The 144,179-nt window shown below is 33.4% G+C and overlaps 2 protein-coding genes across 2 annotated transcripts in view; both read right to left on the reverse strand.

Moving 5' to 3' along the window:
- Positions 1-34,069: 34,069 nt before the first annotated feature.
- LOC129219434 (G-protein coupled receptor-associated protein LMBRD2-like) lies at positions 34,070-113,716 on the reverse strand. Its single transcript, XM_054853831.1, has 15 exons — positions 113,554-113,716; positions 99,015-99,238; positions 98,721-98,865; positions 77,782-77,887; positions 74,345-74,512; positions 68,132-68,342; positions 67,965-68,039; positions 61,959-62,066; positions 57,648-57,825; positions 53,658-53,839; positions 49,931-50,064; positions 46,723-46,831; positions 46,433-46,634; positions 34,590-34,700; positions 34,070-34,455 (listed from the first exon to the last, which is right to left on the reverse strand). Exons 2-15 carry the CDS (start codon positions 99,186-99,188, stop codon positions 34,259-34,261), a joined length of 2,100 nt encoding a protein of 699 aa, XP_054709806.1. The 5' UTR covers positions 99,189-99,238; positions 113,554-113,716; the 3' UTR covers positions 34,070-34,258.
- Positions 113,717-136,226: 22,510 nt separating this feature from the next.
- LOC129219328 (rho GTPase-activating protein 7-like) overlaps positions 136,227-144,179 on the reverse strand; it is a 576,074-nt gene continuing 568,121 nt past the window's right edge. The window contains exons 20-22 of the mRNA XM_054853684.1: positions 140,430-140,555; positions 140,142-140,321; positions 136,227-137,095 (exon numbers count right to left, since the gene is read on the reverse strand). Of these exons, the coding sequence (XP_054709659.1) occupies positions 136,978-137,095; positions 140,142-140,321; positions 140,430-140,555 (424 nt within the window). The 3' untranslated portion in view covers positions 136,227-136,977. The remainder of the gene's footprint in view (positions 137,096-140,141; positions 140,322-140,429; positions 140,556-144,179) is intronic.

The following is a 144,179-nucleotide window of genomic DNA, read 5'->3' on the forward strand; positions in this document are numbered from 1 at the left end:
TATATACGAGTACATAAACTATTTCGTATTACAACGACGAGCGCTACGCTCGGAACCAACCGACATCTCCCGTGGCTTGGCGCGCGATTCTGTTACATTACATTAAACCGTTTCGATCTCCTTATCGGACGGCTGCAGTTACTGTCCTGGTTAATACATAACATAAAGTATTAAAGAGGTGTGAAATTTATTAGACTCAAGGAGCGAAAAACAGGAAAATCGATTATTCCGGTTAAAAAAAACCCTCTAGATCCTTTCTAAAAGCCTAATTATGTTTTTCGAGAAAAGTCGAAGTACTATATACATTATTTGCCTCAAAATTAACCGTTTTCTTGAGTTTCCCCTCCCTGGCAGCATTGAGTCTTATCTGATAACAGCCGCCATTATGTTCTGTTGTTCTTAGCAAAACTTTTTCTGAAGCTGTGAATGGCGTACAGTATTTTTTCGTGTATTTAGTGTATTTTCGTGTAGGACCACCAAAATAACAAGTTTTTGAGCCATTTTGTTTTGCACACTGGTTTTAGGGAACAGTGTTAGTGTTCGTTTTCATAATTTTTACTTCGAACATCGATTTCGGTGAATTTGGTGAAATAAGTAAGCTGCCTGACCTCTTCCCGCGCTAGAAAGCATTGGTTATGTGTGTGTTAGACTAAAACACCTTTTTACAAAAAGAAATTGCGAAAAAGCTTACTTTTTCCCAAAAAACTGTCAGAAGAATCAATGGTTCTGTTCAAAGAAAACGTACTAGTTGTCCCAGAGACTGGGAAAATGTAGCAGAAAATGCCGAAGGTCTCCAAGGATGGAAAGAAAACTTATTCGAACGGTCAAGGCCAACAGAAGAGCAACTAGTAAAGACCTTGTTAACAGACTGAAGATGTATGGTGCGGAGGTGGACTCACCATTGGTCCAACGAAGACTCATCACCAATGGGATGTCTGGTCAAAGGCCACGCAGGAAGGCCAAAATTACCTCAGATATGGCAAAGAAAAGACTTAGTGGTCTCTAGGACATCTCGTACATATTTGGACCAGTGAATCCTTTTGTTTGCCATATCTTGCGTGTTTTGGCCTCCTGCGTGGCCTTCGACCAAGCATCCCATTGGTGATGAGTCTTCGTTGGACCAATGGTGGGTCCACCTCCACACCATGCTACAATGCTGGTAAAAAATTGCATCATCCTCGCATCTTCACAACAATGGGATTATGTGAGAAGTTTTGGTCGCCCGATTAACGATGAATGTATGTGAAATTCTGCAAAACTTATGAAATAAACATTTAACAGCAGGGATCCGATAATTGTTTACGTAGATCGGTGCTGTTTCCAGGCTAAGGCACAAACAGCTGATCCCATGCTCATTTTTCCTTTTCTGAACCTGTGTGTGAGTTTAGAGAATTTTTTTTTTTTAAACCCCATGTCAATTTAAGTCTAATGGCAGGATACAGGTTTTTAAATTGTTATTTACCAGTTTTGTCGTATGGCATGGAACAGAATCATCCTGGAAAATGACGTTTGGAACTGATGTAAAGTGATTCCGGATAGTATATATAGGAAGCAATTTCTCCTCCAAAATGCCAATATACACCTAAGCGTTTACTGTTCCTTGCACAAAGTGAAGTCCACCAACTCCCTGATCAGAAATACATCCCCAAATGATCTGGGATACGGGATGCTTGACTGTGTGTTGAATCAGTCGGGATGATATGCCTCTCCTTTGCGGCGCGTGTGATGCAATTTTTTTTACCACCACTGTACCTTAGACTGTTAACAAGGTCTTTACTAGTTGCTCTTCTGTTGTCCTTGACTATTCGAATAATTTTTTTTTTTTCCATCCTTGGAGACCTTTTGCATTTTCAGCTACATTTTTCCAGCCTCTTTGGGACAACTGGTACGTTTTCTTTGACAGAACCATTGATTCTGCTGACAGCTTTTTGGGAAATAGTATTTTTTTTCGCAGTTTCTTTTTGTAAAAAAAGTTAAAGTCTAACATACACATAATCAATGCTTTCTTGCAGAATGATAGGTCAGGCAGCTTACTTATTTCACCAAATTCACAAAAATCGATGTTTGCAGTAAAAAACATGAAAACGAACACTAAAACTACTCCCTGAAACCAGTGCGCAAAACAAACTCACTCATAAACTTGTTATTTTGGTGGTCCTAGAGCAAAAATACACGAAAAAATACAGTACGCCATTCACAGCTGCAGAAAAATTTTTGGGAACAACAACGGCTGTTATCAGATAAGACTCAATGCTGACAGGAAGGTGAAGTTCAAAGAAAATGGGAAAATTTTCGACAAAATAATGTATATAATTCTTTGACTATTCTCGGAAAACATAATTAAGCTTTTGGAAAGGATCTAGAGGTTATTTTTTAACAGGGAAAATCGATTTTCCTGTTTCTCGCTCCTTTAGTCGAATAAATTTCACACCTCTGGATGCACAAAGGGTTCCCTCTCTTCCAGCAGATTAAAAAATAGGGCCTTTAATTGGCCATTTTCCGGATATAGGACCACTTCGCGCCAATGGTGCAACAAGAAATTTTTCATGGTAGCAGGGCCGTCGCTAGCTAAAATATCTGGGGGGGGGGTGTTGACAATTGGCGGCCCCCGTCTATCATTCAAAGGGGTCTATGCACCCCTTCCCCGAGGTATTGAAAAATTAATATTTTTACATATAAGTGGGTGTGGTTTTCGTTGTTTTCCGATAAAATTTGTATTGAGTATACACTCTGTGTCACCAACTCCTGTAAAAATTTAAACTGATGGGCTGGGCGGCCCCAAACAGCTCTACTGTTTTCAAGTATATGCTAAAAAATTTCAACTGAAATGAAAAACCGTTTGTACAAATATCATATAAATGCAAGAAGTTCAAAAATTAGTATCTGTTTGTTAAAGTCTTACTCTTTTGGCGTTTTGTCCTGAGTATATCCTAGACTAATCAACATTGACTATCATGAAGCAGCATTTTTTTTTTTTTTTTTTTTTTTAATCCTTTTGTTTGCTTTGCAATGATCTGTCATTGAGAGTACGTGCTATAAAGGAGTAAAATGCTGTAGAGGAAATGCAGATAAAAGTTCAATTGTTGAAAATGTTTTGGAAACGTAGATCGTATTATTAATGCCCCCCCCCCTTTAATTTATAAATAAAACAAATCTGTATCAATAATAATCATTTAAGTCTAATTATACCTAATTAAGATTAACAAAGCATTTTTTACTCGATACAATACCCCCACATACATAGATACTTTTTCACGATTGTACTTGGAGGGAGGGGAATATCAGGAGAGGGTTTCAAGGACGAGCTTAAATGCGATATAAAATACTCAGTTTGAGGGGGTCCGGGGGTTTCTCCCCCGGGAAAATTTTGAAAAAATTGATGTAAAATCCTGCGTTTTGAGGCCTTATCCAGAATAATTCGAACTAGAAAAATATCAGTATAAAATAGGCAAACAAAACTTTTTACCAGTTTCACACTTTTTTTGCAAATTAAAGAAATGCAAAATATTTTTTTTTTTGGTTCGGCAAATCTTCGATATTTAGACGATCGAGAGAGACGAGAATGGACATCGCATCGTCACTTGCTCGCAACGGCCTTTGGTAGAGTTAATTTTTGATCATCCCCCAAACCAGATGACAAACAAAATAACTAGTAAAAAATAAATAAAACTCTTAAAAGAAATGGAGTGGAGATTCGGAAAATAGGGAACGAGAAATCCTTGACATTCAAACAATTTAAAATTTATACACTAGATATGAAATAAAATTGAAGCACTTTTCAAGTACACTCAAAGACTTATTTAATTATTTTCAAGGACTGTAGAACGATTAAACTTATTTAAAGAACTTTCCAGGCTCCAAAATTTTAATACTTGATTGTATCGTTTTACAAACTTGTAAGAAACTTTTGTTTTAAGTTTTTGTTTTTTCAAAAACTGTAGATTTCTCATTCCAAGATTTTTACTGTAAGTCATCGCGGAGTCCCCTAGCCGCAGGGCCCTGTGCGGCTGCCCAAACTTCTGTCAGAAGAGTCTGCCAAAATGTCTTTCAGGAACAGTCACTTGTGTCACAAGTCATCGAATTCTAATTGATAGAGCAGCTGTTTTTCACCGAGACGAACTGAGCTCGAACTCGGGCATGGGTCATAGCAATAGTTTACTACTTCTCGTGTGATATATGACAATTCTGAGGATTCGTGCTGAAAGGTTGGTACAGTAGGGAGTTGTTGGAGAAAAAGTACTATCTCGTGAAAATTTCTCTACACATGATTTTTTTCATTTAAAATTTCGATCGTAAAAGTTAAATTTTCCACCAGATAAGTAAAAAAAAGTAAATGAGCAAAGCGCTTCATTATGCCCTCCCCTCCTCCACGGATATACTGATGCACGGCGATTTTTTAGTTTTTCAACAGTACAGAAACTGCGCTAGGAAATATCTGGAGAGGTGACGCGGGTTTGCCTGCAAGAGGGACGTAGGTTAAAAAGTCAGACCTTCCAGCCTTAAATACAGGACAACCGAGAGCCACCGGCCCCTTGCCAGCCCCCCCCCCCATAAAACTTATAGGATTTATACTACTGTGACTCCAACCCCCCCCCCCTTCCCAAGGCCGGCTCCTTAGTTTTTGACTAGGCTGGCATGGCTCCTGACGCGATAGTGACGACACAAAGTACACGAAAGCCATTAAACAATAAGAGGAAAAGACGTGTTTGTTATTTCTAAAACAGCAAAAATGCTGGTAAGTTTTTGTCTGGTGTGCACGATAGACGTCGTTACGTAAACCAAAGCATCAGCTGACGGTGCATGCGCACACGCGGTTTTTGTTGCTGCACTCGCTTTTACGTTCGATCTTCAATGCTCCAGAGATGTGAGGCATTCATCACGGCCCGGGGTCGTAATTTTGAACACCTACTTTGATGACGATCGTTGGCTCCTTCATGTTCTTTTTTTCTTAGTTTTTTGCTGTACTAAGGATAATAAACATGTTTTCTTCTCTCGTTCGTGTCTTGTCTTTTTGGTGATTTGTGTCGTCACTACCGCGTCAGGAAAACGTTTCCGAACGTGCATTGCAATGTGATTTCCCATCATCTTGGTGTACTCTATCTGCCCTGAAAGTATGTAAACGCTGTACTGTTACACCCTGTATATATATTTTTTAACACATTTTCTTACAAACCGCTAAGTAAAATATTAATAAAATAATAGTTTAAAAAAGTAATAAACATGCTCTTGTACAAGAATGAACTAAAAAGTAAAAAATAATCTTTTAATGTAAAGTACATTGAACGGGGAGAGGATGTCACATAGCGCCACAGCTAAGTATAAACTAGCTTAAAACAATGGGAATAAAATAATTGACCAAACAATTAAAAGCATGGGGTGCTCTCCATTTACATTTTTGCAAGGATTCTGAAAAAATGATAACGTCTAAGCTTGCAAAGGGAAATCTAAGACATCTGATATCAAGCACCTCAAACGATTTACATGATACGATACATTAAAAGTTTAGGTTTTAAAGGGTTTTTTAAATAGCTTATTAATAGTTTTGCTAAATATATTTTCATCAAGGTTTTTTTTTCCGTTAGGGAGCGGGATTTGAATATTGTTCAAAATAAATTGCGCTCGTTACTTAAAATCTATTTTTTTTAGGGGAGGGGGAACGGAATTTTCATTTTTTCTAATCGTAGCAATTATCTTAATCTGATTCTTCCTAAAAGACATAAACCATTGCGATCCAAATAAAATTGCGCAAGAATCTTTGGAGGTTGTTGAGTGTCAGCGAGCAAGGGGCGGAGCCCCTAGTAATTTAAAATTAAATTGAAATCTCTTCAATGGAATAAATTTTCACTTGTAAGACAGCGGCTCCCATCTCCCCCAAGAGCAAGAGCACATCCTCCCCTCCCTCAATATCACAAAGAACCCCTAAACTCGGGTGCCCCCCAAAAAACAGAAACATACCCCTTAAAACACCCCCCTAAAATATTCAATGGCGCAGTGTGCGCCACGATAACCCCTGGGTTGGCACCACTGTGTAAGACATGTCTTAGCTATAAAGCTATTACAATGACTTCATACACAAGATTATCATTTAATGGTTGCAAAATCAGAGTTAAGGCAATTATAGATTATAGTTGTAGAAGTTTTTTTTTTTTTTTCCTAACTGAAAAAATAAAAGAAAAAGTATGTAAAAAGTGCAGTTACACGCGAAGGTTGGGAGGGGCCGAGGGAGTATAAGAGTGCGTTTATGAGTAGCAAATATAAATAATAGAAGTTAAAAACATGAAATGGAAAAAGCGGAGCTCCGCTTTCAACTACATTATGGACTAAATCAATTTGTTCTAAAACTTATAACTACTTACTTAATGTTGCTGAATAAAGCAGCTCCTCCAGTAGTGTTTGGCTTTGAGCATGAGATCTAATTAATAATAGGAACAGGAAAAAATTCTGCCAACACTCAACTGACAGCGGACGAGTAAAAGAAAATAGAATCAGACCTATTTCTCGGAAACGTATTAGCAACTCCCTCTCTCTCTCTTTCTGAATTGCTCTCCTCGGGCTATCAAGATCATAATCAAAACAAAAACCCCTAATGCAGACTGGACACACCAGACAGAATTCTACTAAAACACGTGATAAGAACAAAGTGCCCGTACCGTACCCCACAGGGCTACAAACACTGCTTGAGCCCAGTGCTTGAGCCGCCCGATCAAATGACAACCGGACGTGGCGAGGACTTCAGATCCACAGGCTTTAAAGCAATTACTCCCTTCGATTTTCGACACAAAATAGCGTCTAGTTTCTGCGAAACAGTCTATACAACGACAGTTGAGTTGTATCCAGTTGTATCTCTTGTTTCTGTTTTCCACCAAAAAAATTAAAACAAAAACAAATTAGGCAAAAGTCTTCGTCATTTGACTGCGCTGTTATTAAGAAAAGGCCTTGGTGTAGCCAAGAGGTAGAATAGGAGTTACCCCGCATATAGAAGAAAAAGAAGTATACTGCATAAATACGTGCAACATCCAATATTTTCAGATTTTCAGACTGCCACAGTGGTGCTGCAAGAAACTTTCCTTGGGAGAGAAGGGAAGGAGGGGGGGGGGAATCATATAAAATGTTTCAAAATTAAAGGTCGGATAGTGCAATTTTGAATGCTCCACTTAGCAATTAATATTCGTATTTTTCGCATTGAATGCCGCCCGAAAAGAATCTTAACTGTTTTTCGCGGCCCCGTTTCTAGTTTTTTGATAGCTGAAAAGTAACAGATGTTTTAGATTTCAGGTTTACTGATATTGCTAGCTATGTTTTAGTTATTTTATTTTTTTTTTCTAAATTTCAAAGAATCCTGTCGCAGTTTGAAACAGATTGATGTAATACTTCTGCATATAGAATTGATTCATGCCTTCTCCACTTAAGTTTTTACTGCAAATGTTGGCGTAACTTTTAAAGTTCTCGCACGTGCTTATACAGTAATTTTTTTTTTTCTTACGAGGGACGACCGATATGTAATCGTTCACGCGGCCCCACTTGGCGATTAATATCCGTATTTTCTGCAACGATTCTTAGCTGTTTTTTGCGGCCCCATTTATATATATATATATATATATATATATATATATATATATATATATATTTTTCTTTTTTTTTTTTGGCGATTAGGGCCGCGATAGCTGAAAAGTACCGGATGTTTTAGGTTTCAGGTTTACTGATATTGCTAGCTATGTTTTAATTATTTCGTTTTTCTTCTAAATTTCAGTTAAGAACCCTCCACATTCTTTTTTCCATTTGCGGTTTTATTCCTTAAATTAGAAATAAATAATAAAGTAAAATCGGCGGCCCCTTTCTCCAAAAAAGTGGAGGGGTGTCACCCCCCCCCCCCTTGCCGTCGGCCCTGCATGGTAGAAAGAGTTTCGCTTATAAACATACATAGACATATATATAGGTTTCAAGTCGGACCTCGTTATATACGGTCACTCTTCGGGACTTTGTGAAAGTGACCTTATAAGCGTGGTATTCTTATATCCAATTCATGTGCATTTGTTAATGAATAAGCATGTATATAAATGGAAATTTCTGTGTCAGACCTAATACGTTCCAAATTATCAGTTTATTAGGTTGTAGCTTTATACCAAATGTTTTTGCCCGTTTATTATAAGTCGAAGGATTCGTTAAGTCCTAAAAAATAGAACTTTTTGTTAATTTTTAGGGCTTTTGACCATAGATCTTAAAAAGGGATAGATAGGCCTTTCTCCTACAGCGCAGCGTATTTCGCCCGGAGAAAGTGGGGTCATCATGATTCTTCCGAAAATCACGTGATCAAGGGACATCGTGTCTCCCTCTTCTCGGGCAGCAATGATATAACAATGCGATGCGTCGTTAAAAGTCCAGGATTGTCTGAAGATTTTCATTATACTTATGTGAGAAATCTCTATATGTGTGAATCTGAGATTTTCTAGCGAAAGAGGGTTTAATGAATGCAATGCTAGTGCCAATTTTATTAAAAAATAAAGACATAGTGAGTAGCGGAAATCTTTCTTTCTGCTAAAGGCAAAAAAAGTCCCCACACTGTAAAAAAAACTGTAAATTTTGAAGAATTTATCCGTATTTTTTACAGAAAAAAACAGTTCGTAATAAAATACAGGATTTCTCTGTTTTTTTGAATCTGTAACCGGTTATACTTCGTTTTTCTTCGAATCTTCGAAATTTCGAGCGCGTGTTTGGATTTTGGTTCTCGTGCTCGAGTTTTTGATCTTATATTTATTTAAAGCGAGTAAGTCTTAAATCGTTTGCAACTTCCATTTCATTGCATCCTAATCAATATTTTATTATTATGTTTTTTTGTCATCTGTTACAGAGGCATATTCGGAAATTTACCTTTGTATACATGTATTTCGTAGTAGTATAGTAAATATTGAAATGGATTTATGAAAGTATAGTATCATTTTTTAATCTTCATAAAATAATAAATCAGCTTGAATAAATAATAAAAATACGGAAGATTTCTGTAAAATAAACGGAAGAAAACTGGCGTCCTGGCTGACAGTTTTTTTCTGTAAATTTTACGGATTCTTTTTACAGTGCATGCAGAATCGAAATTAAGAATATTTTAAACAATTTACTGTAGATGCCGAGCATTATATTAAATCACTAAAAACTAGCGATGGAAAATTAGTTATAGTATGTCCGCGAAAAACTGGATTTTTAGGTTCCCTAATTTCTATGAAAAGTGTGCTGGGAACATATGAAAAGTATGTAGGTGCCTGAATTCCAGTTCTAAACTGCGTAATGATTTATAAGCTTACTCAGGATTACCTTGAAACTTTTTTCAGTGCGATCAGGTTGTAAGGGGGATTCAACAATAATCGTCGGATAATTTCGAAGTGTGAAAAAAAAGATTATTCATTCATACGGAAATTAAAGAGTCCAGTTCTTCAAATTGCGCTGATTTTGACAACCTTCAAATGCTAAGATTAAATTTGAAGCGTAACAAAAATGCTTTGAAAGAAAGCCTTTTCTTCCGATTCCTTTGACGACGATTTGGAAAATTCAGAAATCATCTCAATTAACATGACGCAGTATATTAATGATGTTTCTGACTACGCTGGATTTTTTTTCCGGCAAGTGCACTCTGTTGTGAACTGCAACGACTGCAGTCTTAACTACAACAAATCAAAAATAGACCTAATCAAATTTAAGAATTTTGGGACACATTCAAGTATGATAACTTATTGCAAGATTGCAGCCATTGAAATATTTACATTTGTGAAGAACAACTGAGCGAGAATGTGAAAAAGTTTTGGGAGTATATAATGTTACTCATGAGACCACAAGAGTTATGCGAAAAATTTCGAATTCCGTTTTTCTAAGTTTAAATAAGCATATGTTGGAAACAGAAGCAGCAGATTTTCTCGTTAAAAAGTTTATACAATTAATCGTTACTAAATATTTAAGCGTTAGAATGCATCGCGCAGTCAATTCAAACAATGAAAATAATTCACAAAGACCAATAAGTAGGAAAGTAACAAAATTAATATTGTTAAGGGACAATAATCACTAGTTTTCTTCACCCTAGAGTTTAAATTGTCAAAATTATCATAGTCTGTGGGGCGAAAAAAAAAAGAAGAAAAAAAAAATTGGGGAGGGGGCGGAAGTCAAATGACCATTCATGTAGTTTATAATTGCAAATAATTTATTTTCTGAGTACTTAAAAAAAAACACCGAAGTTGCTTAAAAATTAGGAACAAACCAAAGTTATTGGTTTGGCTAATATAGTGTTGGTGCGAAACGCATGCGAATATTAGAATATTATTTAATTGAGTTGATATTCGATACTATTTACATTTGTATTTCTGATTGGTTTATGTTTTTAGATCGGGTTTTATGTTAAATTGTTGCACTGGCTTCAAAAGTTGTGGGAAAAAGCACGCATTGAAACTATTTATCTGTATTTGAAAAATTTGATTAAAATAAAAGAAAATTTATAAGGTCAATTTTTGTTTAAGATTTTTGAAGACGTCTTTTTCTACTCAGTATTTAAAGCACTTGAAAAATAGTTCAAATAGCTTGTGCGCCTGCTTCAAAAGTCATGATGGGAAAATATCTAATGGACCATTCCATGAAAAAGCTGTCATTTTGTCCCGCATTTCATTAAGATAATAACTTAAAAAGGTAACAAAGAACATTTTTTGCAAAAGTACAACAAATACATTTGCGATTTCTTAATAAAAAAATTGTTAAATTTTTTAATTATTACTTTTAGTGAAAAATATGAAGTGTTACGTGACAGAGTGTTCCGTTTTTCTTTAATAATGGGTATAATGCTTTAATTTAACCCATGCTTAAAGGGGGGTTTAACCCACGCTTAAAGCATTTAACCCATGAGTTAAGGGAGAGTTTTCTAGTTTCGTTTGCCAACTTTCAAATGTAGATGGCGCAGAATTTCACTCGGTTTTAAAGGGGGGGGGAATAAAGGTCCCTCTCTAAACAGCTTCTCACAGAGGGAAGTAATTAGGTGTTAATAGCTGTCACGGGAACCGAACCCCTCTCCCTTCAGGCAAATGCAAAGACGAAGACCGGTTTGCTCTTTCAACATTTCTCTACAGGAGCAAATGGTCAATTTTTAGCTTCGGAGTGATTTTTGTGATGCAATTATAGGAATTAGTTTTTCTGAAAGGTATTGACACCAGGGCCCAATTTCAGAATAGGCAGAGTAGGCAGCTGCCTAGGGCGGCAAATTTTTCAGGGGCGGCAAATTTTGCTTTAACCACACATTTTTTTTTAATCTTTTTTTGGTCTTAAAAGTAAAATATTAGTATTTTTTCATTTTTCGAAGATAATTTTTCTCATCATTTAATAATTATTACTTTCACACATCTTATGAAAATCAAATGTTTTTCAATCATGGTAATTAATCAGCGTAAAATAGTAAGTGAAGACGAAAAGAAGGTGTTAATTTCAGAAAGTGTCGTTGCGTTTATCCAGAAGTCGCAACAAGATTGGAGTTTGACTATGATTTTAGTGTTATACTTAGGTTTATTCAGGGCTGGTTTCTTGAGTGACTGACGTTTATTTTCTTTTTTACATTATTAATATTAAAAAATTGTTTTCTGTTAATATTAAGTCTCGGAGGTAAATAAAAATGAATGACGAGCGAAAAAGGCTGACTGATTTTAAATAAAGGAAACATGCTAAATGGAAACATGTTCATAAACATTAAAAACCGAAAAACAAAAAAGAGTCATCAAAATTTTTTTAAACATGATATGTTTTTTTTTCAAATGGGCAGTTTTCAAAAGCGGAAACTTTTGCAAAGTAATCCAGCTACAATTTACTAATGAAATACCATTGAACAGTGAGGAGTGGTAAGAACACAAGAGAGTGAACGTAATAACAGAGTAAATTATTCAAATCGTTGATTCGTAGATTGAAAAAAAAATAATAGAATAAAGATGCTGCTATAAATAAAGATGACAACTGATAAAATGGTTAACGCACAAGACATTAAAGTTCAGTGCTTATCAAAGATTCAACGATATAGATATTAAATAATTAAGCTAGGTTTGATTAAAACACAGTTTTGATCAAAAGAGCGCGTAAAAGTAACTTTTTTTCAAAAAGTAACAGAATTCATTCGGAATGTAATCGTGTTCTTTTTTTTTTTTTTTCTTTTTTAATTCTAAATTCAAAATGTCTTTTTGAGCAAACAATGAAACAATAAAAAAGTTTTTTTTCTCTGAAAATAAAGATGCTGTCTCATGTGAAACATACTAACATGCTTAGCATTCGAGAAAAATCTCGGTTACTCTTTATCTCCCCGTTTTCTATCATTATATTTTCCCTTATAGGTCTAACTCAAGTCTGTATCATTTTTCAGTAATTCATGTGCGTTGTCATTACAAGGAAATGTTTTAAAACTTCAAAGAATGATAGAAAACATGTTTTATGAAACTATAGGACCCTGAAAAAAAAAAAAAAAAAAAAAAACTATGCTCTATTAATTGATAATTGCAAATAAATATACATATTGTAAATATTATTTAAATTGTTTTTATGTGAATCGCTTGATAACTTCCCAAGAGCAGTAGGGGAGACCGGGGTAAGCTGTTACATTCGAATTTAAAACTAACCGCCTGTAGAAACTGACTTTCCTTGCACTACTAGATGATAGCACTCACCCATCTGCACAGGGGTACCCATCCCCCCCAAGTTCAATGGCGCAAATTCCCCCCCCCCCAAAAAAAAAAAGTTTCTCGCTTTTGAATCTGGTGAAATATAAGTTTTTAGAGTGTTTAATTTCCATTCACATTCATGGGGGGGAGAGGGGGGGTAGTGCTAACAAATAGCATTTTGAACTGAAATATTGTTTGGATTGTTGACCCACCTTGCCTTCCCAAATTTTCCAACGTGCACCTTGAGTAAACAAGTTTTGTGTACCCCTGAATTTTGCTACAACTTTTTTTTTTTTTTTCAAACGCATGAACAATTACAGGAAGAGTTCATTCAACTTTCTGGCTTGGGATGGAAGCATTACTAGATTTACACAATATGAATCTATGCAATATGAATGTGATTTTATTGTCCCTTAGATAGTGGGTCCGGGGGAAAATTGTAGTTTTAAAATCAGTTTTAGACGATCTCTGGTGATGTTAGGGGGATAAAAGGTTTGTTGTGCCCATCTCGGAAATTTTTCAATATTGAAACTTTAAAAACGCAATTGTAGATAGTCTAACGTTGTTTGAAAAAGGGTTTTCCTTTGTTTTCAAAATTGTAGTTCTAAAAACACAGTTTTAGACTATCTGTGATAATGTTAGGGAAAGGAGATCCTAGGGCTCACCCCAGGAAAATTTTCAAAATTAAAGTTTTAAAAATGCTATCTATGGTTGGGGGAAAAGCAGTTTTCTGAAATTGAAGCTCTAAAATCGCAATTGTAGCCGACCTTTGTAACGTTAAGAAAAAGAGTTTTCGGAAGCTCTTCCGGAATTTTCTCGAAGTTGAAGCCCTGAAAATCAAATTTAACACGATTTTTTAATAATGTTGACGAGAATGGAGGGGGGGGGGGGGAGGGGAGTGCTCCACTTAAATTTTCGAACTTGTAACTTTGAAAACGCAGTTTTGATAGATCTCGATAATATTAGTGGGAATTGAATTTCGGTGCCATTCCCCCGGCAAATGTTTGAAATTGATACACCAAAAACGCAATTCTAGGCTTGTCTTAAATCGTGTTAAGAAAAGAGGGGGTAATCAGGGGATCTCTCCTAAAAAATTTTCAAAATTGCAGTACTACAACCGCAGTTTTAGATGACTCTTAATGACAAAGACGGTGTTATTCTGGCGCTACGGTGAGGGGCGCTCTCCTGGAAGTTTTTCAAAATCCAAAATTTTTTCTACAATTGAAGTTGCATATCCAAAAAAAAGATGAATCAGACACCCCGTGACAGATATGTTTCGGAAATTCTTAAAAATTGATTCAGCTATTCAGTACACATCGAAAATCAGAACTCAAGAATTTTCATGAATCAAGTATCCTTCCTTTTATACATATCAGATATAGAAGAAACTAAATATGATTTTCGAAAAATAATTTGAACCCTTTAAGAACAGACTGTTCTACCTCCATCAGCGAAAACCAACATCACTGAAACTTTTAATAAAAATCATCTAATGATAAATTGAAACAATCAGTTTAAAAATGGTAGAGAAGATGGTAGTAAAGTGAAATGAAAAATTCTTCATAAGCTTGAACTCGTTAATGAAGACAATACATTAATTGTCGATTGGAGGGATAAAAAATATGTTATTCGCAAAATTCAAAACTAGTTCTTAACGATTTTCGAGGTGCAAATGAATCAATGGAAGACTGGAGCATACTGCTCAGAATTATTACAAACAATAAAACATTTTTGACCTCTCTCTATTTCATCATTTTTAAAACACGCATTCAACATGCAAAATTGTGCTACTTCCAGAAAATTTATAAAAAAATTGAAAAGAAATCAAATCGTCTGATCCTGCTTTGAAACGGACATCAACTCCATGCCGTCTGTGATGTTCCCTTCATTGAAAAAGAGACACGGTCATTAAATTTTGGAAAGAATCGTCAGTAGGCCGTCGCTAGGTCAAAAAACTGGGGAGGGGGGGGGGGGGAGTACGCTTTCGGCGGTCCGTTAATTATTTCAAACGCATGTTCCAATATGCAGAGAGAGAGAGGAAGAGAGAAGATTTGGTTTATGGTTTAGAAGGGATAGTCGTATTACTAGACGTTAGTACTAGTACTATAAATTTAATTGTAAGGATAATATTCAATCAGAATTAAGGGGTGTCGGAGGGCTACCTTCTTGCATTATTTTGAAATTGAAGACATAAAAACGCAGTTTTAGATTATATTTTAAGTTTGGGAGGATGGGGGAGAGGAGGTCCAAGATAGCCTCTCCCGATAATTTTTCCAAATTTAAGTTCTCAACACAATCGTACATTATATTTAATTATGTTCAGAAGAGGGGGTACGGGGCTCACCCCCGGGAATTTTAAAGATTGTTATTTGAAAAACAGTTTTAGACGACCTATGGTGATGTTAAGGGAGGAAGAGACTCTTGATCATTGTTCTATAATTTTTCAAAATGCAAACTTCAAGCACGCATTCCCATTTGTGAATTATTCGTGATTGTGACACGTAAAGGGGAGTCTGGGGGCTCTCTCCCGAAAAAAATCTGAAAATTTTAGTTCGAAAAATGCAGTTTTAGATGATCTATGGTGATCAGTGGCATAGCTACACTTTCTGCCGCCCGGGGCGATTAATTTTATATCCGATGAACTGTTTTTTTTTATTGAAGTGAATGAATTACGAGCAGCATTTAGTTATCAATTCCAGTTTAGTGAATCATTTTCTGCTCTTCAAATTGTATGTGAAACAATTGTCAATATTAAGTAAGTCCATTTCATAATTATGATATTTTTCTATTTACTGTGTATCCGATGAACCGTCTTTTTTTATTATTCAAGTGAAAAAAACTCGTGTATTATTTTGTTTTATTTTCTGGTTAAATGTAGCATTTTACCCTTTGTATGATATGTATATATTTATCTTGAGAGGTGTGAAAAGATGCATCACACGGTGTGATGCATATTTACTGCATAAACTACACAGTGCATTGTGTACAATCCCTTAGAGGCAATTCTAAAAAGAACTAACTTACGTAGTGCATGGTTCGAAGGAATCCCATTGCTAGTTTCAATGTGTGAATTTTAGGATGAAAAATCAGCCGATAAAAGTGGTAAACTGCAGCGGTGCCCACAGGGGGGGGGGAGGGGGATTATGGCGCAGGTTGCGCCTTCGAAATTTTTGGGGGGGATTTTTTTTCTTGAAGGTTTTTTTTCCTTTAGAACATGAATTTTTTTAATTTTGGAAAGAAAAAATATTCAAACTCATTAAACAAGAAATAAATGCATTAATAATACTTTTTCCGCGTACACTTCAGGGCCATCACCGTAGCCTCCCCCCCCCTCCGTTTTTCAGAAGTGCGGCCGACAATTTCATTTTAGGGATGCAACTAACGAAGAAAAGGGAAAACTCTTCGTTGTTTTAAAAAATTAAAATAGTAATTATAAATGAACAATTGAAATAGTGCACTATAGTTGTACTGTAAACTGTACAATTGATACAAGAATGATATTTAACTTTAAAAGACGCAGATGGTGATGATTTATGTGATATTTATTATGTGATTTCATAACGTTTCCATTCTTCCTGGTTTCTTAAATTTACAATACAAGAACAGCTTCCATTTTCATAAGTTTTGCATTTTGCTTAGAAACTACTCTGTGAACTTTTACGGATTTCCTTTTCTTGCTTTTTAATTGCATTGCAGATTTGGAAAATTCACTCATAACTAATTGTCGTGCTACCTCCGACGCATTTTATAATTGTTCAAGCACATAATCTTTAGCCTTTCTTTATTCGTCAGAAACTTTCTCTTTTTCATTCTATCTTCAATCTTTAAATGAAACAGTGCTTTTATGTGTCGTTATATTTCATCAACTTTCCCATATAGAATGAAAAAAAAAAAAAAAAATGGAAAATGAGAAGTAGTTATTTGTATAAGCGATGTTTAAACTAGTACGGTGTGGGAACTTCCGCTCTCAGTGATGCCAAAGGGATAAAGATCCATTACACACCGTGATTCCCATCGGAAAATTTTCGTGTTGCGGGCGGAGAATTCGCGTTAGGTCTAAAATTCTTTACCGGGGAAAAAATCGCGTTATAGCTATTTCGTGTAAGTCGGATCGCGTTGTAGCGGGAGTCGACTGTAAAAGCTATTTTGATGAGGTATGATTTTCTCCTTTAAATCGCAATGTCTCGAAATGGTATTTTTGAAACTAAATGTTCCTTTTTCTCATAAATTAAATTGTGTTAGGCTTTGAAATTTTTACTACCTATTCCATACATCTAACTGCCTATACTGAATTAAATTTTTTCTCATATTCAAAAAGTATTTTTTATGGGGCTGATTTCGTGTTGCAAAATGGCATTTTTGGAAACAAATACAGTAACTTACACATTAGAATTTAAAAAAAAAAAACCTAAGCTTTCTTTCTATAAAATTTTATTTCAGTATAGAGAAAAAAGTCTACTTAAGGTACTGAAAAAATTTCATAATTGTATTTTTAATAGATTTTCAGAAAAAGGTACATGAACCTGTGCAAATCAACATTGATGGTATAATGGGTACTGACTCCCCTTATTTGGTCACTTATTACAAAACTTTTATTCAGACCAGAATGAATTTTATGTTTATTTTATAAAAGTACTTACTCACAACTCAAATAATAACTGCGATTAATCTTACTGCTTTATATCAGCAAATTTCCTATAAACAGTGAGTTTCAAACTGAGACATTCATTTAAGCAGAAGGTTTTTAATTAATGAATTGAAGTCTAAGTAAACCTTTCACATTCACATAGAAAGTAATGACTTTCGATGCACAACTTTTCATCCTCTTGAATCAGTATCTTTAATCGTTCCTGTATCAGTGAAAAAGAAAACCATCCAAATTCTGTAATATAGCAGTATCGGATCTAGGAAAGCGGCGACTTCCGAGTTTTTCAACATTAAGGGAGGCACCCAAGAACGGATCCAAAAGGAAATCATTACCCTCTTTGACAAGCCCAAAGAAACCATAAAACTATGTTTCTAGATCTTTAAATTAGGAAAATTTCCTGCGCAGAGCGCCGACCTCTAAGCTCCTGCCTGATGTCACCAAAGTTTAAAATGCATTTTTAGGACTAATTTTAGAATTTTTTCTGGACAGAGCATATTCTTTATTTTTCTTCGTAATTAAATTCTTATTTTTCCTTTAAATACTTTTGACTGTTTCTCAACCAAAGGGTGGCAAATTGAGGAATCGCCCCGGGCGACAGAAAGTGTAGCAACGCCACTGATCACCATAGAATACACTATGATTTTTCATTTATCTCATAAAAATTCAACCACTTTTCGATGGGGAGTCGATTCCCTGGGCCCCCGGGAAACATCGTTATCAGACTTTGAAGAAAGGAGGAGCTCGCAAGTGGCCAGGCAAGTGAGTCCTGAGGCAAGTGGCTCGCGTTGGGAAAAAGGGGAGAAAGCTAAAGTGATTTATGGTAGAGTTAATTAGGAAAAGTGGGAGAGACGGGTATTTTTCAGATTTCTTACTTTAGCGACACCTGCATGAGAAGATTGGAACTAAATGCCCGAAAATTGGACAAGTTTCTAAAACATCCACACTTTAAAATATAAAAATTGATGAAAATGAAATTTAAAAATAATCATTAAGACCCTCAAAGTCTTATGAACCATCGATAACTGCTTTTTTTCTAATATTATTACAGGATTTGTAGTAGGACGCAAATTTGTTCAGTTTTTAGTGCGTGTATGGTTACTATTCTGAAACCGTCGCCAAGCGAGATTTTCATTTAAACTTAATTTAAATTGAAAAAACGCAAAACTTTTCTACAATATTATCTCAATCCATTCTAGACTGAAAATCACGTCGTATGCAACAAAGATCGGGAGGCTATTTGCTGTTGATTTTGATTACGGGAGTAGATTGATTTTCCCTTGGCGCCAATCTCTTGGGACAACAGCCTTAAGTGCTTTGATTTCCCTTAATTGTGCAAATGATCGCGGCGCAAAAGAAAAATTCTCTTCGATAAGGGAAACAGTTTCTTGTGAGGGGAGTCCCTTGATCACGTGATGTCCAACGGGGGATGTTGACGCGCGCTCTGAGGAGAAAAGTGGGGAGAAGGCACATCTATTCTATTTTAAGATCTATGCTTTTGACTACTAAATACGGCCTTTAGAGGAGCCCCCTACAAACAATATTTGAAAATAAAACCTATATTACTTTTGAAGGCCCATGAGAACCCCGTAATATCACCGAGATTTTGCACACAGTGAGCAGTTTTAATTAGGAGCATTGTCATAATGATTCTGAAACGAGGGCAAAGTTATTAAAATAAGTCCATAACCTCATTTGAGTTTTTATAAATTAATTTATATTTTAACTGTAAAACATTATATGCTTCATAAAATCATAACATATAAGGTCTATTGAAAAATTCAGAAACTATATCTGTGTGTATTTCATAGCAGTTGCCGATTTGTTCTTAAAGCCATGGTACAGTTGAGATAACATTGTGATACTACATGCCAATTCCATTAGTATCATGGTTTTGCCAAGAAACTACCAACTACATGATTTCTTTCATTTTGCATTTTTTATAAGCTGAAAAAGGAATCTATTATTTTGCAAATAGCTTCTTGGATCGAAATGACTCTTTTAGGCACGTTTACACATTTAAAAATAAATATTAATTACTGGTTTAATCAAAGAAGAATTAATGGACGAATCGCGATATTACGTTCCCTTGCGATATTATGAAACCAGTGAGTTAAATGTGTTCTGCCACTCTGGCCTTTGACTTCAGTATTACTTCTTTAGCAAACAAAAATGCTTTTGTTCAAAATATGCTGCGCGTTTTGTGTTCTGGTTAAATAACTATAAAAAAGTATGCTATAGAGAAGTAAATTTCAAAATAACTAAATATATGGTTAAATAAATTAATTCTTTGGGAGGGGGGGGGCTAAAATCCGCTACTGACTAGGTTATTTAGATGGATACAAGTACTGTAACTTCCAGCAGGTGCTGCCCGACTTATGAACATGTACCAGCAAATGTACGGCCATCGCGTAACCAGAGGACCTTTCCCGAAAAAGCGCTGCAGACCTTTATGATATGACATGAATATTTTAACGTGTGCATTGTTCAATGCATCGTTGATATGAAGCTTGTTTTGCAGGTATCGGCGCTCATTTGAGCAAATGTAATAAATAAAGGTTCTTTGTTCTTCATACTGCTGTTCTTGGTCTTAATTGCATTCCCCATTTCTGCGAACCAAGTACCCTCTCCCGGCCTGCCGTTTGCTTTCCAACACCACATTGCACTGTGAAAGTTGTTCGTTTTGGCAAGGTCTATCACCCCTACCAGTATGGACTATTAATTTTGCAGCACCCTGTATATACAGGGGGTTCCGTTTTAACCTGCAAGACCTTTATTTTCGCAAACGTTAGTCATAGATGTATACTTCCAATTGCAAAAAATATTCAAAATCAGATGCAGAGTTAAGATATTGAAAGTCTGAAGTAAAAATAAGTCAAAAAATACAAAATTTAACCTTTTATACCAGCCCCAGGTCTTCCAACTTATATGGAAATAATCTGACTCCCTTAGGGAGACTAAAACCCCTCTTAGGCGAAAGGGGTCACTAGAAAATCCCTGAAACGGAATATTTACGCATATTAAGAGTCTTTTTTTGTTTTTGTTTAAAGCTGGACACTTTTGATAGTTGATGTCTTCAATTTTCGTTAAAATTTCAGGATGTGTTAGTGATACTATGATAAGAAAAAGTGAAGTTTCTTTTTCAAAAAAACTGATTTGTTTGTCCTTGACTAGGGGTCAAAGTTTAAGGTCCTGAAAAAAGCTAAATATATGATTGCTTTGCTTCAAAAGCAATGAGTGAACCAAGCGAATTCTTTTAAGTGTGGATACTGCTGGATACTAGGTACATGCTAGCATAAATACTTTCGTGGCTCACTCATGGCTTTGAGGGCAAAGGTCAATTGAAACTGCTACTTTTTTTGCCTTGTTTAGGCCCGGATATCTGCTAAAGCCGTGAGTAACCATAGGAAATAAGTATATTATTAACTTCTCACCACAGTACAGAACTAAGAAAAATATAAATAGCTTAAGTTTCTCTTGACTTAAGTTGTTAAAGGGTCCCAAAGTCGATGATTTTTTTTAAATGCATAAGTTTAGAGATCAATAACTTTAATCGCGACGGGTCAACAACTTTGGGACACAGCTGTAGTTATAGTCCGAGTGGTGTAGTTTAAGGTCCAGATTAGAAACCCATGGCAACAAATCAACTTTTTTAGTTACGCGGTCTCAAAGTTGATAATTTGAAACATAAAGAATCACAGTTTTAGGTCAATCATTCTAAAACTCTCGAGTCAATAACTTTGAGCAAGAGCTGTAATTATGCTCTACGTGGTGCAGTTTTAGACGCATGTCAGAAAACCATGAGATCTAATCATCTTACTTAATAAAACGGTTTCAAAAATGACGATTTCAACATAAAAGAGCGTTTTTTCACGAGTTTATATACGTGCTACTCAAAATGTTATATCAGGGTGATTCCACGTCAATTGACCTAAACTTCTCAAACTGTCCCTGCTCGATCATCCCCGAACGTGATGGAGTTTCATAGAGGTGTAGAGATGTCTTTGAAACTAATCTATGCAAATTTTCAGCTTCCGCGATCCAAATCCTGAGTATCTAGGACCTCTAAAATACAGTGTTCAAAAATGGCGGATCAGCTTCGTGAGAAGAATTGCCATGTTGTGGTCAAGGTTACAGAAAATTTTATAACACTGGAAGCATGAAATTTTGGGAGCTTGAAGTACATTTGGCTGTTGATTCATTCTAGTATTTATGTGAGTTTGAGCTGATAAGATTTTGAGTAGCACGCATATAAACTCGTGAAAAAACGCTCTTTTATACTGAAATCACCATTTTTGAGACCATTTAATGAAGTAAGCTGATTAGATCTCATAGAGTCTAAAACTACATCAAGTAGAACATAATTAAAAGCTCTTGCTTAAAGTTATTGAATCAGACGTTTTAGAGTAATTGACCTAAATCTGTAAATCTTTTTTTTCTTCAAATTATCAACTTTAAGACCGCGTAATTAAAAAAGTTGATTAGTTGCCATGGATTTCTAACCTGGACCTTAAACTACAACACTCGGACTATAACTACAGCTGTGTCCCAAAGTTGTTGACCCGTCGCGATTAAAGTTATTGACCTATAAACTTGGGCATTTGTAAAAAATCATCGACTTTGAGACCGTTTAACTACTTAAGTCAAGAGAAACGAAAGCTATTTTATATTTTCTTAGTACTATACTGTGGTGAGTAGTTAATCATATACTTATTTCCGAAAGTTACTGATGGCTTTAGCGGATATAAGGCGCAGTTTCAATTGACCTTTTGCTCTCAAAGTCATGAGTGAGCCATCAAAATATTTATGCTAGCATGTACCTAGTATCGAGTAGTATCCTTATTTAAAAGAATTGGCTTGGTTTACTCATTGCTTTTGAAGCAAAGCAATCATACGTTTAGCTCTTTTTTCTTCTTTTTTTTTCACGATCCTAAACTTTGACCTCCCCTCGAGGGTCAACAAGTCAAATTAAAGAGGAAAGAAGCTTCACTTTTTCTTATCATCATACTAGTAAAATATCCTGAAAGTTTCAGGAAAATTGAAGGTGTCAACTATCAGGCCCCCATTCACTTTGTCCAGCTTAAAAAAATGGCTCTTAATCATAATGACTGAATTTTTGGAATATTAAAAAAATTCAGAGTGAACTTTGAATTTTGAGTCATAAAATTGCTCTTTTCTAAAAATTAAGGGAAATTTTACCCTATTTTTTTTTTCTGCTATTTAATCCTCGTTGATGAACACGCGTCTCAACACAACTTATATTTTCCAGGTAGACCGTGCAACGCAGCTAGTTTAAAATAAATTGTTTCTTTGCTTAGAACAGTTTTAGCAAGACTGTTTGATGCAAAACGTTGTACAAAACTAATGTAAACAGTATATAGCAATACTCTGCTTTGAATGCATTTAAAAATAGTTTCGTTTTGGAGGGAAAAAAGGAAAATGAAATAAACAAAAACAGTAGGTTACTGCTGCAAAGTTAAACTTTATTGCAACTTATTTCATTTTGAAAAAAAATTCCTGCATTTTAAATTTTTCCAACATATCGGAAAAATATACGACCAAGTTCTTTTAAAGTTGCATTTCAAAAATTTGATCTCTTTGAAAAAAAAATTTATTTTATACTTATTTCATGATCTGATGTTTAAATATATCACAAGAGAAATGTTCAAAAAAGGAGTAGCAATAAAAGGTACATAATTCAAGGATTCATAATTCAATAAACATTGAAAAATCAACTGATTTGGGGTGGCAAAAGAATAATAGGTAAGTATAGCAATAAACAAGAAAACATACTGAGATCTAATGACATTAACTTTTTAGTGTGTAATGTATGCTTACAATGATCTTACTTTTATCTTTCAAGCTAGAGGTCATTCACAAATGATGCAATGCTTTGAGAAGGGCGTGGGGTCATGAAATTGTGAGTTTGTGACAAGGCATGCATGGAACTTTAATTAATCATTAAAATGATCGTATACAGTGTGTAATCTACACAAAAAGCCCACTCTTAAGTACCCTTATAAGTACCTTACAAGTAGTATCATATTCTCATAGCAATTAAAAAAACAATAATAAAAGGTCTCCAGAGCATGAACAGGGGAACGGATTGAAGGATTGGATTAGTTCCTCAGATTGCTCCTAACGGTGACTTAAGCATCACTGATTTATTGAAAGGCAATTCACATTAAGGATGCTGCATAGACGTCCTAGCCATGACAAGGTGACCCTTGTCATGTGCCATATCACATACAGATGGAGCAAATGCATTGGAAATGGTAGTATGCCGTATGGAACAACATGCATTCGCTTCCTCTACATATTACTGTAATGCTACTAATAGCAAAAGCATGCATCAGGTCATCAAAGTTAACAAACTTCAGCAGAAAAAAAAATGACTGAATTTTCTAACCATTTTTGTTAAAAGTGTGTAAAAAAATTCTTAATTGAATTTAGTCACTTTACTGTTTAATGCACCATAATGCTGTTGAATTGTTTAATACAAACTGAAATTTTCATCAAATATATAATTTTTTTTTTTTTAATTCATTCTCCGCTTTAACTGAACAACCCTCGCTCACATTTGAGTTGGTTAATCAGGAGTCGACCGTTTCTACATTTCAATTAAAAAATATTTTTTCTCGATTACAAGAAAATCTATACAAGTGAACTAGAGGCATTTTTGATATCAAACCTACTGTTACACACACAGCACCACTTTCATATTCCCATCCTAACTTTTCTAAATAAAAGAACTTTCTTTACTCCATATTGCACATTTCTCTCCAACCTGACTTTCTATCTCAATTACATGCATCAATTATAGTTCAAATTGAATAAATACTGAAAAAACACGAACTTAATGCTAACACAGGAGAAATTTTAACTCTTTTTTTAACTTAAGTTTTAATTTTCAATGCATTAGAATTGTGCAAGATGATGGTATAAAAAAGAATGTAGAACTGTAAACCAAGCAAATACCTATAACCTCAACAATTGCAGCTCAGACCACTGTTTTTGGTCACAAAGTATCACCTCGAACAGAACTAGTTCCAAAATTATCTGTAGAGGTCAAATGCATGCATAAAAAATACATTGGTTCCCAAAATTATTAATTAAATCATATTGGGTGATTTTACTCAACATGTTGCATAGATGAACACTGACTCTCAATGTCTTTTTTTTTCATAACACTTTCCATCAACACTGTCAAAGACATAATACACGTAACAAAAATTGCTTACATGTTTTATCATAATTGGTGCTTTGTTTACACATTCCTTTTAATGCTTCCTTTATTTTTACAAAAATAACTTAATTGACAAAAGGAAAGCAAGGCAATAGAGTAATGTTTCTTGCTCAAAACTAAAATGAATTTTGAAACTATTACATAATATATTCTTAAAATTACAACAACTAGAACATAAGTTAACATTTCAGTTAACACTTTTGAAAAATGTAACAATAACTCAAATAGTAAATGAAATATCAATTACAAAATACCTTAACTTGTCATCACTTGTCTTTGTAGTTACATTAGAGTAATGTTCATTTAAAAAATATATAAAGGTTTATAACACTCCAGATATTATTAAAAAGTTCATAAATTATTAAAAAATTATAAGAAAAAAATGCAAGCTTAGCTCACAAAACCTATTACAGGCCTATCTTCTTACAATACCATTTTGCTTTACACATTGCTGTATAAAGAAATGGAATAATAACTATAGGTGTGTTGAATATCGCTTAATGGCTAAAAATATTAAATTTGGGAAGATGAGAGGAATGTAATTATCCTACATACAAGGGTGGGCAAAACTTCCATAAAAATTATAATTTATATACGTTTGATGAATAAAAAAAGGATTCGTTGTTAGCATCGAAATGCAAGTGAAATTTTTTTTAAGATGGAAAAATCTCAAACTAGAAGAATAAGGGACTTGGGTGGAAATATTCAAGTATGGACTTACAATAAAACCATAATTAGTTATTCTGCAAACCAGCTGTAAATTTGATAGGTACACAAACTCTCTCATTAGTCATATTTCTACTTGATTATGCTCTGGTCAGCCTAACAAATTCTATTAGTTTCATCAGTTGTCTCTTTCTTTTTGACAAAACTTTTCATGCCCCAAGACTGCTAACCCTGCACATAATTTTTTTCTACTTGTTATTTTTTCTAGTGTACATGAAATTTTTAAGTTTCTACATGCTTTTCCACCCTATATGTTGTATTAGATTGCAATTGGAAATAAAATATATAAAGTCACAAATTTCAAGCATAAATTTTGAATAAGTAAACTTTAAATTATGAATTTCAAGCTCCTATTAAATTAATGTCTCATTAGGTTCAAGTAATTATATTGTTTTTAATAAAATAATCTTTAATGTACATTTTTAAATTGTAAAATTAGGCTCATATAGAATAATCTACTTGTTTGTAATTTTTATGCTAAGTTTGTTGCAGTTCATGTACATGGAATGTTCATAAGACATTATCGTGTAATTTTTATTACATTTCATCATAAATACAGCTTTTTGACACATTATGCTACAGTGAAGAACTTCAGCTGCCATATCAAAATAACCATTGTGTTTTTGAAAAAAAGCTTCTAGCTACTGCTTTGATTGAGTAAAATGTGTTTTTTTTTTAATGTTCAAATTACATAGATTTCATTTTTTACCTACGCATTTTATTATTGGAAAGTTCCAGTATAGTTTGATTTTTTAAAATTCTAATATCAACAGCTGGTTTCTTTTAGACACCCACCTACCGATATATACATATGGTGGCTATCAAGGAGTTCAACTTTGTAAAGTAACATGGATAAATCAACGATGCATACCAAAGGTGTCCTATGCAGGTTGTACCATTGAAATGCTTAGGGGTTTCCAGGCATATTGGAAAGGGTTCTTGTTCTTGTTTCGTTCTATAGTATTTGAAGGGTGCACCATCGCATTTCAGAGGAATGGAGACTCTTGGATAAGTTCATCAAGCAAATATTTTAAATCCTTGTAATTAAAATCGGTGATCAATGATTTTAACTCACAGGGCATAACACTGATTTGACTTGTGAGTAACAGGCTTAGGTTCTAAATATTGCATGAACTGGCACTTTATTCTGAAAAAAGGCCACAATAACGCATGTCAGTCACAAGCTTTAAGGAAGAACTAAGCGCAGTTTGGAACAAGTTGGAACCTCTGGGACATTGTTTTGGTATTATCTGCAATCCACAGAAATACCTCCATATTTATAATCAGCAGCTAAGGGATTTGAAACTATTGCAATTTGTCTACTTTGTTCATCTACATGATAACAAGTTCAATTTTAAAATTTGCAAAAAAAAAGTTGCATAAAGAAACAATTGCATAGAAATTTCAAACACTCATGAAATATCAACTCATGAAAAATCAAAACTACAAAGAAAAAATGAGGTTGAATTCTAAAGCATTGGGTAATAAAACACTATAAAAACTATTTCAGAAAGATATAATTTTACATAAAGCAGAGAATGGAATCATTTTAAAGCCAAAGCCTTTTTGACACACACACAGTTGACTTTCTACATATTTTTATTTTTGTACGCATTCACAAAAAAAAAAAAGTAAATAACAAAGTAATTGCTTGTATGAAGTTTTGCATATATATATATATATATATATATATATATATATATATATATATATATATATATATATATATATATATATATATATATATATATATATATATATAATAATAATAAAAGTGAAAAATATTGAAAAGACCACACCAAAAGCCCATAGATGTGCAACGCAGCAAAACTAAAAAGCCAAGTAAATATAAAATAAGCAAGCCAAATTCCAAATATTTAAACAAATTATATAAAAATAATGATGATAAAAAGGAAAATTGCAAAAAGCTATTAAATAGGAGAAAAGATAAAGTATCAATTACATACAAGATAATAAAAGTGAAAAATATTGAAAAGACCACTTCTGTCATGTTGAATGGTTTTCTATAAATGGATCTCAAGGTAAGATAATTTTGGCAGGTACTGTCCCGTGGATGGCTAACTATCGGAACTTGTTTTCCTAATTAATCACGGCGAAACTCCCTACTTTTAGTTTTAGGTTTGAGATCTTGTTTATTGTTTAGCATGTGGTGTATTTGCCCAATGTTACTCTATATTGCATGTACTGGAGCTTAAACATTCTCTTTTAGTTCATAGTTAAAAAATTTTGGTCTTTGACCATATTTAATAAATCCTCCACGGCTGATGAGCTCTGGATTCATACTTTATCTTTTCCTATTTAATAGCTTCTTGCAATTTTCCTTTTTATCATCATTATTTTTATATAATTTGTTTAATATTTGGGATTTGGCTTGCTTATATTATATATATATATATATCTGTTTGTGTATATCTGTTTAAACTTTAAAAAGTGGAGCTGTAGTATTTTAAGCACTAAAAAAATAGCTTTATAATAAAAATCAAAACAATTTCCAATTCATTTACAATGAAAAGAATTGCATTAAATGCTAACTCATTTTAGTCTTTCAAAATAGTCATACAAATGTAAATGATTATAGTAATAATAAATAAATAAATAAATGAACAATGAAATATACTTCTACAGTAAATAAATATTTTTTAAAATATACATATCACATCTTTAAAAATTTTAAAAATAAATGCATTTCACTTTCATTGTAATCCAAACAATGTTAGTGGAATGAAACTAAAATCTGCAGTTTTCTTATAACCAAAAAAAAAAAAAGAAAGAAAAAAAAAAATAAATAATTCATGAAACATTTCATGTTGACACATGTGTGAAAAACTGCCAGTTTAGTCTTTAAAATCTTTCATACCATTACCTAATTTCATTGAAAATATTAGAGTGACAAACATATCAAAATTGAATTTCTCTGACTTCATAAGAACAGTAAAGAGTAATAAACATTAAAATATACTCTTTTCCACAAACCAAAAGACAATAACAATTTCTAAAAACATATTTAAAATAAAATGTTAAACACTAAAACATATAATTGCATAAAAATACTCCATATTTATCTTAATAACTGAGAAAATAGTTACAGAGTAGTAAATATTTTAAATAATTTACTGAAAGCAGCTGTTACTTGCAATGAGGTGTATAGTTTAAAAAGAGCTCGTGACTTCACAGGGGATTAATAAATTAACCCCCCGCCCCCCATAAAACTTCACAACAGTATTTATTGTAAATGAAAGCCGGGCCTCATTGTTCTTATCCTCTAGAAATGATCTAGTTTATTATGTATGCAAATTAAATTTTTTAAGCAATACCTGATGATGAGTTATATTAAATTCCTTCAAAATAGTAACAAATATAAATGAATTTAACTGTGCTTTGAAGTTTCTTTGAACAAAAGTTTGAGTTTTCATTTAACAGGGCAATAAGAATTTACTAAAGAACAGTGCTACCAAACATTTTAAAATATTCTTTTTTTTACATACAAATACATAAAAGCTTAAAAACGTGCATTAAAATGTTCCTCATGAGTATCTACATGTAATTAATAAACTAATTTCAATGAAACATTTTGATGGAAATAACCAACAAGACAAATCTACATGCAATTTACTAGATAGCCCGATTATCACATCCTGCTAAAGACAAATCTGTTATGGGCAGCATAATGGGTAAAGAAAAAAAGCAAGTAAAAATAACAATCAGCACAATATTCAGCTTTAACAGGTAAATATATTTGTACTCATTAAATACATAACTTAATGAAGATTTTGGCTTTGATCTTCACACTTAATAAAAATATATTCAGTATTCGAATTAAAATGAGTAAGTTTACGTAAATGCCGAATCACTATATACCAAATGGATGAGTAAAATGGTTACTTTTATCAAAAATAAAATAATAAATATGAAAAAACGGACAACACGTAACAGAACACAGAAAACATGGCAAGAGGGAATCAACAATATATAATAATTTATATATGAGCATTTTACAAGTGCCAAGTAGTGACAATTTATGCCACATTCTCAATAAGATGCTGTTCAAAACCATAGCCTGCTAAAATAGAAGCTTCTGAAATGCAGCAATAACAAAATCATCACGAGGGAGCAAATAATTGTTTTTAAAAACTGGGATTAGACTGGTAATTGCGTAGTAAACTGTGATCAATAAGGGTCTAAATTATCCCTTTTTAATCCAATAATTTCAACTTTTATTAATTTATGACATGACTTATGTATTACATGATATTGTTTCACATGCAGTTTTGCAAAAACCCTAAAGTAAGAAATTTGATTGTTATTATTTCTAATAGTCGTTATGCTAAAGAACATTTGTTTTCAAGCAGGGAAAACCTATTACTTACATCAAATATTACATCAAAAACCTATTACTTTAAACTGTTTTTCTCATTACCTTGAGTATTTTTGAAAAGAGTTTTTGCTGCACAAATGAACAGAACTTCTATTTAAGTACTGATTAATGCTTTTACTCTGCAGCTATGGATGTATTTTACATGTATATTTTAAGGGAGATCGGCTTCTCAGGCAAGACAAAAGAAGAAATTAATTTTTTCTATAACCGAATTTTAAGGGTAAAACTAACAACACAGTAAAATATCTTTTGTTAGATTAAGTTGATCCCAAAAAGAGCTATTTTCATTTAAAATAATCAAATTATATGAAAAGAAAGGAAAAATAGCAGTGAAGAACCATCTATTAGTGCCAAACTCATGGGCGAAAAACAATTTTTTTTAACAAGTACAGGCGTCCCTCGCATATCATGGTACTTCTACAACGGTTTCGATATTACACGGTAAAAAAACTTGAATTTAATACTTCATGGTTTTGATGTAACTCGAATGTTATATTTATGAAGATGGAATTTCATTTTTGCTTAATACATTCTGTTAATGGTTGATAATTCTAATAAGTTTTTACTTTGTTTTTATGAAACTTGGTTTTGATATAACACAGTACACATCCCTTGATTTATATTATTTCTAAGTCTCGTATAACACGGAACACGGTTTTGATATAACATGATGCATCTTAACATGATTTTTCTCATGCAGATGCATAATTAGTATTAAAAATAAGTAAGAACATTATTTAAAAAAAAAGTCTTATATAACACGGTTTTGATGTTCCACAGAACGAATTATTCATGTTATACGAGGGACACCTGTATATAGCATTCCTGGTGGGGAGAAAGGTTAACTAAAACAACCACGGTCAGTTTCTAGTTCAGGAGACTATGTCAAACCAAGTGAAAGAAAATTACAATTCTTTATGCATTTTTCCTTTTTTTAAACGCAAAACAGCAAATGTTTCATGACAGGTTGGAAAATTGGTCCTTGGCCAGAAAAACAAGCCCAGTTTTGCCCACCAACAAAAATGCACAAAATTTATATTGAGATAGGGTTTTGTAATTAAATTATACTAATACAGCATATTTTAATATATTATCAGCAGCTATTAATCAGAAAAGACGTTCAATATTCAAAAGAAAAAAAATTTATAAATCATAGTTTAAAAAGGTAAAAGTTCCGGCTAATCTTTAACTATAACTCTTTTTTAAATGATTTTTTTTTCTGAAAGTTTCCTCATCTATTTAAAATACAAAGTTTCTTCTGATATGTGCCTTTTTTATTGAAATTAATAATACCTGAATCATAAAACTAGGTTCTTGCAACAAAATTTACAGGGTATATATGAAAGACCACATAAATAATGAAATTGACAAGACCTATTTTTACCTTAACCTCCTCAGACCCAAGGCTGACTTTGAATGATTGATGAAGTTTTAATTTTTTTTTGTTCAAATAGGTTATAAACGCATAAAAAAGTACAGAAAAAAATGTTGAAAAAAATCATTTGAATTTTTTATTTTTTAAGATAGTTACAGTCCTTTGGAGGAGCAACTTAAAAATAATGGTGTTTTAAATCAGAAGGAGGAAGATTTAAGTTCGCAAAACTATAATCTAACATTAAATAAAATATTTAATGAACTCAGCAGAATGTTTAATAATTTTTTACTCTCAGAATAATTTAAAACAGGGACACTTTCCAAGCTGCATGTGTGTAACTTTCTTTTTTCAAAAAGTGCTGCTTTCAGTTGACAGCAAACAAGCTATGAATAAAACTCTGTCAATGAAATAGCATTTTTTCACCCTCAGTAGTCACTTACAAACAAGGAAATTAACTAATATTGAACAGCACTGACACATTTTATTCACCTTGACTACATTTTTTGTAAGTATCTCCTGCAGGCAACACCAGGACTGAGGAGGTTAAGAATAACTGCCAAGCATTGAGAGCAATTAAGTAAACTGATTGTATTAGTCCCACAACTGCTTCAAATTTAAGAAAAGTTCTTTAAAAAATCAAAAATGATTTTTTGAAAATGAGAAATTTTTGAGCATGATATCACAATTTTATAAAAATAGTCATTTTAGTAAAAAACACAAGGAAAAATGCACCATAGTTACAATATTTAATTCCTTTAAGATTATTATTTTGGGAACAATTATGTAAAAAAAGTATACAAAAGAAAATATTAAGTTTAAAGCTATAAGCTTCTTTTCAAATACAAATTTTTCCTGTCTCTAAGATAACTTGGACAAAGATTATTTCATAGACTTAAATTACCATATAGATTTAGAAAACAAGTAGAAAGTTAAAATCAACTATGGTTTTGTTAAAACTGCTTGTAAAATCGTTCCACATATATTTAAATTTTTGATCATAAAATTTATATTTTGTTTATTTTGAGTTTACAAAATTTGTAAAGAGCTAAAAACTGAACTAGGATTGTTCTGAATGGATTACGATTACTCTTATTTTCTGAGGAGTTATTTGGTTTTAGTAGGAATGAGTTATAGGGGGAAAGGGTAAGAACATTAGTAAATCTGATGTTTTTTTTTTAATGCTCATAAACAATTCATTGCACATAACACTAAAAGAAATCCACTCTGCAGCTGGATAAAGATTCCTGGCATAAACTCTGATGATAATATCATATAGATTTAATTTTAAATATTCTCCTTTCATAATAATGCTTCTCAAAAGGAAGTGCAATAACTTCTTCAATTTTTTTAGTTAAAGTTACGTTCTACACTTAAAGATTAATTATTAAGTGAGTGTTTCTGCTGCATGCTTAGCAAGGCTTCTATTAGAGGATTTTGTTTTAATTAAGAGAGTTTAAAAAAAATCTTATCATTCGATTTAATAGACATGACAAAATCATGAGAAAGTCCTGCATCAATATATTTTTTAGTGAAATTTCTTTTAAAAGTGCGTTTCTCACGTTCTATTGGAGACCCTGTACTTGGCAATTAAGACCATTATATGTTTCAAATAAACAAAAAAGACTTTCATATCTCAAAAGATGTAGATGCAGTAGATCATCAAGGTTAGGTCCATTTAGAATGTTTCACTTGGAAGATAGTTTTCTTTTCACACATGAATTTGAAATTGCTATATGATGTGTATCTATGATTGTATCTATTCAGGTATGATAGTATGCAAAGTGAGTTCTTACGGAAAAAAAAAAAAACTTTTTTTCCTACCTAAGGGCAGTATTCTCCTTATGTTAATAGGAGGCAGAAGCATAACCTTTTCTGAATGCAAATATTGTTTGTTTTAGGATATTAAAAGCAACTGGTTAGTATCAGTTCTTTAGAGTCATTTATTATCAGTAAATTGAATTGGCTTTTTGTTCAAAAGGGCATAAATGAACTTGTGCACAGCCTTGACCTATGTCCTTATAAGAAAAAGGGATTCTATTGGCAAGTGGTTTGCACAAAATCTCGCATAAACCAATTTTGTAAGAGCTTGCAAACATTTCAATAAAATTGTAGACAAAGTGCGTAAAAATAAATGATCAGAAAGCCTAGGGTGGTAGATAGCTCCTTAAATGACAAGCAGTTGCATACAGTACTTTACTTTTGAAGCCTGTTTAATGCATACATTTTTGAAGACATCACTTAAATTTAAATTGCAGGTAGGAAAACTGCTTTGCAATTACAGCAGAAGCATGAAATGTTATTATAATCTTATTTTTATGTGTGTTAACATTCCACCTGATTAAATCAGAAAAGTTCTGAACATATATAATTTTCTTAGGAATTAAACTAACACATGATTTTAAACTTCTATAGTAAAAATACAGATGTGTGAGAATCTGTACTAATTCTGCAGCATTGAAAAACCACTAAAAACTTTCAAGAACATTTTAATGCAAAAAATATCACTTAAAATTCTTTCAGTCAATTTTTTTGCCTAGACGTAAAAACTCTGAAAGAAATATAGATTGCATGACAGATAAAACATGAATGAGTTATTTTCTTCCCAACACATTTCTGTAAGTGTCAACTAAAAAAAATATTTGACCTCATGCATTTCAAAACTTTAATTACGAGTGCTGTTTTTAAAATAAGTACCGTTTTGAAATAAAAAAAGAACGAGTACAGATAGAATAATGAAATTTATTGCACAAAAATCTACCACCACGCTATGACAAATGCTTGGAAAATCATGGGAGCAATGTCAAAAAATCCTGTAAGAGTGGTCGATTATTGTGCAATATTTTTTTTGCTCTATCTGTACTTGTTCCTTTTTTTTTTTTTTTTTCAAAATGGAACTTACTTTAAAAACATCCCTCATATATAAAGTAGTGTACTATTCCATGTCACTTATCTGTAATCATAGTTGAATTTTCTTATATTATGACATTTACTACATCAAAATTAAATAAGCATCCTCAGGCAGGCAAAACATTGGGAGTTTGGAGACAAAATAGAAGAGTTTTTGATTTATTCATTCTACATTTTGCTTGGCATCAACTATATTGGCTTAAAATTTCTCAAATTTAAGAACAATTAAATGTATATGTACATCAAAACAATGATTAAGATGAGATGTGATAAAACACTGATGATATCTCAATTACTTATTTTACACATCGTCAAAAATACCAGCCGGAGGTCTACCAATGCGGGACCACGATGAGCGTAAATAACTACTGCCATCGTTTCCATATTCTTCTTCATTAGTTATTGGTGAATGACCCCTTTCTTCAGTATAATCGATTGGTTCTGCATCTTTTAACAACTCAGCTCTTGTATTCTCTTCTGGAGATGATCCAGTCAAACCTACATATCATTGAATTAGCAGAAATATATATTGTTTATGTTTCATAGATTATCAATAAAATCAGCAGAATTTAAGCATCTTAATTTGAAATTAACTCCAAACATTCTAAGAACAAGAAAATAAGAATATTTACTTGTATCTCTCATGCCAGAACGCCAGGCTGATCTACCAGTTGAAGAACCAAGTCTATTGGGTTGACGCCTGCGATTTTCATTACTTTCTTGACGTAATCTTCTGTTCTTTTCTACAATTTAAAAATACCGAACATTATTTAAAGTAAAAGTTAAATCTGTACGTTAAGGGAAAAAAATCCACCTAAACTGTAAACTTCATGATTTTTTTAAAAAAGTATATCACTTTGTAAATCTATAAAATATAAATCTCAGTTTAATTTTACTGCATTTGTTTCATTTTAGAGTTTCTTCCTGGTTTGAGTTTGGAATTATGATTGCCTAGTGGTGCTGCTAACAGTCATAAAGGATGAAACACTGTAAAAGAAACCAGAAGTTTCTTTAGCTTGTGCATGTACAAACATCATACTGAGGAGCAGAGTAACTAATATGTACACTACTGGCAACATAAAATACAACATTAAGAAGGAGTAGTCAGAATGAAACGAAATTTTACACGTGATGGCAACATAGATATCAGAAAATGATTACAAAATTAAAGCAAAATGATCATTTATAATTGAGAAAATCCCAAATGGATTTCGGTTTAAGTAACCTGTTGAGCCACTACTAGCATGAATGTACGAGGCAATACAGTTGAGCATTGAGGCACAGTAGTCTCATACTGTAATAATCGGTATCTCAAGTTTAAAGTTTAGGTAAATATCTTACTATTTGCCAATTCTTTCTGGGCGTTTGCATCCTTTGCTGCATAGAGAGTTATTAAAATTGACTAAAAAATTCAGAGTACTATCTAAATGAAAAAAAATCAATATATTAACAAATATTTACAACTTCAAACAACAAGCTTTACAAATCGAACTGTATTAAAAATCATTTTCGGTGTTCAATCGATTCTAGTTATTATCTCCCTCAGTTCACTTCAGGTCCGAAAAGCGGTGGGCGGAAGGAAAAGTTCAAAATTAAAAGTTCAAGGCTAACCTTGATCAATTGCGACATCCTCCCACCTTGAGCTCTTCACCTATGAAGAACTCAATCTGCTGTGGAGCCTACTTTCTTGGGTTCTTTAACTTTTACTATTCGTCCACTTTGCGTTACCACTGGTTCTTGGTTCATCCGAGTAGTGGCTTTATCTCTCCAAAAGTGTACCTTCATCGTTTTCTTTTATTTCTAAACTGTACACACGTTGCACAGGAAGTGTGACAATTGCGGACTTAGTTTTTATGCGAACAATTCTGACAATGCCATCCTTGCCTGGTAGGACTTCAAGAATTCGTCCAAGTGGCCATTGCAACAGTTTTAGGTTGTCTGATCCTATGAGAACAATTTCGCCAACAGAAGGAGGCTCAGCTTCTTTTGGACATTTTCTTGCATGTTTCAGTTGTCCAAGGTATTCTTGCCGAAATCTCTTTCGTAGGTCTTCACTTACTCGTTGTAGATATGAATATCTTTTTCGCATGTAGGTGACATCCACTCGATATCTGGTACACCGCATTCTCTGGTTTCTTGGAGGAACATGGAAGGAGACAGTGCAACCAAATCATTTACATCTTCTGACAAGTACGTTAAAGGTCTTGAGTTTATTAGGCTTTCGATATCACACATTACTGTGTTCAGCTCTTTGTAAGTCAGTGAAGCTTGACCTAAAACTCGACGCAGAATTTGCTTTATCGTACCTATCAACCGCTCCCACCAAGAGGCTGAAGGTGGTATGAACCTCCAGGTTATTTTCTTCAGCGACGACTGTGATTCTATCTTTCCCCAATCTAGTTTGCTTAACTCATTGTGAGCTTTAACGAAGTTGCCTCCATTATCGAAATATAAAATTTCTGGCCTTCCTCGTCTAGCAATAAATCTTCTTAATGCTTGGAAAAAGGCTTCTGCTGTTAAAGAGGTTATCAGCTCTATATGCACCGCAGGATACACAGCACAAGTGTAGAGAACTATCCAGGCTTTCGTTCCGTCTCTCAAGTATAACGGTCCAGCAAGATCTGTTCCTGTGATTTCGAATATTGTTGCATCTCTAACTCTATCTTCAGGTAAAGGAGGGCATTTCGGTTCTGAATGGTTCACAGTGAATCGTTTGCATCGTACATATGTCGAGATAGCTTTTCAACCGTTTTCCAGTTCTGGAGAATCCAATAGTTCTCTCTGAGATGATTCATCAGCGCCTGAACTCCAGCATGTCTAAGTTCTTGATGTTTACTTTCTATGAGCATGTTTACGATTCTGTGTAGCGATGGCAAAATTATTGGCAATCCAAAATTCTTTTAATCTTTTCTTCTAAAAATTCTTGTTTCTACTCTCAGAAGACCATTTTTATCAAGCATGGGATTAAGTTGTCTAATTCGTTGTTCATTGGTTTCTTCTGGAAATGATTCTCGTTGTACCATCTTTAGTAAACATTTTCCGCATTTTTCATCTCCTGTACACTTGGATTTTCTTTTTGTTTAGAATTTTTAGACTTTGAATTCAAGTAGAACCTATAAATCCATCCAATGATTCTAATGAGTCTCGGATAATTTGAGTATCTGTGAAACATATCTTCACTTTCCACATTGACTTGGGTATTTATCACAGCACTCCTTCGCTTTTCTCGAGAAATTTCTTCATCATTGAAAACCAAATAAAATTGTGGCCATTCGTCTTCATTCTTTTTTAACCAAAGCGGGCCCTCCCACATCTCATCGCCAGCAGTTGTTTAGCTGAGCAGCCCCTGGAAGGAAGGTCGGCTGGATTCTCTACTCCTTTCACAAATTTCCATGAATTTCACTTTGTTAACTTCCTTATTATGCCTGAATCTTCCCAATTTTTTAAAACTTCCTCATATCGATTAATTTAATTTTGAGAGCAAAGTTTCCGTGTTGTTGTTTCCAGGCGTTTAAGCGCTAATTCTTTATTTGTAGGTAATGGTAGACGATCTTCGGCCCACAGTAATGCCACTTCATACCGTCCTTCATTATTTATAAAAACAGAATTCTGAAATTGCATTTTCATTTGTAAATCCCTTTCTTCCTTGCCTTTTTTAATGATCAGATCAGTAATGCCTATCCCATCAAGGTTCCTGTAATGGTAAAATCTTTCATAAATAAATTCGTTACCACCATTGTAAAATTATCATCATGATCGTCAAATGGCATCTTCCCCATCAAAGGTCCATCCAAGATGTGTTCCGACAGCTACGAGTCCACATGGCAGAACTATGACTTTTCCAGTGAGAAGCTTACCTGCTACATCAGATCCAATTAATAAATCTATGTCTTCAGATTCTGTTTCTTTTGGAATCAATTGATCTGTCAAAATCATATTTCTTTTATTCAATTCTTGCGCACATGGATCTAACTTCAAAGTTTATATTTTAGAACATATTTTTTCTTGGTCAAGTACCTCAAAATTGCAGTGATATTCTTTGTTAATACTGCTGACTAATACTCTGTGTCGGTAATATTTTTCTATGTGTTCTTTACCACCGAACAAATTATGTATAACTTTCTCTTCTTTAAGACGATCATACTGCATTTCTTCAGCGACTCGTTTACTCAGATATGACCGTTGGGAGCCAGAATCAATAAGACATCTCACGATTTTTCCTCCCTGATTGCCTCGCAATCTGATGTATAAAGTCTGCAACAGAATGTTCGGACTACAAGTGCGGTTACTTAGCACTGTGTCATTGATAGCATTTTGACCGTCATTCTCTTTCAGCACGTCTGCTTTCACTTTATCGCGCACTTGGTGTTTATTTTCGTTGCACATTATAGCTGCATGTTTTCCATTACATCGCTCACAATCAATTCTTACTTTACACGTTTGAGTTCTATGACCCACTTTTAGGCAGCAAAAACAACAGCACTTTTTCATTAATATCTTCTTTCTATCATCTAAATTCATTTTCAGCACATATCGGCAAGCAGATGATTCATGATTTTTCTTCTCACAAAATACACACGTGTTCGAATTTGTGGAACCAAAAAGTCTGACTGCGGTTGGAATTTTCTCTTCTTCCCCTCTTTTTGGGCGAGGTGGTGAGGAATGTTTCTTCATTCGCTTCGAATCAAAGCTGAAACTTTCTTTCCCTAAGGAAATTCTTTCTTCCCCTTCAACCTCTGTTTTCAAAAAATTCATTACAGAGGTCAATTTATTTAATTTTGTAGTATTATCATTTTTTAAAGTCATGTTTCTTTCCCATATTCTAATAATATCTTCTGGTAAAGAACTTTCAACTAATGGATACAAAATCGAAGTGTATTTATCGGAAGTAACACCCAGGGAATTTAATGCTCAGATATGCGATTCTATTTTATCATATAACTTGGCCAGGCGCATCTTCTTTTGACCCATTGATTTCTTCAGCACTAGACTCAATAATTCTCTTATATATGCTTCAATGAGCAAGTCTTCCCTACCGAATCTAGCAGTCAAGCATTCAATTGTTTGTTCATAATTTTCCGCAGATGGGGGAAACGAATCAACGAGTTCCCTGGCACGGGAACCTTCTACAGTAGCTTGAGTTAAATAAATAAATTTATCTTCAGGTGCTATATTTATGTCTTCATGAATTTTTCTGAACTGACCCCAAAAACCAAGCCACTCCTTAATATCCCCATTAAATTTTTTCAACTCTACTCGCGGTAACTTAAATCGTCGTTTATTTAACTCCGTTTCAGTCACAACAGTTGAACTGTCATTATTAGTACTGTGCAGCATTTTATCAGCTCTCGTTCTAAGTCGTATGAATTTTTCTTTGTACGACTCATACACATTGTATTCAACATCAAAATCCTCTTGAGCACAATCAGAATCATTAGCTAATATTTCATGAATTTCTTTTTCTTTCATGTCAAGTGCACACCATTTCTCACTCAACTGGTTAATTAAGACTTCTATTTCATCATGACTACAGTCTGTAGCTTTTAAGTACTCTTCCAGTTGGTTAGCGATTCTCGAAAAACCACTTCGTAATGGAGTGCGTAATTTCTTCAAACTCTCCATCATTTATATTAAGAAAAAACTATCTTGATCAAATACTATTAGTTTCATTAACTTAATTCAATATAATTTCAAACGTCCACCCGGGGGCGCCAAAAATGTAATAATTGGTATCTCAAGTTTAAAGTTTAGGTAAATATCTTACTATTTGCCGATTCTTTCTGGGCGTTTGCTGCATAGAGAGTTATTAAAATTGACTAAAAAATTCAGAGTACTATCTAAATGAAAAAAAATCAATATATTAACAAATATTTACAACTTCAAACAACAAGCTTTACAAATCGGACTGTATTAAAAATCATTTTTGGTGTTCAATCGATTCTAGTTATTTTTATCTCCCTCAGTTCACTTCAGGTCCGAAAAGCGGTGGGCGGAAGGAAAAGTTCAAAATTAAAAGTTCAAGGATAACCTTGATCAATTGCGACACATACAACGTCCTACATCATCTCGTACCAGAGTTACTGTAAGCTGGCCACTCAGTTAATCAAACTCATAGGCTGTCCAATTTACCATCTCAAGCAATTTCAGATATGCTTGATTTCTGACAAATTAGGACATCACGCAGGCCAGAGAAGTTTATAATGTGGAAGAGGAAGCCCTCCGAGACCTTTACTGTGTGTGACCCAACACGGACCTTTTAAAAAATGAGTCCAGAAGCCTCATCACAAGTGCCAACACATATGACTGAAGCATGACAGTAACATACCGTTATGCTGTCATAGTGCTGGAGGTCAATATTTGGAGTAACCAAGTTTTACATTTAATAGCATCCCATAACATTACTCGAGCTGTGCGTGCATTTTGCTGCTGAAAAGCATAGGCACTATTTGGAAGTTCACCACCGGTTCTCTATATGCGTACAAAAGTGTCAAAATTGCCAGATTCGATTTCGACTAATCACTAAAGATGATCTGGACATATTTGGTTGCAAACAAATCCCTTTGAACTAGACACTACTCCAAATGAATGCAACAGTGTGAATGTCCTTTTCTCCACATCAACCCACCTTTTAGCGATGTGATTTAGGTTGAGTGTGAATGTCCTAATAAAGATTTTGCTTTTCAGTGGCACACCATACCCACAGTGGGAGTGACATTATGACATACTATCTTATATGAAACATTGTCACTCCCAGTATTGATTCACAGCACTATGACAGCCTAGCAGTATGTTTGTATCATGCTTGAGTCACAGGAGTTTGCATTCATGGCAGAGCTCCCAGTTGCCATTTTTAACAGGTCAATGTTCAGTCACACAGAGCAAGGGATTCATGGAACTTCTTCTTCCACATTATCAACTTCTATGGCCGGCATGATGCCCTGATTTGTCACAAATATCTGGGATCACTTGAGGCGGTAAATTGGGCAGCCTATGAGTTTGATTGAATTAGTGACCTGTTTACGGTAACTGTGGTATAAGATGACGTAGGATATTGTGCCAGAATGCTATGCCTCAATGCTTAACCCTAAAAATCGTTTTAAGGGCAAATTAATTACAATATAGTGAAAAACAATTTGTGTATCATAAATTATAACCTTGATGCTGCAGCTCATATTAAATAGCTGCCACGTGCATTGCCTGAGAAAATGAAAAAAGAAAAGATAGCTTAGTCTTACGTTTTTTTTTGCTTTATTATATCTATGTGATTTCTTGGTTGCTTAGCAAGTAAATTTTATAGACTGATGTCATTTACCACTCTTTGCTGTATAGCTAAAAAATTTAAGTGTACATTTGGCAGCTTTTGGACACCTCACTTAGAGTAGCTGTTCAGTTTTGGTCTTCTTATCTTAAGAAATATATTAATTAATGTATTGAAAAGTGTTTAAAGAAGGGCTACTAGGTACTTAAATAGATTTTCTAATTCAAAATATGATTCCACGCTTGGAATGTGTAACATGTAGTCGAGTAAATGAGAGTAAGAAGAGATATGATGCAATCTAATCATTTGAGTTTATTAAAACTTGAGATATTCATGGGTTAAATTTCTGCACAGATTGCGAAACCAGGGTTCATTGTTTCAATCTTTTCAAATCCCTAGTTAATCTTGAAATTAGGAAAAATTACTTCAATGGGATTGTACTCATTTGGATTAGTTTACTGAAAGCAGTTGTTACTTGCAATAGGGTGGATAGTTTTAAGAGGGCTCTTGATCTTCATTGGGGAATGATAAATTGATCAAGATAAGCCTATAGCTGGGCTCAGAGCCTGCTGCTGGTCATCACTTTTGTACTTGTATTTACATTTAGATTGTTTGAGTCTTCCTACCACTCTAGACTGATAAGTAGTAAGTTACGTTCCGGACTTAAGCTAGGGCTAAGGCAGAACTACTAGCAATGCACTGGCAGCTATGTTACGATATCCATAGACTGCAGTTTCTTTCTTGTTATAGCCTTATTAGTGTAGAATGGACAATAACAGAGCTGGATGCAGTTGTGATCTCAGTGAAGCTGACTGCCAAATGGCATGACCTTGAGGCTCACAAACCTGAACGAAATTCTGGATTTAAGTCTGGATTGAGTCTGGTTTAGTTAAAGAAAAGTAACAGTTTTTTCTTTGAAATTAAACTTTATTTTCCATTTTCTTGCTATTGAAGTGCAGTATGAGCCAACTGAAATAAATCCACAACATAAATTAAAATTCTAATCCCCTATGTTGCAGACAAGAGACACCAAATGTGTTGTGAGAGCAAATACTTTGCAAAAGCATTCAAATTCCAATGAAAATGCAATTGCAATTCCAGAGTCCTGGAAATTAGTCTAGTAAAGACGGTATGACCTTGAGGGGTAAAGGAGAGAGCAAAATATTTTTCTGTTTCTATCACATTTAATTTGCAAACTAACTTTTTAAGAGAAGAATAAAATACTATTTCTGACTAACAACAGTTGCTAACTACCATAAAGCTGTTTCCACATCAATCACCATCCATTATACATTTTACAATAAGCTTTTCTCATGAATGAGTCATTCAAATTCATTTTTTCCTTCTTATCTAAAGGGAACACATAATAATAGAAAAAAAATCTGTTAATTTTTAATGGTGCTAAAGAAGGAAAATTGATAGTGACAAATTTGAGCTTCAGCTCATTGAAAGAAGGCTATTTTTAATGTGAAGGATTTTGATTGCCACTGTGGAGGATGATATCTTTTACAAAATTGATATTTACTTTCTGCAAGTGTAAATTAAGTACTTTGACCATAAAAATTAAGAAGTACAAGCTTTTGAATTGTTTTTGTTTAGAATTCATGACAACCTGAAATTCAGGAAAAAAATTTCCTCCCACATTTAAAGACCAAAAGAGTTTAAGTGTGTGCTACACAACAGCTAAAAAATGAGCTCACAAACACCAAAGAATTAGAATGTATTAACAATCAAAAGTACTTTCAGCACTCAAAATTTCAGGCCTTCAGTTTGTTAAAAGTTTTTGCACGCTTAGCTTAAGCATAAAAATTTGTCGCACAAACTACTTTCCCATTAAGGAGCTCTTTATTTCAAGGATCCTAGATCCCCAGGATTTGGATATTAAAAGCTGAAAAATTACACATGTTAGTTATAAAGGCATATCTATACCTCCATAACATTTCATTGAAATCTGATATAGTCGGGTAGAGGTGATTTGAAAAATTAGATCAGTAGAATGACTCATATGCTTGTGAAAATGAAAAATATTGTTTCTAACTTCTTTTAGGCAAAAAGAGGTTTGCATCACAACTTGAAAAATTTTCACTGCATTTACATACTACAGGGGTGGAAAATTAAAAATTAATATCTGTATCAGTTCTGTATCAGCAAAAATGCCAGTTTTGAATCAGAACAAACAGTTTCGTATCAGTAAAAACCCAGTTTTGTATCAGAATGATAGTTTTGTACCTGGTGAATTCCTGATTTTATAACATAATCTGTAATTTTGCACACGATCACAACACAGTTTGAAGCAAATACAAAACATTTGTAGCAAAACAGTACATAAATAATTTTTAAAACCCAATTTGGTAGCAATACTGCCATTTAAAAAAGTGTGCAAAAACTACTTTTAGTAAATGTGCGATTAATCATAATACATAAGGGAAAAGGGGACTCATGTGAACACGGGGCACACATGAACATAGTATTTTTACTAAGATCGCTTTCAGCAAAACATCTCGAAAAATTATCAATTAAGGACAATACCAGTTGTACCTCTTGGACAAACAATTAGAGCAATGAGCCATTTTATGTTTCTGTGGTGGCAACTTCTTTGATTTCGCAGGTGTGGAAAAAATTTTATCACTGTCTTTTTCACCTGATAACATTTTAAAAACTAACTGCTAATCTAAATCTAATTACTACCAAACCATTGTAAGAACATTTAAATAAATTTATAACAATGCTTAAATTTCTTTTTTTTTAATTAAAAATTCTTTATTTTTGAGAATTAGCTCTAAAGTGGACGATAGGGCACTTGTGAATACAACATCTACAGGCACAAATGAACAATTCCATAGCTGCTCTCCTTTATATTATTATTAGTGTAGGATATTGTAAGTGTTAAAAAATGTGTAAATATTTATAATTGTTATTTTCCTATAATCAGTTTGTAAATTTATTGTTGATCGTTATTAATATTAATAAACATAAATAAATAAATATTTAATATTTTTATTTTTTAAATATTTTGTTACTAAATATTTGATCCATAATTTAGTGCTATATAATACTTATAGGAAATAAAAAGACACAAAATATATTATCATTTAATTAAAAACTGAAGTTTAAAATCATTTTTAGATACAATATCAAACAGTGTACGAAGCTTAAAAGCAAAATATGTATTGAGTAACCCTTACATAAAAAAATTTCTTTGTATTATGTAGTCATATAAGTTTTTGTTTAGTCTATTCAGTGATCAGAACAGGCTATGAGACTTCAGAATTTGACAGTGTGCAGTTCTATATTCTGGAAAAATATTTTCTTAGTGAAACAATAACTGTACAATTGAATTTGATGCATTATAGGTTACAAAACCTTCAACGTATTTGGTATTTAGGAATATGTTTCATATTGAAGAATCTTCCTTTAAAATATGATGCTTCTCCTGCCTTTTTTGCCCTTGTTCAAATGTGCCCCAGGCCTGTTCACATGTGCCCCCACTAGGAGTACATGTGAACAGGGCAGAAAATCACAAAATTTGCCAATGAGGACTTTTAAAAAACCTTTGTGGGTGTAAAGGCACGGGGGAGGGGGGCATAGCACTAACTGGGTTATATACGCTGAACTACTGTTGGCCCCCCCCTAGCCACCAGAAATTTACAATGTGGCCCTTGAGTACAAAAGTTAGGAGATCCCTGAAATAAACAGAATATTTTCATATTAATATTGCTTTTTGAGGCTTCAAGTGAACTAATTTACATTTCTGAAAGAAAAATATTATATTTCATTAACCCCTTGAGGACCAGCGCATGGAAAACGAAGCGCAGCTACGGGACCGAACGTTCCGAAATGGAACGCCGCCATCGGCCTGAGCATTTACAGCAGTTAAGCCTAACTGAACAAAAATATTCATATAAAATCAGCATTTCAAAATAATGACTTGAAATTTTAAATTTGCTTAAACAATGTACTACTGATTACTAATTATTAATATAAAGACTATTACATTATTAAAAGGGAGAGAAATAAGTAGAATACTAAAACTTTAACTATGTGCACAAAGTTAAATAATATGTGCACAAAAACAAAGTTAGAGTTAGACATCGTGAGTGTGCAATCAAAGAAAAAGAAATGTAGCAAAAAAATATGTTCCTTATGTAATTTTAATTAAAACAACTTAGGTCAACGAATTTAAACTAGTTAAATTCCCACGCAACAAGTCTCAAAATTGCTTCATAATTCTCTCGAAAACATTCCCTTTCATTCACTTCGCTAACCATTTTTATTGCAATGTTCCAGTCTCCAAATAAAAAAGAATAAATGAAGAACAATATCAGAAAGGATTCAAAAATAATCATAAACTTCAGTGCCGCTTGAAATCCTTCCTGTACTCTCATCGAACGGGGAATCCCAAATGTCTGGAACACATACGCAAAAATATTTTAACCTTCCTCCCCTCCCCAATAATTTATTCAGCTAGATGTATATCTCTTTCAATTACTCGTAACAAAAAAAGAGAAGCAAAGATATAAACAAGAGCAATTGAGACCTCATAAATCGTATGCGCAGAGCAGTAATTCACTGTTGTTTACATAAAAAAAAATCTATCCCATTGAGAGGTCCAAATAAGAAACTAAAGCGTGTACATGAAGGTCAAATACCATGTGACTCGAATATGATCAAAGTTATAGCCATTTAGCGCCATCTATTATCGTTTAAATATTCAATTCAATCGTTCCATTTCGAGAAAGCGTATATGTGACGCTGGGACGTCAGCGTCGATCAGAGCGCGTAGCGGATACGTGCCGCTGGGCTGATAAGAGAGGAATTGTTGTGTAGCGTCCGCGTGACGCTGGGTGCGAACGGGTTAAGTATATATTGCTGACTACTACAACTAGGGAACTGGAAATATGAAGGGGAAAAATACTTTTCCCTTTTATTGAATGTCTTCAAAAAAAAAAAAAAATCATAAATACTTTGAATTCAATAAAATTTAGGAAATTATTGTTTAATGAAACATACATAAAGTCTTCACATTAACCAAAAATTTTTTGAGTTTTCCTCTGAGCAGTATGAAATAAACTGAACTGTAGTTATCTACTTGTAGCATTTACCCCACAATACAAAGGAGTTATTTGGATAACAAAGCACAACAGTTTAATTGCTTCAGCAAAATAAATATGGATATAAACAAATCATTATACAACAAATACATTTGAAGTATCGTACCTCGTTTAACAAGTTCTCTACCTTCCTCCATTAAATCTGAAGTCATTTCATCATCACCAATAAACTGTTCAAATCCAACAAAATGCAAAACTCGACTACATATGTTGAAGTATGTAGCCAAACAGACAAAAAATATCAAAATTGGGAAGTAAATGTTGAAGCCATCTGAAATCATGGGAATTACATCCAAGTGGCCCATAATCTAGGAAAAAAATTTATTTTTAAATGAAAGAGAAAAAATCAGGGAGTTAAAATAGAAACTATTAAAGTTGATACATTTTTTTTGCAACCTTTGTATAAGCAGTCTCTTCAATATTTGCATTTTTTGTTACATGACTGTCAAGATGAATTAAACCAAGGAAATTGAGACAGAGAGGTGGAGTCAAACGGCACAGCAACCTAGGGGAAAATGGATACATTTAACTTCACTGAATTTAGAATTGTTATACAGTTTTTCAAAAATAAATTACAAAACTGATTCAAGGTTTGAAAAAAAAAAAAAAAAAAACATAACAACAACAATATTAAAATAAATTTCAAGCAGTCTATGATAAACTAATCTATCACATTATTTAAAAGTTTCAAGCATATACACAAGAAGTATCAAAAGCATCAAAATAGCTATTTTAAAGTTAATAAACAAAATTCAATAATAACAAATATAACTGCAGTATACATAGAAGATATTAAAGAAATTGTAGTATTTTTTGGATTTTTTTTTATTTTTTTGCTACAAAAAAGCTATAGTTTTAAAAGTGTGTAATCAAACATGCTACTTAAAACAAAAAATGAGCCAATTTTATACCCTGGAGTACTACACTTTGTCGTCAAAAAATTCATCAAACACTACTATTTTTCTTCCAATGGCAATCCTATTAAACATTTCAGACTTTCAGCTGACTGAGTTGACAGAAAATATAAACTCAGAATTTTAATATATCTCACACATTATAAATATGGGAAATTAAACTAACCAAATGAACACTAACAGATTTAAGGAAGCTTGCATTTTTTTGTCTGTCCTAATATACCACACACAAACACACACACACACATATACAGGGTGTTCCGTTTTAACATGCAAGACCTATATTTTCGCAACTGTTAGTATTAGATGTATACTTCCAATTGCAAAAATGTTCAAAATCAGAGGCAGCGTTAAAATATTGAAAGTTTGAAGCAAAAATAAAAATGAGTCAAAAAATACAAAATTTAACTTTTTATACAGGCTCTCGGTCCCCTAACTAATAGTAAGAGAAATAATCTCCATTGAATACTATTACTAACACAAAGAACTTGACAATTGTGCGACCAAAACTCAAGGAGAAATTCCAGTTCAAAGTTTTAAGGGACCATGCAGAAGATGAGATTGCAACTTATTGCTCTTTCAGAAGAATGACAGGTCGTCAAAGTAAGAAAAACAAGGCATTTATATTTTTCATTGCTGTTCAAAAATAAATGCAAATGTTATGTCGTGATATGCAGAAACACTCTACAAAACCTTGAATAATTTGAAAAATCACACTATGCACACATGTAATTTTAAATACACTTGTTAACCACTATATTTTCCCCCAAAAGGTGTTATTGATGGTGAGTGAAAAGTGGTGTAAGCCACAAAATGCAGCGTTTTATATCTTGGTGAATATTGGTCAAAGCAATTTCAAACTTTTTGTGTTGGAATTATTTTTTAATGGTGATTATTTCCCTAAACATAAGTTAGGGGTCCTGGGGCCCGTATAAGAAGTTACATTTTGTATTTTTTGACTCATTTTTATTCTCACTTCAAAATTTCAATATCTCAACCCTGCATCTGATTTTGAACAATTTTGCATTGGAAGTATCTACAACTAACGGTTGCAAAAATAAAGGTCTTGCAGGTTAAAACGGAACACTTGGTAAGATATATATATATATATATATATATATATATATATATATATATATATATATATATATATATATATATATGAAAACATATTAAACAGGAAAAAATTAGAATACCATAAACCACAAACCCAAAGATGCGCAAAGCAGCAACCCTCTCGCCTTGTAACCTTGTCGTTTTATTGATGTTTTTATATATATATATATATATATATATATATATATATATATATATATATTAGGATAGTCTTTATTTATATGGTAAAAAAAATTTCGGAATTCAACAAGTTACGCCCTGTAGTTCTGTGACACTATGATAAAAAGTAACATGTGCAAAATTTGAGCTCGATCGGTCAATAATAACACGTCCCCCTAAGACATTGTGTCACTTTTGAGAATTTTTGCACAAATCTTTGAGATTTTATTTCAGACCCAGTTCATCGTTTCTCCTAGGTTTGCAAAATATTTTTACAGTGAGGTAGCACTAAAACTAAGTCTTTTTAATTACTTTATATCATCTAAGGACTTAACATTGAATAAGAATGCAATAATGGTTTAGAAACTACCTTAATCGTACGCTTTTCTCAATGAATCTCAATCGTGTTTTTTTTCTCCGATAGTCTTGGACTGTCTGTAAAATAAACTGCTTTTGTCACTCATCTTTATTAAATTGGTTGTAAAATTCCTTGATTGACTGTGCCCCTCTTTCACTTGTATCATTTACAATTTTCAGCATTTTAGCAATATATCTTTCCTTTAAATAGCTTCTTTCATTTTGCCATGAATCAGAATTAAGTCAGAAAATATCTTTTGGTATTTGTAATCTATCATACAGTTTTATTGACTTGTAATTGATTCCATAAAGAGGAAGATTTTTACTAAGAAAGTATTCCAAATCATCTACTGTTATCTGAATTTTTTTTTTTTCAGTCATCAGGCACACCTTTCTTATCAGCAAACATTTTTTGGACTGGTCTTTTCCTATCTTTAAAAAGTTCATTCCTCCATTTAATATGGACAAAACTACTAGTTAATCCCTTAAATACCATAAGTGATTTATGAATTTTCCAACCACTGCTTCTGCTGCATGTTTGTCATCATTTTTGTACGCTGCTAGTATTTTAGACACATTATATTATTTAAAGGAGCCTCAATTCGGTTGCTGAAAAAAACCATATCTTCATGCAGCATTTCACTGTAAAACAGCATTTAAGGGCTTTCTGCAAGTTCCTTCCCTTATATCTTACTTCACGTGCGTCGGAGAGCTGCGCATTTCACATCATTTACATAACTCAGTGATGTACATCTACTCTAAAATTTGCATAAATTTCTGAACACTCCTTCTTTGTGTTGCATTTTCAATTTCGAGCAGTGTAGATTAACATACCACATCTCCATAGGATTTTTTTTATTGAACTGCTTTCATTGAGTGACACCATCAATATCTGCATTGGGTGTCCCACATATTAGTTACACTTCAGGTGACTATGAACCCAAAAACTTGAAATTTACATAAAAATAAAAGTAAAGATTCACAAGCACCTGAAATCTTATGCATACTATTAAAAAAAAAAAAAAAAATTACAGCAATGAGTAGTTTCAGTTACTTACATTCCACAGAATATTAAACTGTATTCATTAGTTTGGTGATGAGGAGCCAGGTAGTATAAATTTAATATTCTAATACGGAAGACAGTATAGTATGCACAGACACAAAGATACGCAATTGTAGCAGTAGAAATTAACTGAAAATAAAGTTGAAAAAAAAGAGATAAACATTTGCAAAAACCATAATATGCAAAAATAAAGTCAATAAACTATGCACTAAGGGGTATAAGCATAAAAGGTGTGTGCTTTAATTCTTACTAAAATATTATTGACTCCTTTTTACCAACCCTGTGTACGATTAGTACAATACCAAGCTGCACACTTCCCTATTTGATTGCAGTTAGGTATTCCAAAAGGGCTGTTTAGTTATTCCTTGTAGCAAATCAATGTGAAATTTTATATTGTTCTTTTTTTTTTATTAAGTTATCTTCAAGACATCTCTGAATCTATCTCTATCAGTCAATGAATATTTTACACTACTTGGCAAGTGCTGTTGGCATTGACCTCTTAACTCCTTTTCACCACTTTACTGTATGTAATTAAAGAAGTTTTATAATCGAAAATAGCTTGTTTTCTGATTTAGATAAAAATCCTTTTAACAAAAAAAATATATGCAATAAAACACATATAACACACTTCGAGACTCTACAGAACATATACTTCAAAGTATCAGGGTTAATATTGTAATATCTTTTGTGAACGACCTATAAATGCTCTATAGATCAGGTTGAAATGAACTCAAACCTTAAAAAAAATATATCTTTTTCTCAAATAAAAGCTAATTCAAACCTTTATAATAACAATAATGTACAAAGGGTAACCAGGATGCTTCCCATGTGCAGTCCTGATAACCTCATGAAATGAAAAAACAGGAGATCGGGTCTAAGTGCCAAGGAAGAAAATGAGAGATTTTAAAAGGTGTTATTTGAAGAAAAAAATGGTTTTATCAAGTACTTTTAGTTCAAAATACACTAATTTAGTAAATAAATTTAATAACATGTCCGAATTCTAAATGATTCCTTGCAAAATAATACAATTTATACTTAGCTACAATTTTGGTTGTGTTAATAAGTTGGAAAATATAAGTAGTATAAATTGTAAAATAAAGCATATAGAGTGAAAATAAAGTAGGCAAAGAGTTTTCTACGCAGTACATTTCAAGTAGAACAGTAAGCTTCCATTTCAAACAGCTTTTTTTTGGGGGGGGGGGGAGGGCTTAAAGCAAGGGACCGCCCATAAATAACTTTGAATTTTAGCTCAATAGGCATTGCATAGTGTACAATTCAGGAAATAATCAGAAAAAGGACAAACCAGAAACAGATGCTAAAAGATTGCTGCCTAATCACCTACAATGTGCTGAAATTGCCTAAGCGTTTTTCCCAAGTGCATACGATATACTGTACACAACAGTGGTGCTGTCGGGCCTTGGAAAGGTTGAGAAGCTATGACTGTGCCCTTTAATCAGGATCAGAAAACAAATTTTCCTTTTACAAACGAAAATCTTGATTAATTACTATAAAAGGATGATAAAATAAAAATTCTGAAGATAAACAGGAGAGATTGATACTTAAACGTAAAATCAGGAGAAATGGACAAAAAACAGGAGAATCGGTAGGTCTACATGTGCCATATACATAAACAAAATACAATCAATTAAAAACATTTATGGAATACAGCACAGTTATGTAGCTAATTCTCAGCATAAGCATCAATGGAATTGTAATGCTTATAATACCACTGAATCAATGTTTACTGTTTACCTCCCGAGATTAGCATGCAGTCCATAGACCTGACTCAATCGATGGATTTTGATTGTTGCTAACTTCTGTACATTCAAAAACTTCATCTTGGATCTTACGAAGAATGAATAAAAACTAACACCTTTGGCTGTTTATGAAATGACATCTTTAAATGCAATATTGAAAATAATACACAATTGAGAAGCACCAAGTGGTGTAAACTATTAGCCATGCTTATAATCAAACCAAGTGAAACATTGCAAAGGGTGACTAAATTATTAAAAACACTACTCAAATTCTCGTAATTTCAACTGAAGATTCACTCCAGAACACTACCAGGCTGCGTCATTTTTCAAATAAGTCAGATTATTATTGTTTTAGTTGCCATTGAGAAATAACAACTGTTTCTGTGCGGTTTATTAAGTGTTTTAGAAATATTTCCACACAAGTTTTGGTGTCTGCCATAGTCAATACATAAGAGAGTAACACTTATTAACAAAGTTCTTTTACTGCAGTTTGTGGTTCAAGTGTAATCTTAGATTTATATTTTTATGTAATATTGCAAAACAAATATTTTAAGAATGAGCAAGGCTTCAAACAGGTCCCCAAGAAAATGGAAGGAACTGTAAACACTACTACTCCCCACAGCACAGCACATACCCCCAGAGTTATTACAAGTATAACAGGTATTTTTAGATCAAAAGTTGGATATATCAAAATTAAATTGGACCAAAACAAGTCACTGGTGGCAGAGTGCATAGGAAAATGTAGCAGAAAACACATTTCCTGATGCTAATACCAACCACAGAATCAGGGAAACTTCCCTCAAAAATCGCAAGAGTGTAGATCATCTCAATACGATGATGATGAACGGACAGATCATCGAAATTTTGATCAGAACTGTCCGGAGGCAGTTGGACAAAAAGAGATACTTGGATCGTTGGCCCATAAAAAAATTACACCACACTGAAGCTAAGAAAGAGCGCCTACAGTGGGCAAAAACAACCCAAAAAATGACTGTTAAGGACTTGAATCAAGTAAGTACTATTTGTAAGTAGGGCTATTAACAAATAATGTTATTATTTTGATTAATTTAATTTTTATAGGTATGCTTCTCGGACAATTCCACTTTTACATTTTGGTCAACAAAAGTTCATTTGTGCAATGCCACCTGGGGGAGCAGTTCCATCAAGACTGTTTTGTACAGAGGATTTATCATCTGGGAAAAACATATCCCTGGTTCTGAAGCAGGTATAAGGAGTAGTGAGGCATTTCCTCCTACATTTTCCTACGCGATCTGCATTCAGTGACTTGTTTTGGTCAATTTTATTTTTTTGATGTGTGCAACTGCTGACTTAGAAACGCCTGTTAAATTTGCAATAGCTCTCTAGAAATGTGTTGAGGGCAGTAGTAATGCTCTTATTTCTCTATATTTCTAGGGGACGTGTCTGAAGTCCTGCCCATACTTAAAAAAGTTTTGCCAACATTTAGTAATAATATAAATCAAAAATTGAAATTCAACTGCAAACTGTAGCAACATTTCTTTATTGATAAGTGTTACTTCCATATTAACTATAGCAGACACCAAAACTTCTGAAGAAATATTTCTAGAATACTTAATATAACCTTATGACAACACAGCTGTTCTTTCATATTGGAGACTAAAATAAGAATAACCTCACTTATTTCTAAAACGACGCAGACTGGGAGTGTTGTCCCTTTAAAAAATAATAATAATACCAACAGTAATGCAGAATACAAAAATATTATGCTTCGTGTTTCATTTCTTCAAAAAATAAAAATACGAGAATTTGAACAGTATCCCTAATAATTTGGCCAACCAGCATAAAGTAGAAATGTTAACACTGATTGTATGAATGTATAAAAGTTGTAAATTGCTTTAATTGGGAGTGAAAATAAAGTAAAAAGGAACATATCTATCAGTTATTGCACATTAATAATAAAATAAATGCACATTAACTATAACTTACCTCTATAGCAATATAATTGTAACTTGCTTTTGCAGACTTTATAAAAAGAGCAAAAAATGATAGTGTTGGATCTTGTGTGAAGAAAGTCATTTCAGACCAAACCACAATACTACTAAAAACTATTAATATAACAGACACAGTTCGGTACACCCAATTTCTAACCAAGCAATTCCAGTACCATTCTACGAAAAGAGGAGAAAAAATCAGTGAGTAAAGAATAAACTGACCGACATACACTGATGAGGCAAAACATTATGACCACCCAGTCAATAATGCGTTGTGTTCCATTGGCATGCAAAACAGCTGGGACTCGCCTTGGCATGGATGCCACAAGCTCTTGGTAGATGTTAGGAGATAGATTGTACCAAATGTTAAGGCAGTGGCCCTGCAAAGTTGAGACATCTTGACATTGTGGTGTTTCAGCTCTAAGCCGCCTTTCCATGAAATCTCAAATGTGCTCTATAGGATTTAAATCCAGTAAATTTGGTGGCCAGGGTAGTAAATGGAATTCTTCATCATGTTGCTGGAACTACTCCAGCACATTTTAGCCTTGTGACATGGGGTGTTGTCCTGCTAGAAGAAGCCATTTCCAGTAGTGAAGACCGACGCCATGTACGGGTGCACCTGATCTGCCACCGTGTTCAGATGGTCCATAGCCTTCATGGTATGTTCTACCATAACTAAGGGTTCCAGAGTCTGCCAGGAAAAAGTCCCCCAAACCATGATACTGCCACTTCTAGCCTGTTTAAGACCAACAGTACCAGATGGGAGCAATTGCTTCCCTGGAAGACGGCGAAACATAGCACTACCATCCAGGTGAGGAACGAGAAATCGCGATTCATCGAACAAGTCAACTCTCTTCCAGTCATCCAAGTTTCAGTCTCGATGTTCTCGGGCCCACTGTAGGCCTAGTTGGCGATGACAATTGGTCAATAAAAGCACATGAGTGGAACGTTCGCTGCACAGTCCCATATCCAACTGTGTCCGCTGAACTGAGTGTTTGGAAACACTTCCACTCGCACCTGCATTGTATTGAGCTGTCAGTTGATCAACTGTCTGCCTCCGATTTTGCTTTACCAAGCGGCCTAGTCTCCGACGTCTCTCATCTTTGATGATGCATGGCCGTCCAACACCTTTACGCCTACTGTTGGTTTCACTGCCCTTTTTCTACTTTGCATGAGTACTAACAATGGCAGATCGTGAACAACCTACCAGGCTTGCAGTTTCTGAGATACTCGGTTTGAGTCTTCGGTCACAATCTGCCACCTGTCAAATTCGCTAAGATCGTCACCCTTTCCCATAATTTGCAAAAGAAAGTGCTGGAATGAAGCCTGACCTTCTCTAGCCATAGTTATATACCAATACCAGACGAGTTCTTTGAAAAACTTAGGGGTAGTCATAATGTTTTGGCTCTTCAGTGTATTTAAAGAACTTCAAAATACTCCATACATCAGGACAATAACTTTTAAAGAAAGACATGTATTCAAACATATAATTATAATCACTATAGCAATTGAGTAACTTAACATAATTTAAAAGTTTTCATATAAACATAGCACTCTTCTACCAGTAGAGTGAGAAGGCAGTATTGATCAGTATGGAATACGTTATAACCATGTTTATTCCGTTGTATAACATGTTTGAAATACATTAAGAACAAAACCCTGCTTCAACTGCTAAAACATCTTGAAACGAGATAAGTAAATATAAAGCCTTTTATTTGAAAAGTTTCACCATATCGATCTATCATTATCATAACTGCTGTTTCTTCTTGTCTCCTTAAACTTATTCTCATATTCTCTCAAACACTATATGCTTAGCATTCAGCCTGATCTCACTAACTCCTTAATTTAATGACTACTGAAATCAGTTAGCATTCCCAGAAAGTTAGTTCATGATGTAAATTAATTATATAATTTCAAAGATCAATCAGTAACCCTAATATGGGAGTTAAGGCACTGCTGTAGTTTTGGGTAATTCTGTACCTAAAAATATTTCGTTTATGCATGCAAAAATAATGCAACTTTAAAGCCAAATGGTATTAAACCACCTTTTCTACATAAAATAGGTGACTCTTAAAATTCTCTACTTCGCTTAACTTGATTTTCTACTTGTCCAAGTTTTTGGATGGTCTCAATCACTGTAAATGCAGTATAAAAAGATGTTTGTTTTGTCAAATAAAAGCTCGCTTGTCTTATCTTGAACTCTGTGGCAGCCATCTTTTAACATTTATTTTCTTGATTTTTGCTTGTTAAAATTTTATAGGCAAAAACAATCCATCCAGGAATGTTATTGTATTTCAAGAAAAATAATGCAGGCATGCCAGCTTGGTCTTTTTTTTTTCTTTCAATTATTCTACTAATCTATGTAAATTAAACATTTGTGAACAATACCCCCATTACATGGCCTGAGGAGATTTGTTGGTTGAAAAAATGCTAGGTTGGAAGAAATTTAACATGTGTTCAAGCATGAATATGCATGTAATGCCAACACATTCACAGCCCTTATAAACTTTAAGACAGATTTTGGAGCAGATAATGCACCCTTTTGCAGAAACCTTACAGAAGAAAAATTTAACTTTAGAACAAATTCACTTTTTATCACTCTTGGAGAAGAAATATCTATTTTTTTCATAATAAAATATATTTCTCGAAGCAACATATGTAAAGATATGTGTATGTTAGTGTGTTCATATGCAGCAAAGTTCCCAGGTGAACAGTAAGACCTAGAAACATAAAACTTAGTAATTTTAGCCAATAACATGCACTCAATTTTCGATAAATTAATTATAAAATTTTTTTAGCTTTTTATGAAATCGAGTAGAACCTTTTATTGAATAGAATCTGAGCTAATTGTTACATTGCTGTGATAAGCAAAACTCAATTTTAACAGTCTTTTAACCATTGGAAATCTGTAACGATGAAATTTTTCAAAAGATTTTTGTTCAAGATTGGAAATAAACACTATTGTGAATTATGCTATGTTTCAAATAGTGCAAAAATGTTCAACAATGAGATTTTTATCCTTATAAAGACATGTAGATAGATTTATTTGTAGATGGATATAAACAGAAAATGCATTCTCGGAACTAACAGAAAATATAAGATTGATAAATAAAGATTGATAGACAATTACAAAGATAGATAGATAAATACAAAGATATAAAGTTAGGTCGATACAGAGATCGACAAAGTAGTAGAGAGATTAGATAGTTATTGAAAATAATTTCATGCTGTTGCCAAATTTATCTAAGCAGAAAAGCACCAGTCTAGGTGTAAAAAAGTTGAATGGTATAAAAAGCAAATTCCAAAAAGGAGAACCATCTAGCTACTGAAGGTGGTCAGTACGCATATATGTAATTTGTTAATCAATATAAATGTAATTTTTTTAGGACTTTTTCTAGTTACTTTTCTGTTAGTGACTTTTCCCATTTTTTTTTTAATAGTCAAACAAGATAAAATTGCTAAAAGTAACACATGCAATTTTTAACAAATGTTCCAAGTTGTTTACGCTGAGCTTGAGTAAATGAGTTGACAAAAAGTAAACAAGTAAGAGTAAACTCCTACATGCATACATAATAGGATAGTAAGCAAATCAGACACAGTTTAGCATAAAAGGTGAATATGTTTCAGCAATGACAAACCACAAAGAAAACATAAAACACTGGAATACCATCATTTGGAGATTGCTAGCAGCAAGTTTAAGAAATATGCCAGCATCCTTCAGCACAATTGCAAAAGTAAATAGTTCAAAACAATTTGAAATTTCATTTAACATAGCATTCTTAATCTCAAGGCAAATTACATTACAAAGAATGTTTAAACATCTATATTTCTAGGAGAAGAAAGAGTACAAACTAAATAGTTCAAGAGTAGTAGCAGGCATTAGATTTTTACCAATTTTAGGATCAGAAAGAGTACACACTAAATAGTTCAAGAGTTGTAGCAGACATTAAATGTTTACCAATTTTAGGAGAAGATAAATGTTTACCAATTTTAGGAGAACAAATTGTCTTCATAAGAAATGACCTCTGAGGCTTGAATGTACTTTTGAAAATTCGCTCTCTACTGTTTTCATTATGAACAATATCTTCCCAATGAAAAACTTGTTCTAAGAGCATACCCCATTGACACTGAGTACGGTGATACATATGAATGGAACGTATTATCTGCAAGAGATACATTGTGAGCAAAAGCATAAAATAGTATGGGAGAAAAATAAAACAATAGTCCTTTTAAAATACTTCGTAAATATATATGAAATTAATACACTGCAATAAGTGCTGACACAATAACACAACTTTCAGATGAGATTCATTTAATCTTTATGCATAAACTCTTTTACAAAAGAAAAAAGAAAACATTTTGCGAAAAAAATTAAACTGCAACCATGAAACTTTTTATGTACATTGGGGCAAATTTGTTATGCAACAAAAGATTGCAACCTCAATACACAAATGCAAATGTGACGACCAGCAAAAGACTCTGGGCTCATCTAAGCTGGTCCTAGTCAACTGATTAGTCCCCAACCAAGATTAATGGACCTCTTAGAGCTACAAGGTTTTTTTTTTTTTTTTTTTCCAAGGTCCGATCGATCGCGAAATAAAGACCACAAAGTCAATGAAAACTTTTTCATTTGGAATATGTACATAGACCTTCCAGCTACATCTTGACGTAGTCGCTGCTCCAATTAAGCCATTTGTTGTACCGTGGTACCAATTTTTCGATACCCTCATCATAGAAGGCCTGTGCTTTCAGCCAATTCTGTACGCTGGTCTGCAGCTCAGCATCGGAGCCAAATGTCTGTTGTCCTAGCCAGGTTTCATGTGACCAAAGAGATGGTAATCAGAAGGCGCCAAGTCTGGGCTGTATGGAAGATGGTCAAACACTGTCCAGCGAAACTGCTGCAGGAGATTCTTGGTTAAAGCAGCAGTGTGAGGGCGTGCATCATCGTGCAGATGGACAATGGATTTCGACCATACACATTCAGGTTTCGCGTTTACGCGCTATCGCGGGTTTTTTACGCAAATTCGCGGGAAAGGGACGCAACTTCCGCGAAAAATTGGGTCCCAGGGACCCAGAAAACCCAAAAGATAAGAACCAGAAAAAAAAAAAATGGGAGAAAATGCTAAAGATCTATTTAGTAAATGCTTTTAAGCTTCAAAATGACCAGGAGAATCAACAGAAAGGGACCAAAATGACCCTATCTGTTTATCAGCTATTCAAACACACCCAAATTGTGGACCAGTCAATGGAATTTTAGTGATAAGACTGGAGATTACAGTGACCTCCTGGGCAGGGGAGCAAGTTCACAAATAGCCCATTGTACTGTATTCTAAGAATAAGCTTTCCCTCAACTTTTGTCTTGAGGAAATTCCTAAAAACAGAAATGAAGACTAAAAATGACAGAGGTTTTCAATGCAATCTTTAGGATTAATACAAGACAATTGTACAGTAAAAATATTGCAATTTGGTATTCATGTAACCAGAATTACTTTTGAAAATCATCATTTTGCATCCCCAATAAAGAGGGGAGAAAAAAATGGCGAATATTTTCCAGATCGCGCTAAACACAAAGAGTTCGGAACTTTACATTTTTCTTGTTAAATTGCTTATGAATACTTGAATTTTATACAAAAGCACTTTAACCTTGTTCTTTTTCTAATAATTCATCTCTTTCTGATGGGTTATTTTTATTTGGACTTGCAAAAGTCGGGTATTAATCGATCGCGCCATTTTCAAAATGGCCATTTTAAAAATAGAACAAAAATCAAAACAGATATTTTGAACAAGTCAAAATAAAGTCAAATATACTGATTTAAGATTGCAAATGAGCAATTTTCACACTCATATGAGAAAATGTTTCATTTTTGCGATCGCGATTTTTGCGTTGGATTCATTCGCTTGCGATTTATTATTATTATTATGTAATTGCCAATGATAATTGGGAAAGGGGGGGGGGGGTCTGTTTGCTTTTTTCACTAAGAAAAATTTCCAGGAAAACAAAAGTTAAGGGAGTGCTTTTTGCTTGATCAATCAGAGGCACTTGTTTTATATTTTATGGTAAAACCCATTTTTAAAGTAAATTTTGAGTTAATCTCATTGTAACTGACCAAATAGTTTCTCACATAACTGAGTCTTGCAAGTGTATTATTTGAAAATAATTTTACAATGATGAAATCACAAAAAAATTAGGGCAAAAATAACCAATTTATTTTATTTCATGCCTCCCCCCCCCCCAAGTATAAATATTTTTATATATTTCATTTTTGCACTAAGATTTTCTGTTTAAAATTTAAGGGACTCATTTTTTCCACCAAAGGACCCAAATCTATTTCATTAATGGGTCCCTGGGACCCATGTTACGGATAGTTGAGCGCGAACACTGACATTACTCATTTGTCAATGAATTTTGGCTCCATTGCATTCTTCAGCATTCAGAAATTGAATTTCAGCATGCACTTCACACTTAGCAGGAGACGCAATCGTTCAGGGCTTGTTTCCGCGTTCACTGCGTGCTCCGAAATAACCACAGCGACCTGAAACGCTGCACAATCTTACTTGAGAGACTGTGCAACAAATCTATGCACGGCGTCATCGGCTTGACTTTCTGGTTTTCACTTCGTGATTGATCGGACGTTGAAAAAAAACCCCTCGTATCTACCCCCTTGCTCATTAGTCTCTACTGGTAAGCTGCTAAGTGTCCCCAACCCTACTGAAGCAGTAATTTTCCCTAATTTACAGATTAACCTGATGTTAGAATTGCTTAAAACAATGAACCCATGTCCTGCTTTCTGTGCAAAAATTTAATCCTTTAATCCATCAACATCTTCCATTTTTATAAATTTAAACAACTGAATCACACCTCCTTCAACTCTCTTTTACTCCGGGCTATACATATTAAGCCTTTTAAGTCTAGTATCATAATCGAAAACTGAAAAACCACTTACTCACTTAGTAGCCTTCTTTTGAACCCCTTCTAATAAAGAATTATCTTTTTGATATAATGAGACCAAAAGTATTTTATTGGCTTTGTTACTTGCTATGCTGCACCTGTTGATTAAACTGGAAGTCCTGAGTTATTGAGACACCCAGATCAATAACATTTTCTATCTGACTACGGACTGTACCCTGTACATTATAACTTATATGCTTACTTCCATGACATTAATGTTGGCCTTGACATTTCCCAACATTTACTGCCATACCCCACTTATCTGCTCACTTAGTAATATTATCTATGTCCTCTTGCAGCTGTTTTACTTGGTCTTCATTTTCTACAATCCCTATAACTTCATGTTTGCAGAAACATTTTCATGAAAATCATTCATAAAAATAATAAATGAAAGGGACACTAAAATTGATCCTTGAGGAAACTTACATAAAAATATCATTCCATTTAGAATGATTTCCCCTTTGAACTTATCTATGTTTGAGTCAGCTAATTTCTAACCCAAATTTTCCCTCCTAATCCTTTATCAGCTGGTTTGCTGAATAGAGCAACATTTGATACTGTATCCAAAGCTTGTTGAAAATCAATATAAACAACATCTACACACTTTTTGTTGTCTAAAGTCATGATAACCCTGTCAAAGAAATGCAAGAATTTAAGTGAAGAGCTCATAATTAGAACACAATCCCACTCCCCCTGAAGTCAAAAAGAACTTGATAGAAATATGAGCAACCAAGGTATTAAAAAAAAAAAAAAAAAAAAAAAAAAACATGCCTTGCTCTTTGAAGAGCACCTCACTCTTGGGATCTAAACTTACTTGTACCAACTAGCACAGTTTGGTGCTAAGGGGCTCCTGAGCATAGGAAAACGGCAGTTTTGTATAGTTGAAAAGTCACTTTCAAATTCATGGTCTCTAGTAATATATTTTGCTCTTTAGCTCTGAGCTTGAACTGAGTTGAGCCTAAAACTTTTCACCAAAATAGAAACCCCTATAACTGTTGTTCTAATCAAAAAATTAAACAAGCTTTATTTGATGCCGGGAAAAAAATTCTTTAGTAAAACATCGAAATTTTAACATAAAAATTTAATTAAAAAAAAAAAACCTGGGTGTAAGCCCCCAGGGCTTGAAGTAATTTTGTACACAATTTCAAGGCTTTAGGTACTATGGGGTCTCCTCGAAGTAGGCCCACAACACCAACATCCTTTAACAATTTCTTTGACATTACTGTTTTTAATATATAGAGATACGAACAGTAATTCATACCAAAATGAATTAAAACAGTTTCAGTATACATTTACATTTTTGAAAAAGTTTTTGATACATATTTTTAAGCAAATTTTTAAAGTTACCTGTTTGTGAAGTTTTGCAAGACCTTTTTCACTTATACCATCAACTGGATAACGACCATCATCCCTAGATCTTCTGTGCTGCAATGACGCTTTCTTCTCACTTGGAAACTAAAACAACGCAAAAGTTGAGCATACACATTATCACACACAAAAATTATGATTGTAGCAATTCATAGTAAAATATGTAATAGTTTGAAAATGTCCAATAGATTTCATTAAAAGTAAAGTATGGATCAATATTATGAAAATAAAAAATTTATATATAACTGAATAAAAACATCTTTAAAGCTTTGATTACAATTAAATTATATTGGTTTACGCATAATTGAAGTCTTTCAAATAAAGATTTAATCAGAAAAATAAACTGATAGTACAGTCAAGTGTGCCAACTACATGCCACTTTTTGATGAGTATTAAGCTTATCTTTCACATTTAGTGACAATGGAATAGGAATTTTTCTCAGTACAACTACACACATAAGATATGTAATCCTATGGCAAAAAAAAGAAAATCAATAGCAAGAGGAATTGTTTATGTGGCACAATGATGTGTTCAAGAGAGCATGAACTTTAAGCACTTCCCTTTTCTCATTCAAATTACATGTTGAGCTGGCCCTGGAAGTGTTTTCCTACTCATTTATTTATGCTCGAAAAGTATTAAAAAGTTTGTCTTTGCAATTTTTAGTGAAATAAAAAAAAAATACTTGAAATTAACAAGCTTTTTATACACACTTTTAACAAAAAATAGTAACAATTCAAAATCTGTAATGGTATATATATACATTTCTGTACGGTATATATATATATATATATATATATATAGATATACATATATATATGGGTCATTCTTCAAAAAATAACTTTTCTGGAGTTATTGCATTTTCTGTTCATGTTTTAAGGCTCTCGGGAAAAGTTGCATGTTTTCAGGACCTTCCCACATGCAGGACAAAGAGAGCTCTGCGAAGTAGGGTCAGGTCTCACCCTCTCATGACATACCAGTCCTTGCTTCACATACTTTCTTTAGTCTTATTTTGTGCTTCGTATTTAACCTTTATAAACTGTCTTTGGTCTTATTTTCTACTTGGTTCTTCTCCTATTTCAATTTTTTTCATTTTGTAGTTTTGATATTTTTATCATATTTCAGTTTCTTGGTAATTTATGTTTTTCCTGAATATATTTTTAGAACTCAGTGATGTACGGTTAATCCAAGCAAACCAAGCAGAGCTTGGGCATTAAGGCTGGCAATTTACTGAGGTTCAACTGTATATATATTAGGGTGGTCCTTATTTTTGAAGTTGCAGATATTTTACGCGACGCCCCTTCAATTTGTTCCATTATACAAATAAATGATCCATGCAAAATTTTAAGTCAATCCATGAATATTAACCCGTGCCGCTAGGGCCTCCTTTTTTGAGTTTCGAAGAAGAAAGTGCAGATTTTCTCATTTTTATGTAAAACTATTCTTACGTTTCATATTTAAAGTAATTTTGAGCCTCGATAGATGTTGCTACTTCCAGACGAACCATTCTCTCACTTTTATTCTGTAAAATTTTACTTATTACAGATGGTACATGTACACCAATGGCATTGAGACAGGCATACCGCTATTCGCGCTCGTTTCAAACCAAGCGGCAGGGGAACATTTCTTTCCACCAAGAGGGACACAAGAGATTCTAAAGGCCATTAATGAATGATCTTTGACAACAACAAATTGCCTCCTCCAGGCTTTAGGGGGTGTTGATTTAGAAAAATTTTTGTGTATGTAATAGGTGTGGCAAATAGGGTCGCTAGGTTTCATTGCTATAAGTAATGGCAATTATATTTTAATTCGTTGTTCTTTAGTTATAAATATACTTAAATGTTTATGCATTCTTAAAATATAAATTTTGAAAAATTCTCGATTACTCTACCATAAAAATATACTCTATTTTCCATATCTAAAATATAAATTTAAAGGAGTTCCAGATCGGAGTAATGTAAAAATCTATACTTTAAATTGTCTTCTTTTTCAGTACACAGTCCTTTATTGTCATCAAATTCTTCTTGCAATTTACAAGATTTAGAAAACCAAATGGGATATCTACTCTAATCGGTTGAAACTTTTTTCTATATCTGGTCTACCACAACGCAAAAAAGCTTGACAACTATTGATATCTACTCGCATTTCATCAATGTTAGACAAGTGCCATATTAGGGACAAAGATGCTGTTCATGTATTAACAGCCTATGTAGATGCAGTAAATTTAAATCCAAATGACCTTATGATCAATCGTACATCCATTAAGAGAGCAAGAGAAAGTCTTCCAGAGGCAAAATCAGATTTCATGAATTTAAATTTAGATTTTTTAGTTATTCACTGGGATACAAAGCTACATTCAGATGTAAATGGGGGAAAAAATGCCGATAGGCTTATGGTGATAGCTTCAGGTCCCAACGTTGGACAGCTACTCAGAATTCCTGAGATATTTCTTCAGTTGTATATGATATCTTAGATGATTGTTCTTTATTGCTAATTGTTCAAGCTGCAGTGTTTGATAGTTTGATACAATGGCTTACAATACCGGCTGTATAAATTGTGCATGTAATTTTTTTAGAGCAAAAGCTGAACGGTGATACATTACATTTGGATTGCCATCATCATACACTTGAAATCATACTGCAGAGTGTCTTTAAAGAAGTTCTTGCCTTTCTTAGTTCTAGACTCGATATTCCATTATTTAAGCGCAGCGCTTCAAAATTTTGTGGAAAGATCTCCAACATTCAGATTTTATAACATTTCAATCAAGTACACATACCACTTAAATTCTAGAAGACAAGGTTGATGACATGTTATAGTTTGTAGAAAGCGGGATTGAGAAATATTGCAGAGAATTCTCATAACAAGTAATAATATTTCTTGGTGAAGTCGTCCCTCCTACAGGTTTATATTTTCGGCAACCTGAAGTTTATTCCTGAGCCAGATGGGTGGCAAAAGGTATTTATTGTTTGAATATTTATATATTTACGAAACAATTTAAATTGACCTTACATGAAGAGAATGCCCGTAAATGTTGTTTTACATATAATGTTGTATGAAAATATGTTTTTCCGCAGCAACCCAATCTAGGCCCTTTAAAATAATGTGTTGAAAAAACTAGCAGTGTACAAAATTATGACAAACATGCACAGAAGCAGTGATTGGGAAATTCATTAATCACACTTATGGTACTTAGGGGATGAACTAGCAGCTTTGTCCGTATTGGATGAAGGAATTCTTTGAAGATAGGAAAAGACTACTCTAAAAAAATGCTTGCTGAAAAGGAAGACATGACTGATGACTGTATAAAAAATTCAGATAACAGTCGATGATTTGGAATACTTTCTTAGTAAAGATCTTCCTCTTTATAGAATTAATTACAAGTCAATAAAACTGTTTGATAAGTTACAAACACCAAAAGATGTTTTCCTATTTGATCCTGATTCATGGCAAAATGAAGGAAACTATTTAAAGAGAAGAGGTATCATTGAAATGCTGAAAGATGTGAATGATACAACTGAAAAAGGAGCACAATTAATCAAAGAATTTCCCAATCAATTTACCAAACATGAGTCACAAAAGCAATTTAGTACTTTACAGACAGTCCAAGACTATCGGGGGGAAAATGCACACGATTGAGATACACTGAGAAAAGCGTACGATTAAGGTAAAGTTTCTAAAGCACTATTTAATTCTTATTCAATGTAAAATCTTTAGATGATATAAAGTAATTAAAAAGATTAATTTTAGTGCTACCTCGCTGTAAAAAATATTTTGCAAATCTAGGAGACACGATGTACGGGGCCTGAAGTAAAAACTCGAAGATATGTGGGAAAATTATCAAAAAGTGTTCAAGTTCAACGTCCTATGGGCACGTGTTATTATTCACCGATCGAGTTCAAATTTTGCGCCGAATACTTTTCATTATAGTGTCACAAAACTAGGGGGTGTCACTTGTTGAATTACGAAAAAAAAAATTCCCATATAAATAAGGACAGGGGCCAATCCAGGATTTTTTTCTCGCTACCTATTTTTGTGAAAGTATTGCATCATTCTATTTTTGTGAAAGTTCTTTTTTATCAGCATTGTTTTTGTGAAATTTTAGAGGCATCCTAATTTTTGTAAAAGAGAAGTAGAACAAGCGAAATTTTAGTTTGAAAAGTGTAAATGTCATCTAGTATTATTTTTAACAGGTTTCATTTTTTTTGGGGGGGGGGAGCTAAAAACCTAAGAAGTACAAAAAATACCATGGTAATTTCAGCTGAATGGGCTATGTACTGTGTACAATATAGGAAATTATGAGAAAAATGGTTTCTCAAAACAGATGTTGAAAGATTGCGATAATATTGCATAAATACACTTTGGCGAGAAACAGTTAAAAATTAGTTAAAATACTACAAAAAGGTTTTTATTTAAGCGATTGTTCCTAAAAACCTGCTTAGAATTTTATTTTATGAGTAAATTTTGTTTTAAACAGGGAAACAAATTTTATATTTTAAAATGCGAATTTTTGTGAAATTATCGATGTTTTTGTGAAGCTACTGATTTTATAACTTGATTTTTGTGAAAGTACCGAAAATCGGTAGCAAAATCAGCCTGTATTGGGCCCTGAAGGACCACCCTAATATATATATATATATATAATTAAAAACATATTAATAGGAGAAAATTAGAGTACCATAAACCAGAAGCCCAAAGATGCGCAAGCAGCCAACCAAATAAGCCAGATAAATATAAACATCAATAGAACAATAAACAGACAGGGTTACAACACAGATAAATGACAAAGATGAAGCCAGTACTCTTCAGCAGTGGAAACTTCATCCTACGGTCGAAAGACCAAAAATTTTAATACTAAAACTTCGAATAGGATGTCCAATTCCGAAAAAGTCAACATTCATGAACACATTGGGCGAAAGCGCCACATGTGAAAAATGAATGCAGATTTTTGGAATTAGGACCTAAAACTAAGCACTGGGGTTTCGTCTCGGACATTAGAAGCCAAGACTATCAATAATGTCCCTCCACCGTACCGCCAGCAAAAATCAAAAGTCTTATCTATGTGTCTGCCAGACACATAGGTAAGACTTTTAATTTTGTGCTTAGTTTTAAGTCCGAATTCCAAAAATCTGCATTCATTTTTCACATGTGGTGCTTTTGCCCAATGTATTCATGAATGTTGACTTTTTCGGAATTGGACATCCTATTCTTAGTTTTAGCATTAAAATTTTTAGTCTTTCGACCATAGGATGAAGTTTCCACTGCTGAAGAGTACTGGCTTCATCTTTGTCATTTATCTGTGTTGTAACCCTGTCTGTTTATTGTTCTATTGATGTTTATATATATATATATATATATATATATGTATATATATATATATATATATATAAATTTTAAACTTTCTAAAAAAAAATGTATGTATTATTTTAGAAATGTTTTTAAACATTTTAAGTTCAACAAAAAAAAGGTGCCAGTCAAAAGTACTGCCCAATAAATATAAAAAGTAAAATTAAAATAACAATTTAAAATGATTTAGAAATAAACTGTCTCTAATATCTTGACATTGCTGCATCAGTCCTTGCATTTGTTTCTTTTGATACCAAACAATGTGAGTGGAATTGGAGTTTTATCATTTCCAAATACATTTAAGACATTTTACACACAAAAAAGTGTATTCTTGAGAGAACATTTTGCAGTTCCCAAAACTTTTTTTTTTTTGTGTGTGTGTGTGCAGACACAGAGTTTTTAAGTTTGTGTAAGTAAGATGTAGCAAGGAACTGAATTTGGGCATTATGGAGCAGTTTTATGATCTTGTTAAAAATTTTGCAAATTCTGAGATTGTAAAAACATTTTCTAATTCTTAAGGATGCAATTTTTTAAATGTATGAAGAGCATAACAGTCACTTATTTATTGCATTCAATCAGACATCAATAAAACAGATGTATAAGATTTTAGCATTCATACACAGAAGCACAATTAATTCAGATTACTTTATCAAGTATGATGTCAATTTGAGCTCTTGATGGATGACCAGGAGAAGTTGTATCAGATAACTGCATAATTTCCTGCATAAAATTTTATAAACACATTAACTTTATGCATTTTTTAAACTTCACAAAAAAAGAAACAAACATAGAAATAATGATTTTAAACATACCTCCATGAGATCATCAACTTTTTCCTCAGCTTCACAGCGCTCAGCACTTAATTTAGAGGCTTTAAAATACAAATAATTGAGCATGTAACCTTTTTTAGTTGTATTCCAGCAACTACGAGGAATTTCTACAAGTCCATAGCCTTCTAAAAGGACTAATAAGAAAAGGCCCCAAGTATTACTAGCGGTAATACAAATAACTTTCAGGTAGGATCTGTAAAATGCAACATAACAAAGCATCAAGAGAATGTAAATAGCCACAGCTTTAGCAGTACATAATTTTGCAAACAATGCTGAGGAAAATAAATATTTCTTTTAACATAATATTTCAAAGACTATAGCAAAATTCCAATCAATGGCATTAAAAATTTACTTCAAGCTGAGGAAACAATCATGATGTTATGGAGTGTAAATAAGAGCAAAAGAAAATTGCAGCTTTTAACTTCCTGAGGCCAGTGTGAGAAGGTATTAGTGTCAGAAGCATATTGGATCTTAAAAGTCAGGGTGTCAAACTTTGCATTGGATGGAGAAACATGGGATTTTTCTAGAGTTTCTAAGCATAAATTTGTCAGACGTTTTCAGTTTAAACAGCAAAGAAGCAACAGAGGATCTGGAGAAGAAAAAATCTCCTATGGACAAATAATGATCAGATCAATCGTTCTGACTGAAAAGGTTAAGTAGAACCAGAGAGATTTCATAATCAAAATCATAAATAATAAATTGAGGCAGTGAGAAGCAAAGGGATGTGTCAAAATTAAAAATTCGGGGATAATCAGGGCAAATGGTAGGAATACATGTCTTTTGTTTTGGGGCTAGAAATAGTACTACTAGTATCTCTGGTGGATGCTGCTCTACAGCATGATTTAGAAAAAGCTTAGGATCTGAACTTCACATGCATTTTGCTTGAAACTTTTTAAAAGTCCACTGACATCCCTTTGCTTCTCACTGGTTACATATTAATTTAGGGAACTACTCAAGATATGACTTAAGAAGTTCTCATATTTTGAGAGAGGAAAGTAAAAAGCTAATTCCATAACATTGCTCTTTTGTAACTATATTTGACGTGAAGCTAAACATAACTAAGCATAGCACAGGTCGTTGTTTTTTTTTTCGTTCTCTGCCAGTCGGATTTAATTTAATGTCTGTCAAATTAAAGGGTAAAAAAGATTTAAATTGACCAGCGACACGATTCTAATTTCTACCCCTGAAGATGTTTCCAGGGAAAAGAATAAGAGTATTGGAACAATAGTCCAGCTGGTTACGGCACCACTTCACCCAATCTACATATACATACAGGGTGTCTCAAAAGGTTTTTGAAAAACTGAATGTGCATGTCTGACATACCTTGACAAACAAGATTTACATTGGAACTTGTGTTTGAAAATGTGAATAGCGACCACTAGGGGGCAATGTTTACAGGCTGATGGGAGAGTGCGAAGGGTGAGTTTTAAACGAAAAATCATCAAATAAGCTTTGTGCTAAAATATGATTATAGTGAAAAACCAGAAAGTCGCATCAGAACATCTTCATTCTCTGATCATTTTAGGTGATGACATTGCAGGAGAATATTGAATCGGTTTTCCAATGAAAAATTGGCCAATATGATTTAACTGATATGTTTGGTCAATATGACATCAGACACGGATCTCATTGCCAGGATCGAGGAAGCGGGAGCACGTATTCCTGACACATCTTTGCATTTTAAATGGCTCCGTGAATCCATTCATCAACATTGTGAAGCTGCGAATTTAAGGAATGACAGACCAGCATGTTCAGTTTGGCAAATTCTTTTTGAGACACCCTCTATATATAAATATGTTTAGACATATGTATGTATATATATATATATACATATACAGTGAAGCACCGTTTATACGTTTATCGTTTATACGTTTTTATCAATTATACACTTTTTAAATTGGTCCCTGCAGAGTCTAATACACATTAACCTATACCTATTATACGTTTTTTCATTTGTACGCTATTTTCATAGTCCCTTTAAAAACGTATAAACGATGCTTCACTGTATTATATATTATATAAACACAAATAAAATAGCAAGCAGACAAGGTTACAAAACAAAGTAGATTAAATAAATCAAGTAGATGAAATCAGAACTTCTCAGCAGTGAAGCTTTATCCTAGTATCAAAAGACCCAAAATTACACTAAAAACTAAACCGAGGATGTCTAGTTTATACATAAATATACATAAATATTTATATATATACTAGAGGACCCGACAGATGTTGTTCTGTTCAAACTTTGCAAATTGAAAAGTTAAAAAATTTCAATGAACTATCAGGTGTATGAACTGTTGTTCTGTTGAAAAAAAGAAGTAAAAAAAATGTTTTAAGTTGCTATGGTGTCAGAATTTGTATATTTATTACAACTTGATTCATCTAGTGCCCACTGAGCAGTTGTTCTATTAACTATTTTTTCTCTCGTACTTGATGGTATGTTCTTTCAGCCATACTCAAAAGATAAAAAATATCTTCAGATATTAAGTGAAAAAAATCTAACTACAAATCTAGAACAAACATGAAATCCTGCAGCAACATCCCCCATATGAAAAAGAATAAAACAATCGAAAGGAGATCATTTAGAAAAATGATAAAGGTAAAAACAGTTCTCTGAATAAGCAAAAATCACTCATCCCTCCCCACTCCTGATGCAAAATAAACACATTCTTCAACTAAAATGACTGAAAACTCTTTAAAAACGAAAAACAATTCTTTGCAATTAGAAATATTTCGCCAAATAAACAAAAAATTACATGAACAATATCTTTAAAATGTAAACAAATGATCGTGCAACTCTATTGTTTATAGCCAAAGTCGCCAAGCCACCACGTTACTGTAATTCAGCCGATCAGCGAGAGAAGCCAACTCCGACCAATTAGCGGTCTGATCTTTTGAACCAAAACTTTTTACGTTTCATATATTGCATGATTTGTTCTTTCTGTCATAGATAAAGATTTTACACTGCACTGATCTTTTGTGTACAGAACTACCCTCCTGTAATTTATCTGGACGAAAATAAAATTTGTTTCTTCTTTAAATTCCATCATATTTTCCTTCAATAATGTACTGATTAATTAGATAATCCTTAAAGTATTCTTGATATTGGTGCCAAAACTCAGATGGATTTTAGCCGAGAAACAAATGTTGCTAGGTACGGTACTTTCTGATTATTTGGTTAGGAAAACCTAAATCACCAAACCGGTCACATGGTTCAACTACAACGACAGAATACACGTTTTGTGTGAACCTTACAGTACTTTACTATAAAATATATCACGGGACCTAAAATCGTTCCTTTTAAGAGAAATGAAGGCTTCACTCTCTCTTTCTATGTTTTATCTATTCTCAATTGACATATTACAGTAGGAAATTTCAATATAAAAAGCAGAGCTGGCTTTCTTATTGTCCTTTGGCAACGGGTTAAATATTTATTTCAGTTCTCGCTCAACAATAGGTTAAAATAAATATTAATCATTGGGGAGATTTTACTATCCAATGTTTAAATTAATTAACAGAAACGTTTCTGATTTGATCCATCGTGCTTCGAAACCATGCTTGCCACAACTTAATTACATACAAAAAATTTGATCAAAATCGGTCCAGCCGTTTAAAAGCCTTATGGTAACACGTACGCACAGAAGATTTTTATATATTAGGAGATAAATATATATACATATAGATATACAGTCGGACCTCCATATATCGAACTTCCACATATCGAAATTTTCTATATATCGAAATCCCAGCTAATTTTTATGTTCATTACATAGAAAAATTGTTTCTATAAATCGAAAAGGTCTCTATATATCGAAATTTTTTGCGAGACATTCGTTGGTTTTTTTCCACTTTAGACTGTATGTTTCATGAAAAATGAAGGTTAGCGGAGAAAATTATGATCACTAAAGGTTGTTACGAAATTCATAAGGAATAGGGGGTTCAAGGGTGTGTAGATAGGGTCGTTGTTCTGTTCTGGAGTTCTTACATTCCCTCAAGTTTATTTCAAATCTTAGTTGCAACCAGTAACATTAAAATCAGTGTCAATTTATCCCTTTTGTCTGTTGATTATCATTCCTAGTCTTTTTAGCTTCAGTAAAAATCATTCAAGTTAAGTAGATTGATTTTTTACTTTTCTCTCGATTACATTGTTAACACGAAAATCCCCTCATGTGGCGGTTCAAGTTGAATTTCCGAAGAATGAAGGTGTATAAAGGAGCAAAAATGTAATTTCTGTTAAATTTTTAATTATTAACTTTCATTTAATCCAATGCACGTTTAAATTAGAAGTTGGGTTTCATGCACGAAAATTAGTTTTAATTTTAATGTTTTAGGATATTTTTATGATAAAATAAGATTGTGTTTTTATATATCGAAATTTCTATATATTGAATTTTTTCCGGCAATTTGCTACTTCGATATATGGAGGTCCGACTGTATATATATATATAGATATATATATATATACACACACACACACACATATATATATATATATATATATATATATATATATATATATATATGCAAGCCAAATACCAAATATTAAACAATTTATATAAAAAATAATGATGAGAAAAAGGAAAATTTTAAGCAGCTATTTAATAGGAAAAGACAAAGTATGAGCTCATCAGCCTGGAGCATTCAATAAATGTGATCAAAAGACCAAAAAATTTACCTATGAACTAAAAGAAAGTGTCTAAGCTCCAGTATATGCAATGTAGAGTAACATAGGGCAAAACGCACACGTTAAACAATAAACAAGAGCTCAAACCTAAAAGTAAAAGCAGGGGGTTTCACCTCGACTAATTAGAAAAACAAAAGTTTCGATAATTAGTCATCCACGTGACAGTAGGGGTTAGTTGTTACACGGGGTAAGTTGTTACATTCGAATTTAAAAATAACTGCCAGGAGAAACTGACTTTCCTTGCAGTAGATGATTGCATTCACCCATTTGCATTCCCTGACAATCACTGGAGTGTTTGCAGTCAGTAGCATGGAGAGTGCTCAAGGAAAACGGTTTATTGAGCCTGGAAGTAATTTTTTGTTCCGCTGTTATTTTTCTATTTGTGACGAAGCCTTTGCAGATAACAAATTTATTTCTGTACCACGTGAAAGCCTACATTTTTAGGTAAGTGCTAACATATTTAAAAGTTTGGTACAAAGATATAATACCAGTAATATGTGCCAAGAACTAAAGTGACGTCGTATGGGGCAAGTTATTACAATTTTGTTGGGGTTAGTTGTTACAAGTAACAACTTGCCCCACGCAAGTTTAAATTTAATATTATGTTTTCTTTTTAAATATGATATGGCGGGAGACTATAAAATCAAGATGGGCAGGGGCAAAACACCTGAAGAAACATACCTGGATGTGGCTAAAGAAGTAATTGCAGGTAGTTCATTACGAAAGGCAGTCGATGAATTTCATGATAATAGAGAGATTCTGCAGTAAGATGAAAAATGCTAGTGGTGGTAAGTCGTATTTCTGTTATGATTTATTGCATGATTTAATTCATATACCGTACTTTAGTTGGATGACAAAAGTAATAATAGTAATAATCCTGATCTCTTTCATTCTATGATTAATTCATTGTTAATATGTATGGTTGAATAGATAATAATAATAATTACAATAATGATAATAATAATAAATAATGTATTATTCAAATGGTGTAGGTCTTTCTCCAACGCTGCAGGAGTGCATAAGTGAAGACGGTTTGCAAGCGGAAACCAAAGGTCAGCGCCACTTTAATAGATACACCAGTAAAAAAGGTTTTTGCAAACCGAAGCTGGGAACCAAAAATGTGTGAAAAAGAAATTGTGTCTAACAGAGAAGAAATCAACAGACACAAAGGTTAAAAAAAAAATGCAAAAAGTTGCGTCCATACAGTGCATCCTTCGGATGAGGATGATAAAGACTGGATTTGCATAGAGTGCTCTAAACCATACTCAGAATCCAAAAAACCAACGAAACGGCCTCAATGTCGTACTTTTGACAAATTCATTCCAGTTATCAAGGTTAAATCTACAAAAATAAGTCCATATGCGAAGAGAATAATTCAAAAACATGCCATCGCATTCCACCCATCTCTTCTCTTTAAACTATGTTAAAAATATTGAACGTTTTGGTACAACGTTTCCGTGTAATAAGTGACACATATACATAAAATTCATTTAAAATAATGAAATGCATATTACCCATCCAGATTACTATTGGGTTGAAGAACAACATAAATTAGCAAAGTTCCAAAAATCAAAAGATAACTTCCATAGTATATAGCATTTTCATAAAGAGCTGTTTTTAGTTTTCCTGTGATGGTAAAATCTCCAGCAGTTGAATAGGATTGCATCATGGGAAGAACTATCCTATAGTTGTAAAACATTAGTTAATACACAAAACTGAAAATGCATAAAAGTTCCATCTTCAAAAGCATGCCGAAAAGTACATATAAGATGCATCAGTGAATAAAACTATCTTTGAAACGTAAAATACATATTATGCACTTAGTAACAATTTAAAAAATAAATCTGAAAGTATAATGGAAAATTTAATGTACAAAATAATGTATATCAATTCACATAACAGAATGTTTTTCCAATCATCAACATTAAAATTTAGTTTTAATATAAAAAAATGTGTTTTTATACCAAAAAAAAATATTCTACACAATAAAAATACAATTTGCACATTGAATACATGCAGAGTTTTTGAAATGATTGATTACAAAAATAAATTACTTATGACTAGGAGCTTTTGGTTAAGTTCAGAGTAACATTTAACGTTAGAGGCAAAAATACAAAAAAAAAAAAAAAGAAAGAAAAATACTGATTAGTAAAATAGCACAAATATTTAAAACATGGGAAATATTTCATATTTTTCTCTTAATTATAAGTACAGGTTTGCCACAGAATTTAAAAAATGAAATTCCCTGACATTTCCAGGTTTTACAATCAATTTTAGAAAAAATTCCAGGATAATGAATGTCAACTTACATTATTTAATATTGATACAATATAATTTTTACTGTAAATAAATCTAATTTATTAACCAAATAAGGCTTTAAAACATTATCAAATAATTGTTATCAAAATTTGGGTTAAGTTAACCCAAACTTAAAATTTAATTACAAATGCTTTGAAAGACCAGATATTTCCAATTAATATTTTTGTTTTTAAATCCCTGTATTTGTGTTGTGCAAAAGCTTGTTTCCCCTTCAATGCAAACATTTTATTTTACTCAAAACTTTTTCCTAGCACTTATTTTTAACTCTTTTTCTTACTTTGCAACTTTTTACTATTACAAGATGATATGTGCTAAGGACCAATCTAGCATAACTGAGCATATTGTAAGAAATTTCATTTGATTTAAGTCTCCCTCCTTCCTTGCAGCATGAATAACAGTATTCCGTCAGTCCATAATGCTACAAGACTTTTCTTTCAAATTTTTGACCAACATGCCCTTCTTGATACTACACTCTAACAAGTGGTGTGACATCTCTTTAAAAAACATTGAAGTTTAAAAGAAAAATATGTTAAAATTAAAACATCAATGTTTCAACAAAAACCACGATGGATGTTTCCAAAACCTCAAGATTGCCACTATTCTGAATTGCAACATTAACATTGAAAAAGTTATCAGCATTGTGATGAGAAATTCGTAACGATTTTCTTCAGCAAGCAAGGATCCATAAAAATCATAGTTTATTCTGTTTTTAAAATAAAAATATATGCTAAATATTCTCTGCAATGATTATTTAATTTAAAATTTATAGTCTTAATACATAAGAATATAGAAGATTACTACACTATTCTTCTAAAATAGACTTTTAATTTTTAATTTAAAAAGATTTTTTTTTACAAATCCTTGCCTTTAAAAGCAAATGAAGAACTAAAAAATTAAATGCTCATTTTTTTTACAATTTAGTACAAGAAATATGTAATTGCTAATTAACTCAATAACAGTTAAAGTTTACAAAAATAAATAAATAAAGTCATTCTAATCCTGAATCAATTAAAATAATTTCCAACAATTGAAATAACGGAAAAGTTTAAACAATGTACAAGGACTGAAATATTAAGTATACTGAGCAATTTGCGGCAAAGTCACTTTCAATAATGGTAACTTCCAAAAGAACAAGTTTTAATCTATAAAAGATAATATTTTGAGACTCTTTAAATTTTTATGATCATTCATTTACTGAAAAAGAAAAAGAACTAGAATGAAGGCTATCAAAATAAGAGTAAGAACACATGTATTTCGCAGAAAATACTACTAAATTCCAGCTAATCATGGCTTGATTTTTTTTTCCAAAACAAGCAAAACAAAATGTAATGATATAAATCAGACCTTTACAATTTTCGTATGGATTTTTTTTCATAGCCTTATTACATTTAGTACTTAAAAATGAGCTTGAATTTTCTTCCTCTCATCTATCAAGAAAATTCACTTGTCTGGAATGCGACATTTACCGCACTTCCACATTTTTAAGGAAGTTTCAGCCATTCAGATGCAAAAACTGAGAAGGACATTTCCAGAAATTTCAATAATTTGTGACTTTCCCTGACAATTCCCTGACCATTTTAGGTGATTTTCATTTTCCCTGACATTTCCAGATTTTTCATATTTTTCAGGTGCGTGGCAGCCCCGTAAGAGTAACAAGAGTAAGATACTAAATAAAATCTAAAGTTTTTTTTGTATGAGTTAATATCATATGCAATATAACATGAGCATCCTTAAAGTACAGTCGACTCCTGCTACAACACGATTCGACTTATGCGAAATGGCTATAACACGATTTTTTTACGAGTAGACTTTTAGACCAAACGTGAATTCCTCGCCAGCAACACGAAAATATTTGGAAGGGAATCGCGGTGCGTAAGTATCGACTTTGTTACTGGCTACTAAAAATATTTTTTTCGAAATGGAGCTTCATCCTTTTAGCATCACTGACAGCGGAAGTTCCCACAGCATACTAGTCTGAACATCGCTTTGTTAGAGCATACAAATAACTCTACTCCTCATTTTCCATTTATTTTTTTCATTCTAAATGCGAAAGTTAATGAAATATAATGACACTTTCACCTAAGAGCGCTGTTTCATCTAAAGTAAAGTAGTAAGACAATTAGGTATGAGTGAATCTTCCATATGCACAATTAAAAATCAGGAAAAGTAAATAAATAAAAGCTAGTCGAGTAGTGTCTAAGCAAAACATAAAAATGATGAAAATAAAAGCTGCTCTAAAACAGGTGAACTAAAGAAACCAGGAAGAGAGGTGTTGCCTTAAGGAAACGTTATAATAGAACTAGCGAAGCAACTGTATAAGTGTCTAAAATAGTTGGGTACGTTTATAAAGGTTTTTACGCATACCCTTTTCCATAACGCGAAATTTCGACTTACACGAGGGGTCTTGGAACGCATCCCTCACGTAAGTCGGAACTCGACTGTATTACATCAAATAGAGTGCATGAAATAATTTCGAGGAAGCTATAGTTGATTATGTACTATAATTTGTACAGTAGTGAAAAGCATTTTTTAGTATTTTGCTGAGGTTCTCCCCCCCCTCCCTCCTTTTTTTTAACATATCAGTGCCACTCAACAATAGTACTTACAGTAATCAATCAAAATTCCTAATTACCATGTCAATGTTTGAGCTGTCCAGTAGACAACTCTCCATAAGCTTTGTAAAACACCAACAGGAACAAAGCTCCATGGCACAACACAATCATTTATTGGAACATATGCTAGAAAGAAAAATTACAGATAAGTATCATAAATATAATGCAACAAAAAGTTATTAAAGCCTAAATTTGTGAGACACTAGTCCCAAAATAAACTGCACACATCTGAGAGGTGTAAAGTAAAAACCTTTCATCAAAATCAAGAAAAATCAAGAATTTGAATAAATGCACTGCAATCTATGCACCAGTGCAACACTATGGTCAAAATGTAGGAGACAAAACTTGTTATCATATAAAATTTTCATTCAATGGATAGATAATTAATGTAAGGCCAAAACATAGATCCTGCATAAATATAGTTGTTTTTTGCTGACTTTCTTGGCTTCACTTGATTGCATTTTCATATATTTTCAAGCCTTTTTTATTAACTCTGTTGGATTTGAGTTAACTCTTTCCTTCCCAAGAATCAAAGTATTGTTTATAAGGAAAACTGCATTTGAGGGGCTATAGTAGAGTCATTGAGAAGTGTGGCAGAGAAATGTATGAAAACGCTTGAGAGAGTGTCAAGAATCGCTATCTGCTTCCAACATTTAAACACTTACTGGAGAGTGCCAATCACTTAATTATTGTAAAAGTTTAAATGGATTTTTCAGTGGTGTTAATTTACTTACTTTTCCAAATGCAAATATTATCTTCAATAGGAAAAGGGTGCTGTGGAAACAGAAATGCGGCCATTTTTTTCTACTTGATCATTGCACAACTTGCACTATTTTCATAGGTTTGTGGTAGTATGCAAGAACTGTGTGTGTGCAATTATACACAAAATCAAAATGTGATTTTTGTATCGTTTAGTATGTCCTATTTTTTCATACTTTGTGTAGTACAATGGAAAATATAAGTGTTACGGTGACTGCAGAGTGTTACTTCTTGATTGTATCCTGTAACCATAAAAATTTTTGATTTCTAAATAATGAATCCTACCGTGCAGAAATTCATGGTTGAGTTAAAACTGATTCACTGCAATATATGAGGTCCAACTGTATATGCCCTATGCTCAAAATTTTGTAACTAAGCTTTCTTGAAGTACTAATAAGGTGAACCTACCTTATTTTGTGACATACCTTACTCTGTGATACGAAACATTTATTTTACCACGGAGTTAGGTAGGTTGTGTACACTTAATTTGACATGTTCCTCATAGATGGCAGGGTGTTGTCCAAACACAGGCAAAGCTTTGGAGGTCTCCGGCAACTGGTTTATTGTGTAGCCATTTTGTCAGTTAGAAGAGAACAGTGTGCACGTGGTGTGACTCCTTGCAATAATTAATGTAAGTTTTTATGTGTAATCTCTTAAGAAAATTAATATTTCTTACACTAATATTTAAATTAATACTATAATGAATGTGGTATTTATATTAGTTTCTTGTTTTTGTGTGTAATAATCGTAACGGAGGCTTACAAAAACACAGTTATTTCTTATGAAATTTTGCTACTTTCAGACAGATGGCGCCTATTTACAGCAAGCTAGCCGGTGGGAAAAAAGAGAAAGGTGGGAACAAACGGAAGAAATACTTAAAGGAAACACTTCAACTCGCAGTGAGGAAGGTAGTGGATGGAAATTGGTTAGTGTACAAGTCTGCAAAAAATTTTTTCACCCCATGGAGCACCTTGAAAGACTACATAACACGCTGTGAAGGTGACAGTGACAGTGTGGATGTGAAAAAAGTGGGGAGACCGTTTGCTCTAGGCCCAGCAACTGAAACTTCGTTAGTGAAATTTGTCATTAATATGCTGGAGCTTGGGTTTGGTTTGACGGTCAGTCGAATCACACCGTTTTACCTTGCATCAATGCCGCAGGTGAATTTGGACCTACTCTACTGATCTTCAAAGGCGCTAGAATGATTGATGGTTTGAAAATTGGGGCGCTTCCAAATGTAACAGTTGCAGTGTCTCAGAGTGGCTTTATAAACTCAGAGTTATTTCTGATGTGGTTTCAAAAATTTGTCCAGGGGATTTCCTCAGCAAGGCCTGTGGTGCTATTAATGGATTCACATGCGAGTCACATAACTCCTGAAGTCATTGCAATGGCTTCAGAGAATGATATCATAATTGTAACATTTCCAAGCCACACAAGTCATTTGCTACAGCCTTTGGATGTAGCAGTATACCGGCCTTTGAAATTGGCTTGGCAGAAACACCTGAGGCAGTTTCAAGAAGGTAATCCGCTGAGAAGACCAGGAAGATTCGATTTCCATGGGATGTTCAGTTCCGCTTTTCTGGAAGCATTCAGCAGAGAAAATATCATTTCTGCATTCTGCAAGGCTGGTGTTTTCCCACTAAACAAGATGAAAATTCCTGATGAAGCCCTGACAACAAACGTGGATAACAGGTGTATGGATGAAAATTCCCTGTCAGTCAGCAATGCACCTGCTACAAAGGAAGGCATCGATGATGTGTTAAAACTACCTGATTTTACAGCACGTGCTCCAAAACCTGCAAGGAAGAGGCGTGATCCATCAGCTGCAGTTCATCTTCCAGGGGAGAAATCATGTGGTAATACTTCCACCGCCAGTACCAGTTCCAGTACTAGTGACACTACTAAATCCTGTGTCTGTGCCAGTACCAGCAGTTTGGTTAAAGCCAAAAAGAACACCAATAAGAGCAAAGGTGAAGCTGAAGATGAATGGTTATGCCCCAACTGTAATGAAAGTTACTACAAAGGACATAACAAGAGCCCATGGATCCAATGTTGATTTTGTTTAAATTGGTATCATGAAAGTTGCCAGGCAGTTGACTCAAAAAATCCACCAACAGTGTTCATGTGTAGTGTATGTGCACGTAATGAAGAAAATGACAGTGACAGTGATTAAGTCATTACCACGAAGTTAGGTACACTGACTCACGGAATAAGGTAGACTATCACGAATTTAGGTACATGTGATACTTTTTTGGAAAATAATTAAATTACATTATATTATCATGTATTAATTCTGTTTGATGGTTTAATAATTAAGAATAAAGTTTACTATGTCTATGGAAAAAATATCAAGTCAATAAATTCAGAAAAAATTATCGATTATACTGTTTGAATCCTTAGTATCACGAAATTGGGTAGGTTTACCCTATATTTTCTAATAACACACACTGAATTTCATAGTTTTATAGTGAATGCTTTTTGTTACAGTTTATTTAAAGCAAGTGCAGTTTAATTCAGGGCCTGTTGTGCACACTTGCTCCGAGTATTTAAGGCATACATACATAAATGCACAGAGATGAAAACAGGAAATAACATTCTCGGCATTTTCCATTTTTATCAGTAATCAGGCAAATAGGTCAGATTTTTTGCTCAACATAAATTCTAGATTAATATTATAAGATTTTAAGTTTCAAAATAAAAAACACTTTGCTTAAATTTTTTAGTTGAGATCTTTAAGATTGCTTAAGGTTTTGATAAGAAACAACAAACGCTGCCATTGATCTATTGCTCAAATACATCAGCATGATTGTAGATTCACAATAGGCTACAAAAAGGCTAAAGCAAAAATCTAAAATATACAAATAATTATGCTTTTCCAGGATAAAAAAAAAAGATAGGGAGTTTCCTGATTGTGTGCTTCATAAAGGGTACAGCAGCCTCTGTGATGTCCGAACACTCAATCCCCATGTCAAAATGCAGACTGGAAGACCATCATGTTGGGATTTTGATAAGAATTAATTGGAAAAGAGTCATGTTTGCCTGTTGAAAGAGCTAAAAATGTTATATTTGTCTGTACAAAAGGCGAGGGTAGATTCTATTTGCACATAAGGCGGATGTTAATAAGAATACTATGGCTGTTTGATTGAATTTTTGTAGATAAGTGTCGTGCATCAGCAAGTAAGAATGTTATGTTGGGTGGAGTTGGAAAGAGCATAATTTCATGAGAGCAAGTTTGATAGTGGGATTTATAATAGAAGTAAAAGCGCGAAAGTGAATGGACGTTTTTTGGCGATTGTCACATTGTACCTGCAATCTTGCATTTATGATAAAATGTTAGCATGCAAGGGGTTGCTGGTCCTTCTGGATACAGTAAATGAAAAAAATGAGTAAAAAGGTAGGTTCTGAAATCTCATTTTACTTTATCTTTACTCATTTATGGCTAATTGATAATGGTGAACTGATAAGTGGAATTAAGAATAAATTTTGTATTTTTAAAAAGTTCTACAAGTTTAGAAACTTATAAAAAGAAGAATAGTAATCCCTAATTGTTAAAGGAGAGAAATAACGTTTCATTTGACTGTTTTCACACCAGATGGCAGCACCACGCTCGTCATTTTTTAAGGAGTTTCGAGAATCTCTCCTTTGCTGTTGCTACAGGCTTTCGCAGCCAATAAGTTAGTTTCCCACCTGTTTTCAATCCCTCACAAGAGATATCATATTTTTAAGTGTACCTTTTGCCGTGTTCTTCTTAAGATGTATCACGTATGTGCTGTGCGGCTGGTGAGCTCCGGCTCAGGAAAAAAAAGAGGACGGAAAAAATGTAACTGATTCTTTTCTGCAAGATAAATGACTAATTTCCCATATGATATCCTCATAAGTTAGTCAAGAGATAATAAAGAATGCTATATAGCCCCCCGCGAATCGCTGGATGTACCGAGATGAATCTTTTACGGATCCCTTCAAAAAAAAAATGAAGGCACAAAAGCACAAGCAGGAGGGTGGAATAACAAGCGGGAAGGAATGCGCTCACTATGTCCCAGAATCGATGCCCTCCCCTGACTTACAAAAAAAATGGAAGTCCCACAAGCAAAAAGAAAGTATAAAGGTTCGAGGGAGCAAGGGCGCATAGGTGGGAGGGAGCTAACTTTAGCTCAGGATCTCCCCCCCCCCCTCTATCCCTGAATTACCTATCACATTCTGGTGCTATGAATTGGGAGCAAGGGTGCATAGGCAGGAGAGAGCTAACTTTAGCTCAGGATCCCCCCCCCCCTCCATACCTGAATTACCTCTCACATTCTGGTGCTATGAATTCAAAGTTAATTATCATAAAATATTAAATGTGGACTCCTTCAGTAAACTTCTACGGGTTGCCTTACATGCCTTGAATGTAAGAGACAAAAAACAAGGGCCACAGGTCCAAGGGCGCTCACCTTTGTTCAGGATCTAATCTCCCGTAACCCTCCAGCCTTACTTATAACATCCCAGGCGCTATGATTTCAATATATTATTTAATTGCAATAAAGTATTAACTGAGAACAACAGACACTTTTGCGGGTTGCTTCTGTTAGGCATAAATGCCTATTAGCAACAACAGTAAATAAATCCTATCTCATTACCTCAAAACAACAATAGCAAAAGAGTATGTTTTTCATTACTTACAATGCATTACCAATTATTCTGAATGACTGGGGTAAAAACGCTAATCAGAACTCATTTCCCGTTGGTCGAATCGACAGAATGTTTGGTTTCACTTTCGTCCACCTTTGCGGAGCTCCGAGTCCTCCTCGGAAAGCCGAGTGTCTGTTCACGTGACTCGGATATGTTAATGACCTTAGGGATATTTAACAGGGTTCCCACTCCTTTTTCAAAATCAAAACTAAGGACTTTCTAAGCACTTTCTAAGGACTTTTTCAAAAAAATTAAGGACCTAAACAATATTAATTAAAATCAATCAACACAAAATGCTATAGCTGTGTGGATGGTAAGACTCTAATTTAAATAAATTTTTAAGCACAAAATTCTTATAACAGGGAAAAATATCTTTCTCTTCAATTTCATGTTAAACGTTTTAATTACATACATATAAGGAATATATAAACCTCCCCTTCAGTTTGAAAATATCTCCTCTCCCCCCCAAAATAACACTTTAAATAGTTATTTTTGGGGGGTATTCATCATCATTAGATTACAAAACCAGACCCAAAAATCTTTATTACTTTTTAACTAAACCAAACATGCTTTCAGAACTAATAAAATTTGTGATCTGAACTTTCTTTTTCCTTGTCAATTCCTAACTGGCAGCAATTTTATGTTGAACACTGAATGTTTTACTATTAGAGTACAATATGCAGCAGAATTTTTTACGCAACAACTAGCAGGAAAAAAAGCACATTATACAGCCCATACACTAATGATATGCGAGATCAAAATAGGTCAATTCATAATCTTGCATTAAAAAAATACTTACATGGATGTCACTAAATGACAAAGTGTACCAAAATGATTAAATAAAAAGCAATTAATTAGCTCTTAGTACATAACTGACTTCCTGAATTATATATCCAGGTGCAAAAATTTAGAGCAGGATAACAGATGCCAAAATTTTTAAATCAAATATTTTTGTTAAAATAGTCCAAGAGGGAGATTCCTGTCCAAGAAAGATCATTTTTCATGATGAACTATTTAGATAAGCGTAATACTTACACATTACGTCAAAACAATACCAAAATAAATAAATAAATGAACTTGAGACCTTGATATGAAAGTACTTATGGAAGTCCAATGGAAAAGAGAAATACACATTATAAAAATGATTCAACAAAAATTAATTTATTCAACATTTAGCACGTTAAAAGCAGGCACACAGTTTTCACAGATGGAGAACAGATAATTATGACTGTCAATCAATAAAAACTAAACCATTTAGTTTTATTAAAAGTCCCTAATGGCGAATAATGGTAAAACAATACTTAAATATCAAATTGCAGTAATTTTTATCTATTTGAGTAGAACGTTGAGTTATAAAAAAAAAATTATTTTTATAGCACAGAGTCTATAAGGACAATTTTACCAAACAACATTCAAACAATTCTTATTAACAGCTCATGTATATAACTATAAATTACTATTTCAGTTTTAAAAACATTTAAAATTTTATAGGAGGTTTAATGGAGATATACATCCATTAAAATTGAAATAACAGCATGGTGATTGAATGTTTTTGTTTAGAATTTTTTAAAAAGAAAAAAAAAGGATAAGTTAAGAAACAAAACACTCAATAACTTTTGCATTTATGATAAACATTTTAATATTTACTTTAAAAAAATAATGTTGAAGCAAAACAATTTATTTTAAGCTATTGGCTTTTCTTTTCTTTAACTCTTATTTAGTTACTTTTTGGTACTTAATATGTTATGGCACTTAGTTTTAAAAATTCAATTAAAAAAATGAAAGTTCCTGTATTTTTCAGGATCTTAGGAAATTTTCAAAATTTCCCCAGATTTTACTTTCTTTTTTTTTTTTTTTGTTGATTTTTGAATTTCTTGTATTTTTAGGTTTCCCTGTAACATGGTAACCCTGGTTACACACATTTCTTTAAATCTTCACATTTTTTATCAATATTATCTTCTAAAGATTTAATTTCTAAAGTCCTGTCAGCTATTTGCTTTCTTAATGCATTTGCTTTGAGAAAGAGAGATATATCTTTCTTTCTCTCGCCTTCATCAGCAAGAGAATCAGAAGAGTGAGCCATATTTTTAATATCTTCCTCTAAGCAATTCTTTTTAGCTTGGAGAAAATCAATTTCCTCCACATTATTTGATTGCTTTTCAATCTTCTCCCTCTTCTGACAGTCTAGGTAATCAACATATTTTTGTCGTGCACATTGTACAGATCCTCGCATTTCCTTAGTTATTGGAATGGCGAGTACATCCCCAGCATCCTTTATAGCTTGAATTATGGTTCTTTGTGCAATATAGCTACTTTCTTTTAAGTTTTCAATTTCAATAGCTTTATTAATTGAAAATCCTCTTTCGACTGTGGCCTGGCCATGGGATAAAATCATTATCCTTTTCACAACACCCCAAAGCTTTCCATACTTTACTTTATCCACAGAAAAGTGGTGATACAAAAATGTATCAAGTCTTTGCTCCTTGTGGTCAAAGGTTCTGAAAGCAGAGGAGGATGCTTTAACCACCTTGTCCAAAAACTCCTTATATTGGAGCATTATTTCATCACCTTCTTTGGGCAACATAAGATTATTATCCGAGAGGTATGATAATATACCTTTGAAGGCCTTCGAGCAAGCAATGGGTTTACTTAGCATTTTTTGGGGATTTAATGAAGAGGCATTTCTAACCACAGCATACAAAATGGGACATTTTTCCATCAATGTCTCCAACATTTTTAAAATAAATCGCTGCGAGTCCCTTTTGATGTTCAGCACATCTTTATCTGACACTTCCTTCTTACATTGTTTTTTTTTCAGTATTTCATCCCCAACAAAACCGAGGGACACTTTATCCGCAGAGTTGAAATTAGCTGAATCTGCAAAGTCAAAACTGCAGAGTGTAGATACTGAATTGATATTCTTGCAATCTGGTTTCAACACTTTAAAGTGATCCAATACATTCTTGATGAGATCAAATAAATCTGCAGCTAAAAATGGTACCAGGGGTTTATCACTTTGATACAATATTAAAAATGGCTGGAGCATTTTAGCCAGAGAGAGGAAAAAGTTTAACTTTACAGTGAATAGCTGATCTTTAGTGGCTTGAGCAATCACAAAAAAGGATTTGCATGTTACTTTGGGCAGGGTTTTGGACTCCACTTTAGAGATGTATGTGTACATCTCCCCAAATTTCTAGAGCTCTTTCAGCACATGGCACATTCTCCAGCCATCTGTGGTAGCAGAATTTTAAAGGGAATTTCCCAGAAGAACTCAAATTTATTAGATCTTCCCTTCTGACTGGAGCATCTTTGTAAAGCCAGTACAAACAAGACAATATACCTTGGATATCCCAAGCTGAGGCCTTTTCGCCATGTTTGAAGGAGTTATATAAAATATGCAGCCCACAACTTCCAATGCATAAAATCTGGAAATTATGCTGGGTTTTCAAGTCTTTCTGCAGCAACTCATAAAACTTCCAATTCACGAATGGTCCATCCATCGACACTTGGAACAGTTTTGTAAGGTTTAATTTTTCAGCTGCACTATAAAATGCCCCCAAGATTTTATGGGCTTCAGCATGCCCAAGAAAAACAGATGTTAAATATCTGGTTTTCACTTCTAGATCACCATCACGCCAAAATCTAACATGAATGTCCATTTGTTTACTTTGAGTAGCCTTGTTTAATGACTCATCAAAGAGAAGGCTATACACTTCCACTTCACTTAGCACATTTAATAAGTTAAGTTTGAAGTAAGGTGCAAGTCCAAAGCAGCAAACATAAGAACATTTTGTTGCCCCAAGAGATAACTTTTGTGCAATTGCACTGTCGGGAAACATTGCAGCAAATAATTGGCTAGAGCCTTCGCATGAATTGTAGGATAAATGGCTCTGTATACATTTCAAAGCCCAAACTATCTCTGCATCTAAAACATTATTCTTTGACACATATGATACAATAGTAGACACATTTGAACCAGCTGTCAAGGTTGTAACTGTAGCGTTTGAAGCTACAGCATATACTTCTTGAGATGATACCTCATCTTGAGTTTGAGGCTGTTTCGAAAAGTGGCTTGTTAGCCCAAGAGATTTTTGCTTGTTGGATATCAAATCTTTGTGCCTCCGTCCTAAAATTAAAACCATACATAAGATTTTGTTTTAAAGTAGTTTACGGAAGAAACATTTCTGAAATTAACCTTATATAATAACTAAATAATCTAAAAGTATAATACAGTCGAAATCCCACTATAGCAGAGTTCTATGCGTCCCATTTTTCAAAAAAAAAATCCTAACTTAAAACTTCCATAACGAATGTCTTTTATTCCCAGACAGTTCTATTAGTAACTAGGATGATAATAAGTAAGTAATATTATTAGTATCAACTAGTGTACCTATCCTTTTTTTATTTAACTACAAAGAATGGAAGAAATATATTAGATTTTAAGTACAATTCGTTGACTTTTTTTGCCAACTATTGTAAACAAAATCGATAACATGTTTCCAAAGATCATCTCCCAGTTTTGACCTCCCAACGGTCCTGTTAGTTTTTCTTAATGTGTGTACATATTAAATATACCATATGTCAGAGGGAAAATTTTTAAAAGTGCTCTCTCTGCCCCTTCCCATTTTTATCGAAAAAAAAACTATTTTCAAGTTGTGCACTTGCTGTTCTTGGAACTTCAACTTTCGGGAGAGAGTTCTGAACCCTCTACTTTTCCTTACGTCAATAAAAATAGAATGCAATCGCGTTTTTAAGACTACAATTTCGAAACATTTTTGAAGAATCCCCATCCCTCTTTCACTAAATTCATCGAAGATCAACTGAAATTGCGCTAATGGTGGGTGGACAGTCCCTTAAAGGATCACCCCCATCGCCTCTCCCTTGCATTTTGTTATTAAGGCTAAAACAGTTGTTTACACTGAAAACTTTAAGCGCACCAATTACCTTTATTGCAATAATAAATCCCAGCACCTTGGTCTACGTTTTTTTTTTTGGCTGAAGCGAAGGGGAGGGGGGGGGGGGGGGGGCGGAGGAACCATACATTAACATCCTAGGTGTCACCTGTTCTGGGAACTTCACAATAAAATCACATTATGTCCTACATTAGTTCATTTAAATTATTTTTTGCTTCCAGTAGCAATGCTGTTCCAGTAGTTTTGCTGAATGTTCAAAATTAAACACGATGTGGATAGCAAACAAAAATGTGATTTTTCCTCTATATGAATTTATTTGGCATTGTGGAGGGGGGGGGGCCTGGTGGTAGGGGCGCCGAAATTGGTAAAAAAGTGCCCCTTCCTGAGCTGAATCCTGGATCCGCGCCTGAGCAAATTAAAATAATTATTGCATTTTAGACTGAAAAGTTGTATCTTTATAAATTACTCACACAGATTTAGAACAATAACAAAATACATTTTTACTGATAAAAAAATATTTACTTACCATTCATGTGAGCTTTTAATGCACTCTCTCCCATGCTTCCAATATCAAAGTCTTTAAAGCATGTTTTACATTTTGCCTTGTGGCGATTACTGGATGCCTCTAGCCATTCCATATACGCAGTATCTTGTATCCATAAGCTGTTAAACACACACTTTCCAGGCATTTTAATAATATTGGAAATGAAATGAACAATTAGGATTTCCTTATAAAAGATTTCCACCGTTTAAACCATTAAAGGGATTCTCAGCATAATAAGTGATAATAGTTTCATTGAACTTGAGACAAAAGAATCTGTTATCATACTTCCTGGGTACAGAATGAGAAACAGAGATAAGGTGGCAAACTACCAAACAGCCATTGCCATCCGTTATAGTCAACACTTCTCAAATCCAAACCAGTATTTCCCCTCTACGATCCAAACGCACGCTGTGCACTGGCTGGATTGTTACAGAATTTCCAGTCTAACAAGGGTAGAAATGAAGATACTGTCCCCCCTCTTCCCCCCACACGTTCTTTGTCTACACTCGGAAACTCTAGCCTCGCAGAGGGTCCCAATGTAGGCGAAAGGAAGAGCTGTGAGGAAAAAACTTTCATCATCACTGACAATTAAAATTTGTTAAATTGCGAACAGAAGTGGAAAATAAGGACCTGGAAGGAAAACTAAGGACCTTTAACCAAAAATAAGGACTTTTAAGGGCCCTTATTTTTCAAAAACAAAACTAAGGAGTTTCTAAGGACTTTTAAGGACCGTGGGAACCCTGTTTAAACTGCTTGCGGTTTATGTTCTTTCTCTTTGATTACCTCTCTTCATCATAAGCAGTTTGCTTTGTCGGCATTCGAACTTGCTTGTTCGTGCCACTTGCCCCTGTTCAAAATCATGAGCTTGTATTAGCTTATTTCCCAATGGGTTTAAAGTTTTACATTGAAGCTTTAGTCGATAGTCATGCGTTTAGATTTCATCATCTCTGTATTAGTCATCTTGTACATTAATAGCACATAGCACGTGGTGTGCCATAGTTTGTTGCTAAATGTGAGATGGAATTAATTATTACGTTTTTAGTATGTTGTATCATCAACAGACTGTTTTAGCTACATACCTTGTTGTTTAATAAACATCGTTCAAGTTTGATATAGTATATTAGCAGGGGCATGCTAAGAGTTTTAGCGGCCCTCTGCGAAATTTGTTTTAAGAGTTGGTAAATAATCATTTTTGGTATTTATTTATTCTCTCCTAAAACATAACCCGCACTGTAGTGTGTCATCTAGCCAATGGCGAATCATGCGATTTTGAGGCCCCAGGCGCATTCTGATCCGGAGGCCCTCTAATTGACACAACAAAAACAACATTGTTAATAAAGTTTACTGATATTAACAATGCAAAAAATCATAACTTTTTTATTTTTTGAATCAACAAGCTCGGGAGTGGGGAAGGAGGTGGTTGTATTTAAAAGGAGAAAAATGACTTTTCCGACAAAAAAAAAACTTTACAATGAAAAATTTTGTCTTCTCTATTTTTTCCTAATTTAGTTAGTGCAGGAAGAGAGATCCGACCCCGATTTCTGGCATCTAGCAAAATCCCAGCATTATCCAGTTTTCCAATGCGCGTAATTCGGTGGCGCAACCAGAGAGACTTTTTTTTTTGGGGGGGGGGGGGGTTATCCCCACACAATTTTTAAAACTTGTAGTTAAACTTGTTATGTTTGAAACTTGTGTTAAAAACACAATTTTAGACTTTCTTTGCGGATGTTAGGGGGCCAATGGTGTAAGGTCTCAGCGGAAAGTTGTTGAAATTGACGCCTTAAAAATGCAATCATAGGCCATATTTATTGATGTTAGGGTAAGGGATGGAGCTCAGGGACTGCCTCCAATCGATTTTTTTTAAAAAAGTAAATCAAAATTACTCCTTCTCCCTTTCCAATTTTCGAAACTGAAGTTTCAAAAACACAATTATAGACGAAGGTTACGGGATAAACAATTTTACAGAAATAAGGTGCTAGAACCTCTGCCCCTGGAAATTTGTTTCAAAATTATGGTCCCAAAAACTTAAGCATTTATATTCAAGGGCTATTCCACTTAAACTCTTTCTAAGTGTAGTTTTGAAAACTTATTTTTTTATGATATTAGAGGAAGGTGGTTCAGGTACCATTGCTTGAATATGTTCTGAAATTCAAGTCTAAAAAACGCAATTGACCATATTTTGTAACATTAGAGACAGTAATTTTTCAAACTGTAAGTTCCAAAAACAGTTTAAAAAATTTTCGATGTTGTTAGGTGTTAGGGGGCTTTCCCCTGGAACTTTTGTGAAATTGAAGATCTTCAAAAACGAAATTTCAGATGCTTGCTTTTCTCTCCATAATGCTTTCAAAGCGTGTGTGTGTGAGAAGGGGGAGGGGCTTCAGAGAAGTGGCAATTTTAAAACTATAGAGGAGAAGATAAGAACAAAATAGGATGGGGGAGGGCACAAGAATAGTCAGCTATACTGTTGAAGACTTCTTTTAAAGAGAAATTTAGATTTTTTCCTATCATTATTTTTTTTCTTTTACAATCACTGCGTTTTCTCAAGACGCGTTCTTTTCTTCGCATCAATAATAACGAATAGTTTTTAAAAAATTTCAACTAAAATTTTAGGAGCTCAAAGTACTTTTGGTTGTCAATACGTTCTAGTATTTGTATGAATTTGAGTTCATTAACTTTTGTGAAGCATGCATGCAAAGTCGCAAGAAAAACACAGTGGAGAAACTTTTTTCCTGGATTTTAGAATACCATAAATTCTGAACAAAATGATTCAAAAGCTCTTATTTTGTAATTCTATTGTCAGTATACATGCTTTTAATAGGTTATAGTTGCAGAGCATAAATATTGATTTTCTAAAAGACATTGTAATGCTCTACATTGTAAAGCACTTTCAGGGATAGAAGTGACATTTGCCAACAAAAATATAGGAAAATATAGGAATTTTCTGAAAAAAATATAGGAATTGGATAGAAAATATAGGAATTTTCTGAAAAAAATATAGGAAATCGATGGAAAATATAGGAATTTTTTGCAAACAATATAGGAATTTTTCGAAATAATATAGGAACATTTTGAAAATAAAAAAAAGAGGACATACAGGAATTTTTATAACAAGGCAGGCCAGTAGGACATTTTTTTTTTAATGCAATACAGTCGAACCTGTCTATCTCGAATTTTACGGCACATAAGAAAAATTCGAGATATGGAGGCTTCGAGATACAGAAGTTTTGAAAAAAGTTCTAAAAATAAGTAATTGGAGCAATGACTCGAAAGTAAAACTTTGGGAGCAATTTTACTAATCAACAATGTCCCCTTCCTCTCAGTTTCAGAATGGATTTAATTGCTGGAAAACTTGCTTTTTGTACATAAAGTTTTAATTCTGGAGGATTATGTGACTGCTAATATTAAGAAAAGTGCTTTCTGTCTCCAAATTCCAGTCAATAAAGATTGTTGTGGATGGAATTCAAGAAAGACACTTAAGTCGAAATTCGAGTTATGCAGGTTTTCAGAAAATTTCATTCAAGACAAACATGGGGGAAAACATTGAATTAATACTTTATGTGCAGGGAAAATGAAAAACTTCGACACAGAGAGGTTTTCGAGATAGGCAGGTTTGAGATAAACAGGTTCGACTGCACTACTATTTGATTAAAAACATGTAATAACACTACCTGACATAAGTGCAATACATACGCATAAATAAGTCTAAAAATACAATTCTGCTTTGTTCTTAGAATTTTAAGCACTTAAGCATCTTGTCCGATTCCATCCCGTGAATGACCAAATATGGCGACTATGTTTCACACGTAGCTGCTGGTCCAATAGCTTTCTGGTTGGAAAAAAAATGATAGCTCCAGATTTACCCTATTATGTTGTTTGTATATTTATTTTGTGAATGAGCTGCTTTTGAATGTGGAATTTTGTGAATGGGGCCGCAAAGAGGACCCAATTTGTGTCTGGAACGACCCCAAAGTGTGCATGTCTTTCCGACTTCCTCAATTCTTTTAAAATCGAGAACAGCTTTGCGTATTCTTTTTTGAAAACTTGGCTGTGCGGCCTCTTTGGAGGCATTATTATTAAAATGAACGTTTAGTTGATACGCGAACTGCAGCACCTACATTCCACACAATTAAAACCAAAACAATCGAAGTTGAGATGAGCTATCCTGCAAGTAGCAATAATTGCAACCGTAGCCAAACGCAAAGTTCCGAAAAAAGAAAAAAATCGTGCGTGTGGAGACCTGAAACGGTAAGTGGCCGGAGAGCCCTTCCTAGAATGACATCATCAAAACCTACACAGCCCATGCGCCCATCATGATCGCCCAAGTTCATTGACGCCGAGTTCGAAAGTGAAGTTTTGAGGACTTGCGCAGGAGCTTCATGGGCTCAGAATTGAGCTGCAGAGACGAGCTAAAGTCAAACGCTGCTCCACTCAGGAAGAAACACGGTACAGGGCACTCAACACATTTTAGCTTTAGAAAAGGAAGGAGACCATTTTCAATTAAAAAGAGGACTAAAGAGGACCAGTTAGGAATAAAAAGATGACCTTGGGAGGACCATTCATTTGATTTCAAGGAAGCACCAAAAGGCAAATTAGCTGCCTGCTGCTAAATCCATGAAGATAATTTGTTAATTAACCATAATACTGAGATTTTTAATGATACAATTCCTTTATCTTCTGCACAACTGTTCTTTTTATCCATTGAATAATAATATTATTTACACAAACATTTGGATGGGGGGGGGGGGGTTGCTGGTAGTCCTACAGAAGGACAGATGAAGCTATGCTTCATCTTTCCTTAGTTTAAAATTATTTTTGTGTTTTTCTGTCTTGTAATGCTTCTTAATAGCAATACAGTATGCGATTTTCCTAAAAATGTCTGAAATGCTAAATCACAAAGGGAAGCAGATCACATGAGGCTTAATTTTGCAATTTTCATATTCAAAGTATATTTTCAAGAATCATAAAGCTTACATTAAAAAATTACTCCATGATTGCAGGGCCATGAGTGCTTTGAACTTTTATGGGGGGGGGGAACAAATCCCCCCTAGCAGGCATCATGCCGCCTGCCTTGTCTAGTGGTCAGAGAAGTCTGACTGCGACAGGAAGGTCCGGGTTCGAATCCCGGCTCGGGCATGGACGTACTTTCTTTTGTCCTTTCTTTGTGTGAATCTAATGTTATGCTGTGAATAATTGCCTACCCTATAAACTGGTCCTTATGACATGTGTGTACTGTGGAAGTCGGACTTCACACCAAATGACAGTGCGGTTGGAAAAATGAAGCAGCGCACCCCAAATTGCCAGCCTAGCTGGCACATGAGAACAACAGCAGGCATCATGACAATGAAATGATGTACACAAATTCAACTTGATGAAATTACATACTTCAACTTTGTTTCATATACAAATGCTACTTTAAAATGCTAAGTACTCAATTATTTAAATTTAATATCCCCCCCCACACAAAAAAACAGTAATAAACGAAAATAAGCAAAGAATAATCAAAATTAAGTTTGAAAAACTAAATAAACTCGAATTAAACACAAAAATTATTATTTTTTTAGTTATTTAAATAAAAATTCAAACGTATCATGTCAAAATAACTTCTGTCATAAATATAAAAATATTTATAAGATGCAAAACTATTGAAAGCTCACAGAAGCATATTTTCACGAACCAAGTTCAATGTTGGCATGTTTCCCATAAAACATTTATTTTCTACTAAATTAAACATAAAACATGCTAATCAAAGGTGGCATATGGGAAAATAACATTCGATTGGGAAAAATATTTCAACATTTACATGATTCAAAAAGATTGAAATTTCAAACACAAAAAGCAATTTTCCATGAAGTCCGAGTAAGTTCAATGTTACCGTGGTTTCCACAATAATTCCTTCGTTAATTATTGAAATTAAATGAAAAATAAGCTAATCTAAAGTAGCATATGTCAAAATAACTTCCAATTGTGGAACACATCAAAATATTTATAAGATGCAAAAGGATTGAAATTTCAAACGCGAGAAGCATTTTTCCGCTAAATCCGAGTAAGTTCAATGTTGCCATAGTTTCCAAAATAATTCCTTCATTAATTATTGAAATTAAACGAAAAATAAACTAAACTAAGGTAGCATATGTTAAAATAACTTCCAATTGTGGAACACATCAAAATATTTACAAGATGCAAAAGGATTGAAATTTCAAACGCGAGAAGCATTTTTCCGCTAAATCCGAGTAAGTTCAATGTTGCCATGGTTTCAAAAATAATTCCTTCATTAATTATTGAAATTAAAGGAAAAATAAGCTAAGCTGAGGTCATGTCAAAATCACTTTGGATTGTAAAAAGCATCAAAATATTAACAAGATGCAAAAGGATTGAAATTTCAAACGCGAGAAGCAATTTTCTGCGAAGTCCGAATAAGATCAATGTTACCATGGTTTCCGAAGTAATTCCTTCGTCAATTATTGAAATTAAACGAAAAATTCGCTAAACTAACGTAGCATATGTCAAAATAACTTCCAATTGTGAAACACATCAAAATATTTACAAGATGCAAAAGGATTGAAATTTCAAACGCGAGAAGCATTTTTCCGCGAAATCCGAGTAAGTTCAATGTTGCCATGGGTTAAAAATATTTCCTTCGTTAATTATTGAAATTAAATGAAAAATAAGCTAATCTATAGCAGCATATGTCAAAATAACTTCCAATTGTCAAAAACATCAAAATGTTTACAAGATGCAAAAGGATTGAAATTTCAAACGCGAGAAGCAATTTTCCGCGAAGTCCGAATAAGCTCAATGTTACCGTGGTTTCTAAAATAATTCCTTCGTTAATTATTGAAATTAAACGAAAAATACGCTAAACTAACGTAGCATATGTCAAAATAACTTTCAATTGTGAAACACATTAAAATATTTACAAGATGCAAAAGGATTGAAATTTCAAACGCGAGAAGCATTTTTCCGCGAAATCCGAGTAAGTACAATGTTGCCATGGCTTCCAAAATAATTCCTCCGTTAATTATTGAAATTAAATGAAAAATAAGCTAATCTTTATCAGCATATGTCAAAATAACTTCCAATTGTCAAAAACATCAAAATGTTCACAAGATGCAAAAGGATTGAAATTTCAAACGCGAGATGTAATTTTCCGCGAAGTACAAATAAGTTCAATGTTGTCATGGTTTCCAAATTTTTCCCTTCTTTAATTACCAAAATTAAACGAAAAATAAACTAAACTAAGGTAGCATATGTTAAAATAACTTCCAATTGTGGAACACATCAAAATATTTACAAGATGCAAAAGGATTGAAATTTCAAACGCGAGAAGCATTTTTCCGCGAAATCCGAGTAAGTTCAATGTTGCCATAGTTTCCAAAATAATTCCTTCGTTAATTATTGAAATTAAACGAAAAATAAGCTAAGCTAAGGTCATGTCAAAATCACTTTGGATTGTAAAAACATCAAAATATTAACAAGATGCAAAGGGATTGAAACCTTAAACACGAAAGCAATTTTTCGCGATAAATCAAACCGAATATATATATGTTCAGAAAATTGCACTATTGAAACACAATCCAATGATTTTTGAAAGAATTCAAGCAATAAAGAAACTTTTCATACATTTTCAATTTTTTCAAGCACTAGAAAAAAAAAAAAAAAAGACCTTTTTTTTCCAATAACCTTTCAAGGTTTTTTTAATGGGCGTACGAACTTGGTTTAACACGCGCTGCGGCGGCGTGTTTGGGTGTACAGTAACTTTTAACGAAATCAAGCAATAAAGAAACTTTTCATACATTTTCAATTTTTTCAAGCACTAGGAAAAAAAAAAAAGACCTTTTTTTTCCAATAACCTTTCAAGGTTTTTTTAATGGGCGTACGAACTTGGTTTAACACGCGCTGCGGCGGCGTGTTTGGGTGTACAGTAACTTTTAACCAAATGAAAAAACTTTTAAAATGTGATATTTAAGTAAAAACTATGTAAAAGCGGACTAATCAGACTGAAATGTTAAAAAGCGGTCTAAAGCGGACTTTACCATAAAAAACGAATTTTGGCGGGAAAGCGGACCATTTGGGAGCCCTGCTTAGATAAAATGGCGTCTGCGCGTCGATCGCGGAAATGCAGTAGCAAAAAGTCGGGGGAAAAGTAAAAAAAAAAAAGAAAAAGGAAGCGGAAACTGAAAATATAGGAAAATATAGGAATTATAGGAAAATAGGAACCTTTTTCAGAAATATAGGAAAATATAGGAATATAGGAACGTTGCGATGCCTGCACTTTGGATGCCAAAATGGCTGTCAAAATCGTTCACATAAAAAATTCTTTTTAATGCGCTGCAGCTCAAGTTTGTCCATGTATCTTCTCTTTGTTGGTACCATTAGAAAGAAGATATTTTTTCACACAGAAATATTTTATTCTCTTGTGATATTTTAGCGGCGCCTTAACTTCAAAATATTTTAGCGGCCCTGTGCGGCCGCACAGTTTGCCACCCCCTAAGCACGGCCCTGTGTCTTAGTCTTTTTTCAGAACTCACTCAAATATTAAAGGAAATATTGAGGAAATATTATTAGATTAGAAATTCTCCTCAACAGCTCGAAACTTAAAAAAACCAAGGCACACAAGCATAAACAGGAGGGCGCAGAAACAAACAGTCCAGAAGGCACTCCTCCCTGTTTCAGCACTAGCCGCTGCCCCCCCCCCCTGACTTACCAAAAAAAGAAAGAAAAAAAGGTGCAACAAAAAAAAAGGTGTTCAGGCTGGAGGAGGAATCGGCCCACAGGCCAATGGGCCAGTCTGCCCCTGACCTCCATCATTTATTTTTTGCCTCAGAAATAATAGCATTGATAAGGTCTGTCACGGAGGTGAGGAATTTTGAATTAATATACGCCAAATGGATACATTTTTCAGGGAAATATTTTTTTTCTTTGTTGCTACAACCTGCACATATTAAGCATATGAAAACATGTCCACTTCTTTTTTACTTCCGTTTACAAAAAAGGAAGAATTGTATTCACAAAAAACTTTTCACTCAAAAATCGGCTTTAATTTTTATTTTGCTCACCCCTGAATGAATGGTGGTTTTTTTTCCCGACTCGACCACACGTGGAATATGCCTAGGAACGTACAGACACCCGAAATATCCATTTTGACGACTTCCGAGATAATTACAATGAGTTTTCTCAAGACGTCTGTATGTACGTATGTATGTGTGTATGTATCTCATATAACTCAAAAACTGTATGTCCTAGAAAGTTGAAATTTGGTATGTTGACTCCTAGTGGGGTCTAGTTGTGCACCTTCCCTTTTGGTTGCATTGGGATGTTCTTAGGGGGCTTTTGTCCCTTTTTGGAGGGAAATCATTGTTAATTTCAATGTAAACTCAAGTGGTATTATAATCAGACAGACACTTGGCGATATATCGCCAGTCTTTTGGTTGCCAAGTTTTGTCGCCAACTTGGCTTCAAATTTGGCGATTTTTTTTTAAAATCTGGTTTCGATTTAGCCACTGTTGGTGATATTTAGAGAGTAAACTATTGAATCACATTAAAATTGCCAATAATGGGAAAATGACATTAAATTGGAGTAAAAGGAAGTCATTTCATGCACACATTAGCTTGTTTACATTAATTTACATCCCTGAAATTCAAGTTCATGGAGGTGAGAATTTACAATAACCACTTTGTTTTTCTTGTGAAAGAAATAATAAATAAACATATATATCGCCGCCTTAGAGCAATAGTAAGATATCTTAGTGTTATTTCTGGGATTAGATATCTTACTGTTGCTCTGAGACGACAATATACTTTTAATTAAACAAGTTATTAAGCACTATAAACAGTCACACCAGGTGTGCGACATGCCACGTAGGTGAGAATTCACATGTTATGAACTAAAAATATAATAAATATTATTATTACAAATTGTTGGCAGGTTTAAATAGATACACTTTTGATGAAATTAAAAAGCATTGAAAAGTTACCCTTTTTGGAGAATGACCCATATGCGAGAGGATTAATTTGTGAAAATTAGCAAGAACCCTCATTTTGTTTGCTATGAAAGTATGAAAGATGTCAATGGTACCTGAAAGTTCTGTAAAACTTGGGCTGCTTGAATTCAAACCTTCCGTTGAATTACTTGTTTCTGTTGAGTTTGACAACGTTACAGGTACAACTGGAAGGACTGTGGGTGATAGAGCACTGTCTCGCAAGCACTGTCGATAAGCAGTCTAGGGAATTTCAATGGAAAAATTAAAGGTATGAAACTAGAGGATAACTAATTTATTCTTAACTTAAAATGGTAAAATTAAATCTTAGGTATTTAAATAAAAACTAAATTTTAGATGTTTATGAAGTCAACTTTTTGGGAACTACTTACAGATGACACATCCAGAGGCAAGATGAAAATGATGATGAAAGCAAAGTACCATGCAATGAAAACATTCACAGTAACTAATATATGGTGTTTCCTGCAATTTCCATATTTTTGTAGAAGGTAGAAAACAGCAAGGAAAGTTACAACAATTTCAATAACAAAAGGTCCAATGATCATATTCAATTCAATGAGGGCATACACTCAGCATCGTAACTCGATATGCTGCACTGAAGAGGAAAGGGAAAAAAAACATGTTCATTGGTTAAGTTCAAATATCAATCACAAAATCTTGATTAAGAAGTCTAGAAATACATTTCTTTATAACCATTTAGACAGAAAAAGATCTCATTAAAAAAAAAAAATCAATAAGCAAATTTTGGACTTGACACATAAAAAGAAAACTGTATACTCATTTTAAGCATAAAAATATTTTAGAATATTCAAAATGCAAATATGATTTGACCTTAAATGAGCTTTTAATATTTATTTGCTTATCACAAGGGTTTGTTGATTTAAACAGTTTGATTTAAATCAAATGATTTTTTTTAAATCAGTTATTTAAATCAATTGATTTGAATCAAGTGATTTTTTTTAAATCAGTTATTTAAATCAATTGATTTGAATCAAGTGATTTTTTTAACAAAATCATTAATTAAAATCAGTCATTTTACTTTTATAAATAAATTTTGCATTTTTGGAATGTGTTATTTAACTACTCTGCATTATACAATCTTAACTTCAACAGGTTGCACTCCAGAGTCCCCCGTACCACTACTATTTGTGGCTTAACGAGTTGGATGGGACCCTGAAGACAGCTCTGATTTTTTAAACCAGACCAGAAACCGAGCAATCCCTGGTCCAGCACCCCCAGAGGGATCGTTTCACTTGGAGGACTAAGTGACCACGAGCATATTTAACGTCCCCTATTCACCATTAATGAAGACAGTGGATCTTCAACCAGTGAGGATCGAACCCGGGACCAAATAAATAAATATTTTAATGAATAATATAACAGCCTCAGACAGAGATAAAGTAATTTAGTTTATGTTATTAAAATTAAAGAAATTGCCATAGCATTTGTACTATGTTACAGTTGTATAACTTTTGAAGTAGAAAAAAAAAGAGAAATTTACTTTAAATATTAACTGAGTTCAGACAATTTTTGCAATATTCAAACAAACTTGCATCTGATGTGGCATAAAATGACTTTAGGGGGTTCAAAAAATTTAATTTCAAAGAAGTAGAGTTAAGTATAAGTTAAATCAATGTTTGCTTACCCACAGGGACGTTACAGGCTATTTTCGAACACAGGCAAGACATCGCCCCCCACCCCACCCTCCTCAAAAGAAAAGAAAATATTCTTCGAGAAATTTGATGACATAATTACCAGGACCTTTCAAAATATATCTCACAGAAAATCAACAAAAAACATGCCCACATACATACATAATTATCCATAGCAGCCGGAAGGGGGGGAGGGTTGTTCGCAGTGGGTGACTCTCATCTTGAGGGTAACACACAAAGTGGATTTTCAAGAGTTTATAAAAACAAGAGTTTATTAATACTCAAATTCTGAAGTATCTATTTTTTTAAATTAATGTCAAAGAAGCTGCCTGCTTTGTCTAGTGGTCAGAGAAGCCTGACTGTGACAGGAAGGTCCGGTTTCCAATCCCAGCTCGGGCATGGACTCTCTCCTGTCCTTAATTCTTTCTTTGTGTGAATGTACTGTAAATGGTTGCCTACCCTATAAACAAGTCCTTATGGCATGCGTGTACTGTAGAAGTTCGACTTCACACCAAATTACGGTACCGTTGGATAAGTGAAGCAGCGCACCCCGAATTAGCAGCCTAGCTGGTACTTGGCACACAACAGCGTCAAAGAAATTGTAAAATTGAGTCTGTGAGTGTCCCACCTCTAGCGGACCTCTAACCCCTAGTCTTGAAATGTGGTATGGAATTATTTCAGGTTCCGGTGGTTTGTACTTTGGAGCATTTTTTTTTTTTTTTACTTAGTTTTGGCTTAGATGCTCTAGACGATTTCTAAATTTTAGCCCAATATTGAGAAAATAAATTCGCTATTCGTTGCTAATAACGTTTTTCAAATCTGGTAACCCTGATACAATTTTGAAATTATATTAAGGTATTAACCCTGTATGGATTCTAGAATTCTAAAGGCAGGTTCAAAGTCTGCATTGAGGAGAAATTGTAAAAGTGTGCATGTCTACTCCTCTTTGGAAAGTCGGCTTTTTGTAGTACACACATTTTTAGTTGCCATTCATGAGTTAACACTCATAAAAATGGAAATGTAGAATAGTATAACAAGATGTAGGGGTCGATTCAGGTTTTATTTTATTTTTTGGGTCCCCGTTTTGTGAAAAAGCAAATATTTTTGTGAATTTTCTTTACCTTTGTAAAACAGAAATTATCGTGAATTTCTCATTTTTTCCCCGAAAAAAGTTTTATATCAGGTAAAGCGTTAAATGTATGTAACAGATAAAAATTTAAATGTACACAATGTTTTTTTTTCTCAGAAAGAGCTCTGATATGAAATTTTTTTAGCATGATTTGCTCTAAATCCTGACCTTTCAGTACCAAAATGGATTATAGTTTAAATTCAAGATTTCCCATGACTTTCAAGGACATCCAATATATATATATATATATATATATATATATATATATATATATATATATATATATATATATATATATATATATAATTTAAAAATATTTGGTCATTAAAGCAAAATCAACCAGGTGGAATATTAGCAACAAATTCAACCTTGGTTGGTGCAACCACTGTCACCAAGTTTGGAAAAAGGGAGGGGGAGGGGGTAGGTTTTTACTTCTTTCATAAAAAAATAAATAAATAGAACCTTGCACATTCTGAAAAAGAATTACTAAAAACCTATTTGTTTACAAACAAATGCATTTTGGAAAATTTAAGTTAAAATTGGTTTTTGAGTTGTTTCAGAATAAATAAATGAGAAGTCGGCAGGAAACTGAATTCAAGATGAAAGTTTTTAGCCTCCAAAGCAATGAGGATCAATTATGTAATTGTGCGGATAAAATCTCACTTCTCAAGAAACTTTTTTTTTTTTTTTTTTTTGAACATGATTTATGACACATTTTATGGGCGAGTTTAAATCCATAAAATTGCAGTCTTTTTTCGAAAAAAAAAATCAACAATCAAGAATAAGTCGCAAATAAGTTTTAATTTATAGTCATAGGCCCTCATGCAGGTAAGGAGAGTAGGGTAATTGCCTCCTGACTCTTAAAAGTTAAGGGACTTGACCCTTCTCTTCTCCAAATTTAAAAATTATTGACCAATCAAAAAAAAAGTTTTTGCAGGGTGGATCGATTTATTTTATGAAAGTAATTTACTTTGAAAATAAAGTATACCATAATTCTATAGTCTGGCCGATTTTTTAAGTGAAAGTAATAAAATCCAACAATATAACCCAATTTTGGAGAAAAAAAAATTAATAATCAGCTGTAGAGCCTACATCTCCACCTACATCTTTTTCGCAAGCATAAAAGTTACAAAAACTGTCAAGATGGGAATTTTTAAAGAAGAAATTAGTTGTGTCCCAAATTTGGTATTTAAGTAAAATAAAACAATAGAATACAATTTTTTTTTTAAACTTTTTTTTCCACGTCAATAGTTTAAAAATACAAAAAATTATGATTTTTTAAGAAATAAAATAAAAAACTTTTACTTAATTTAAGAATAATTTCTTTTTCATTCTTAACCCTCTGAAGGTCCTGGGCCATGAGTAAGTTTCGAGAAATTCTTCAACATGAAAAATTTTTCCCGGAGTTACCTGCCATGTAAGTCAAGTGTTCAACCCTCATTTCAATGCTTAGCTACGACCCTGCACCTTGGACCGTTTGACAACGAGCATTTAGAATCAGAAAAATATGTGTAAAACACTTTTGAAACATGCTCCCTATGGCGTGATAAGACCTGGAAAACCATTGGAGAGTTAAGCAATGAGTAGTAGTTTTCTCAAATATGACTGCAAAATACAAAAGAAGAACCCCAAGTGAAAAAATATCTCATTTCATATTCCAGTGTCACATTTCACTGGAAATATAACAGCATTATTTGGTAAATTAAAATTTGGATTTGTTTCTTATATTTTCACCTTAATTCAAAGCTTTTAAAAGCAAAATAATATTTGCATTAAAAAATACTACCTGGTTGTCCTTAAAAATACAACTGCTATACAAACAGCACACACAGGATCATGCTCCATTATGATGCCTATTCTTTAGGAATAAGAATGCATAGCATCATTTGAATCTGAGTGGAACAAAATATTTTTTCCTGTTAAAAAAATTTTGATCTGAAATATTTGTTCTAAATTACACAGTATACTGTCTGGATATACTGTAGTGCTATAGGACCATTTTACAGTATTTTTTCCAAATGTCGAGTTCGCAACATGACACGCTTTTTGCCATAACAGGGCTCATAGCAAGTGGAAAAAAATATGGGCAGCTCTCAAAAGGTGGGAGCAAACACAGACTTCAACTTTGAAGCTTCAACACCAAATAACTTTCATTTTAATTAACTCTAAAATTTTTGAGGTAAATTATAATGCTGTATAGAGACAAGAATTGACATAAATTATGGAAAAAAAAGCTCATCAAATGCCCTTAAAAAATATTTTCTTTGCTAAATGGCACAATTTTGGACATACCAAAACGTTAACTGAGCAAATGTACCATTAAAAAAAATTTTTTTTAATTATTTCCATACGTTTCAAAAAAAAAATTAAAGGCATGAATCTTACACTGAATAATTTTTTGTTAATATTTTACACAAATAACAAAAGTAAAGACAGATTATTTACTTTGTAAACAATTTTAGAAAAAAGTAAGTTTGAAATTTGATGCACGTCCAAAAGTTACGATCTTTACAATGCTATTATTTGAGAACTAAGTATATGATGTTTTCGTTTTAAACGTATTTATCGATCCTCAGAATCAGTTTTTAATTGTTTAAAAGTGTTTTCATAAGCTTTTATGCAGTATCTTAGAAGAAAAATAATTTTTCTTAAGCATACATGTGAGATGTCCAAATGGCGTTACGATCTTGACGCCGATAATTCTGTCCGTTTATTTATAATTTTTTTATAATCCACTGTCTTCTAACATCAATAAAAAGGATTATTATGATGTTATCTTTTTTAATCTATTGGTATTTTGCATAATTAATACGTTACACATTGAACAATACTTAAATTACAGTAGAAACATGGCTTGTTATGATCGAACGAAAGCCATTTTGCACGAAAATCGCCAAGCAAACCTCTGTTGGCGTCAACACAGTATACGATAAGCTAAAGGTTACCAGATAGGGATTCCAGTTTGACAAATGTAGTTAATCGTCCGCTGCACCAGTTTTGGCGCCCTTATCACCTGCGCTAGCAATTTTTTTTCCCCGCCGCTTTTATTATTTTAGAATTTTTTTTTCTCTTTTTTCTTTTAAACATAATTTAACGATCTCCAAAAAGAAATACGAATTTCTTTTTCCAATATTTTTTTAAGACATCGTTTTAATTCTTATGACATTAGAAAAAATATTCATTATTAAAACTGATGTCACTTTTTACATTCTTTCTTAAAGTATATTTTGTTTATTTTTCCTTTAAAAATATATATGTCGTATTTGTCTATTTTTATTCCTTATTTGTCCCAATAAATCAAACTACAAGTTTGTATAATTATTTCCATGAAGCTTTTTTCTACCTTTCATCAACTTCTTCAAAATCATTCCAAAGCTTTATTATATGTAAAGAGCAGTATGTATAGCCATTCAAGTACTTCATTAATATCCTCTTTATCATTAAATTGCATAATTCAAAAAGTAGTAAATAAAATTTTCATTGGAAAAGTTAAAAATCAGATTAACAGTTGTCAAAAATGGTGAAACTTACATTATGATGATGTCCAAAATCCGTTACCTACAGGACAACAATGTCCAAAATGTGTTACCTACAGACTGCTAATTTAATTTGCTAATTAACAACTTTTACAAATACCTGCTGTCTTTTCATGTTCATATATTGTGTTCTAGGTATGCATACTATAGAATAAAAGCAAAATTGATATCAAATTTGAAAATTTTTGAAATTGCTCAAAGTTAACTTTTTTGTTCCCACCTTTTGAGAACTGCCCATATACAGGAGTTTAAAAGGAAAAATATAGGAGTTTGATATCAAAATATATAGGAATTTCGAAAAAGTATAGCATCTAATATGTTTGGAGCACCGTATAATACAAATCAGAGAACCAGTATCAATACAATTCTATTATGCATGATGTCATAGCAATGTGAAGATTCACAGATGGTGAGAGCAAATGAATTTTTGTACCCACATTCACTTATATGAGTCATGTTTGTTTAGGACAGTTTTAATTCAAATAAGAAATATTCTGCGAGCATGTTTCTTTTTTTTTTTTTTAAACATGGAATTCTACATACAATATCGGAGAACTTTATTAAATTTTTGGTCAAACGAGATATCATTAGAAGTATACCGCATACTAAAACTATCAATTCTCCGATTATTTAAAGAATTTTATCACAAAACAGTATGAAAAAGCAATTACAAAATTCAAATTTTAACTTACGTGCTTCGAAAAATCAGGAATGAGAGTGGTCAGAGAGCAAGAAGGAGGAAATCCAAAAAAAAATTTTTAAAAGGTCCAAAACCACATCAAAATAGAACCTGGAAGCCATGATATTCAAAAATTCAATAAAAAATGGCTAATTTACCAGTTTTAAAGGTAATACGTATTTAATTAAGTACAAGTAATAATTTTGTACAGTTTACTGCATTGTACCATTTCTTGCAAGAGTGTTTAATAATAAAAAAATCTAAATTTTGAAAAAGAGGCAACAATTTCTAACCCCTGAGATATTGAACAAAGGGTTGGGGGAGTCAGAGGTCAATCTTGGCTGCATCACACAATAGTGTTAACTTTTCATATTTTTAGAGAAAAATACATTTTTTTCATTAAAAACATTTGAGTTTATAGTGTTAAACAGGTGAGAACATAAATTTTAAAATTAGGTCTGTTTGTAAAGTAAAAATTTACAACGGAGAGAAAAATCTAAAATTTTTTTATGTGGTAGAACATTCTTTTCATAGTAAGAATTGAAAATAAATAAATATATATGTATATGAATGACTGGTTATCTTTTCCCTAGCACTGGAACCCAAAATTTGTCTTTAAAAACTTCCTAATATGATTTTGGAATCAAAAGAACAACTTGCAGCCGCCTCATTTAATCATACAATCTCAAAACTTTTAACAGGCTATAAAGCCTAAACGGTTTGAGATTTACCATAAATACTGTTTTACTTTCTTAAATACACAAAAAAATAACCAAGCAAGTTTCAATAAAATTCGAGACTGTGGGTGCTATGCCACATTTTTTGATTGACTTGTGCATTTTTTCCAAAATAAATTAAAGAAATAAAAATATTAATGAATTATGAACAAAATAAGCAGATATAAGGTAGCATATAGTAAAAAACCACCCAACATTAAAAATAATTGAAATACTTGCAGGATGCAAAAAGATTGAAATCTCAAGCGATACATGCAAATTTTGGCGCAACACGTGTTTGACATCGTTAGCATGGTTCCAAAACATACGTTTTTGCCAGAGATCGCGGAGAATGAAGATTCAAAGGAGAAAAATAGAAAAAATAAGAAATCGGAGACCGAAAATTTGAAAAAATTGTATTTTTTTTCCGATTTTTGAGAAAAATAAGGCCTGATAGAGGCAAAAAAAGGAGGAAAAGGAGGAAAGGTCCTAAAAGTCAACAGAAAAAGCCGGAATTCTGGCAAAATCTCATCCCTGAAAAATGCATCTCTTATTGATTGCTAAAACTAGGTAATAACTAATTTGGACATTCTTTTTTTGATGTCATAAATCTACACATAATCCTTGGCATTGGTACTTCATTGCTAACAGTAACGGTGAAAAGTCCCGTCGACTCTTGTCTCACTGGTTTTGTTGGACATATCATGAGAAAATAATTACAAAAAGCGCTGCCTCCCCTTTGTTTCATTATTTACAGAAAAAAAACTGATTTTACTAAACAAAGGCAAAGAAAAAAAAAAGACTCCACTAATGGATCAGGTTTGTGGGAAATGATCAGTCTTATAAGCTTGATTCATTTAAGCAGCAAGTTTTATTCATATATTTTTTAATGTTAAAACTATTTTTCAGGGATGTCCACAGGGGAGGATTTATGGTGCAAGTTGCGCCATCAAAATTTTTGGGGGGGATTCTAATTTTTTAAAATTCATTTAGTTTTCGAGGAATTGATTCATTGAAACTTTGCTGATTCAATTACCTGGCACACACTGTAACAGCATTATCCATAACTTACAGTAAATGTGTGTATATATACACATATGTATAAAGGGTGAATTTGACCTAATCTGCCAAATGAAAGGGGCTGTTAGAAGAGCCCAACTGGAGCATAGAACCATCCATTATTCTCTCCAATTTGTAACCACAACCGAGTAGATAGAAAAAAATGAGCCAAAAAAACATTTCTGAGATGAAGGCCGATTTCTGAAATTCTTGGAAAATCTACACACAAAATTAGTACATATTTGAAAAAAGCAGAAAAAATCCTATAAAATGACACTTTTTTGATCGAGATAGTTACATTTTTCAGCGAGTTACAAGCTTTGAAACATTTGAAGTACTCAAAGTTGAATTGGTACCAAAATCTGTACAAGGCATTTTCAAAAATAATCGTTTGAGCTACAACCAGTCATTTGACCTACATGTAAGAAAATTAAAAGCTTTCAAAATCTTTACAGCAGTACACTTAAAGTTAACAGGTTAAACTATTAAAATTTCAAAGCATAACTCATTAAAATAAAAAAAATAATTGAAAACAAGTTAAAAGTTGCAAGTAAAGCCATCTATGTTTTGTATATTTCACAAAAATAATCAAACAGAAGTTTATTACATGTGCCAAAGTTAAAGATCTAAGCATGCACAGTGCAGGGGAGAAAGAAGAATGGATCAAAGAATTTTGCATTTTTGGGTAACATTTACCATCTGACAAAAAAATATAGGAGAACTATGAGCCCTGCATAACTATTTAATTTACTGTTTGATTAGCACATTGTTTTGTTTTGAGTTTATGTGTTGGTAGGATTATCACAGAATAAAATTTTGTTCTAATCAAACACTAAATTAAATAGTTATGGCAAAAAAAAAGTGTCATGTTGTGGACTCTACATTTTGTCAAGCTGCTGTGAAACGGCCCTAAATGACTTAGTGTTTTATGTTAAGCATGTTTGTGTTAAATTTATTTCACTATATATAACGCAAAACCTTTGGTCCCAAGGCATGTGTTAAAAGTCTTCTACTCTATTTACTGAAATAAATAACTAAAATGACATTGCAACTAGTGTAAGCTAATTTTTAACTGATTAGCAACCATTTCAAATGAACATAAACACAACATTTCTCAACAAAATTCTGAGAAAAAACCTAAATAAGTATATCGACCATTCTTGACCTATCTGCCATTAAAAATTTTTGCATTTTATCAGGATGTTCTGCATACAGTGAATTCTTCATTCTATCCACTATTTATTAACCGACTTCAAAAAGGAGGCGGTTATCAGTTCATACCGTATGTATTTTTTTTTTGTTTGTCCACTCACAGCGTCTCACCTAGTGAACCAATTTTGATGATTATTTTTTTAATGGATAGGGGATGGCTCAACTTAGGTCCCATTACTTTGTTTGACCACATTTGTCCTTTAGAAAAAAAGTTATGGGCAAAAAACAATAAATTTCATGCAATTTCCCTATTAGATTAAATATGAAACCCATTGTTATGAAAGTTTGGTGCCATACAATAGTAACATTAATTGTAATGATAATTTTGACTGAAGGCTTCTCTGAAGCGAGCATCAAATTTTTTCAAGGGATATTTCGATAATGGGGAATCTGGCGCTGTCGTCTCATTTTTGGCGTAAATAATTTTATTTTAGTAACCCTGCTGATTTATAGTAACCCTAAGTGAATTATCAAAATCTTCCTTTCTTCGGTGCTATTGCTCCATAGTAGGGGTAAACCTAACCTGGAAGCGAGGTGATGCAATGATTAGGATCTGCTTAGCCTTCACAATGCTACCATTAGGTTTGCCTCAACTACTCTGTAGTATTTTTATCGTTATCATCTATGCCGATAACAGAGGATCGGGGCTAAGTAAGAAAATCGCCCAATCCAAAGTTGCGGGTGTGACATTTACACTAACTAAATTAGTCATCAGCAAAAATATTTTAGAGTATAGGTTTCAATTTTTATATTTTTCAATAAAGATCACTTGCAGGTACATTGATGCCAATTTGCAAGTTGATTGATATTTTATTTATTTTTTAAAAAATTAATTTCTACCCGTTGCGGGTGTGACGTAAAAAGGACATGCATTTTCACCTTGCAATCAAAACATTCAAAACTCTGTGAATTATATCAACTGATCAAACTGTTTTTTTTTAATGTTAGACAGTAATACTTAACAAATTATTCTATACAAAAATTTAGATACTCACTCAATTAGTTTCACTGTAAAAAATATTCAAAGTTGCCGTTGCGGGTGTGACTTGTGTGGCCAATAAAATAACAACATACACAAATAGTTATCAATCAGACATTTTATGATTAGCACAGTAATAAATTAGAGAAATTGCAAATAACTAAGGAAATTTTTTTTACATAAATCTCATTTCCAATCTAGAATTGATGATTTCAGGGGGTGTTAGTTTTCTTATTACAATGTTCTGTTTCTTCCATGATATGTCTGACTGATTGGGCCAGATGTATACATGTTCTGAAGGTTTTTTTTTCTAAGTATTCTACTTGTATGTCTTCTTCATCTATTTGCTTGATTTGACCTTTTTTTTTTTTTTTTTTTTTTTTTTTTTTTTTTGAGAAAACAAAACTAATTCTACAAAATCTCCAATAGCATTTATATTACCAAGGGAGATCGTTTCCGACTGAGGCAGCAATGAAACTATCTTCAGTGCACTTTCTGCAGTTAGTGCCTGCCACTTGAATTGTACCCATATCGATCGGTACAACATGGTGTACCGATTGTAAGTTTGGTATAGCTTTGTACAAGATAGCAGCGTGCGTGAAGCATTTTTGCAACATCTTTTGTGATGTCACTCTCCGCAGAATAAAGTACTCTGATTTTTTTAAGAGCCTTTTCTGCTCAAATGGCAAAATCCGATGCAGAATTGACTGTTGCTCTACGCTGTAACGGCAAGTGATACCATTTTTTATTTGTTACCGCACCAACACCATCCACAGCTCCTTATCTATGAGTCCTTGCAAAGTATGACCATGCAATTTTAATGTTGTAGTCTCTATGGTTGTATGACATTAACAGAAGATTGTACCTGTCTATGGATTGCATTACCAAAGGTTTGATTTGAGCTCTTCAAAAAATTGCCATCGACTCTGCTTCTACAGCTGGAGATGGTGTGGCCCCTTTTGTCGAAAATTTCTTTCTCTCTCTACACTTTCTCTGCCTCACATTCTGGTTTTGCCTCTACATTTTCTTTTCTTTCATGGCCACAGATGTAATTTTTTAAAGTAGTTTCTTTGTAATTTCTATTCTTGCTTTGTTTCTTTCCCTTTCTTTTAGAAAATATTCCGAGTATTTAGCCGAGTTTTCTTTCATCTTTTTACGATGATTTCGGAATCTTTCAGTGCTGTTCATTCTTCTGCAAAAAAAAAAAAAAAAATGTGTAAAGTGAATAAATATAGCACTACAAGTCCCAAAATATATTGTTGAACATTTTTTTTTCTTTTTTTTGAAGTTCTTTGAATTTTTTAACCCCAATTGAAATTAAAAACATTAAGTTTTGATTCATTTAGAACTTGAACTGACAGAATTTTATACAAAGTTTTTTTAAATAAATATTGTAATAAAAGTTTCATTACTATTTTTATTATTTCTTTATATTTATTTTGAATTTGAAGTAAAAAATAATCTGTCTCTAATATTACATTTTTTTTTTTAAAGTAAAGGGGGAAAAAGTCAAATGCTGAAAGCAAAATTATGCATTTTTATACATATTAAAAAAGATAAAATATTGTTTTGGTTTTTTAAAGTTTTATTTAAAAAAAAAACAAATCTTACCTTATTGATTAGTTGCCTTAATTATAAATCAAGAAATACAAAAATGTTTCTTAGGAGAACCAATAATATAGAATACCAAGCTAAATAAATCAACTGCACATGCTCTAAAGATACTAATTATGAATTAACTGGTGTCTAGACAAATAAGTCAAAGGCCAAAGGTTAGGTCAAAGGTTAAAACATTAGTGCTGTCATCTACATGCATTCCAGAATTACATTTGTGTTTAATTTAAAAAGATGTTGCGGGTGTGACTTTAACTAAATGTCACACCCGCAACAGGAACATGTCACACCCGCAACGCTTAATAACTCCAATTAAAACAGTAATTAATTTTTTTTGTGTTTGTTATTCAAAGTACTTTAGTAAACTATTTTAGAATACAAAGTTTCAAAACTTTTAGGCAAATAAATTTTTCTGTGGAAATATAAATGCATTTTTTTGTTGCGGGTGTGACACAATAATTAAGAATAATTAAATATGCTTACCTTTTGTAGTGAAGATTAGTAGACATTTCTCTTCAGAAAAAAACTGTTGCTAATGAATGTCAGATTATGTGTGAAACTTTATAGATTTCTAGAATTATTTGTTCAGCTGTAATAGACCATGCAACATAAGCAGTTTTGGTGCAATCTAGTTCGCACTAATATAGTTCCACTTTAGTAATTAAAATAAGAATGTTAATGACATAAATGAAAATTTTTTTCAATAAAATATGAACTAGTATACTTTTAACAGTGTGTATGCAAAATTTCAACCATATTGAATGAAATTTGAATTTTCATCCTCATGTCCACTTTTTTTTGGATTGGGCGAAATACAGGATTGCATCATGAGCAACTTAGATGCTGTGAAATGTAAATTAGTTAGGAAAAACGCAATACTTAAATGGTTATAATTAAATTAACTACACATGATTTCCAGAGAGGAATAAAGATAAGATTTTAGTGCCAATTGCTTAAAGTTTAATGCGTGTCAATAGTTTTTTTTTTTTTTTTTAGTATGGAGCATTTTTAAGAAAAAAATGTGAAGTTTCGTGATGGTAACTTCTTACTATTTCTGAAATACCTACATTTACACTAAAAAGAATAAAATAAAAAAATTTTGAAAAAAAAAATAGAACCGACTTCAAAATTGTTCTAAAAAGTGAAAGATAATTTTATTCTTTAAACACCATCGATAATGCTTTTAAACATAATTTTTGAAGTTGGCGCAAAAACAATAGATAAAATCATTCACAGCCATAACTCAAATACAACTATAAATTTAACCAGGCCCAGTTTCTTTACTATCACATACATTATGCATTGATGGCATCATATTTGAATAATGATATAGATGTTTCGTTCGTAACTTTGGATGCTTTTCGGATAAAAAATATGAACGAAGCATGGTTACACTTGATTTTACGTTTTGTTTTTGCGCCAACTTCAAAAATTATGTTTAAAAGCATTATCAATGGTGTTTAAAGAATAAAATTATTTTTCACTTTTTAGAGCAATTTTGAAGTCGGTTCTGTTTTTTTTTTTTTCAAATTTTTTTTTAGGCTTCGAAAGATATTTGTACAATACAGCATTTCACTGAACCATAAAAAACAGATTTAATCTACACTAGTGCTGGTTAAAGAAGTTTAAACATGCGTTATTTATAAGGCCATATTTGGGGTGTAAAGAAAAAAATTTACATCACAATGGAATTCCAACTGTGACGGAGACATTTTTTACCCAAGATTGCTATGCGTACATAAGGTAGTCATTTATGTTTTCCTTAAGACGGGACAGGTAACAAATTTATCATGTTTTTTTTTTTTTTTTTCTTTCTTTTATTATTATTTTTAAAATCTCGTATTTTCTAGTTCTCTTATTACAGAACAGAAATGAACACTTAAAAAAAAAATTTTAAGTCAATGCATGAATTTGCTAGAGTGCATTTGGTGTTGATATAAAAAAGAATGAAAATCTTGGTGGGATTTCTTGCAGTTTATTTTTACAATCAACACTGCTTTAAGAACTGTGATTTGCACTAAACTGTGCTCTTAGGCTAATCCAAAGTATGCAAAAGCTCAAACGTAGGGGAAAACGTAAAGTAATATTCAATTACCAGACGAAGGTTCCCATTCTTAGAATTATTTAAACTATACCACCTAAGGACTTTCGATTGAAACATTCCCAGTGTTAAATTCTGTCACTTCAGAAAACTGGATAATTGAACGTCTTGTGATTATATGCGGGGACAACGGAACAGGCTTCCCGAAAACGGGAAAGCGAAAATGGTTATTGGTCACCTCATGCATGCACACACACACACACAATAACTATTTCAAAACAAACTGAACTCACCGATAATTATATTAGTTGAATTCTGAAGCGTTACGAATATTTTTTGCAAAAACCAAGCAAGTGAACACGTATTTGAAAGAACTAAACAGAAGTGTTTTTGATCTTGTTCACAAAAACATTGAAATCTTTTAAAAAATCCTAGTTCATATTAAAAACAAACATACCATGCACATATGCTGCTGCGTCGTACAAGTCGGCTCGGCACGGCAGACGATTTCTTAGTTATCGATTACGATTGTTTAGGGATGTGTTCGAATGAGCCAAACCGTAAACCGTCACTTTCCGGAGACATAGGTTGCGTTCAACAATCTCAACCGGTCAGCCGGTGATTAATCGGTTACTAACCGCAGCGTTCTATATGATCTATCGGTTATCGCAACTGTTACCGTTTACAACCGAATAGGGTCTATTCACGATTTGGGTTCGAGGTTAGGGGAAACCACGTGATCCGTGAGTTTACATTTTGAATATCAATGCTAAGTACCGGAAAAGTTCGCCTTTAAAATTCAGGATTAAAATTATGTTTTTGTTGTTTTCATGCTATATTTTTGGTTTGGGAGAAAGATTACATTGTGCTGCGCTTCTGTTTGGCACTCGAATGTGGGAATAGTGAATCAAGATCATGTTGTAGCGTAAAATGTAGACGCTTCCATACCTGTCATTAGCTCGATCCATAGTCTTAAGAGAAAGCGTGTAAAAAGTCAATCGGATTCGCCTTAAGTATTCTGTGGTCTTTTATTTAGTTCTCATTGTTGATTTTAGTGAATGTGCACTATAGGCGTAAGAATCAAAGAATGTTTTTAAAAAAAATGTTTACAAGCCTTTTTTGTTGTCATTCCCGCATCGTTCCTTTGAAGTCAATATAATACGCTACTGCATCAAACGAACTTTATTATGGAAACATCGATAACAAAATGGGCAGCAAAAGAGAGTGCTAGTATACTTTAAAATCTACCATACTCTATTGCTGACTTTTTTGTTCTATATGCTACATTTTTTTGGTTTTCGATAGGTAAGTAAGTTCTTATTCTATGTTATTTCAATTATGGTGTTTTGATGTTCAAATTTTTACATTCGTTTCATTTGCTTGCGTAATGTAACAATCAGGATGTATTGATATTGTTTGTTGTTATGGTAAAAAACTCCATTAACAATTGAAGTTACTTGATTTTTTTTTTTCATATTTTGCTGTTTCAAGTTGATGGATTTCATTGAATTCACAAACAATAATTTACACATTTACATTGCAGTACAACCTCAACCAAGATGTTGATGAAATTTAAAACTGAATTTAAATTCTCTTTAAAAAATTCTGCAAAAAACCACTGTATTTCTCTTCTCCAGAGTCTTAATTGTCATATCAAAACCAACAGCAAAAATGTCGGTGAGTAGAGTACCACAATGATACCAGCATGTGTTTTTTAATTACATTTGTTCTTTTTTCAACATTAATTGGCAAAATTAGCGAACAATATTTGTTGCTGGCTCGGAGGCCATGTCAGGGCGAGGGGGGAGTTCCCGACTAGTCCCCTGGTCGGGAACTAGGGCTTGGAATCTGAGGCATATAAATGTTACAAGTTTTATGAGAAGAGGGAGACCTGGCGAACAAACTGACAAGGGGCCCGCATCAGCTCTATGCAGCCCTGCGCTCGCCAAAATAGGGTTGACTCGGAATTGAATTGGGTTCACTTTGTGGCTCCTTCACAAAAATCTGCATTGTAAAAGCGGCCGTTTCACAAAATTCCACACCGTAAAAGCGGCTCATTCACAAAAATTCGCATCGTGAAATAAAATTCAAGATTTAGGTTCTCCCCTTGCCATGTGGCGCTCCAGTGTGACCAAGTGCCGACCCCCAAAAAACGGTTTTTGTGATTCTATCACTTGGACATTAACAATTGCCTTCTTATACAGTCAAACCTTGATATCTCAAACCTCCTTATCTCGAAACCCTTGTTGTCTCCAAACAAAAATTTTTCCCCAGCATTTTCTATAAAAACCCCTATGTATTTTCCATAGTTATCTCGAAATTTATTTTTCGAAACCCTTGATTTGTCGAAATTTTTGCACAGAAGCAAGTTTCAATTGTCGTTTTGCTTTGGCAATTTTTTTAGCAAAACCAGTTCCAGAGACGATTGCTTAACGTTTATCATCCCTTTTCTTCGAAATTTCGTGAATAGGGGACTGGAGCAAGATAATAGGAGAGTGTTGGCATGAAGGGGGTGCAGTGTTTTCCCCAGAGTTTAGAATCTTTGTGCATTTCTCTCGAACATGTTGTCCACTTTGAGGAAAGGGGTTCAATTTTTCTTCTGTCAGTTTTCAAGCGAAAACGGAAAATGCGTTCCTCATTTTTATCATTCAGCTTTTTTAACTTCTACAAAAATGGCTGCTGGATACTTTTTGAATGTGAAAGTACTGGTTAAAGATAAAATTAGAATTTTTAAATTTTTAGGTGAAAAAACCAAGTTGAAATTGTTGTTCATTTCAAAATCTCGTCCTGTGCACTTTCGACAATTAGAAAATTTCAAATCTAGTGAAATATTGAAAACTACTTTATTGATCGTAATTCGAAGTCGTCCCATAGTACATACATAAATGCATATAGCGTACGTGCGTGTAAATGTGAGAGTTACTAGTGTAATTTTTTTAAAACTTTGATAACTCGAAAACTCGATATCTCGAAATTTTTCCCTGTCCCGAGAGATTTGAGATATCGAGGTTGTACTGTACTTCATATTGTGGTTGCACAAGCATCATTTTGCCATGCCCATATATAACCTAGCAGTTCACAATAATTTCATTTTCAAAAATAAAGAAAATTTAGAAAAATATTTTTTTCAAACAAAATGGGGACCCAAAAAATAAAACTTGGATCGACCCCTGAAAAATTTTCTGAAAATTGAATAAGTTATCAAAATTATTGTCTAAGTAATCTTATTGAGCGGTGACTAGCATATCTGTATACAGGCATACTTCATATCACACGGTGTTTCTACAACACGGTTTTGATATTACATGGTACAAAGTTTTAATTTAATACCCCATGGTTTTAATATAACATGAATTTCAAAAGATAGAATTTCATTTTTGTTTAATACCAATTGTTCTAAACCCACGTATACAGTAACTTTTAAATACTTTATTTTCTCATTGGTGTTCTAAAAAAAAAAAAAAAACACACACAATAATTGGTTTGTTTCCAATTCATTGTAAGAAAATAACATTTAGGAATAAGCATAAGCTAAATTTTGCAAACAATAAATAAAAAAATGTAGTGTAAGTATGATGAACAGTACAATGAAATAATAGAATAATTTTATTTTTTCTTTTTATTTGGTCGTCGCTGCGCAGACAAACTTTATTGCTATAGAAAAGCTCCGATTTTTTTTCCTGATAAAATGCATTTTTTCTTAGAAAAGAAAGTTGATAACGCTTTTTCTTGAACTGTTATATGTTCTAGCAGCCAGTTTTCATTTGTATGTCTTATTTAGTTGAGATTTCAGCTTTTATAAAATATTTACCTTAAGACATGGTTTCAGTATAACATGGTACACATTTCTTGATTCACATTATTTTAAAGATTCATATAACATGGTTAATAATATGTAGGACATAATTAGTTCAAAAAAAAGTAAAAAAAACTATGTATAAAAAAGTCTCGTATTAGACAACCATGTTATGCAAGAGATACCTGTAATATGTATGATTTAAGTAAATAGCATAAGTACTGTTAAAAATTGAATTAATAAAATGGTTTTTGAAAAGTTTAAGCTTTTCTTATTTTTATGCCATACATAAACATACAGTAGAACTCTACAACAACTATCCGAATCGCTTTCAGAATTTGAGCAAAAAATTAAGGCGATTGCACTTGCTGCGATTTTTAAAATGCTGATTCTGTCGACTCATGCTATTATCCTTCTCTCTGCAGCGGCACTTGTTAGTACACATAGCATCAAAAGCGCTACCTTTCAACTTGATTAATTCAAAGTTCTTTTTCTTTAAAAATAGTTTTTCTGATCTTCAACATTCATGCAGTAAAAAGATTAAAATATGCCCCTTTTTCAGAAAAACTAACAATCTAAATGGGGTCCGGTTGATTCGGATAATTGGAGTTCTACTGCAATTTAGAAGTTTTTTGTTGTTCTAAATAAAGTATATGTCCTTAAATTCTTTTATTAAACATTTTATGTGATGCATATTTCTAATTACCAGTAAAGTTTCAAATAATCAAAACAGATAGTTCTTTTTTTAATGAAAATGACTCGTTTTCAATTTAATATTGAAAAATGCAAAGGTGGTACACTTTTACAGAAGAAATTGGTTTACTGCGTCTTGCATAACTATGGGATTGGTTACCCAATGGATGTGTCTCCTTCGTTACACTAAAATTTTTTTTAAGGTTGCTAGCCTTCAGTCTCCGTCAAAATGACGAAAATCTGGCTTTTGAAAATGTCCGAAGTTGCACGGTCCACTGTTGCACCAAAAAAGTGGGGGTCAAAAGAAGTGAAGAGGTGTTAGGGGGGGGGCGTGGTCCCTGAAGCTGATTTGTTGTTATTCTTCCAGAAAATTGGCCTATATTACTGTCTCTTAATATTACTGATTTAATAACTTCCAAAAATGTGGAATATGGCATCAAAAATCGAGCCGAATGGCCACCACAGACTTTTCCCTTATCCATTCTTATGAAATAAGATGTAAAAAGTTCATTCATTTAGTGTATTTAGTTTTTACTTTCACAAAATAAATCTATTCACCCTCGAAAAATTTTTTTCTATAAAATCATCTTAAAAGTGAGGGGGCAGTTGCCCCACCGTACCAGCCGCCTATGGCAGGGCTACAAAAAATACGACAGGATAAGTAAATGTGTGGTTGGTGGATTAATTTGAGAATTATACTTGTCAAAGCTCGAAGGTTCATCATTAGGTAATGGCAAAATGAAAAATAGAAACAAATTTGACCATGAGAATAACTGGACCAACTCTCAGTAGCTGATATTTTTTGCTAAATAAGCACTGTCTGATGCTGGCATATATAAATATATTACACACCTAGTACAACACTGCCACATTTCCAAAAACTACTTTTCGAGAAAAATGAATCTAAACGTAATGCGCCTTAGCTGAAATTTTTTTAGTAACACACTGACACAAATAAGGTTAAAAATGTTTTTAACTTGTGACTGTCTTGCATTTTAATAGAACTAATTAAAATGCACCAGGACATACAGTAAAGCACCATTTATATGTTTCGCTTTTATCAGTTATACGTTTTTCAAATTGGTCCCTGCAGATTCTAATACACATTAATGCATTCCTACTATACATTTTTTCATTTATATGCTCTTTTCACACAGTCCCTTCAAAAACGCATAAACAGTGCTTCACTGTATATACAACTCAAAATCGACAATTTTTTACTTGTGGCAGTGTTGTATTAGGTGCGAGATATACTTGATGCAGTTAAACTCTCTTAACACGACCCATGTTTATAAAGAAATCATGGCTAAAACGATCATCTTGTTCATTAAGTTTGGTTTGCTATTTAGTTACATTAAAAAGTTCATGTACAATACATACATTAAATTGAGGGTTTCGGCTAAGGCAAGTAAAATTTCCTGACCTCTTTACTTAAAATGTTCGTTGTTTAATTCTGTAATTTTCTTTTTTGGAAGTTATTTACCATTTTTTCAGATAGTAGAAGTCCCATTGTGTATAGAGAAGAAAATACTAAATATTTTACATAGAAAATAAAACCTGTAAATTTGTTTACCTGTGCACATTTCAATTTACTCGGATATGAAAGTGTTCATCTTCCTTTGTGAATTAAAAACCTTTTCCACGATTGTCGATGATCATTTTCCTTTTTCAAAAATATTCATTTATAAGAAATAAGTGGGGTTTTTTTTCTTAATGTACTAATAGTTAGAATACAGTGTGTGTGTCAGTAGTAATGTTTTTTAAATATATGCAAACATTTCTTCATTTTTTTCACAGTATCACTCATTCACAGCTGTTACGAACAAAATTGCAGATTTTTGACACTTTGTATTAACCAAGTTCAACCGTGCTGTCAATCTCTCTGATACCCCCTTCCCTAAAAACGTTGAACAGGCAGGGTCCGATCAATTGAAAATGATGCACAGGCTGTGGTAAGTAGTAGTGTCCCCATTCACGAGAAAATACCTTTTTTTTTCAATGTAGCTGTTGTGTACTAGAAAAGCAGCGGAGCATTCATACTTATATCGTACAAATAGAAGGAAAGTGGTACTACTATAATAGTATTCAACTTCAAAAAACACCCCTTTCATTCTACTTGTGCAATATATGTTTGCACTTATCCTGGTAGAAATTGAGAACTTATTGTATATTGCTATCTTGCATATGTAAGTTAAGAAAAGCTTCACACGGAAAATTAGTGCAAAGTAATATTTATCTAGGCAGTCCTCTTTTCTAGCGGTACCTTTGTAGAGTCCCCCCCCCTTTAAAAGATATCCTTTTTTATTTTTATATGGCAACTGTAGAGAAGAAGAGATAATCATTTTAAATTAAAACATGAAAATTAAAGAGTATTCTGTAGCACAGCTAGAACTTTCATATCTTGTCAACATGGGATAAATGCAGCTACTTTAAAAATAAAAAAACTTATTCAGTTGAAGTATAGAATTCGGAAGTACATTGTAGTCTTTGATGAAACTGTTGAAGAAACAGAGTTTTCTGTCAATATGTACAAGGAATAGAATTCAAAAAGAAATACAGGTAAAATTTCCATTTAGCTTGAAGCAAATAAAACTGAATTTTGTTCATTAATACCAACACAGTGAAAATACTATTTCAACAGAATCTTAAATGCAGATCTGAAGTGGTTTTAGGTTGACAAAAATATCAACTGTAACATTGCATAGCTTTGGCATGTATGGGTAAACAGTCATGCATAAAATATGATGATGATAACGAAGCTTTCAGTCATTGTTACAAGCTAAATAAAACATTTACTAGTATATCACCTTTGAATTCTACCTTAGATCTGAGTCCTTCGAGTGTAAAAATTAAAGTAAATTTTATTTTCTGTGCCTACATTTACGGTTAGGATCACTGCACGATGAACAAATCTCTTTATCTCGTTAGTTTCAACATGTATTCAAATATGTTCCTCTAAAAGAACGCACAAAAGAAAAGTTGATTGCTTCAAATATTCGGTGGATCACGTTGTCAGTTGTTTAAAAAATTAATTTGATTTAGAATTTTAAACTTGAAACGCGTTTTTCCCATTTTGCTCCAATGCTCTAAATCTGCGCGGCAGCCATGCAAATGTAAACAGCAGTTTCGCGGCAAATCGAGATCACGTGATCCGTGAGTATGACGTCACATGAATAGACCCCATTCAAGTGAAACACTACACAATCGCAAAAAAGACAATCGCAATCGACCACATATGCAATCGCTGTTGGATGTCGAATTCAAGTGAAACAATTTGGACAATCGCAAGTGAGAAGTTGGGGTACAACTTGTACAGATACCCGCCTTTACATCTAGAAGCTCACACCTATGAATTGAAAAAGGGGTTCCTTGAAACCTCGAAACACGTGTATTCTGAAATCTGTTTATTTGTGCTAAACAACGTTGTATATTTTCTGTTATTTCTCGGCACAAAGGTATTTATTTATTGCTTAACTGTTAGATCTGTTCTAACCTTGCAATTGCAGTCAGAGATTTACAAACCCAATGAGCTAAGAGTAAGTATATAATAATTTAAGAGAAAATTAGTGATTTTCAAACTTTAATTACTCTAGCCCATGATGTCTCTGAGGGTTGAATTTTCGTATATGTACTCAATAGCCCCCCAAGAATATGTATACCAACCCAGTAAGCAAAATATCTTGCCTCAGTATTGCATAAAGGTTGACATGCAAGAAAAATCATCTTGCATTAATGCTGCCTCAATGTTGTTATGTTACTCCATTTATGCTGTCAGCAGGCTGCCACAATATTGACTGACAAGGTGTATGCAGCATAATATCAGGAAAATATCAAGGTAGGCTGCTTTTGTAATATTGCATACGTATTAATATGACAGGATAATATCAAGATGTTGTCATGACAGCATGAAATCAAGGTCTAGGCAAGATGATCTTGCTTTTGTAATCTTGCATACGTATTGATATGACAGGATAATATCAAGATGTTGTCATGACAGCATGAAATCAAGGTCTAGGCAAGATGATCTTGCTTTTGTAATATTGCATACGTATTGATATGACAGGAAAATGTCAGGATACATTGACATGACAGTATGAAATCAGCACGTTTGCAAGGTGTTTTATCTATTTATTTATTTGTATTATTTTCACTTTAAACTCGAGAATTAAATTTCATTCTTTAATTATTTCTGTTATTCTTCAAGATAGTTTTTTAGCCTAAGAATATTTTCTTAAAGCTGACATCTGATCGGAAATTCATATAAAGGTATTAATAGTAATCGCAATTCAATTTAAAAAATGAAAGTTTCTTCGTTTTGCGTAACACTTGACTTATTTTTTAAATTCATGCTTCTAATTGTATTATAAAGACATAAAATGCCTAGTTAGGAATAATAGCGGAAGTTTTTATAACACATTTAGGAGTAAAGAAAGAAAAATAATAAATAAGTAAATAAATACAATAAAGTACATTTCCAAATGGATGTCAGCATTGAAAATATCCCATTGACAAAACATATAAATTTATCTTAAAGAATAACATAAATAACCATTGAATAAAATTAATCTTACTCATGAGATTGAAGTGATAATACGAAATTCTGGGCTTCATGTCCTTTGTTTCTAAGTCTAGGGACGAAAAACGTTATTTTCGGCCATTTCTAACATTGATCGCACATCTTCTGCGATATGACTTGTTTAGTACTATATTAATAAACAAATGCAGTTATCAGTCATTCATAAGTTATTCCTAAAACAATACTATTCCACACTAATAACTAAGCAAACAACTTAACGAAGCCTAAAGAACGCAACGCCAACGCCACGTGCAGCTCCTCTAAACCGACTGAATCGTAGGTCGAAGGAGGAAAATGTGCCAGCAATGCGGAGGGACGCTGGGTAGAAAGAACTGTGCGCATGCGCAAGTATCAACGAAGGTCCACCTGTTCTATTGTGTACTAATTACCTTGACGGCGACAGCATGAAATCAATATCATCTTGACGGCGTCAACATGTATGCAATGTTGTTATTGTAAGGTAATATCAGTATTGATATTTTAAGATGAATGCAGTGTTGCATACGTGTTGTTATTGTAATATTGCTTTTTAATCTTTATGCAAGCTTTATGCAGCATGAAACACGTCAATATTGACGCCGTCAGTATAATATCAAGATCTGTCAAGGTTGATGCAAGAAATTTTGCTAGTAGGGAAAAATTACCATAGCCCGCCCCCGGGGGGGGGGGGGGCTGTCGTGCAAGTCACGGCATAGACGCGTTAAATTTGTTGTCGAATCGGATCATAGAAGCAGTATTCGATGCCGCCGAGTACAGAGACATCGAATCTAAACTTCGAGAGTGACGTGAAGAATTGGTGTGACAGAACCCCGGGAAGGTACAATTTGGGGGGTAAAAACGAGGGGGGAGGGGGATGGGGTCAAATGGCACAAAAGGCACATCAGTAGCGCACAATGAATGTGTGTGCGAAATTTCAGCTTGATTCATCTTTTCGTCTGGGCTGTAGCCCTCTCAAAGAAAGCGAAAACTTTTTTGAACAGCGATTTTCTAATTTGAATTCCTCCTCCCCCTGATTGTCCTGGAGATTGTATTTCGGTTTATGTCTCCAGGGTCCACTAGAGACTGAGTATACCAAAAATCAACTCCGGGGGGTCTTCATGGGGCTGAGATACAGAGGCGTGAAAAACCAAAAAAAACCCCAACTTGTTCTGTCATGTAAACGGTTCCTTAGTCGCTTTTTTCTTTTGTCTTTCTTGGCGGTGAATTTGTTTTTGTTGGCTGCTGACGTTTGGTTTTCCCGCGTCCCGTGATCTACACAGGGATTCAAGTGAAACACGGCCGATCGCAATGCACCGCTGCGATCGCTATTTCCCCAATTTGAATTCAAGTGTAACATTGCGATTGTCTTCAGTCCTGATTCCCTCGCAAAATTTGCAATTGCTCTCGAGCTCTTGTAAGTCTGGAAAATCCCTCGCAAGTGCAGAAAAACATCAATGGCGTCTGTTTTGAATGCAAAGCTGATTTTAGAATTAATGGAATGTTATTGTTGAAAATTTTCAATTCTAAATTGGCAACTCAATGCAAGATTCGTTACCGTAGCATTTTTGCAATAGCCTTCATTTTACATTGGAAGTATAATTGGTTTTATTTACTTAAAATATGCGATACTTCTTCAATTTAACATTGTTTTCATCCACAAATGCAGTACTTATTTTAATTATGACTTAAAACTTGATGGCATATTCTGCATAGTCATTATACTACTTCGTCGTTTTGAAGAAATCAACGGAATTTTTTTCCGGCTGAACAACAATGCAAGTTGAATTACGACTGTGATGAGAAATTATAATTAAATTCTCTTCATTGTTGTAATTTTACTAGTAAGTACTATACTAGTTGAGAAAAAAAAAAAGAAAAGGGATTGTTGAAAGTGAGTAAATTTGTTTAACGTTCACTATCTTACTAATATAAAATCTCAATTCTAGGCTAGTATTTTTCAATTATTTGCTAAAATTGCATTTACTTGCGCATTATGGTACAATAACAAAATGCATCAAACTTAGCTACATGCCCCCCCTTCCCATCCCCGGCATAAGTTCCTACTATGACATGCATTGTACTCCCATTAAAAGGTAAATTGTGAAAGTCTGAAATCTGGTAAATGTCGACACTAGTCAGTGCATATCAACATACACATACCAAAGGCATCGGTGATATACTTAATATTTCTGGTGAATCGCCAGTAAAAGTCGACATTCTTTAATTTTGGTGTTTTGCAGTAACATATTTGTACTGCATATCCATGATTTTAAAAAAAAAGTAATTGGCAGAAACATTTCGCTGTAAATAAATGAAAAAATAAATGACGATCCAAATCCCGTTGTTTTTTTTTCAATGAGGAAAAAAATAATGGCAGTACTTCACAAAGGTGCATATGCAAAACAAAGTCAGACAAGGGGGGCAAATTTCGAATTCAGTCGTTTAATACTGGTTTGGGAGTGGGGGGGGGGGGGATAGTGAAAAACGAGCAGTGACAGATGTTTAATTTTTCTGTTATTTTTATATGTCTGTGGCAAATGTTGAAACTGATGCCCTCACTAGTGATGGGCATTATCGAGACCTTTTGATAATTAATATCTTTCCAAATCGAGAACTTGAGCGATTGATAATCCAGATCTTTTGAAATCGAGAACTCCAGCTGAGTCAATCAATAACCAAGAATTCGTGACAATAAGAGTTCTCGAGTGATTCGATTATGCCCATCACTAGTCCTTACCCGTCTTACCTTCAAGGTTTTATATCAAGTTTGAATAAATTTGAAGAAAATAATTATGGTGAATTTTGCCACCTTTCAGAAGTTGCCGCCTGTAGCAAGGGCTTGCTCCCATATATGTAGTGCAGTCCAACTCACTAAAAACAAGCGCAAAGAGACCGCAGCATTTGCTTGTTATATATACCAGAGTGCTCGTAAAAAAAAGGGTTTGTGGAAAAAATCATGAAAATTTATACATACTTAGTTATTTTTATATTTCAATATAACACCAAAGTTAGCTATTTTCTTTGAACTGTCTTATTTCTCTCTTTCTTGTTATTTTTTCAAGGATTTCGTGATATGAAGAACATCGCCAATGGCATCTGCGGCTTAAAATAGTTCGAATTTTTTCTGCACTTTAGAAACTATTGAATACTGTAAGCCCCGCTTAATGGGGTAACGGATAAACGAATAACCCGTTTATACGAATAAAACCTCCTGGAACCGAATATTTCCCCATAGATGCAATACTAAAGATCCCCGCTTAATCGAATAATTTCCCCGGATAATCGAAAAATATTAATCAGCTTTCACAAACAATTTTGATGAGAAACATTTTGAATTCTTTTCTTTCTTTCTTTCACACACACAGATTGAGGTTTTTGCTATTCCACTAGGGAAGCTTATACCTCTATTAATCCACAATGTTTCCAGGATTTTGTTTTTCCAGGACAGCACAAAGACAACACAATAGATGGTGATGCCATCTATGGACAGTTAGAGAGACAATTTAGAACCAGGCCAGGAGCCGAATAACTTCCTAGTCTGGCACCCCCAGAGGTATCGTTTCACTTGGAGGACATTGTGACCACGAGCATATTTAACGTCGCCCAGTCACCATTAATGACGACTGTGGGTCTTCGACCAGTGAGGATCGAACCCGAGACCCTCCGGCCTCGAGTCCAATGCCTTACCGATCAGGCTACCACGGCCCCATTTTGGATTCATTAGAAAAAAATTAAGTAAGAACACTTATTGTTTGCATTCGACGAACCACACCGGTCGACCAGTGAGTAACGGGTTACTAACCGCAACGTTCTATCATCTTTCGGTTACCATTTTAAGCTGTTGATTGGTTGATTAAAGCACGTGATCGGTTAACTGGTTGAGCCGGTCGCAAGCAAGCATCGAGTTAAACTATAAAGTAATATTTATTGCCAACTGTCTTTACATTAAGAAAAATAGCGCAGTCGATAACCTGATTAAATAACACAAATAAATACTGTACACAATTTAGACGATGATAAATTGACAAATATTTAATGTAAGATATGGTAGACAAGGAGGCTGAAAATGGTGTCAGAAAGTGTTCCCAAAAGATCTTGAGCGAGCAATCGCCTATTATGGAATTTTCAAAAAACAATGTTGTTCTGAAAAAAAGTGCCAAAAATAAAGATTTCATAACTGAAGTTGTAAGCTACTTTTTATAATTTTCATACATACTTGTAATATACTTGTTTATATAAGAAATTATTTTGTTTATTTAGCTTATTTCTAAAACTTAAGAAATAACACTAATTATTTCCCTTAAAAACTTGTTTTTTTATTATTATGTTTTAAGACAAGTTGTAAATTTAAAAAGGTAAATAAAATTTCCCCGCTTAATCAAATAATATTTCTTGGAACCGACGATATTCGATTAAGCCAGTCTGACAGTATGTCCAAGGCTTAAGGCTTAGAGCTACAATATCCTTGGAAGTATATCTCGGAAATGACTTAACATTCGCTTCAACAAATATAATTTCTAAATCCTCCTAAACTCCACATTTTTTTTAAAAAAAGGCTGTGTCACTTTTTCTTAGGATTTATGTCTTTTTTTTTAATTCAAAATGTTAATGAAATTTTTCGAGATGTATAGAATAATGTTTTCTGCAGTGGAAATTGACAGAAATTTTATGACTGACAAAAATATCGCTCGCTTGAAGCGGGGTTTGCTCGATAAGGTGAGTTACGCTCTTATAGGCTTAACATGTACCAGCCTAAGCTTTTTGATTCCCTCGCTAAATCCAAGTTCTCGTTGAATCAGGGCTCGTTATAAGCAAATTCGACTGTATTAACCAGATACACTACAAGAAATGGTTCCGTAGGTAATTTAGACCTTTTAGTAAATAGACAAGTGCTCGAACAAGATGTGCAGAAACAACTTCTGGTAGCCTCTGATAGGATGGAAACAGCATTGTATCCTCGTTGGCCCATTTACTTCCCATGTTTTTGCCCATTTACTTCAAAACTTGCACAGTCGGTGGCTGCAGCTGAGTTTTGCATCTAGTTATATTACAACATGCTTCCTTCGCCCTGGATCCGGCACTTGATGTACGAGAGAATAACCTGCAATTGTACCAGACAGTCCGGTTATCACATCCAAAGACTGCAGTTTGGTTCTTATTAGAACTCATCAGTCTGGAATAGTGTGAACAACCCAGCTGGAGGCAGATAACAACTCATTGGAGCTGAGAGCACCAACAAACTGGTAGACAAAGTAAATTTATCTCACCAGTGGGTGTCCGCAGCATGGTGCGGTTCGACTTGTGGCGGGTTATACAGCATGTAGCTCCGTAATACTACATGAAGTACATGGCTGGTTTTAAGGCCAATGTACGCCTTTACGTGCAGTAGTGACGGGAAAATTGTATTACAGCAATGCATTTGAATTTTTAAATCTCAGACTTGTTTACGCAGGGCCAACGAGAGACCATTGCAGCCTAGTCGAAAACTAGGGGTCACAGCTCAGAGTTTTATGAGGAGAGTGGGGGCTGGGGACGAAACTAACAACAGGTTCGCGTTGGCTCTCAGCTACCCTGCTTTTACCCCAAAAGCAAACCAATTCCCACTATTACTCTGTATCCCTGAAACAGCTATAGTCTAGAGGGAAAAAGATTCCAAATTCTAGAATTTCAAAGCTTCCAACTCGTATCTCCTAACCTAAAATTGGCCTTACACTGCAACCCCGGTTATAAGTAAACCTTCACCTCCATATAAAAAATTTCTCGTTATGCTACAATGCCCAAAAACACCCCTTTGTGTCCAATTCCAGGGCTAGCAGGCCCCTTGTGAGCCAGCTTCAAAGTTTTTGCCTGGCACATGGCTGTCCAAAGAGAAGGATGAGCAGGGCATCCCCCGCCGGGCGGGAGTGAAGACATGATATCGAGCTCTAAACTGAGCTTTAGCTGCATTAAAATATATTCTTTTTAGTTTTATTCAGTACTAGTGGTACCCACACCGCTTTGCCCATAGTAGAAAATTAAAAGGTCTTTTGGTTCGCCTTTATATTTAAGTAATGTATGGTGAATTTCTCGCCAATTCGCTTGCCCGTGTTACATTTCCGCGTTATGATGATTTCGAATTTACTATTCCACTTTGTGATAATTTGTTCGGAGAAATTTTCTGAAAATTGGAATAGAAAAAAAACAAAATTGAATTTTTGAAAAATCGCTTCGAGGTGCACGCCCTCATGCTACAAACTTTGCTAAATTTCATGAAAATTGGCCAAATGGTCTAGGTGCTATGCGAGTCAGAGATCCAGACAGAGAGACTTTCAGCTTTATTATTAGTACAGATTTAATTTAAAATACTAACACATTCCTGTCTTTTTTAATAAAAGGAAAGATAACATGGTCAGTCTCTTCGGACGGCCCTGCCCCTGCTTTCCTACCCTCTGTGCGGCCTTGGTCAGGCCCGGATCTACATACTCGCAGACCCTGCAGTGTGTGTGGGGAGGGGGGCATGCCACTGAAAGTGCCCCCCCCCCGGCCCTTAGTGACATAGAAATTTAATAGGCAGTTAGCCGCCGTGCTGATTTTTGGCAGGGGGCCTCAAAATTGATAGATTCGGGCCCGGCCCTGGTCATACTGTGTTCTTTCATTGTTCGTATTACAGTACATGTAGGTGTAATAAGTTTTATAATTTTGTATTTGAATAAAATTTCTTTTTTGAAGCTACACTTATTTCAGGGTAACAAGAAATTAGTTTACATTTTACTGATGAAAAAACAACTGACTTCCCTTAATAACAATGAAGATATACTGCAATCACACCTGTTTAAACGAAATCAAAGAGACCTATTATGATCTAGATGAACTAAAATAAGTAAAATACAGTAAAAATGTGTTTAGTTGAAGTAAAAAGAACTTATCTCTGCACAATGTGTATCAGCATTTCAAAACTGGATGTATCTTATCAATGTGATTATTTGTAACTATTCTAGAAATTGGCTCCAACTTTTGAATTTAAACTTGTACATAACCCAAACTATTAACAAAAACTCTCATTTTGCTTCATAAGTAAACATATTTTTACTTATTACTTGTGCAAATGTATTCAACGTAGGGAAAAAAAAACATGTTCAAATCAAACAGATATTACAATAGGCAGTTTAAATTCAAAATTCTCTAAGTATTATTCAATTGTCGCTGTGAGAAAATTATTTGAAAATCTTTGATCCTCATCAGATTCATTCTCATCGGATGATCATCAAATCGTAATTTTCCTTTAAACATCATGCGTTTTGTTCAAAACAAATACAATGTGCATGTGGAACATATAGAGCATTTCTTAAACGGCAACATTTTTTATCCAGTTTGCTTTCTTTTCCAACTGTAGAACTGAAAGTTGAAAAAAAAAAATAGCACGGAATATATCCATTACGCGAGCGAACATGAATTCAACATCAAAACAAATATTGCATCACGATTTTAACCGTTTCAAACCCAGGGAGCTCAAACCTAATTCTCTCATTGGTTGACATCAGTTAATCGCTCCAAGTACATGCGATTATCATCGACCAGTAGCTCCTACCCGGACTTCTCACTTGCGATTGTCCAAATTGTTTCACTTGAATTCGACTGCCAACAACGATTGCAAATCTCGTCGATTGCGATTGTCTTTTTTGCGATTGTGTAGTGTTTCACTTGAATCCGGCCCCTAAATGCCGTAGCTGTCTCGGTGAGCATTAATCCAACTTTTGTTGAAAAGCAAATCGGAGCTCTTAAAATTTCATGCTTCCAGTGTGATAGAACCATAACCAAAGATGGCAATTCGTCTCGCAAAGCTAATCCGCCATTTGGGAGCTCTATTTTTGGAGAGCCTAGATCTTCAGAACCAGAGGCGTAGCTAGACCCGACTTTCGGGGGGGGGGGGTTACTTATTTTATATATATATATATATATATATATATATATATATATATATATATATATATATATATATATATATATATATATATATATATATATATATATATATATATACAGTGGCGGATACAAAGGGAGGGTCATAGGGGTCATGACCCCCCCCCCCCCTCCAACCGTCAACAATATTATCCATCCACATTGTGATCAAACAGTTTTTGAATAAAATGCAAACGATTTCAGTAGTCTTTTCAATTCATTAAGTATTTTTTAAAAGTAAATATTTGAAATATTGATTCCTTTCATTGCTTATGAAATTAATTAGTAGCTTCATGCTTTACTAACTGCTTTATTGGCTGATTTGGTGCTTTTTTTTTTGCCTCCCAAGCAATTTCGGAAACTTTCGTACCCAAAACCACAGGTTCACTCATGGGGGGGGGGGGGGAGTAGTCATTCTTCCACATGTGACCCCCCCTAAAACGATACTCTGTATCCGCCCCTGTATATATATATATATATATATATATATATATATATATATATATATATATATATATATATATATATATATATATATATATATATATATATATATATATATATCCCCCTTGATAAAGTGTTGGTCCTGGGTTCACCTTTTTCATTTTCTATTTTGATGTTCTTGCTTTTTTCATTCGTATTTTGTCTGTTTGTGTGAATATATATATATATATATATATATATATATATATATATATATATATATATATATATATATATATATATATATATATATATGTGTGTGTGTGTGTGTGTGTGTGTGTGTGTGTGTATAAACTTTTTTAGTATTAACAAAATAAGAGGGAGGTGAATCTTACATACTTTGGAATGGAGTGCCTCAAGTCCGAAACTTGTGTCAAACAAAACAAAAGCAAAGAAATTTTTAAAAAGATTTTTTAGAAGAAGAGTAAAGGGGTGAAATTCATAGGTTTGACATTTAAGATGAACATTTCAAGTTCATGGTTAATGATCATTCAAGTTAAAAGACTTTTCACTCTGTTATCTGGATTAGTACTGTACTTTGGTTGCTCTCTTCCTTAAAATTGTGATTCCTTAGAAAACCGAAATGATACGAGTAAAAAGAAAGTATAAGATTTTTTCAACTAACTAAACTAATACAGAGGAGTTTTAATCAACAACCCACATTGTCTTTAGTATCGATTTCAAATTTTCACCATCATATTCCAAATTTCTATAACGTTTCTTAAAGCCCCCGTATCTCAAAACCTCTTTATCTCGATTTTTTTTCTTTCCTGTGAAATTCGAAATATACAGATTCGACTGTATGCAATATTCCCACTGCGCCACTCATAAAATTAAACATATTTTACAATTTGCGGAATGAATGACGAAGAAAGGCTACATATACGTGGATTTAACAAATCAATCTCATTTCTAAAGCAAAGTGTCAAATTTCAGTCAATTACCAAAAATTGTCGCAGCAGAGGGAGGCATCTTTATGCTTGAGGGTCACTCATGTAGCAGATTATCAATGTCATTGGGAGGGGGGGGACGAAGTGAATTTTGACCTTTGTTACTCAGAAAAATGTCGTTGTGATTTTTTCTTTTTCTTTTTTTTTCTTTCTCTTCTCTTTTCTCGTTCTCTTTTTTTTTTTGAGACAAACATTTCAGGGGGGTTTTGTCCCCCCCTTAGCTACGCCCCTGTTCAGAACTCGGATCTCAGAAACTGAAAATGTGCATAGGTTAGTTTCAAAGGCATCTCTACACTTTTATAAAATTTCATTCAAAGCGGAGGGGATTAAGCGGGGACAATTTGAAAAATCAGGTCAGTTGCCGTGGAATTACTCCAATTTTTAATATAACATTATGCACATTTCACCTGCATCTTTTGTTATTGTCTAACAAATCTGTATGTGTGTGTGTGTGTTTTTTTTTTTTTGATGTTATATTTATATTTTCACTTTTGAGCCATTTAATTAATTTGTTTATTTTTAGAAGTTTATTACAAAGTAGTGTACATGCGAAATTCTTCTGTTATCATTATGAACTCAATCACTTACCCAATTGCAATCCTCTTCCTTAAATATAGCATTGATTTATGATCACTATAAAGTCAAAAATAACAAAAGATGCATGTGAATTGTCACAATGTTATATAGGAGTTCCATGTAAACTGCAAATTTTCAGCTTCCAAGATCCGAATCCTGAAGATCAAGGATCGCCAAAAAATAGTGCTCCAAAATGGCGGATCAATTTTGTGAGACGAATTGCCATGTTGCGGTAAAGGTTAAGGAATATTTTATTACACGGAAGCATACAACTTTGGGAGCTTAAAATACACTTAGCTGTTGATTCGATCTAATATTTATGTGAGTTTGAGCTCATAAGATTTTGAGTAGCACGCATGTGCTCGTGAATAAACGCTCTTTCATACTGAAACCATCATTTTTGAGACCGTTAAATTAAGCAAGATAATTTAATCTCATGATTTTCTGACTTGAGTTTAAAACTACACCAATTAGAGTATAATCTTGCTCAAAGTTATTGACTCAGGCCTTTTAGAGTAATTCACCTAAAACTTTGATTCTTATTGTTTCAAATTATCAACTTAGAGACCGCGTAATTAAAAAGGTTGATTAGTTGCCACGGGTTTCCAACCTGGACTTTAAACTACACCACTCGGATCTACAGCTGTGTCAGAAAGTTGTTGACCCATCGCGCACAAAGTTATTGACCTTTAAACTTTGCTATTTTTAAAAAATCATCGACTGAGACCGTTAAACTACTAAAACCAACAGAAACCAACGATGTTTTATGTTTTTCTTATTACTATACTGTGCTGAGCCATTGATCACATACTTATTTCCGAGGGTTACTCACGGCTTTAGCTGATATCCGGGTACAAACAAGCTAAAAAAAAAAAGAAAAAAAGTAGCATTTTCAATTGACCTTTGGACTCAAAGCCTTGAGTGAGCCACCAAAATATTTATGCAAGGATGTACCTAGTATCAAGTAGTATCCACATTTAAAAGAATTGGCTTGTTTCACTCATTGCTTTTGAAACAAAGCAATCATATATTTATCGCTTTTTTTTCATGACCTTAAACTTTGACCTCTACTCGAAGGCCAACAAGTCAAATTTGAGAGGAAAAAAGCTTTATTTTTTCTTATCCCAATACTAGTAAAAATATCCTGAAAATTTCATGAAACTTAAAGGTGTCACCAATCTAGCCCCTATTCACTTTGTCCAGGTTAAAAAAAAAAAAAACCTTAAAAACGCAATTTTGGGATACTTGTTGACATGTTAGGGGAAGAGGTGGTTTCTCTAACTCGGCAGTTTTTTTAAGTTATAAGGCCTACGCTTGATGACGCTGGAGGAGTAGAGCAGGTTCGGGGATTCTCAAATTTTTCACAATAATACTTTAAAAACGCCATTACAATTTTTTTTTTTTTTGGTTGAGTTTACGGCAAGGTGATGGAAATTTAGGAGCGTTCTCTTCTTAAAACGCATTTTAAAGTTCTCTTTCACAACATTTGACAAGGGAAAGAGGTTTCGCAGAAAAAATTGTTCGCAATCGAAGTCCAAGAAGTATGATTTTTGATAATGTTTGGTACGACGGCGGGTAATCAACTGCTGTCCTCCCATAAATTTTCAAAATAAAAATTCCGAAAATGCAACTTTAGTTGCCTTTAGTGATATTAGGAAGGATATCAGGGATCGGGGACTCTGACTCGAAAATTTTCCAAAATTAAGGGGCTAAAAACAATTTTGGACTCTTTTTGATCTTGTCAAAGGGGTTAAAAAATCAGCGGTAAGTATTTCTCTTTCAGTGTAAATAACAGAAATTATTCTGTGAGTAGTTGAGTGCTGCCACTCTTTATCTAAAGTCCGTTTTTATGCTTTTTCAATTGGGAGATTAAATAAGTCATATCTCCGGAGTACCAATTATGATCTGCATTAATTTGTTTTAGTAGCATATTTAAATCATTCTCCTGCTATGTAGAAAAAAAAATGTAGAATGGTGTTTCTTGTTGTTTTGAATTAATAAAATAAATTTTGTTTTGCTGAAAATGCAAGTTTTCTATTACTTTAAAGTCCTTTTAAGCATAAAAAAGCGCAAAAACTTTTCAGAAGAATTAATAGTGGACTGTCAAAGGATAAAAATTGATTTTTATCAATAGGTAATCGCTAAAATGTTGCTCTGTTTGGAAAAGAATTGTGCAAAAACCTACTTTCACTAAAGTACGTTCACTAAAACGACTTCATAGAAAAAAAAAGAAGCACTTTTGATTGAAAGTATACTATATATTAAGAATAATAATTTGAAGAATAGTGAAAAAAATATTTCCAATAGCATTATTTTAAATTTTTTTCGGCACTAAGAAATTAAAAAAACAAAAACAAAAAAAAAAAAAAACAATTACTGTTGAAAAGTTTTTATGGCATGAACGTGTTTGGATTACGTAACACCTGACAATGATCCTCTACACTTACAGTACTCATTAGGGTGGAGTGAAAAGAAAATCAAAATCTGATAAACGTTCCTTAATAATGCTGAAAAGTTGCCTTTTGTAGAGATATCTAGTTATGCAAAAGGATTTCGACAGAAAAAAATATCTTGAGGGGTTCCAATAGTTCACCCCTAATTTAAAAATATTGGGCCCCCTTCATTCTCAGGCCAACAGGTGTTCTTTCTCACCCCCCACCCCCGTGCACGCCCCTGGGTACAGGTGTCTTCGAGTATTTATAGAAAATTGTACAATGAACAAAACTAATCCGACGAGTTCAGAACCTCCTCCTTTTTTGAAGCCTGCTAATTAGCATAACCCTAATTTAAAATTAAACTGGCGGCATTGTGAAATAGTAAATCTAGAATACTGGTCAAACTTGAGAAATCAGACACCAGTTACAACATATTATTAAAGAATATAAGTTAAATCATCGGAAGAAGAGTGTTCTATATTCAATTCCCCTTGGTTGGACACTAAATATGTTTAAAAACTGAATTATCAAAAAAAAAAAAAAAAAAAAAAAAAAAAAAAAAAAAAACATAGTGAATAAATCAATTTAGTTAAAAATAATATTAAGGTAATTGATTCAGCTATTAAAGTAGCGAAATATATTTAATTTACTTCCTTGCTACGCAGTAAAACATTGGTAACTACTGCAAGTAAAAATTAACAGGCGGCGAAAATTAACCATCCCTATGCCGCGAGAATTAAGACGAAGGCAAAACCTTTGCTGTGAAAATACACTGGTCACGGAAAATCCACGTGACCTGTGACATATTCCGCCCGCTCACGTAAGCTTGATTACATATCCACAATGTGTGAAATTCAAAGAGTTTCTTGGATTTCTCCAGAACGCTTATCAGATCCAGACCAAATTACCATGGGACCATCTGGGAAGTATACCCTCCCAAACAAAAAACGAATTTTTCAAATCGGTCCAGTAGTCTTGGAATAATCTGAAAACATACATAAACAGCCGCATGACGAAATCATAACCACCTTTTTTGAAGTCTTTAAAAAAACCTGACAAATAGCTTTCAAACTCTGTTTCTAGCAATAACTATAATTAACTGTAAATATCTGATGTAGAATTCAAGTATATACTTTCTGATGAAATGTTACTAGTCCTCTTTTAACAAGAGTTTTTCTAAATATCCGAATACACAGCAGTAAGAAATCATTTTCTATTTAAACCAAGTTCTCCTTGTCCTTGGTAGCAATACATGCTATGCTTCACCGCAGTGTTTGTCAGTCATGTGGTTAAAACAAATTTCTTATTGGTGGGTGAAACGATAAATTTAAACTTCCTATATCGTGATGTTTACTCGGTGGATATGCTATATTGTTCTGCAGATGCATTCAAAAGTATAGTCTTTGTTGGTCAGGCATGTCTTGAGTTAATTTGCATTTTAAGCTATTTTGGTGTAATGTGTCCTGAGGTAAAAACTATTATATTCAATGATGATATGGATAAAAGCTGGATGTATGAAATAATGCAAAACGATAACATATTTTTTTCACCTTTAAATGATTTTATTCAACTGATAACAATTTAACAAATAACTTCGAAAATTAAAAATACTGCTTATAAACAGAGTGACATTAAACAAATTTCAGAAATTTAAAAGCACAATGAAATGTTTTTGGTTTGAAGGAATGCAGTAAAATAAGTAAAAGAGATAATATTAGATCATTCCTATTTTTAAAAGAATTATCAAATGAGAAGAAGATGCATGCAAATGTTTAAATAAAATATAACACAGTAAAGTTTTAAGCACCATATCAATATATGTTTTTCATGAAAATGTATGAACAATGATATACTTCTATTTTTCATGAACAAAGGAAATATGATCTGGAATAAAATGAAATGCGATGCTATGCCATTCATACAGACAGCCAATGATGATAACAAATAAATTGTATGCAGTAAATTGAAACAAGCCATGAAATAAATGCTGATTTAGATGTTACTCAAAAGGTAAAATTAGGCTCTTTTCTCAACAGGATTCTGAAATATTAAATATACACAATCTTCAACAAACATATTTCATCGATAGGACAGCTGACAAATCATCTTGCTTATTCATTGTGCTCTGTGACTAGCTTTTCAAAACAATTGCAAATAAGAATTTCAAAACACAACTGTTGCCTCTAAAATTCATAACAAATTCATTCGTTTTGCATTAAGCAAAACAAAAATAACGGCATTGTAATTGTTTCTATACATAAATTACATTTTCTGCAAATCAAAGTGATATTTTAAACTTTTGTCTCTGGTCCATCTGTGCCACTACGGGAGAAAGAACTCCTTAGTTTTATCAATAATTGGATACAAATATGTCCATAAGCTCTATTATACCACTCTGGAGATCGTCCCCTAAAAATAAGTAAATGAAAAGAAACATAAGCACACATAGAGGAGGAAAGAAATAGGTTAGTATTGGTTGGGGTAAATGGGAACAAACTGCATTAACACATTTGTCGGCATTTTTTAAATTATTGGTGAGTGAAAACTAGGCAACATAGGGTAGACATTTTAAGAGTTGTGCATGTTTCTAAACAATTGCATAGGCGTCATCATTGTAGATGACACTGAAAAATGTTGTTTCACAAGGTGTTGTAATCTTACACTTTCCTCTCCAATAGATCTACAAAAGCGAACTAGCTGGTTCCAACTAGTTTTACTTATCATGTGGAAAGTTACTAAAAGCATTTAGTTACAAATTTTACCTTCCCTGCTATTTTTGATGCTCAGTTTAGATACTCTCATTTACCTTAAATACACACACTGTACACTCTGGGGTAAATGGAAACAGATCTAAGCATCTATTACTTTTATCTTTTTGTAAGATTTGATTTTGATGTAAATTATACTTGTGTGTATTTTATCACGTTTAGTGTATAATTTAACTTTTTGCCTAAATTTTAATTTTAAGTGATTTCAAATTACATTTGGGAAGTTCAACAAGTTCCATACAGCCTATAGGGGTCACGGATTGACTACTGTAGCTGCAGAAATACTAAAGCTTCTAATCTGATCGTGTATATCATGGTCATCTGCCTACATCAAACTCATGGAGAAGGAAATCTCTGTCTTCATTTATACCACAGTCTGTGGGGTAAGCGAAAATATGCCGAGGTAGGTAAAATGAAACAAGATTTCATCTGCGAACAAATAACCATAAGTGAAAATGTTCATAATCAGTTACACTCGGGGATCTTGGATGCAGTGCACAAATTTGTCTCCCAATTCATCCAAAAGGGCGGGAAGGATATAAAGTTAAAACCTTGAAATTTTGCTCTCTGTTACCCTGGGTCCGATTAAGATATCGAGGACCCCTAGGCTAAACACTTTTTTGGGGGGCCCCTGGAGTGAAACCTTAGTTTTAGCCATTAATTAAAACAGTTTCAGCCATTTGGGGGTCCCTAAGCTGCGGAAGCTCTTGGCCACAGCCTAGTTGGCCTATTCAGTTATCAAGCCCTGCTTTTATTGTAACAGACTCTTTTTAAACATGGAACAACATTTATAATGATTATTGAAACCGTTAAAAAAGATTGTGTTAGTATAATATATATTTAATTTTGCCAGAAAATATTAACAAGTTCATAAAATGTTTTTTCCTTTTAAGAGAATAAAACTTAAAAAACACGCACTATCAAGTCTTAGCTTCATTTCCCTGTTACAATTAGACATCGTTTAAGAAATATTTCACTTTTGCTTTGGATTAGAAAATTTAACTTTTTGACAAAAAAATTTAATTTAAGAGTTTTTTAATGAATAATTTCTTTGTAAATTTTATTATTGCTTAACGATGTGCACTGGTGATGAAATAAATCGAAATGCACAAATCATTCGTTTAAGAAATTAAGCTTCAAAGTTTTCTATCCTTCCAACGATTATTGTAAAAACATTGCAACTTCGTGACAAAGCCTTTTTTTACTAACAACAAAAAAGAAATAAATGTTCAGATCAACATAATATCTAAAACTGATTAGTATTTTATTATTGGTTAATAAGTGCTCACCTGAAATCATTTTTTGATAATGGCCATCAGTAAAATTTTTATGTGCACACTGCACGCTCCGGTATCATCCGATTGAAAGTTAAAGTGTGCACAAAAATAAAAATGATGCACAAATTCAAGAGCGAAAGATTTTTTTAAGGCAAAAATATTAAATGATTAAGTTAAATGGACAGCAAAAAATTTAGGAAAGGCTACAAATTATGAAAAATATATCTTAATTTGAGTAATTCGCAACATTTTCGAAATTTGCATAGGTCTTCACAATCAGAACTCCCGGATTTCGCCATTTTATGGCTATCCTAAACCATTTTAAGAACAATTTCCTTTTGTAAAAGCTTCATAAACTTAAAATGTTATGTTAGGTTTACAAAGATAAACCAGCAAATATTATTTTATTATTTGTTTTGGCTTGAATCAACTCAAGAGTAACTGGTTTGAAAGTTACGGATGAGAGCGGCAAAATGATGAGCGTACAATTCCTTTGCTACAGATCATGAAATATAAGAAAAGTTAAATAATGTTAAAAATAATAATGTTAAAAACAAGATTGGATGTCCAAGCGATGGAATGACATAGTAAACAAAAACGATCGAGTTTCATATAGGCGGATGCAATCGGAAAATCAAAAATCGAGACTGAAGCGCAAGAGAATTTTTTTTTAAACGAGCTGATGTGTGCATCACATGACTTCCTTTTACACCAATTTAAAGTTATTTCCCCATTATTGGCAATTTTAATAGTTAACTTTTTAAATATCACCAACAATGGCCAAATGGAAACCAGATTAAAAAAAACAATCGCCAAATTTGTCGCCAAGTTGGTGACAAAACTTGGCGATGTATTGCCAAGTGTTTGCATAAATTAGAACACCACTTGAGTTTGCATTGGAATTAACATTGATTCCCCCCCCCCAAATAAAAAGGTGTAAAGGACCCCCTTTGGAACATTCGAATGCAACCAAAAAAGGAGGTGCAGAACTATACCCCACTAGGAGTCTATGTACCAAATTTCAACTTTCTAGGACAAACCGTTCTTGAGTTATGCGACATACATACGCATATCCATACATACATACGGACGTCACGAGAAAAGTCGTTGTAATTAACTCGGGGAATGTCAAAATGGATATTTCGGGAGCCTATACATTCTTAGGCACTTATCCGCGTGTGGTCGGGTTGAAAAAAAAAAAAAAAAAACTCAACATTAATTCGGGGGCGAGCAAAATGGAAATTAAGGCCGAATTTTGAGTGAAATTGTTTTCGCGAATACAATACTTCTTTTTTGTGAAAGGAAGTAAAAAAGGCACGAGTTTTACGTCTAACCCGTAAAAGTTGGCAAGTATGGATACGTCTTTTTTACTACGAAGAGAAGCATAAATCAAAATTACGTTCATAATACCTTGTATCAACTCTGCTGATATGAGTAACTCGAGATTTCCCAGCTCCACAAGGTTCAATCAAATACCGTGATGCCAACATTAGAGCTCTGACGCTACCGCTTGTTATTTCTGCTTCAGGATACTTAACTGAAGTTTCTACTAATATGCAAGCTCCTTTTGGTAAATCAGTCCTCCAATTCCTAATTGAAAGATATTATTATGCAACATTTTACTTCAAACTACTGTACAGATAAGATATTAACTTCATTATTGCTTTTGAACATTTTGAAACAAACTGAAAAACTTACCTTAACACTGAGTAATCACATGGGGGATGAGGAGGTAATGACACATTAAGATACTGAAATACTTCTGTTTGTGCATTGATTCGGCTAACCACCTTCCACTTAGTAAAGGAACTGTCCCATAAATGTCTGAAACAATAAACCATTATCATTTTCCTGGCTTAAACTTCAACATGTCACGATTAAAAGTTCTGTAACAAATTTACCGGAAAAAAAAATCATTCTTATTTCCGAATTTGAAGTTTGTAATGGGTATGAAATAATCCTTAATTATAGAATGGAATAAAATGATAGCTATATCAGAGACACATTTAGGGTTTTATTTGAGTCGAAGAAATGGATTTCTCAAAATTGACCATCGCAAAAACTGACTTTTTACTCAACTTTTATTCATAAAATACATGACAAAAAAAGGTTGTAAAAACAGAAGCCACAGTAAATTTGGAAGAGTAAAAACGAACAATTGACAAACATAATAGCTTTTATATTTGCAACGAACAACCAACTCCAATTTGATATCATTTTCACGTTTTTGCAAGGAAAATCACGGCAAAGCCAGGGTACTCATCCCCCCCCCAAGGGTACTTGTGCACCTCCCTTCCAATGAAGGGAAGTATCCCCCCCAAAAAGAGAGCAAAAACCCTGTCAAATTCCACCCTCCCCCTACAAAATTTCAATGGCACAGTCTGCGCCATGTGGAGGGTCAAAAATCCGCACAACTTCGTAGAAGTGGTTGTGCGGATTTTTGGAGGATTTCAGGCCATAAATGAACCAGGGGCGGACTGGGTTCCTCAATAGGCCACCTACCTTGACTCCCAAACAGCGCAGAAAAAAAAAGGGAAGGCGTAAAAAAAAAAGCAAATGAAAATAAATTAAAAAAAACAACAAATAAAAAAAAGGACGACGATACACAAAGGCGTACAAGTTCGAAAGCGAAAAAAAAAAGCACACAGGTTTGAGAGCGCAAAAAAAAAAAAAAAAACCTGAGGCGCACAAGTTTAAGGAAAACGAAAAAAAAAAAAAAAAAAAAACGGAGGCGCACAAGTTCGAGGCGCAAATTACGTAAAATAAAATAGATTTTCTTTAAAAAAAAGAAGCTCGAGAGCGGGTGGGGGGGGGGGGGGGGGTGACAAGTCGCAAACGCTTGAGGGTGCAAGAGAAAAACCGAAGGAGCTCAGGTTTAAAGATGAAATAATAGTTTAAAATACTAAAAAAAAAAACACGCTTTAGTAGCAAAATGAATTAAAAAATTAAAAATAATCTTTGGATGACAAGTATATAAAGTAATTTACCAAACACTTATTTTTACTGTAATAAAAAAAAAAGCTTGGGGGCTTCTTATCAGTTGTCTTAAATTTCTTCTACTTGTTATCCATGCAAAAATGTAAATAGGCAGCCCCCACGCTTTTCCTTACTCCAGTAAAATTAAGTGTTTGGTCAATTACTTTACGTAACTCAACGTAAGATACGTTATCTCAGCGTGATTTTAGCTCGAGCTGATTTATTCGCTTTAATCCAAGCATTCTGTTCATCACCAACATTTTCAGGCATATCATGTACTATTAAATCCCACAAGTCTTTATCAGTCAAGTACATTTCCATTTAGTCCAGTCAATAGATACATTTTACCTTGCAAAAAATGGGGTCAAAGATTTTTTTTTTCAAATTTGTACATATTGGTGCCGACATGGAAAAACCAAGTTATCCAACACGAAAGACCCCGGGAGAACTTTTGGGGGCCGAAAAACCACAAAAATTTATGACTTTTTTTTGTTTTTTGGAAAATATCTTCGAAACGGTTGAACTTAGAAAAAAGTATTAAATATAAAGTTTAAAGAGCATGAAATTTCCTACAACTTTTGTATTTACAACTTTTTTGTAGCACAAATAGCAAGCTTGCTATAGCTCTTTGAAAATAGGCAATTTTCCTCCACTCCGAAAAAAAAAAGCTTTCACACCGAAAGAAAGGCGTCATAATTATTAGAACTTGAATAGAAACTTTAGTTTCAGGAGAGTTTATCGACAGTTTGAGTAGTTTGTTTCTTGCTCCCCCCCCCCACCGGACACAGAGTAGCAATTCTGGCAGACAGATTAGTTCCCACTAGACTCCAAAAAACAGACTATGTATTATGGAACTGAAATACATATATACACATTCATTTAAAGCACATACGACGATGCAATAATAATAATAATAAAAAAAAAACCTTCCCCACTGTTCACGGACTAACATTTCTGATCTGACAGAGGTAGTCTTCATCAGACTCCAATAACAGATGATATATTGCAGTTTGTAACTGGATTACACAATACATACATTCATTTGAGATACATAATTCGTACATTCTAGTCTAATTATTGAAAACAAAGATGCGATTTTTAAATATTAATGTGCTGAAGGAATGAATATTAGGCAGCTAATAAGCAAACACAATCAACACAATCATGCATCCTATGCTCTGACACAATAATAATAATAAACTCTCCCCCACCGCTCACGAACTAATATTTCTGGTCTGACAGAGGTAGTCTTCATCAGACTCCAATAACATGTGATTTATATTGCAGTTTGTAATTGAATTACATAATCTTCACATTCATTTAAAGCATATAACTCGTACCATCTATTCTATTTCAAGTGAAAATGCGATATTTGAATATAAATATGAATGAATAAATATTAGGGTGATAATAAGCAAACAATAGACATAATAATGCATAAATGAAGGTACAATAGTAATACGTGATGAACACTTTGAAAAAATTCTGCAGAAACTGACTTTTTAAGGCATGAAAAACCCAAAAGAATTACCTTTCAAAATGAAAATCCAACTGTAAAAGCTTAATACATACATCTAAATTACAGGGAGATTCATTTGACCTTAAAGCAAATACAAAAAGGACAACAAAATACGCTGTTTATCTTCTTTGAAACCGTTTTGAAGACAAGACCAGGTTCTCCCGGCTCAGAATCTGTAGGGGGTAGAAAGAAGCTGTGGTCCTTTAATTGTTCATCTCCTTGTTGCGGTGATTCTTAAAGCTAATGGAACAAATCATCTTTTTCGGCAGTCTCATCCAAAGGTGAAATTTCTGCAACATTTTCACAATTTGTGCCACTGCAGTGTTTGCACGTGCTGGAGCATTTTAAACCTGCCTTGCGACAGGAACAGGCTCCAGTACAATTTTTCTTGCAGGTACAAGGTACAATCTTCAAAAGAGTCTGAGGAACTGAATCCCTTTTCGTGTCAACAGGCATTAGACCTTGCGTTCTGCGTTCCCAACCCCATTTCTCTGGATCAATTATGTTGCCCAACCAACTTTGAATTTGGTGGTAGCACCAATATGAGTGATAACTTCCAGCATCCCCCACTCCCCTCGAAAGTTGGAGGTAGCCCTGCAAGATTTATTTTGGCCCTGTATACTAGTTTTATAAAAAGATTAAATCGCAAAGTATCCAAAGATAGGTTCAAATACTTTAAGTCACCTATGTATAATATTTTCAAAATGCTTTCTCCAGCTGCAGCTACGGCATCATGATGACTGATTGGGTTCATAAATACTTCAATAGCTTCCTTAATTTCAGGAGTTTTTTTTTTTTTTTTTTTTTGACTATGTTGTACAACTTAATTTTCCCTTGACCAAAGATTGCCGAAATCGTATCACACCGACTAAATGCATGGATGAAAAGAATATTGCTGGGGTCAAACTTAAAGGATTTAGTGGGAAAAAAAACAAAAACAAATCACAAGCATT

This window comes from Uloborus diversus, chromosome 3, assembly GCF_026930045.1.
Source record: "Uloborus diversus isolate 005 chromosome 3, Udiv.v.3.1, whole genome shotgun sequence".
NCBI lineage: Eukaryota > Metazoa > Arthropoda > Arachnida > Araneae > Uloboridae > Uloborus > Uloborus diversus.

Bases quoted from the DNA above. Each gene is read 5' to 3' on its own strand.
- LOC129219434 (XM_054853831.1), bottom strand. From the start codon at position 99,188: ATGATCATTGGACCTTTTGTTATTGAAATTGTTGTAACTTTCCTTGCT. The intron at 77,888-98,720 runs GTACCATTGACA...TTTTCTTTCTAG, and splicing joins AAGTTTTACAGAACTTTCAG to CATATGTTCCAATAAATGAT. The intron at 46,832-49,930 runs GTAAGTAACTGA...ATTTTCCCCTAG, and splicing joins AGTTTAATATTCTGTGGAAT to GTTGCTGTGCCGTTTGACTC.